Source organism: Coffea arabica, chromosome 2c, assembly GCF_036785885.1.
Source record: "Coffea arabica cultivar ET-39 chromosome 2c, Coffea Arabica ET-39 HiFi, whole genome shotgun sequence".
Classification (NCBI taxonomy): Eukaryota; Viridiplantae; Streptophyta; class Magnoliopsida; order Gentianales; family Rubiaceae; genus Coffea; species Coffea arabica.
Window position 1 is genome coordinate 15,738,099 of NC_092312.1, and position 140,622 is coordinate 15,878,720.

Here is a 140,622-nt window from a genome sequence, read left to right on the forward strand (position 1 = left end):
AACTCCCGCTTGAGGGAGAAAAAATAAAGAGTTTTGTTACGAACATCTATTGGTCACTTGTTAACGTATTTAAATTAACTTATCTTGTCGTATAATATATATTTAGAGTACCAGTTAGATCCAAAAATAAAATACATTATTTTCTAAAACTGTTTTTGCATTTTGAACTTTTAATAAAATATATGGTACCCGTTAGAGAGCCTTGCAGCAATTATTTTCAGGATAGACCAATAGAATATGTTAAGAAAAGAAGATACAGTTAAAGTGAATCCAAATGGAGGAAGTATCCAATAATTTATGATTTTAGATAGAGATTTGTTTTATTCTCTTTTGCAATACTGTGATTCCACTGAAAGCTCCTTTCTAAAGGTTCGACCTTTTTTACTTTAAATAAAAACCGGATTATAGATTCTACCAAACAAACTGACCTCATCAATTATTCGTTGGGTAGATAAGTCTTCTGGACGCCTTCAAAAGTTGAAGGCTTTTGAGGGTTGCTCGGAAATCTAGGTTTATTTGCCGAATTCTTGAGTGTTCTCAAGAAAATGAGAGAAAATTATTCGTTGGCATGGGACCCCGGTTTGTACCCCTGCTGCTTGTGCTCTTGCCACTTGGGTGTTCTTGCCACTTGGGTGTTCTTTGGCTCAGTACAGCATATTTGGGAGTTGGGAATGGGAAATTGTGTATTTGGATAATAGATTATTTGTGAACATTTTTTGAAAAAAGTATTGCAGTAATTTTTTTTTTATATGATACGTGTAAGATAGAAATGTTGATTGAAAAATATATTGATGATACAAGTAAATAAATTTTTAGAAATAATTTACTATCCAAACAAATCGTGCCCATGTATGCAGATCGAAGACTATTTGATTTCAAAAAAATGAGAAGGATGAAAAAACCATGAAAGCAAAAAAGTATGTAAATTCGACTTTGTTTTTTCATTTTATGTCTCCCGTGTGCAACATTAGAAACAAAAAACACTACACTAATGAGAAACGCGGTTTGTGTTTGGATTGCAATTTTCTGGAGTTTTTGTAAAAAATATATATATACTGTAGCAATTTGATTTATGTAAGGTAAAAAGGTGATCAGGAAATATGTTTACAGAAAACGTAGAGATTTTTTTGATAGAAAATTCCTTTCCAAACTAGGGTACTTGTGGTTTTTTCTTTTCTTCCCCTCGAAGTCGAGGATATACATTCCTCCAGGAGGAGCCCACTCACAAGTCACAAGAGAGGGAGAATCTTGTAGGCAAGTCCCCATGTCCGAGTATTGAGCAATTCATTCGTGTTGGGACACAGTATCTGATTCCAAAATTTGCAGGCTTCTCTGTGTCTTTCGAAAAGCCAAGGGATGGTGCAGATAAGTCAGCCCACAATTGCACAGAAATCTTTCGACTGAATCTGGCCTCCCTGTATTCAAGATATTGTAACGATTAACTATTAAAGTTGCCGCAGAATAAGCAAAACTTTTAACGTAGTTTGATGCTTGTGGATCAATCAGCAACAAATTTGTTAAGTTTATTCAGCCGAACATGATTGCTTGGTCCGCAGCACATGAATGTGTCTGCTAAACAAAACAAAACAAGAGTGAATGCTGGATGGTGTTGGATTGTTGGAGTTTAATCTCCGACATCCAAACTCCATGTGAGACCACGTCCAGTGGCCATGGTTTCCTACCAGCTGCATTTTACGAGGAAGCTTAAGTGTGCTTGGTCCCAAACTTACCATCATCTTATCATAGTTGTTTTGGATGAGGACACCAACGGTCCCTCAACTTTGATTCACATTCTATCTAATTCCTGAACTTTTTTAAGTGTTTATCAAGTTTCTAAACTTATATATTTTGGTTCTAAATAGCCTCCAAGCCAAATCCAATTATGGTTGTTTCTTACTTTGCCCCCTAACCTAAGGTTTGATTCAATGCATGGTTCCACCTTCTAAGATCAAGAACAAGGCGTAAGTATTAGCTATTTTTATTGATTAAATATTTAATTGTTTTTATTTTTATTTTTTGTAAATAAATTGGCTGGCTAAAATTAATCACATTATCCTTCCTATGATTTATATGAACTAAAAAATGACAGCACTACTTTTTTACAAAGAATAAGTCTTAACGTTACTTTTGCCTTTAAAATTGTTTGCTGACTTTGTATCTTTTTTTCCCAAGTTTTAAATCTCTTCAAAAGAATATAAAATTTCAACATGAATTATAAATTTTTTTTTAAAAGAAAGGAAAGTATTTTTTGCTCTTTTTCACAAGATTATTTAGAATATGATAAATTTTGACAACAAACAACTAACAAAAGAATAAGAGTGCAATTAGTTTTTTTTCCATATTATTTTACTTTTAATGTTTCTTCATTCTTTTTTGTTTATTTTGCAGGTACATGACATCTACATATATATATATATATATATATATTCCTTTTTCACTAAATTTGTTCTTAGAATTTGACTTGATTAACCGATCCCCACAAGTACATAGTATAAGTTTGACTAAATTTGTTAAAAGAATAAATTTTCATTATTTTTGAATTAGTGAACAATTGTATTTATGCAAAACATTTTAGTGGAAACCCGTTTCTTAAACTTGGAATGGGGCAAATGGAGGACATCCATTAAACTTTGGTGGGGTAAAATGAAACTTATCTTAGCTTGAATTGGGTTTAAAGACCATTAAGACCCAGATTGAGAATTTTAAGGACCGAATGGATAGTTTTAAATTTGAGACACTAAATAGAAACTTTGGCCAAGATTTAGAGATCATTGGAGTCATTTACCTGTTGTCTGTCACTATTTAAACATTAAATTAGGTTAACACATAGGAAGTCAAGAAAAAAAATTTGGGCGAATGCGCTAAATAAAGAAATGTAGGAAATCTAGCCTATGAGGATAGCATTGGTGGAAGATACAAAGTATTTGGATTGCTTCTTTATAATTATGAGAATTTATAAAAGTTAATCTTTGTTTGGTTTAAAGTTTTTCCCCCCTTTTTAGAATCAAGATACAAGTCACACGTGTAAAAACAAATGCTAAAATTTGGAAATCATGTTAAAAGTGTTGTGGTATAGAATGCTTTACATTATTATCAGCGTATGAAATATTCTAGGTTCGTCTGGGAGTGAGTTATTTATACAATTTTATTTATTTACATTATCAAGACATTTTTAATCATTTTATCTCACATACATTATATTAAAGAAGTGCTACAATTATTTTTTTCAAGAACTTATTCGAAAAAAATCACTATTCAAACATAAAGGCTACAACTTTTTTCCGCCATACCATCTCAAAATTTGGGAGGAATTGGGATAAATCTTTAAACTGGCTGAAGTTGCACGAGTGAAACCGTGGCAGCTCTGATTGGACTATTGGGTAACGGTTTCAAAGAGGACACGAGATTGGCTTTACAATATTGTCTGATTGGGCCTTTCTATTGTGGCATGTGTAGGAGTGCAAACGAGTCGTCTTGAGTCGAGTTTTGATTTAATCGAACCGAATTCTAACATAATTTTACGAAACTCAAACTCGAGCTAGGATGCAAACGAGTCAAGTTTTGATTTAATTGAATCTAGTCTCAACATAATTTTACAATATTCGAACTCGAGCTCGAATTTGATAAGTTTAAAATGTCAAGTTAGAACTCGAACTCAACTCAAATTCGAGTTCGAGTTTAAAAAAAGATAAAAAAATAATTATTTTATTTAATAAATAAATAAAATAATAAAATTTCTTAAAATAATAAAACATTGGAAATATATATGTAATTTTACTATTAAAATAAAAAATATATATTTATATATATATATAATCGAGTTCGAACCGACTCGAAAACTAACGAATTTATTATTTTTGAACTCGAATTTGAGTTAGAGTTCACCTTGGTCAGACTGAACTCGCAAGTGACTCGATTCATTTGCAACCCTATACACGTGCAACGATTGATTTTCATGCTGCGTTTATTTTTAGGACAAGCTAAATAGTAAAACGGTGGGAGCTCTGATTGGACTATTGGGTAATGGATTCAATAAAGACACAAAATCGGCTTTACAGCAGTGTTTGATTGGGCCTTCCTATTTCGGCACGCGAAACGATTGTTTTACATACTGCTTTTATTTTTAAGATGATCCGAATACAAGTAAAATTTAAGAGCATAAAGCTCATATAAGAATAACAATAGAAACAAATTAACAATTATAACACTTTTTGTGATGTAATGTATATAAGATAAAAAAATGATTATAAAATAAAATATAATTAAAAAATATGTTTATAATACAATCAAATAATTTTTTACAAATAAAATCGCATCCAAACAAACCCCTTATGTAAAGCAAATTGGTAAATATATATGGCAAAAGCAACTATGAACATTCCAAATACTAGTAATTTGGGCGGCATGATCAGTAGAGTGATTAACTAGGTAGTTAATAGGTATAGAATCAGGGAGAGGAAGGGCTGTTAGAGTTTTAAATTTTGTGCTTATATGTGGAGAGTGGGAAGAGTGTGGGAGGATGGGAAAGTAAAAAAATTTTGAAAAAAGGATTAGGGGTAATTTAAGAAATAGAATACGGTAGGAGTATTTGAGGAAAAATATTAATCCATGTATTTGGAATGTTTGAGTCACTAAAATATACAGCTATATTCCACCCCACAAATTACTTTACATAATGTTTTACTTATTGTGGATGATGTGAAAAAGTAAGGGCGTGCACAAATTTGGTTAATAGAATTTAATTAAAATTGATGAATTGATTTCATCATTTCAATTCGGCTTTGGTTAAAGTTGAATTCTAAAAGCTACTCCCTCCCTTTTTTTATAACTGACGTTTAAGGTTTTGCACACCAATTAAGAAAAGTTTTTCATTGTTTAAATCTATACACTACTTTCCTTTTGTACCCTCATTAATTGTCTCATTCATCCATGTTTTCTCCCACTGGAGTATTAAATAGTGCTGTTTTACTAGACCAAAAGCAATGCAAACTAACTCCCACCAATTATGAAAAGAGAGATAAAAGGGTAAAATTGTGAAAAAATAATTAATGCTGCATGGGAATAATAAAATGACAGATAAAAGTACTTAAGAGCAAATTTCTTAAACGTCAGTTATAAAAAAATGGAGGGAGTATTATGTGATTCAAAAGGAATTATGGGTTTTCGATTTTGGTTTTAAGCAAAACAACTGAATTTAAAATTTCTTTTTCTTACTTATTACACACACACATACATATATAGGTAAATACACACATATATACATACAGAATATATATAGATATATTATGTGTGTGTATATATATATATGTATCTATCTATCTATCTATGTACATATACCTATGGGCCTGTTTGGAAGCCTAGTTTTGGAACAAGTTTGTTTGCTATTAGTTTTTTAATAATTTTTGTTACAAGAATCCAATAAAATTTATCAAATTTTTTAACCTATACATTTCAAAATATCTAATGCACAAAAAACATATTATTTTCTTCTTCTTTCTCCCCCACCCCGATCCACCACACCTTCTTCACCGCCCACTACTTCCGCCGCTGGCCACCTATTCCAGCGGTGGCCATCCTTTTTTTTTTCTTTCCTTTCTCCATCTCCCTTTCCCTTTCCCCTTCCCCCTCCCCTCCCCACCAAAGCTGAACAATCACCGCCAACCCTCGGCCACCAACGCTCGCTGCCTAACCCTCGCCGCGTGCTACCCGTCGCTTCCTCCTTACTCTCTCTCTCCCTCGCAACCCACAGCAGCCACGACTGTCGCCACCTCTTGCGCTGCTGCATAGAACATGCGCACTTCCCTCTCTTCGGCACTAATCACGTACCGCCGATGCAACCTGCGGCAACTAACGTTCGCCGACAATCCCGAACCCAACCTAATAACTTATTGCACAAAAAGGGAGATGGAGAAGAGGGGGAGAGAAAAAGCAAAATAAAAAAAAAAGAATGACGAAGTTTGCTGGTTCTTTGGCTTCGGGAGGGGATAGGGGGAGGGTGAAAGAGAGTAGAGGGGGAGAGGGGAGCAGAGAGGGAGAAGTGGGGAAGAGAAAAAGAAGAAAAAAAATTTGGGACCATGGGCAGAGGTGGCGGGGGAGGGAAGAGGGAGAGGGAAGGAAGAACAAGAAGAAGAGAGGAAAGAAAGAAAAATAAAGAGAAAAATAAAGAAAAGAAAAAAAAATGAAAGTACCATGGCTGCTGGGGAGGCAGAGGTAGCGAGGGAGGGGGGAGGAAAAGAAAGAAGAAGACGAGAGGAAAGAAAAGAAAAAGAAAATAAAGAAAAAGGAAAAACAAGTTTTTCATCATAAAAAATTTTTCCAAAAACTTCCACGTATACTACAATAAAGTTTTAAACAAATTTTTAAAAAACTTAGGTTCCAAATGAGCCTATGTTATTGTGAACACTTTATGGTCTCATCACCTTTTCTAAGTTCTAATTACAATCAAAATACGGTTAACATGAGTACAGGTTACTCCAATTTGAGTTTCGGTTAACCAAAATAAAATGCACGCTTATAACCGAATTTCAAATCGACGAAATCGATCTACCGATTTCAATTGGGTGAATATAAAATTGACTTTGATTTATGTCAGAAAAACAAGAACCTTTTTTAATCACTGATCAACTGTCTGATTCTCACCCTAAGATAAAATAGATGGCAAATATTTATACGTGGCGCGTGTAGTTATTACCTTTGAAGAACGATTTATTTTTTGAAGAAGGATACATTATGGGTTAGTTAGAAGTAGAGGTGAGGGTGCCACGTGGATCAGCGGAATCGAATCCGATGGGACTTTTACCAGAAGAATCGGTCGGGAATCCAGAAAAAGGTCCGACCCTTTTATATCCGGATTTCACGACCAGTTTCTTTTTTCTTCGAAACAAAGCATAAGCATATCCTCTGTCGGATCCGGTGGATCCCACCTAAATCCAGTAACTGCGGAATAACAGCCGGGCACAAACTCAGAAATTAGAATCCATCATTGGAGTGGCTGCCAATCAGAATCCATATCCGTCAATGGCCAACTTACCCGTGATCCCATTTAGATGCCGCCACTCCAAAAATTTGAGCACCCTTGTCCTTTATATCGCCGACATATCATCACTCCCAGAGAGCGTATCGGCAGTCTACACCTGGAAAATATGACTGGATTCCGGTGCTCAATTCACTGGACAGTAAGGCCCAGTTTAGACTACTATCTTTTTTAAGTTTTTATAAAAAATGTGCTGTAATGATTTTGGTGTACATGATATAAAAACGGTGATTGAAAAATACGTAAGAATTTTTTGAAAGAAAATTGTAATTCAAACACCATTTAAATTTAGGTTATTTTGGTGAGAGTTTTCTTCTCTTCTAGACTATTCTGGTGAGAGTTTTGTTTAGTTTTTATTTGTTTGTTATTTATTTTTTCAGATCTAAGAATTTCTTCAGATCTATATGTTAGATTTAAAATTTATTAGATCTTCTCATCATATCTTCATATCAGTTTTGATATTGAACCAGTTGGATAGCAGATCTGAAGGAATATACATGCACCGATATATATATATATATATATATGTGTGTGTGTGTGTGGAGCTGTTCGTTCAATTGGTCAGATTTGATGATTAGTGATTCATAGTATAATTTTATATATTTTGTAACTTCGTTAAATCATATGATTTTTTAAATCAAATATATCTGTGACATATTCAATATATTTTCTGCCATTAGTGCATATTACTTTGTCAAACAAATTGTGCCGAACGATTTCCAGCGAAATGATTAATAATATTGATTTATGTTTTATCAAAAAAATAAGGCTCAACTATAGTAATTCAATTCATTTCTACTTTTTTTTAAGGATCGTTTCATTTTAATATCTATAGTAATAGCACCAACCACAAGATAGATAGATTTGAAAATTAACTGATATAATAAACCTAAAAGTATAATAAATTTGATTATATTTTCGAAACTCCAAGAGTATTTTCCATAACATGAATGTCGTTGCAAGTCTAACGAAATAGATCTAACTTCCAAAATTAATTTATGAGATCCACCAAATTTCTAGTATTACCCACAAAAAATGACAGAAAAAACTTTTACAAAAATATTCTAAGAGAGAAAACTCCTACTAAAAAAAACCTACGAAGAAGAAGAATTCTCAATATGAAACATTATGAGAGAACAATCTCTTATTAAGAAACTATAGGACAGAAATTATTTGAATAATAGAAATAAATCTAGGAAAAGGCGCTGCTCCTAGAGGGAAAATTTTATGTGGTCTCTCTCTCATAGGATAAGTTTTAGATGAAAGTAAGAGAGAATGTCCCTTCAATTTTATTTTGATTTTCAGTTCTATATAGATCATGTGCTATATTTGATGTACTTACTACCATTAGTACATATATATGAATTAAATCATCCTTTTTACCAAAAATAAAAATTCCGGTTCGGATAACCAATATTTGCACATTATTTTAAAAAAACATATTTTCCAATCATCTTTCATCCTATCATAAAAAGAATTACAATCAAAATTCTTTATAAAAGACAGCACAATCAATTGAACAACATATTTTTCCAAGATATATTCTAATACCCCTCTACCCGTTTATTTCTTTTATATATTTTTATGTTTTGTTCTTCATTCTAGTTATTGAGTGATACGAATTAAACTTATTTCACCATAAATTGTGACAAAGGAAGATGAAAAGGAATATTCCGCTCAATATATATTTTTGCCATTTTAATTTTAACAAGTTATATTTGACAGTGGAACTTTTTTTTTTTTATCTCAAACAACCTCAAGGATCAGGAGAAAATAGATCTCACAAATTAGTCATGAGAAAAGGATGAACTATAATTGTGTGAAAGTCCAACACAGACATTTATATTGGAAATTTGACTAGCGTACGGTGAGATTCAATTTAGAAACATTTAAGAAATCGTGGCTATGTAATTTATTCTCACTCTCAATTTTCATCCTATTTATGCAATACTTATGAAATAAACGGTAATGAATACTCTTTTAAACATTTAACATCATTTGACCAAGCACCGTGACAATTTCAACAGACTATGATAAGAATAAACTCACAATTTGATTAAGATAAATTATGCGTTCATTAATAAAAATTCTTTTCAATTTAATAGACAAAATTTTACCTAAACAATGTTTTTTTTTAACTTAAAAAACCTTAACCACTGTGACAATTGCATTGTGTGACGACCAATTTAGGTTTGTTTTGGCAAAAAGGTTTATATGATCAGGGCTGAGGCAAGGCAAAGCCAACTTAATTGAATTTCATGTGACGTGCTCAGACCAAATAGAGAAAAATCCAAGCGAAGCGCGTCGAATTCAATGAGTCAACAAGTCAAACTCCGCATGCGTTTACGGGTAAACGAAGGATGCCTCCTTCAGTCTGGTCTTCTGCAGCATGCACATGTACCACTTTGATTTTGGGACCTGCGATTAGTGTGACCCTTACCTCTGTCTTTTTCTGTCCAATCTTCCTGTCTTACAATTGATTATCCGAAAGTCCAAATTTACCTGCTTTTTGCTGAAATCGTTTCCTTCCGTCCAACCAATGGCAACAATCCTTATAACCCTCAATGCTTGGAAGCATGAATAACGTGGGAGACCCGAATTGAGATAAAATAAGGCCTTGTTTGCCATTTGAGTTTTTTGCCAAGTTTATTTGTTACAAGCTTTTTAAAAACTTTAGTTACAGTAATTTCAAAAAATTTTTAAAAATTTTTAAATTATACACTTCAAAATATTCAAAAATTTTTTAAAAAACTTCTACAATAAACTGCAGTAAAATTTTAGACAAACATCCAAAAAACTCACTTGTCAAACGGGACCTAAGATCGTATTAAAAACTAAAAAGTCATTTACCCACTTAATTCGCATAGTGTGATTTGATCTTCATGCTCATAATTCTCATAATTCTTTGCGCAACTCTAAACACTTTATCAATCAATTTGGTAAGTCACCAAGAGTACTACTTACTTTATATACACATTGTTTCCTCGAATTGATTAGACAATTATGAAAAAAAAGACCTCAAGTAACTATGCAGATTATAGATTGGACTTATTATCAAAATGTAAATTTTAATGCCATGGCGATAGCAAAATTACCCTTGTTAATTGAAATTAAATACCATCACCAATTGACTTAGGATAGGTGATTTCTCATTTTGGTAAAAAATTATATGGCATTATATTGTCACCATTTAAAGTATGGTCCCTAAGTATTTTGCATTGTGGACTGTTTAAGAGACTGGACTATATTAGAGGTGCAAAAAAATCAAATCGATCCCAAACAGTGCTATACTCGAGTCTACTTGCTATAGCACAACTCGTGATTGAATTTGGTTGAATCGAGCTTAAAATTCTACATATTGACTTTGATTCGCTAAAGTTTCTGAGATGTTCAATTTTGACTCGTTTGGACTCGAGCAAACTAGATCTTGATGTATCGAGCTTGATTAGGAAATGAGGTATTTTGGAAATTGACAAGAATTCAGTACTTATATATGTAATTTACTATACACTAATATATATATAATACGTGTTGCTCGGTAAGACTCGACGAGTTATTGAGTTTAACTAAAAATGATCAATACTCGACTCGTTTGGTTAAACAAGTTGCTCGAGTTTGACTCGAACTCGATCAACGTTGAGTCGAGTTGATCGTTTGACCGATTAGCTAGTGAGTCGCTCAATTTGTTTGCACATTATAATGTATTCACACAATGGCGTTGGCCTTTTTTTATGAAGTGTATATCCAAAATAATGCTTCTCGTAACTATTATGTTTTATTTTTACATGTATCTAAAAATTAATACGACGTCTTAGCAACAAAATAAAAAAAGAAAAAGATGAGCACAATGAATTAATTCAATGATTAATTATTAATATGTGTTTTGCTCCCAAAAGAAATAAAAAAAAAAACATTTGTTCTGCTGAAAATTGACACAACAAGTTTTGTGATTAAATTGTTCACATGCTGTTGAAGCGTAATTAATATTCATTAAACCCTACGTGATTTATGCCAAAGTCAGGATACCTCTTGTCATTTGAAAATATTCACATAAACTCTTTATGCTTTCGACTAAACAAGAAAAAAATAAAAATTTTTGATTTGATGATTGGGAAAATGTGAAATATCAATTCTGTCCCTCTTTAATGATGTTGAACAAACTCAAATCTATAGTCAATCTCATCCCCTCCTTTTGATTTGTCTCTTTTTCTACCTTTTTTTTTATTGTCTGGAGGGATCCTTAATAATGTTGAACAAACTCAAATCTATAGTCAATCTCATCCCCTCCTTTTGATTTGTCTCTTTTTCTACCTTTTTTTTTTATTGTCTGGAGGGATATTTCGGAATCATCCGGATAAATTCCCTCAGACTGGGCAGAGCTCGTCCCAAAGATGCCTAGCAACGATAACAAGTGAGTGTCGAACCTGAGAGCTTGCTGTAAAGACAGGCGATCCGAATCAACCAAGCTACCCATGGAGCAATTGTCTCTTTGTCTACTTCATTGTTTTTTTTTCCTCTTTCCTCATATTTTCTTTCTTTTTTTCCCCTGCCCGTCGTTTCTTTTTATCTTTTATGCTTCCTTTAAGTAACTTTCTTTCCTCTCTCTCTCTCTCTCTCTCTTTTCTTCCCTTTCTCGTTCATTTTCTTTCTTTTTGTTTTCCACTTTTGAACAACCCAACCACCATCTTGCTCCATGAACCCAACAGAATCTTGAACAGAAATGAATCAATTACCATCAAATTTTCCACACAGGAATCATCCCAGTTTTTCAGGCATAAGCGAAAATCCCACCAGCTTCAATTACCCGGCCCGCATCCCTAATGGGCTTCAACTTATTCTCTCTCCCAGTGTAGTGATTGATCAAAATATCTGCGAGCTCAATTGTCACCACATCTCCAGTCCTACATTCCTCACAGAATTCCTGAAGAAAATCTCCAATGGATAAATTTCTCGATTCCCCACATATTTCCTGAAAAGAATCCTCGCATAAGATTCGGCCACCACTGCTGCTCCTCCTATCAGCTCCGCCGGGGCATTGCTCACGGGAAGACCCGTATCCGAAATTGTCACCACCGATGACGATGGAGTAGTTCGATTTGAATTGGCCGGGTTCAATGAAACGCGTCTGGGAGAAAAGAGGGAAGTCCGATTAGAGCACAGGACCCAAGCTTTTTGTATTCTTCCCGGTTGGAAAGATACTCGGCGGGATGGAGTGAGGGTAAAGCACAGGACCCCACATAAATTTAGACCTTTGTTCACAGTTTTGACATCATAAATATAAAAAAAGCTAACGTTTTGATAAAAAAAAAAAGAGATAGAAAAATAAAAAATGGAGTGGCAGTAGTTGAGCAATCTTTCATTGTTTATTTGGCTGTACGAAGGATATTTTTTTGGGTAAAAAAAGTAGACAATTTAGGGCACCTTAATATTTGGACGCAGGAAGGGTATTTTTGGGACAAAAGTATACAACATTTTAGGGCACCTCAACCAAGTTTTCATCGCAAATTGCGTTTTCAATGTGCGTGCATGGTATTTGTCGGTCATTTAGGCAAATTTTCAGCATCTTCCAGTTCAGTCGGAATCACGGGAAGGTTATGTGAATATTTGTAAATGACGAGCCTTTATCGCAAATCACATAGAGGTGACGTACACATTTTTAAACGACAAGAGAAGTCCTGACTTTATCGTAAACCACAACAAAGTTGAGTGGATTTTTTTTTACCCAAGGAATAATTTTCCCTTTGGTGGGGCGACTCGTTTTCAATTGCCGATCGCAACAGATAATAAAAGGATAAGATCGGAACTGCGGTAAAAATCAAACGCAAGCTCTATCGTAATTATGGTGAATTTCCGCAAACGCCTGGCTCAGGTGCAACCGCCAAGGGACTGCTAATTTGACCGTTCAGTCCAAAGGTGAACGGATCCTTTTCCGGATCGGTTGGTGTGAAGAATTAGTACTCTTTTAACGTGTGTTCTGCGCGTTAAAATTGGGCCCCTTCCCTCAAAAAAATAAAAATTTTGGGCCCCTTCAATAAAATTTGGAATTTCTTGAGTGTCCCCCCAAAAAAAAGGGACAGAAGAGATTCAGTATTCTCTGGGATAAGGTTTGCCGAGGGAGGTGATCTTGTGACTCATTTTGCAAACTGCATATTCTCGGGAGAAATTCAATATTCTGTTCCTTTTTGGGATTTCGATTTTCTATCCCCAAACGTAGAGGACGACAGGATAATAAGTTAAGATATCCCACTTTATGCTGCTCTTTGGCAAGAAAAGTCCTTAAAATGCTTTGGCCTTGCTTGGATTGCTTATTTCTGTCGGAAAATATTATCGTTTTTGTGATCACATTCCCTATCACTTTTTTCCCTCACATATATCAAATCGCTACAGTAATTTTTTCATGAAAAATGACGAAAAATGCAATTCAAACACAACTTTTGTTCTTTTTTTTTTTTTCAAAAGACCTCATATGGATTTTAATGGATACTCAAAACAAAACATGGTTTTTTCATTGCATTTAAGGTCTACTTCCACAACATATTGCTACCACATCAATCATAGGTGTAAAACAAAATCTAAATACCACACCATCTCCCATAAATATATGTGAATTGTCTATATATGTACGTTTTAGATAACTGTGCACGAAAAATCTCTATTTTTTTTTATACAAACAAATAATTACGTTATAAAAAATTAGACATTTAACATATATTATTGAACCTCATACCTTCATAATATTTTGAAACTTTTTCTTTTGGTTTAATGAAGAGTTCAGAAAATCTTAGAGCTGTGGATAGCGGAAGGTCCAATGGAGTATGCTTCCAATTATATGTTTAAAAAAGAATTTGTTGGAGATTTAAACTCAAGATCTTTTAATTTCTGGAACTTTAATCTCAATCCCTAAATCAAAACCATGAAGACGCACACTTGAATTCTTAAACATAAACAATATGCATTTTTCTTTCTGCATAGTTTGTCATTTTGTATTTCTGAAGTGGCTGCATTGTAAAATCTTATCTTAGACCATGGAGAAATAAAATCTAATTCTTATCCATATATTTATCCTTCAAAAATATGTACTTGCATCCACATTTCTATTTCTAGTATAATTTCTTTTTTATCCGTGAGAACAAGAGGACGGAAGAGTAATTACAACCGCCATAAGGAGTGTGGGTGGTGTGGAGTTCAAGGCGGAAGGCAAACAACCAGAGAGGCTGAGGTGGTAATATCATGGCCGTAGTTTGGAAGACCAAATAGCCATGAACCTTCTTCCTCATTTCCTCATCTTTGTCGTAGTGTCGTGTCATACATGTAAAACCCACAATTCAAATTTCTCACGATATTTCCAGACTCAACTAACCTCTATCATCTTTCATCTCGCCACGCGAATTCAAGCACTAACCCTGTCACTGATGACACCAGTGAGTGAAGACTCCCGAATTGTGATTCCACGACCTTAGGCCACGCGGCGACCCGACGCTGATTAGAACCCGCGACAGAATCTCGGACCCACCAAATACAGAAAAAAAAAAGGAGGAAATTGTAAACTGTGAAAAAGTCCAAAATTTATTTTGTCAAGTCCCCGCACCAAACAATCTGCACTAGTACGCGCATACTTACGAGTTAAAATGGATTGGAAAAATTCTTGTTGAAAAGAAAGTATTTTTGGTCTAATTAACTTGCTTGCATTTCAAATTTGATGTCTAGGTCATTATTTCGTCCTAAGAAATAGTAGTGTTGAAAAAAATAAATAAAATTTGTACAAAATTTATGACAAACGGAATTTACTCTCTACAAACCCCAAAAAGTACCCTTAACCCATCACTCACCAAGTATATAACCCACCCAAGAAATGCAGATCGGACAGAAGAAAAGGAGGAAAAAAAAAAAAAACTAGATATTTCAATTAACAAAAGAGGTAGGGCCCAGTAACAGAGCTCCTAAACTCCCCCTCCACCTATATAAACCGATAGTGGCTCTCATGCAATTCTCGCTCACTCAGTTCTCGTGCAGCGTTGTTTTGACAAGCCTTATACAGAAACCCTAGCCCCCTCTGTTTCCTTAGCCGTTAGGTTTCCGTCACCGCGCGCTCCCTCACCCACCCTCCCTCTTCACCCTCCTCCTCCCTACCCCCACCCCCGGCAAAAACTTTTCTAAATCTCTCCTTCCTCATCGGCCTCCTCTGTTGTTACCCACCCTGAATCTGTAAAACCTTTCCGCAGCTCTTGGCCTTTTTTTTTTGGAAAAATTTTTTTTAGATCTGCATGGTGAAGCCCTCCTTCGGAGCATAGAATTGTGACCTCTTTCCATATTCTCCCCCGTTTATTAATTTGTGAAACCAAAATCCACTTCTTCTGAGGGGTAGGCGTGGGGATATCTGCGTCTTGTAAGGGTGAATCTGGGTTTGGTTGTCTTTTGATTCAGATCTCTTTTTGCTTCTTTTGAGGGGGTAGCCGGGGCCTCGGCCTCGGCGGGTTCTAAAGCCCCCACCTGTTACAACCATACAAAAATTAAAAATAGATTTAACATCCGCCCTCACGGAACCAATTGTAAAAATTCCCAAGTATAAAATTTAACAACAAAACTATTCTTTGATTCTTTTTTCCGATCTCTAGCAAAAAGAAATAATAATTAAAAAAAAACAGATCGGGGAAGAGATGCCGGCCCTTGCATGCTGCGTAGACGCCACTGTAGCTCCTCCTCCTGGGTACGTCTTCGCCAGGGACAGCTCTCTTCCCGCGCCGGCGGCTGATTCTGTATTTCTCCCCTCCTCTGCCGCCGGCGTACCTTCGCCGACAAACGCCTCCGCCACCGCTGATGTCTGTCATTGGTCGCCAGCTCTTTCTGCTGCACTTTACAAGGTTGATGGATGGGGCGCCCCTTACTTCACCGTCAACTGCTCCGGCAACATTTCCATCCGCCCTTACGGTACCGATACCCTTTCCCACCAGGAGATCGACCTCCTCAAGGTGGTGAAGAGAGCATCCGACCCGAAATCCTCTGGCGGTCTTGGATTGCAGCTCCCCCTCATTGTCCGCTTCCCAGACGTGCTCAAAAACCGCCTCGAGTCCCTCCAATCTGCTTTTGATTATGCTGTTCAATCCCAAGGCTACGAAGCTCGTTACCAAGGCGTTTATCCGGTGAAATGCAACCAGGACCGCTTTGTGGTTGAGGACATCGTCAAATTTGGGTCGCCTTTCCGGTTTGGATTGGAGGCCGGGTCCAAACCTGAACTTCTCCTTGCCATGAGCTGCCTTTGCAAGGGAAGCCCAGATGCTCTTTTGGTCTGCAACGGCTTTAAAGACGTCGAGTATATCTCTCTGGCCTTGCTTGCACGAAAGCTGTGCTTGAACACTGTGATTGTGCTTGAACAAGAGGAGGAAGTTGATTTGGTGATTGACATAAGCAAGAAAATTGGTGTCCGGCCCGTCATTGGAGTTCGGGCCAAGTTAAGGACCAAGCATTCTGGGCATTTCGGGTCAACTTCGGGTGAGAAAGGTAAGTTTGGATTAACGACCACTCAAATTCTCCGTGTTGTGAAGAAGCTTGAACTCTCTGGATTTTTAGATTGTCTTCAGTTGCTGCATTTCCATATTGGATCTCAGATCCCTTCGACGGCGCTACTCGCTGACGGTGTTGGCGAGGCCGCGCAGATATATTGTGAATTAGTACGCCTAGGTGCTTGCATGAAGGTTATTGATATTGGAGGTGGGCTTGGGATTGATTACGATGGCTCAAAGTCAGCTAATTCTGATATCTCTGTGGCCTATACTCTCCAAGAATATGCCTCCGCTGTGGTGCAGGCAGTCCGCTTCGTGTGTGACCGCAATGGCGTTAAGCACCCGGTGTTATGCAGTGAGAGTGGTCGGGCAATTGTGTCCCATCACTCAATTTTGATATTTGAAGCTGTCTCTGCCAGCTCCTATGAGACTCCGCAGGTATCATCTGTTGGCCAGCAGTACTTTGTTGAGCGTCTCACTGAGGAAGGCAGAGCTGATTATAGAAATTTATATTCTGCGGCCGTCCGCGGGGAGTATGATTCTTGTGTGCTTTATGCTGATCAGCTCAAGCAGAAATGTATCGAGCAGTTTAAGGAAGGGTCTTTGGGTATTGAACAATTGGCTGCAGTGGATGGCCTGTGTGAGTTTGTTTCCAAGGCTGTTGGGGCATCTGAGCCTGTCCGTACTTACCATGTCAATCTATCCATTTTCACTTCAATTCCTGATTTTTGGGCCATCGGTCAGCTTTTCCCGATTGTCCCAATTCACCGGCTTGATGACAAGCCTGGAATGAGGGGAATATTGTCGGACCTGACGTGTGACAGTGATGGGAAGATCGACAAGTTTATTGGAGGTGAGTCAAGCTTGCCCCTCCATGAATTGGAAGGCATTGGTGGTAGTGGTGGGGGATACTTTTTGGGGATGTTCTTGGGTGGGGCTTATGAGGAGGCGCTCGGAGGATTCCATAACCTGTTCGGCGGCCCTAGCGTCGTACGCGTGTCCCAGAGTGATGGCCCTCACAGCTTTGCTGTGACGTGTGCCGTCCCTGGATTGTCCTGCGGGGATGTCCTCCGGGTGATGCAGCATGAGCCTGAGCTTATGTTTGAGACTCTCAAGCACCGCGCTGAGGAATTTGTGCATGAAGAAGATGGTGATGGCATGGCCCATGTTTCCTTGGCCAGTGGCCTAGCCCGTTACTTCCACAACATGCCTTATCTTGTGGCACCTTCCTCTTGCTGCTTGACTGCTAATAGTGGTTACTATTATTGCGATGATGAATCTTTTGGTGCTGCTATTGAGTCTGCCGCTGGTGAGGATGAGCAGTGGACTGCCTACTGTGTTGCTTGAGTTTGTATTAGTCCCTATTGTAGCATCTCCATTTTAAGCATTTCAGTCCGGTGGATGGACTCTGCTCTCTAGTTTGTCGTTGAGGTCGTCTGTTTTTTGGAATTTTGTTGCCCTGTTTTCAATATGTTCATTTCCTCTCCTTAGTTCCTGATGAACAAGATGTACGGAGGACCTTTGTATTCTCGCTACTGTGGAGAACTGGGAATGTGACCGAATCAGTCTGCTGATGTAAATTCGGTCTCAACTGCTGCCCAATTCTCTGTGTAGTCATTTTCATATGCCATCTAAGTTGACCTCTTTATCTAGGTTTTAATAAATTTAGTTTAATTAATGGGCAATCTTTGTAAAAGATGTTCTGTATTTGGGTATTATTTTATGTTCGACCATTTTGATCTCGGACTTTGGATTCTTGTCGGAGAGGTTGCAGCCAATTGTACATTGGGCAATAAGGAGCGTTTTGATTGGCTATTTTATTTACCCCTCTCAAATCGTTCCTTTTTACTTCATTCATGGTAAGTGGATCCTGCGTAGGGCCTTTTGGCGTTGTTTTCTTCTTGGATTCTCTTCCTTCCTTATATTCTTGAAAAACTAATTTTTCAAATATTATAAAAATTGTTAAAAAGTATTTTAAAAAATACTCTAAAAAATAATTTAAATTTTTTTAATGTTTAAAAAATATTTAAAAATATATTCTAAAAACTCTACTGCAATTTAATTTTTTTTAAAAAAATATCCCCAAAAACAGTTAATCTAAACGGAGCCGAAGGATAAAAAGAAGAATTGGGATGGGTGTGGTGCTTTGCAAAAGCCGGTCCCGTCTTGATTGTCATTTTCTGCCGGAGAATTGTGATCACATTTTTCTATTACTTTTTTTTTCACATACATCAAATCGTTACAATAATTTTTCCATAAAAAATGCAATTCAAACGGCCGAAGGCTTCATTGCACAATCTTCTCGTCGCGGGGCCTCACTGGTTTTTTAGTTCACGTCTTTAGCGGAACTCCATCGATTGCCAAAACGATCCGGGCACCTGAGTCCTGGTCAAAAGCGGTAAACTAATTCTGATTAGATTCTAAGCTGTAAATGCCGAAAATGGCTGTAAGTTCTTTGTTCGCGCTTTATCGCAAGAGTAGAGATCTGGTTGCCTTGGGTAATGTACCGCAAGTATTAAGCTTTATTTATTCGAAAATTTATATCTTTGGGGTTACAAAGTGACGTCCTTGGTCTCTTGAGTCGTGACACCTCATTTTGAGCACTTAAGATCTTCGGTGACATGTTTTCTATGTCAATTCAATGCCACCTATAGTATTACGTCAAGTATCATGTTATTATTTACATTTGTGTTAAACCAAATCAAGTTAAATTATTAAAAAATTAAAGTGTAAATAATAACAAGACACTTGGCGTAATACTATAGGTGACATTGAATTGACATAGAAAACATGTCACCGAGAATTCCAAGTGCATTTTGAGCCAAAAACTAGTGCAAATGACTAATCCACCATTTGAGTAACGGAGCCAGTGGGATTATTGGGCGAACGCACCTGAATGAATCATGGAGACAAGCAAGCAATGGTGACACCAATTGGGTAAAACACTAGCCCTAGTTGATAGAGATGATTTATGGATAAGATGAGCTGTATAAAGTTAGCTGAAAAATGCATGGGTGACCCATCATGACTTTAAAATCAGGTGATCTTCCGCTCATCCTAAACTATTTATTACCAAAATTGAAAAGAAGAAAACAATAATATAACTTACAAGATTTATAGGTTTGCAGAGTTTAGATTCATCATCTACTACTGCATCGCCTTTACGTGGGCGGGGAGTCAGTAGACATTACAATGGGACAGGAAAATGAGTTGTTTTGCATTTCCTGTTAGTACTTTCTTCCATCCATAGGAGTAGTTACATATACTACGATGCTCAGAGGAAACAGAATCTCTCATCAAAATGTCATATTAATTTTTTCTCCCACGTCCGTATTCTTGCGTGAAATGCCATAGGAAGCTTGAACGCTGATAACTGATTGCTGCTACCGGCTATTCCGTTCCCTAGGTTGGAAAGATCAAGGAATTGAATTCCTTCAGTTTGCACAGCATGGGCAGCAAGAAGACGTTTTCTCAGCCACAGTTTACGGTCATGTCTTCCCGCTCAATGAGTCCAGATTGGCATCTCGCGGCCAAGAAGAGTACAAGATTGCTTAAATGTGGATTGTGGAATCAAACCATCTCAAGATTGTGGTTGTAACGACCTCACGGGATTTCAACTGAGAAAATACTGCTCTATTTTTAAGAGCTCCACACGAGCTCTCGCGCTTTTGTTTGTGCATTGAATACATATCGAAGAAAGTGGAGATCTCTACGTCATACCAACTGCGCTGCCACACATATTGAATTTTTTTTTTTTTGAAAGTTAGGGTAAAAAATAAACTCATAAAAAATTGAAAGTTGTCACACACACACACACACATGCTCAAGAATAATGTGTGTGTGTGTGTGTGTGTATAGGTATATGTATATATGTGTGTACCGACACATATATGCTCATGGATAATGCAAGTGGCTATAATTTTGCCATTCAGATAATATATTGTTCTCATCTAGGTACGTTGTTTGTGTACCTACTAATAATACTGATGGCATGTTCAAAGAAAAAAATGTTTCACTAAATTATGAACGTTGAAGTTATATTTGGTTTTTTTAAAAAAAAAGGTTCTATTTGGCAACTCTTATTGGAATTTATTTTCACAAAATATTTTAAGTCCACTATAGCCTTTTATATTTGTTGGATACCTAAATTGGAGTAAGAAATGTTTCTGGTAATGGAAAATTAATATATGATCCAAAGACTATTTCAACTTAGTACGGGGAAAGAAATAGCTTTTGACTGGAATAAACGAATTTTAGAAATTGTCAAAAATCTAGATTAGTTCGTTATTTTTAGGGTTATTATCACTTTACCCCCTTAACGTTATCTTTTAGTCACTTTACCCCCAAGACTAATAGTCAAACTTAATGGAGTTTGTTAATTAAAATAAAAAGACATGTTTAACTCTTAAAATTATTATCAGTTTACCCCCATAAACTATAGTCTCATTATCAATTTACCCTCTAGAATTATTTTTTTAGGCAATTTATCCTACCATTAAACCAACTTAGCAAGTTAAAAAATTTTAGAAGAAAATACCCTCCTCTTTGCATAATAAAAATAATAAAAAATTTTAGAGTGGCTCTTCTCCTTTTTAATATTAAGAAAAAAAGTCAAAGTATTAATTTCTTTATTCTTGACAATCTTATTAATATAAAAAAAGAATAGAAAGATGAAGAGAAGGAAGGGGGAGATGGGGAGAGCTCAATTCTTCTTTTAAAAATTACAAATAAGAAAAAATTAAATACTTTTGTTATTTTAAAATTATTTCATTTTTCTGTTTACTACCAAATTCCAATTCTAATCCCGATAAGCTTAATGTAATACGATAATGTTAGAAATTTCTTTATTTTCTTTCTTTGCAAAATCTAATTTTCTTTCTTCTTCTTTTCTATCCCTTTTTTTTTCCTAGTATTAATAAGTGTGAAAAAAAGAAATTTGAGAAAATTCTTTTATTTTTATATTTTTCAATCTCTTAAAGTGAAAAAAAGAAGAATAACAATTTCAACTTTTTTATTTTTAATTATATATAAAAAGGGTAAATATATTTAAAATTTTTTGACCATACTAGTTAGATTAACGATGAGATAAAATGTCTAGAAAATAGTATTAGGAACTAAAATGATTGTATTACTATAATCTAAACGAATAAATTGATAATAATAATATTATAATGTTATAAAATAAAAGGGTATTTTTGTCCACAATTCTTAACATGTTGAGTTGAATTACTTATGGAGGTAAAGTGATTAAAAAATAACGTTAAGGGGTAAACTGATAGTAGTGATATAGTTTAAGGGGATAAAGTGATATTTTTATTTCTCTAAGTGGTTATACATAAGTGCACACCCTCTCCTCGTTTGGTGTGTGGGAATGATCTAGAATGAAAAGGTCTTTTTACCCAAAATTTTTCTACCAAAATGGGCAGAAAACTATTTATCATTTTAGTGTTACGAAGTCAAAATGGAATATGTATTTCTTTTCCAACGTTTGATATAATCATATTGAGAAAACAAAATGGGATGAAAAAAATTATTGTGTTAACTTAATTATCCTAAATATAACATAAAACATTTCTTCTTTTATTTTATTTGATACGAGCATCCTAAGGTAAATGGTCAGTTTTTTTGAATTTGACTTTTAACTACACTACTAAGTAAGAACACATTCCATAGATATTTGATTTAGAGATATATAACTTATTATTAATAATAATAACAACAACAACAACTTTTTACTAACAAAAACTGTAATAGTTGAATACTAATTTAGCCAAACCGAATATTCAAATTGCATACATGTCAATTCCTATGTCCCCTTGATTTGCTTCTATCCATTCCTTAGAACTATTTACAAACAAAAACAATTATATATATATATATATATATATATATATATATATATATATATATATATATATATATATATATATATATATATATATATTTGTGACTTAGCAAATGGTCTAGTGACATTTTTTCTCTTTTTCTAGAGTGCATATGAATGTATTTTGACACATTATTACTTCTTTTGAATGGACAAATGTCATCACATAATCCAGTTTTGTAAATAAAAGATGCTAAAAATTTTAATTAAATGTCTCTTTTTAGATAGTAAAAAGAGAAAAAAATGTTATTAATTAATAAAACTAGAATTATTTATGACTAAAATGTAAGAGACATTATTAAACTCACAAATAACTTAACATTTGACATGCATATAGAAGATAGAGATATATAAAAAGATAAACTTGACCCCTGCAATTTAGGTGTTTCTTCATAGAATTTACCTGTTTCGTGAACAGAGTGAGAATGAGTTTTCCCTAGATTTTTGTGTGGAATGAGATTTCGAGAAAATGTTTGAATAGGCATTTTAGAAGAAATGGCCTTTCCAAAAAAAAGTTGTATATCAAACATTAGAATGAAATGAATAAGTTAGAAAAACCTTTCCATTTCAGACCTTTCTAGTGTACCAAACGAGGAATGTAAATTTAAGTGCTTATCTAGTTCTTGTTTTTCTTTTTCAAAGTAAAAAAATCAAGGGAGCCCCTAAATTATCATTGTTGTCCCTTTTTTGCCATTAATCTATTTTTTTGTCTCCAATTGGTTCTTGAACAATTAAAAGTGAATAGTTGAAGGACTTATAGCCATTTTAAACATAAATTTTTGTCATAATTCAAGGGCATTTTTGTCCAACTATAATCAAAAGTATTGAGAACTTAATAAAAAATATTGAGAGTAGGAGTAGCAGCCTTGAAAAGAGAAAACCCTTCATTTTCCTTGAACTCTTCGTCATATTTCTCTACTTGAGTAATCTGATGAAACTTTTGACTACTCAAGTATGATATCAATGAATTTGGAAATTTTATGGAGAAATTTGATCAAAAGTTTAAGGAAAATGAAGGATTTTTTTTTTTTTTCAGAACTTCTACTCATGCCCTCAATACTTTTGATTAGGTTTTCGATACTTTTGATTATTGTTGGAAAAAAATACCCTTCGATTTCATCTGGGTTTATGCCTAAAATGGGCAGAAGTCCTTAAACTATGCACTTTTAATTGTTCAAAGGCCAGTTGAAGATAAAAAATAGATCAGGGGCCAAAAGTGAATAAAGATGATAGTTTAGAGGATCCCTAGGTTTTCTACTTTTCTTTTTCATGTTATCTTTTGCAAATGTCAAGTCTGTAAGGACTGTATGGTCATAGAAACCAAAACCAAAAAAGAAGAAAGAGGAAAAAAAAAAAGAATATGGTTGTAGTTCACGGTCCTATTCTTACTTCTCATTTGGTATGTAGGAATGGTTAGGAAAAAAAAGATCTTTCCAACTTGTGGATTTCCTTTGGTATGGTTCATTTAAATGAGAAAAGTCCTTTCTTTTTTGAATACTCATTCTGACTTTTTCTTATAACCTAATTCCTTAAAAATATTGAAGAGAAGCTTTTTTGACCCTTATCCTAGAATGTCTAAATAAAAGGACGTCAAATTTATCCTTGTAATTTTTATATTGCGTCAACATATTTTAGCCTATTTGTAAGCTAAATTAATATTTAAATGTAATTTTTCATTAGAATTAATTTTTTTATATATAAAATATTTTTTATTACTAAAAAATAACTACTTTAAGATACTTTATTCTTTGACTTTTGAGCAATTATGCAAGATTTTTTTATGAATCTCATATCAAAATTGAAAATGGAATTAAAATAAGTATAATTATTCAATTTCATGTAATTTATATTTTACATTGCTAATTATATTGCTAGTGAATGCAAAAATTTAGCTTAAATATATATATATTAGAATGAATCAAATATTAAAATTAAAGAATTTTGATAGCAGTCCTTATTCATTTTTAAAATAAAAATATCAAAATTTCACGTAAATAGTCAAATACTATTGTAGAATAAATAAATAAAAAAAGAGATATTATGTCTTATAAACTAATCTAGGGCAATTAAGTTAAATTCATATTTTGTATATTCTATTCTAAGATTTAAATATTGATTATATAAAATATTGGTGATTGATTGAACATTACATTTTAACTTGTCAATCAAACTCTAGAACAATAAAATTTTTTTCCTACCATTCTAGGTAGGAATGTGTTCTGGGTGGGAAGATCTTTTCATTTTGGGTATTCCTATGTTCTGGGATGGGGGAGGAAGCGGCTACATTTCAGTTTTCTAACTTTCCTGTTTTAATTTTAGCTGTTGATTTTTCAACTACATACAATTACATATATTCAATAAAAAGGTTGCATAATATGTGCTCACTTTTTCGTTTTCTTTAATTTGCTTCCCTCCCTTTTGGCGCATGAAACATCCTTATTGAGATGTTAGGAGACCTTCCCTTAACCTTTCCTGAAACTGAAACAATATGCAACACGAGATTCCTTGGGTGAGAATAATAGTGTGCAAATGCGTGAGAATTATGGCACAAGCCCTTCAGCAAAGTTGCCAAACCATTTTTTTCCCAATATTTGAGTCGATTTGCATTTTTAAATAAATATGGTTATGTAGAAACCCCCATATTGTCAGGCGGTCTGTCTATTATGTCTGTTCACTTTTTTATGTCTAATGCAAAATTACATAGTTCCACCTACTAATACTATTAATATGGCACAAGAATCATGCAATATCGCAGATGGGATCTTCTATCAATTTTGTCTGTTCAATTTTCTGTCCGAAGCAAAACTACGTAGTTCCACTTACTAATATTGTTGATGTCACATATAACAAAACTTTAGATGTTTAGTTGCGTTATGTTTCTTCTTCATTTTTTTTTTGTTTCCTTTGTTTACACAACTTAGTTACAATTCCCAAAACCCTATTGCTACCGTTACAATTCCCAAAACCTGTTGCTACTGTTTTCACGGAAAATGAATAAAGCAAGTTATGAGAATTTCTTAGAGAAATAATATCAAATAGATGGTAAGACAACTTTTACAAGGGTTGGGATAAGGCTTAAAAAAATAATTACCACATACCTGTTTTGCATTGGAGTCCACCAATACTTAAAATTCTTTTGCATGAACATTGAATTTTTTCCATAAAATATTGAAATTGACCCACAGTATGAATCCAATCACACAACCATATAATTGCAAATGAATTGGATATATCCTACAGAAAAAAAATATATAGACCAAAGCATGATTTTTCATGGAGACATGCTAGTCTCTCCTTCAATCGATGCAATTGATAACGGATTGTCAGAGATGAAAGTAGAAAACTGTCGTTGTAGTAATCTGAATTAAATGGTGTTTAAAAAAAAAAATAAAGAAGAAAAAGAAGAAGAAGCATGTGGCAGCCAAATGGCTGAAGTTTTGTTATGTGCCATATTAGTAATATTATTAGGTGGAACTATGTAACTTTGTACTGGACAGAAAAGTGAACAGACATAATGGACAGAGTACAGAGTATCCCGTCTGACTTCTAAACTAGTAAAGATTTAACTGGATCACTACAGCTTTCCTGACCCCAAAATAGAAACGGGAGAGAAAACTTGGGCCTTTCATTTTAGTGTCGTACTAAGAGCAGCCCAACTAACCTAGAACACTTTGTCGTTAGGCCTGATTCTTTTGGACAGATCCCGGAATTTGTAAAAACCTATATGCCAAAACAACAGTGTAACCGAAAAAAGGAAAAAACCGTTTACAAGCAATGATTAACTGAAAAGAATAAACAAAGCATTTAGAACAAGAAAATCTAGGGCAGAATGACAGGCACAATTGTTCCATGGCGATATGGTCTCGGCCTATCTTCCCCAACTCTAGATCAACTCTATTGGGCCTAATGAACTTACCAAAGGAAAAGCCCAAGAATCTCCAAGAAAAATTACACGTGGTGCCAGGCAACCAGGCGTGCACAACACGCAGCAGGCGCATCTTAGCCTTTTTCTTTCCCTCCCCTTCCCATCCCTTCTTTTTCAGGAGACTTTTGCTTGTTCCCCGATTAAACTTCCGACAATCGTCACTGCAAGCCATCCTTATTCTCTCTCTCAGGTTCACTTTTTCTGTCACAATTTTTGATCATTCAAAAGTTCTGCCCTATCTTTTGTCATCGAAGTTCGTACCGTCAAATTTTGGATTTTTTTTAAAATATCTTTTTAGATCTTAAATACCCGTGAATTTTGTATTTTGAATTTTGTCTGTATCTTTTCTTTTGGCTTCGTAAATTAATTGATATTGTATTTTTGCCCCTTAATTAGGTTTGCCTAAGACAGTGAGCAGTTGCTGAGTTAGCTCAAAGATTTGTAACTATGGTAATATGATTGTTTGGCTACTTATAGGCTTTCATGATATGTTTTATGATTGATCGTATCATTGTGATTTCTTGAGCTGCTTCTATTGTGAAGTGATGCTACTTCACTATTTACTTTTGACCCTAATTATGGTTTCTTTTAGTTTTTCAATTTGAAGTTGTAGTTGAGTTTCATGATTCTTCAATTAGAATGTGCTTGCGGAACTGAAAAAAGAAGAGACTTTCTTGGAATTGTCTGACTAAAATTGTGAGGATTGATTGCGCTGACTGCATGCAGTAAATGAAATTACGAATCATAGTGAAAGTGTTTTTGAAGTAGCTTACTTTTTTTTTGGGTTTTTTTTTGGGGGGGGGGGGGGAGAGGGGGAGTTGATGCATAACTAATAGCACGAGTGGTTTGATTAAGTCAGTAGCTGGAGTAAAGTTGAAAAATAACAAGCCTTGAATTGCCTTTGACTATAACCAATCCTTTCATCAGGGAAACATACCTCACCTAGGTCGTCCTTGCTCCTGCCAATGTGGGGCTGTTGTAGCACCTGTTTTCTAGGCCTGCTTTCTCAATTGTGCTTGTTGGAAGACTTTTGTGACAGTAAGCTAGAGTTGTTTAGTCTTGGACGCCAGTTTTCATTTCCAAATAGGATCATAGTTGGATTGCTTTGTATTCTTAAAACACCATTTAATAACGCAAGGAAACAGAAGAGATTTCCTTTGAAAAATAATTATAGCTCTTTCTCATTTTTACATGCATCATGCTGAAAATTGTGTCATTCTTTGGTAGTATCTTGTCATAGACTTTTCTTCTTTTTTGCCCTTTCAATATAGCTGTAATTTTATGAAGTCTAACCTGAATGGAGTTGTTCCAGTCTAAGATAATATGACCTTTCTCGACCACATGGTTGGTAGTGAACTTCTTGTTTCCCATCATGCTTAGCTGTTGTAAGTAGTGGGGAATTTCAGATTGCATATGGGAACTGGCCAATGGTACATAATTAAGAATGTAACTCCATTCCTATTGACCTGGACTTGATTGCCTTTTGTTTTAGTCGAAAAAGAGGTAGAAAAAGAAAATTGTAATCTAACATCACTTGCCTAACATGTCATCCATGCCATTTGCTTTTTCAAACAGGACTTGGTTTTTTCAAAGCCATCAAGAGTTATGTTGTCATTATTGTTGTTATTTCTTTTAGTTATTTTACTGTTGTAACTGTTCTCATTGCATTGGTTTGGATGGTGCAGTTCTTTGACGGGTATGGGTATCATGGAACATCATTCGAGCAAACGTATCGATGCTACCCTGCATCTTTTATCGATAAGGTTGGAGGCATTTGTTAGCAAATAGATTTGTTTGTGTCATCTAGTATAATATTATTGGAATCTAAGCTTGGGTCAACAGAATTTCTTCAGTCATTTTGAAATCGACAAAAGCTATGTTGAATCCTACTGTTATTGTTTTCTTTGTCTTTAGAAATGGATACTTTTTGTTTGAACCTTTGAAATCAGACACATTTAACTTTCTGAATTTTGCCTTTTTTTTTTTGTTTAGAAGATTTTTGAATTTCTTTATTGTATTTCTGGGTTATGCGCTCTTCATGGTAGCACATCAACTTGTACACCAACACCGTTCTTTTAAAGTATCTTCCTTCTGTTAGTTTGCCCTTGACTTATTATTTCTGATGCTATTATTCCCCTCTTAATCATGCAGCCACAGATAGAAAATGGTGATAAAAGTAAGTTATATTTTCTCTTTGAGCTTTGATGGTGTTCATTGTTATGGTTGCTGCATGATCTTATTCTCCCTTGTTTGTAATGCTTTGACAGTTATAATGCCTCCTTCAGCTCTTGACCGTCTCGGTTAGTAGCTTTAATTTTTTTCCAGTCATCTTGTGCCAATATTTCACCTCTTTCCTAGCGATTGGCATTGAAAATATATGGCTTTGCCTATGCAGCATCTCTTCATATTGATTATCCAATGTTGTTTGAGCTTCGAAATGCTGCAACAGAGCGGGTATCTCATTGTGGGGTTCTAGAGTTCATTGCAGAAGAGGGCATGATATATATGCCATATTGGGTATGCATCATGAAGCCTTCTAGCATATATGTCAGTTGAATTGGTACAGCCATCATTTAATGCAAATTATTCATGTAGATGATGGAGAATTTGTTGTTACAAGAAGGAGATATTGTACGTGTGAAAAATGTGACTCTTCCTAAGGGTACATATGTTAAGTTGCAACCACACACTAAGGACTTCTTGGAAATTTCCAACCCAAAAGCCATGTAAGTTTGCTAAAGTATCTTTGTTGTTTCTTCTCTACTACGTAATGTTTCATTATGGTGTAGGTCAGATTATGATATTTTCTTTAATAGACTGATTCTAGTGTGCTTGGTGATGTACAGTCATGCAGTTTCGGAATAAATTTTATGGTTCTTGCCTGTCTTCTCAACTCTTGCAAATGCTTTCTTTGATGCTTATCAGAGGAGGGGGGCCCGCGGGGGGGGGGCATTAATGGATGGTGTTTTGGCACTCAAGCATTCATGAATTCTGTTTAGGCGTATATATGAGTTAACCATTGGCAAATGCAAGGTCTTGCCCAGTTTTAGAAATTCCAACTTGTTTTGCTGTCTCCTGCATCATTTATAAGCATTATTTTCTTTTATTGGAAAAATCTGCATGAAACATAATTCAGGACTTGGTGGTTTTGGTGTTTTTCCTGGATCATGTGGCCCTTAATATTGCAGACTGCCTTCACATCAGTTTAGAAACCAAGGTGCTTCCCCTTAGAGAATTTATGAGTTTGTTATCTTAGAGGATTACATAATGCAATTTAATTTCTGCAGCACGGCTTCGCATTGTCTTCATTGTTTAAATGGCTATAGCTGTTCTAAACTAGTCGCTGCCTTTTCCTCATTTTCATTGGGAAGTTTTTTCTAGAATTTAATAGAACATTCTGCATGATCACTACCTACTTTTGACCATTGATGTACTTTTCTTGGAGTTGGAGAGGTTGTCTTCAGGATGGCAGCTGGTTTGTTGAAATCTTGAGATTTTCCATTTTATTGATCGTCATTTGCAGAATATTTGATAAATAAGTAGTGGATTTGATATGGATTTAGGGTGGTAGAGGTCCATGTTTGACTTTTGTTTTTGCTGGTGCAGCTTGGAGACAACACTAAGAAACTTTTCCTGCTTAACAACGGGTGACAGTATTATGGTGGCCTACAACAACAAGAAGTACTACATTGATATTATAGAGACAAAACCCTCTAATGCCATAAGCATTATTGAAACGGACTGTGAAGTGGACTTTGCTCCTCCACTGGATTACAAGGAACCTGAAAAACCCACCCCTTCTCCTGCATCAAGCAACGCATTAGGAGGTGTGATTTTTTCCGTGCTTTTTTTTTTCTTTTACATTACCATTAAAGTTGGATATATAGCGTTTCTCTCATCAGAGCACGAGACTTAAGTGACCATCTGTGTTAACTTAGTATAAAGTGCTCTGTCTAATGAGCTCCTTCAGAACTTGCACTAGCGGATAACCAGTAGTAATGGTAAGGTCAATTGGTAGGGGGCCTTTAGGAAGACACAAATTTATGCCTTTTAATTAGCATATCGTGTTCCTTGGAAAATTTTTTTTATTAGTGTTAGATTTTCTTCTGTTTGACACTGAGATCTTATGTTTCTATATTCTTAATGTGAATCTTTCATCTAGATCTGTATAAAATCTGCAGCATTTAATACGAAGATAGCTTGTTGAACAATATATTGGGGCAGTAGAGTAAAATAATAACTCAAGAAAAGCTTATAAGTGAGGCTATTCAAGAAAGAGTAAATCTTATATACATTGACAATGTATACACTATCACCATTTGATTCATGATATGTGTGCAAAAATTAAATTTCAAATTCAAATTTTATATAGTTATCATTCATCCAACGCTGACAGTGTAAGAAAGATTGATCCACCTGTCTTTTCATATTACTGTGTTCATAATAAAATTTTTGTTGGACTTTTGATTAGTGTTCCTTGGCGCACCTTCCAAAACTAATTATCTTATGGACTGTTGCTGATTTTTCTTTGGGTATAAGAATCCTGAATTGGGATGAAACGCTGTTGATTAACTTTGTTGTCATTCATGAAGGTCCAGAGGCTCCAGAAGCACAACCAAAATTTAACCCATTTAGTGGTGTTGGAAGACGCTTAGATGGGAAACCCATGAAATACCAACCTTCACCAGTTTCTTCGTCCGGTTCCAATGATAAGCGACCTGAGGTCTCTAGTGGCGCACAGCCTTCTGCAGGTTCAAGTTCACAGGGTGCTAGTCGACAGTCTCAGGGAAAGCTCGTCTTTGGCTCAAACCAAAACCGTACACGCGAAACACGAAAAGTCTGTCTGTCTGTCTGTCTGTCTCTCTCATAATAACCTGAAGCTGAGCATATGTTCATGTGATTCTAACCATTGACGTCTCTTTCTGTAGGAACCTTCGAAAGAGACTAAACCAGAAGAACCTGAAAAGAAAGAAGAGCCAAAGTTCCAGGCTTTCACAGGGAAGAAATATTCACTGAAGGGATAATGTCATACTGCTCAAGGTCTTTAACTTGTGTGGTTCTTGATTGAGGGCCTTCAATTTATTGTTAAATCAACTCTCAGTCTGGGTTAGAACTCAAACTCAACATATTCTGCCGAATTATTGTAGTATCATTGACTTCTAGGTTAATATTTTTAAGTATAATGGGAAGTGGGGCTTAATTTATTAAAGAGATATCTGTAAAGCTTCGATGTTTTAATCTGCAAGACTCTGCATTCAATGTCAAGTACAAGTCAAGATATTCACTTAAGGTGATACATAGTATTGAGGGGTATTTGCCCATTGTGATTGTGGTTTGGGGCAACAACCTATTCCTCTTTTATTGTTTTGCGTTTGAGTAGCAAAGGAAGAACAAATGAAAGGCCAAAGGCGTTAAATGTGTAATTTCTCATGTGAGAGTGATGCTGATAGCTAATTGGCAATGTTCTATATTTCTTATCTTCCCTTGCAACAACGCACAATTGGGCTTTGGAGAATTGTGTGCGTCGCATTAAATGCGTCATTCCTAGAATTTCTTTTTCTCTTTCCTTGGAAAATTGATTCTTGTGAGGATGAGAAAATTGGAGATCAAGAAAGGTGAATTAATTGCTTTCCTATACAAGATTCAACAAATTAAGATGGGTAGAAAACGTACACATGTCCTGGTCTAGAAGAACGCTATGAAAATGAAGATTAGCCGTTGTAGGAATGCGTGGAAATTCTTTAAAGTATATTTATGGAACCATTTTCATGAGAACCATAAACATGTAGAAAAATGAAATAGAGGTGCCAGCGTGTTTGGATGGCAAGGCAAATTATTATCCGCAAACATTATAAATTTATTTTTTATTTTATCGATATCGTATTAAAATATTATTCCACTATTTTAAAAAAATTATCCCAAATAATCTCTTATCAAAATACAATGGGCCTGTAGCCGTGACCATGAATGATACTTTCTCACTCTGACATCGGCGCATTTTTCTGTTGGGTTAGGCCCCATTGTAAGCCACACTTTTGAAGGGGCCAGGAAGGGACGGTTCGACTCTGTTGTGTGCCATGCACATATGCAATGCACGTTGTTTTCGTTGCATTTCACCTTTCCTAAAGTTGAACTAATTTGCCATCGCATCAATTACCTTAGCAAATTCCTTCCTTTGTATTTTTTAACCAGACCTTTAACCCCTCGAGCTTCTTGCACTTTACCACCCTTAAGCTTTCAAATAATATATTTTACCATCTGTAAAGATTAGTGGAGGTTAAAAATATCAACTCGTAAACAAAAAAGTCAGCGAAATAAAATTACCTTCAATTGCTGAGATTATCCAAAAGGGGTGATGGAGGAATCAGTTTCCCTTTTTACTTTTTTTTTTTTGGTAAATTACATTTTACCTCTTGTGACTTTTTTTTTTTTTTCACGTATATGTCTTTTTTTTTTTTTTTTTATAGAATAAAGTGTCAAAATTACGAAACTTTCCTACATAGCGAAAAGGACTAAAATGTCAACAAAAAAACCCTGAATGTCAAGATGCAAATTATTTATTAATTATGAAGGAACTGTGTATAAATTTTAAAAACTATGAGAGAATTATACAAAAAAAAAAAGCTAAATCCCATGCAAAATCTGTATTAAATTTATATGTTTTGGTCATTTTGACTTCTAATTGCAGTATGATTCATGATACTTGGGCACTTAATTCAAACATAAGAGGATGATATATGGATTTTGAATAGGGATGGCAACGGGGGTGGTTTTGAGGTAAGGACCCTCCCCTGTCCACTGCTTCGTCATCAGAAAACTCCCTCGGCTCCCCCCACCATTGATTTTTCCATGCTCGTATCACAGTAATTTGGTCTTTTATAGAAGGAAAATAGATACACGATGTTACATAAAGATATCCGTCTCTTTATATTTCGTGCTTTTTTGTAACCCCAAAAAAAAAAGAGGCAATTAATGGTCTTTGAGATTTTGAAATGAAAGTTTATCAGGTGTGGAAGAAATTTATAAATGAAATTCATACTATACTTAATAAATGGTCATGATATTGGCTACATCTAGTAATGTTTATGTATTTTAAAAAAATTTATCTGTGTCAAATTTTAATATTTTTTAGAGTTAAAAATATAAGTTTAGTGAATAATCATCTCTGTGATTGTTTTAAATTAGTTTATGTATTAATATCCAATTACTCATAGATGTTTATCAAAGTAAGTTATTTTATATATGAATGCCCAATTTCTCCATATATGTTTATCAAACTAAGTCACTTTATATAGTTGAAAAGCAAGCAATTCAAATGAAGAGATAAAAGTTGTTTCGAGTGGTTAGTTGGAAGCAAACTTGAAAGGTAAATGAGTAAGCCTCAATTAAGCGACTGACCCGTACAAATTATCTTCGAACTGGTAGAGCTTTTACATGTGTGTGTGTGTGTGTGTGTGTAATCATGTATGTATAGATTTGTTTGTACCATTCGAAGACTACCCATTTTACTTTTGTATCCAAAAACAAACTGTGGGTAATTTCCGGGTTTTGCAGAGCCATGACAACATTTGAACCTTTTCCTCTTCTGCATCTTCTACATTTTTTTCTTGTACGTGTGATTTGGGATCTAAGGAGTGACTAACACAAGTCCACGTAATTTTTAGCAAAGTAATTCAGCAGAGCTTCATCAAGGAGACAACAGTTCAAAGGAAAAAGTGAAGGAGATACTTCTCTCTGTGATGTATTAAGCTTTTCTCAGTTGAAGTAGCTCGCAACCTTAAGAACTAGACCTGAGAACTCACCTCAGTTCCCAGCCTAACAAATGAAAAAAATTGAGGGTGTTGATTATGCGTTGTCCAGCAGCATATCATGCTTCAGCGTAGTCATGTCATTATGGCTTTCAGTGCGTCTTTCACATAACGATACTTGAACGGAAAACCTAGTTCCTCTGCTCTAGCGGGAAGCACCTTCTGTCCTTCCAAAACCTAGGATAACCACGTTACCTTTCTTAGTGACTAAAGAGGGAAGGGCATAATTTTAAGAGTCAGGAGGCAGGGGATCTTACCACTGAAGCACCTTCTCCAAGAACCGCCTTTAGTGCAATATCTGGCACTGGCAACCATGAAGGCCGGCCTAAAACAGATCCCAGTTGTTCACACATCTCCCCCAGCCTGACAGGATTTGGTGCTGTGCCATTGATGACCCCTGTAACACCAACCAATCCGCTGTCCAATGTTAGAATCATTATACGAACACCAACTTAAGACGATCTAAATATTGGAAGTATGTTGAAAAATGCAGATACTTGACTCTCAAACAGAACTGGAGCACTATAGGCAGGTGATGTGTCCTATACAGGTGGAAATAAGACGGTGTTTATTAACTGATTACATAACGCCGAATTAAGCTTTCCGAATTTCAGAACTGCAAGGAAGGATGATAGGAAAGAATTGTTAATCTATACAACATTCATCCTTAATTACTGTTCACTGTGTCATATGGTAGAAAGAGGTATGTCAATTTTGTCTCCAAAAGGTATCATGAGTCAAAGAAGTTAATGACAGACAACTATCAAACTGGCCATCTACATTTCCTTTTTTACAAATATTGACAATCTAATTTTCATGAGCACATAAACAAAATTTTCACCAGAACTCTACATGGGGTAAGTCAGAAGAGATTTGCCTTTGTAAGATGGGTTGGATAAAGCTTCACATATCAGATTAACTAGATCATCCACATGAATCCACGAAAACCTACAGAAAAAGGCAACACAAAAATGTATTAAGCTAATGCAGACCAAAAAAGAAAAACAATTTAAAAAACCATAATAGTAAACAATCTTAGCATATGATCAAGGAAAATTCCACCTTGACCCTTGAGGTCTTGAAGGTACCATTCATTAAAGCCTGGTGCTTAAAAAAGGAAACTTTGCCCTTCTTATTCTTAGTGTAATTTATGGAATAGTTCCAAGTTGAACTATCATTTAAAACATTTCAATGTAAATTGTCTCAATTCCTTGCTTGCGGAGAGCTAATAACCATTTACTACACAGGAAACAGAGAGAGCTAAGGGAGTTCTTTTGAGTACTAAAGTAAAAGTGCAGTACCATTGTCTTCCAGAGCCCAGAGGTCCACCAGCAAACATCATAAAAAGGGGGATCATTTTAGCTGCAGGGACCGTGCAAAAAAAAATGCTTGTAATGATCAGCATCAACTAACTTCAATTACAAACAGAATAATGACAGTCGATATGTTATCTGGTTGAACTTGCTACACCTATAAACACATTTCCACAAGTAAAATCTGAAGATAAACAAAGATGTGCAAACCAACTTCATCTTGCAATTATGTCACAATCGCCCTAATTGGGCTATTTACAGATCTACAATGCAACCTATGACATGCTTACATTTAATCGGATACCTGGTTTTTTAATGTTCTATAAATGTTTTGCATAGATGTCACCATTTATGAGCTAAATAATCATACGCAAGTACAAAGTAACAAACATAGCAATGAATATCAGATTCAGGTAATATGACACGGACCAATCAATATACTAGAAAACGGGTTGATTGACTTAGAAGCAGTATAGGAGCTTCAGAATGTACAACTTAGACAAATAATTCACAGCATGAAATCCTACCCAAAGCACCACCATCTTTTCCAAGGACAACTCCAATGCGAATCAAGGCTAGCCTGACATCTTTTTGGACTTTGAGGGCATTTCCTTCCCATTCTCTACAAACCTGGGATGCACATTGAATATCAGGAAAGAAGGTGCCAGATTAGACAAAAATTTGTTGATGGGTAACATAATTATTAAGGTCAAACAGTCCTTCACCACAAGAGTAGAAATTATTATCATTCACCAGCCTTTGTTCATAGGCAACATAATCAAAGTTTTACCTCAGCCAAATAATCATTCCCTGATGGACTCTTTTCATCAAAAACTTGAGTCTCACTGGTCCCTGAGTAATAAAATAAGTGAAATGGAACAAGCAGCACATTTTAGGTACATATACGCCCAATTTACTCAGCACAACAGTTTCTACGTTAAAAGTAAGGAATCAGACAAAAATGGTGACATAATATATTCTGCAGTAATATGCAAGCTTTCAAAATGAAGCTGAGCACAATTACACTTCCTTTTCTGATAGACAAGTGCTTTCAGCACAGAGTAGAAATTGGACTAATACCATAAAAACCAACAGCAGTTGCACTAATCAGAACTTCAGGGCGAACATCACTTGTTGAATCATTTATCAAATCTACAACCTGCAGAAAATGTTCATATACTCAAGCTCAACAAAGGCAGGGATCAGAAAACCTTTGAGGTGACTCTAAAGATGTTAATTGACTCAAGGCATAAGAAAACCTTTGAGGTGACTCTAATCCTGCTTTGCTTGATCTCTTTCTTGATCTGCAGTATCATGTTAAGAGAACACGTTACCACATACTGAGAATTTAATGTACACGTTGACAGCCCTGAAAAAGAAAGTTGAAATAAACAGGAAAGAACAGGTCCAGAATATACTACAAGGTCCCAAATTAGAAATTTATTCACATACAAATATGGAGGTGATGTATGTTAAAGGCATATAGGTATATGATCACCCAATTTAAATCACATATTTACTCCACAAATTGTACCTAACAAATCCCTGCATAACGGTAGGATCTTAATATATTTGGTTTACCAATTTGTAGATCAATGCTGAGAAGGTGCTAAGAAACAAAAACCAATAACAAGAAGTACATAGTATTAACAAAAAGATTCCCATTCACAACTAGCCAGCAAAAGTAACCAAATGAAGAACTTTAGCTGATGCTCATCCAATGCAGACATTAAGACAGCTAGAATTCTCCATTGTAGACACCATAACCAAACTTTCACACGCAGATCAATAAATATCACCATTATTTGCCATATAAGACTACTCAGGTTAACAAATTAATGAAGCTAGAATTTGAAGAGCATGGACAGATTTTATTCTATTAATTATACTTGCATGCATGTTACATCTGGAATTCTACACACTATTCTCCAAATATCAAATTGTGTAATTGAATATTTGTGATGTGAGACATTTGAAAAATTCATAAGATTAGTTAGAAAATAAGAACTGCACCTCTGGAGACCATCTCGTACTAATGGGCATTCCAGCCAAATTTACCACAGCTGTTGAGCCCTGAATGCAATCTTTCCACTCAGACTCCTCAGCAAATACAATTCCAGGAAATTGCTTGGCTAAATATTAAGGTTATCAGAAGGTCAGACAAAAAAAGCAGGAAAATAAAAAATATATGCAAAGCAAAGAAATGACCAAGAGAGGAGAGGAAGAAGAAAGAATCAACCAAAGAGTTCCATTCCATTATTCTTGTAACCATTTGTCCTCGTACTTATTAGCTACCTTAACAACCAAGAAAGCAATTACATTGCTTAGACTATAACACATATTTTAGGTAATCATTACCTTCTTACCGGGGAAAATTGCTTGCGCATTGGATTTAGATCTCGTCAAGACACGAACATAATGGCTATCTACATTCAAAAGTAATGAGGCAGGAAGGTGAGTCATCATGTTAAGGTTTATACCGTTAATACCAAGTTGATGATTTCAAAATATATTTTCAGATATTCAGGGGTAGATATCTGTAAAATCGATTACATTGTTCTGCCTAGTTTGAAGCTACCTGCATGTAACCTTTGGACCAGTCTTTTACCAATGAACCCCGTTGCCCCAGTCACAGAAACGATCATTTGATCTGCCTGCCAAAATTAAATGAGTAAATCACCCAATGCAAATAATTTTACTACACCGTACCATGCCCCGAACTGTTTCAATTACACATACCAATTTAGCCACTCCAATTCCTTGCTTGGCTATCACAGAATGTTATCAATTCAGTGTGGGCAGAACTTAAAATGCAGCTCCAACTCGATATGATATATGAATTCACACAATAAAGTAGACGACAACTTCTAAGAATCACAGTCATAAAAACTATTTCTCGTTCCTTTCTTTATTTTGGAGTTTGGGTGGTAAAATAGCAGCAGTACTAGTAATTTAGCTGGTCAAGCATCACCTTCAACTTACATTTTGGAGTTCTGCAAATGTAAGAAAAATAATGTGAAGATCTTTATGGCTTGGCAATAAGTACCCTTTTTTGAGATGGAGCAGAGTCATACAGGCACCGAATTTTTGGAGTCCTACACCCATAAACCTACACAAATTACCCAAGAATACATTCCAAGCAAAGAATGGGCTGCTGTCAGTACCATGCAATAGAGCACAAAAGAGATTATTAATCGATTGAGATGAACGACAACGTGCAGAAGGTAAAAATGGAACTGACAGAGAAGGGTTGCTGGGAAAGATGATGGGCGGAAGAAATGGAGTTTGACCAGGTGAATGCAGCAGCAGCAGCAGCAGCAGCAATAGCTCCACGGGTTTCCATTCCTCCTGAGCTCTCAAATTTGATATGTAGTTACCAAACTGACAAGAGAATGGAAGGATGTCTCCAATCCTCTATATTTTCTTGCTCGTGGTAAGCCGTTTTGTTTTCTTGGGCGTCCGCTGTCGTGTTTTATTTTGAGCCACCGACTTATAAATGATGCGTCCCCACATATCCATCACCTTAAATATTTTAAATATGTTTACGGAAAAAGGCAAGCCCCTTTGGATTTCTATTTTCGGAGATTTTTTTTTTTAAAAAAATATATTGTAATAATTTGATACATATGAAGTAAAATGATAATTAAAAAATGCGTTCACAGAAAATATAAAAATTTTTTTAAAAAAAGATGATAATTCAAACAAAAGATTTAAAGGATAGACGGAACTTGTACAATAGTTCAAAGTTTCATTAAGAAAGTTAGATTGAAAGAATGAAGAACTTCAAGAAGAAGAAGAAGCGGCTGAGCACTAGTTTAACCTCATTTTCTGCTATCATTGTAGTTAAATAAAATTGTATTTATTCATTTGTTATTATTAGCTGATGGAAATGCAAGCCCCTATTTCTTAAATCTATGACCCATTTACAAAGTTACAAGTCTAGGGGTACATGAGACCTTTCATAAGTCAAGACTCTAATGTTTTTGCTAAAAGAATAACATGCTTGATTTCCCAAATCTTGCAAAGTTGCTGTGTTACTTCCATTTCTAAAAGAACCTATTGATGTGGAACTTATGGCATTTTTAAATTATTTTTAAACCAAAATGATTCTATGCATTAAATTCTATTGAATAATTACATCAGGTTATTTAAATAAATTTAGTGAGTTTTTAAATACCTACTTAAACATTTTAGATACATTTTATTGTTGTATGCCGTAACTTTGTTTCAAATTCAAAGTTGCATCATTCTATTTGCAAGTCGATGCTACTATATTGTATCAAATGATAAAATCGAATATTTGACCCAATATCTAATTTTTTTACTTTAAGTTGAAGAGAGTTTCTAGCTAATATTTTCTGACTTGGCCCATGAGAAAAACAGGAAAATAAAATAAAATTTTAAAGTCAAGAGAAAGCTATAATTCTTAATTCTTATTATGTACAAACTTTGTACTAATTATAATTATAAAAAAAAAACTCTGTAATACGTTAAAGTGTACGGGGTTAAAAAAAATACCCAACAATAGTGGGTTTGGTTTTTAATAAATCTAAAATATGGATCCTCCTATGATAATTTTGCAAATAACCAACGCGGTGCTGGTAAAATCTTGCCATTTTGGGTTTTAGGGTTTACGAAATCTGAAAATGGCGATGATACAGTGGTGCGGCTCCGCAGCGAGGAGGATGCTGAAGGCAACCGAGCAACGCCTGTCATTTTCACCATCGTCATCTTCATCGTCGATGTCATCGTTATCGTCTTCATCAATGACATCATCACCGATTCTGTGTGGCCGAGGGGACAAGAGGACGAAGAAAGGGAAGATATTCAAGGGATCATATGGCAACGCCAGACCCAAGAGAGAGAAAAAAATCGAACGCATCAAGGATAGGGTTGAGGTCCCCAGGTCTACCCCTTGGCCTCTTCCTTTCAAGCTCATCTGATTTTGCAATATTAAATAATTAAAGCCGGGGTTAGATATAGCAATTTTCTGCTGTATTTTGTGGGGAAAAAAATTATTACAAATTTGGTATTTCCGTTTGGAGGGAAATGTGTACATTCTATGGGATATAATGCGTACATCAGAATATCGGGTATTTTTTGCTTTATGCAATAATGGTGATTTATGGTTTATTTACTGGATCGAAGTGTTGCTTCTGCGAGCGTTCGTTTTCTCGTAGAAAGCTGTTATCCTCATCTGCTTATGAACTATAACACAAGGTGTTCCCGCTAGTGAGCATTCTTAGTTTTCCCTGTTGACTATATGATTAAGCTACGCAGTATATTTGGCCTGTTGGCTATCCTTAAGCTACGCAGTTTGTAGAAGTCACATTGATAATCTGCCATTAGTCGGAGTATGCTCGTGCTCGTATGGGTAAACACACAGACCAAGAGGGAGATGGAAACTCGATTAACTTTTGTTCAGGATGTATATGAACTAGCCGGTTTTTGAAGTTATCCTTTATTGGTCATATTAAGAGCCATTGCTCTTGCTTTTCCACTGGATGGAGCTGAAGTTGGTAAATCCATGTTTAGGCGTACAATGTACCAGACATCTACTGGTATGTAATGTGTCCTTTTTGGCATTGGGCTGTAATTCTTGTTTCTTATAGTGAATAGAACTTCAATTCCTTTTGGATAAGTTGCAATAAAAGATGCAGGCTGTAAATTATCAAGTGACTAAGGCATGAATCCTTTCCAAAATGTTGACAACTGGCCTGTCCTTGTGACATTCTCTAGTGCTCAAAATCTGTTAATGCATATCTGTTCTCTTTTGAGTATTAGGATGAAATCTCTCTCTTACAATTAGAGTGGAATCCGGGGGATGTGTTGAAAATAACTTAATAAGTGGGAGCTAAAGAGATTTGGTATCACCAGGTAATTCTTCATTTTGATTTTGCAACTTTCTAATGTTTTTTCCTGTGTATGACTTGACCATTCACTTGAACTTACGGTTGAATGAATATTTGATAGGAATTGGTCTAATTTTGGGGATTGCTCCTTGATTCCACCTGACGTAGATAACCTACTCTCTGGAATTGATGTAGATAATCCACAGATACACAGTTACAAACTTTCCTAATTTCTTTATAGGATTTGCAAGAAAAGATCATCGAATTTCATCGTTTCAGTTGATAGAAACTGATTAATAAGCAAGGTATGATGGGTCTGTTATACATTAATGCAGCTGTTTTGAATACCAGTCCTGGTCATGTAATAGCAGTATTGACTATGACAACTGCGGGCTTTCTATCTTAAACTATGATAATAGGTGTACAGATATTCTGAGGCAGGCCAAGTCCAGGAGTTAAAAGCCTGTATGAGAAAATATAGAACGAAGGATTATACGTTTGAACCTACGTCAATCAGGTCAATGGGGAACTCCCTCGGGCGAAAATTCTGAGGTAGGAGGGTTGCCTGGCATGCTGGTTTTCGGTGTGAGGAGAGTGGGGAATTGAGAGATGAGAAGGATGTAGCCTTCTTCTATGTGCTTTTTGTTTGTAGGCCTTTGTTTCTCTCTTCCAACACAAATGTGTCAATAAAAGACTTTCATAGGCTAACTTGGGTTTTAGTTGCGCTATTTGCTCGGTCTTGAAGCTAAAATCTATCTTGCGATTACAAACAGCGCAACTCTTGCAATGATGAAGTACGCTTCATATGTCCTTTGCCCTTACCAAATAAACATCATTTTCCTAGCAAACCTAATATGCCACTGAAGCTCTTCATTAAGAAATTCAGTCAATGTCATTCCATGCTTATTCCTTGATTTTAACTTAAAGCCTAATAACCAGAAATTGGACGGGACAATGGCAAACCTCTATCCTGCTTCATTTCCTTTGCTTTCTTGGGAAGGACGAGGGTTAACGCGACCGAGGTTTCTCAACCGTTTATGATATTGCAGCGCAGATGAAGTTTTTGGGTACGGAAAATAGGTCCTCAAGGAGCTGCGTTATTGTGATCGTGCATTAATTTGTCCGTCATATTTCATAAAAGTAGCCTTTTTTTTCTTGCTTTTGTTTTCCTACCCGACGTTATACATACCTACCCGAGAAACCATAATAAGTCGACTTACTCATCTTGTTGCTCTAGTTTGCTGTTAACTGCTGTAGCGACCAAAATGGTAAATGGATTGGCCGACATAAGCACCTGGGGATTGTTTACCGGCACATTTTAAACGAGATACTGACGGCTTATATTGACTCACTTTGCCAAGTGTGCAAGTACCGAACGGTTATAACACAGTAGATAATACTAGAAATCAGCAGAATGCATGCGCAGAAGTCAAGAATTCAATGCCTGATTTATTTTAAAAAGCGTTCTGGATGATAGAAGGTCCAAGCAAATGGGACAAAATTCAAAAATCCAACTATTCTGAGAGATTGGCACATCATCTGGAAACTGTCTAATCCAAGTCAAAATGCTCAGAGAATACAGATTAACCAACTGCATGTCCTACAGATTTTCAAAACACCCCCATGAACAAACATGCACGGACTGGGAATCTTCTTTCTTCACATCCTTAATGCCCAGTTGATCTGCGTCAACAGCAATTTTTCAGCAAAACAAAACAAATTTGCTAGGAATTCCCAATGAATGTAATATACACATCAGATAATGTGCAGGAGAAATGATTGCCCTTTATGCTTCGGTCAACTTAAGAATTATAAGAATGCACGTGAACATGTCAAAGAACATGAGCAAGAGCGAAATTAACCTTTGCTTAATGCCATAATTGAGGACGAATTCTGCTTAATGCCATAGATTAGGATGAATTTTGCTTAATCCCATAAATAAGGATGATGTCAATGTAACATTTGCCATGAGTAGATTTGTAACTGTAACCACTCCATTGCAGCAATAAATGTAAAAGATTAATAACAAGAATGACCCTAACCTTCAGTTATTTTTGCGGAAGGAAGATCAGGCGTTAGTCATTGTCTTCCCTACCATAGTCATATAATATCTCAATCTGCATAAGCAGCCAAAAGTTCAAATTATTGCAATACAACAAATAAGGTTGTCAAGCGTTGACAAGAAGCATAACCAACAAAAATAGGTACAGCATACTAACATCAGAATATTACACAGTCACGTTTCTCCTCTTATAACTGGTTTTTGCAAGCCGGAGAACCCATTGAAAAATAGAGAGAGAATATTTTCATCCAATAATTAACAGCCTAATAACACACAACTGAATAACTAATTCAGCATCAGAGACAGTAGCTAACAGAACATGCGATGTATAATTTGCTACTTTAAAACAGGTCAAGAATAGAAGGGAAAATGAAAAATCTAATTGTATTCCTGTTTGAACCATAATTGCCAAGGGGCTGTTGTGTTGAAGTAGAGTGGACCATTAAGTTCATAAAAAGGGGGGCAAAGAGAATAAAACAAAACATACACTCAATTAGTCACAAGAAAAGAACCAATAATGACATCAAAGCAACTTACCCCAGAAGGAGGTGTTGGATTTCGGTGGAACTTCGAGCCACCAGGAGCCCATGGAACTGTTCATTAAACAAAAGACGAGAAATACTTTCAGAAACCAAAATTCAAAAAGCTGATTTGTTCAGGAGACTCAGCCCTACAAGAAAGACAAGCGGAGCAAAAGCAAGACTGAAACCAGATAAATCATCCGTGATATGAGTTACAAAATGCTTGCAACTTTTTTTCAATGTCGCTTTGACTTGGGTCATGCAAAGTATACGAATACTTTATAGAGATCCACAATATATAATGCAAACGTAGCTTGGTTGAAGGGATACGATTAATGGGTTCTCAAAACGGAGAAAAGGGACTATCTTTTATACATTATCGCACTGCACATGACTAAATTTTCTTGCATTAAGATAACTCATAGTTAAATGGGGATGGAGTACATTATGTCTTTAATAACCTTAAAGCAAGTAAACTATAGGCAGAAATTTCTATACTTCATGAAATCAGAGAAAAGGTTGAACATAAATATTAATAAATAAACCTTCAAGCAAACACTTACCCACATAAGGATCAGGATGGCGCCACTTATTGTAGGTCACTTCACCAGCAGCTATCATCCTATCAATAGTTTCAAGATCTTGCTGGAAAAGCATGACATTTAAAAAATAAAAGAAAAATCCAATATAAGATCATATGTAATGTGCTGAATCAGAAAACACAGCATGACTTTCTGTACAGAAATCTGATTAAGTAACCCAGTTCATCTATGTAGCAGAAGCAATATAACAAACTCTCATTAGGCTGTAGAGCACATATCATCAATTAGGATGAGCAAACAGCAGACTTCATCCAAGAAACACTAAAATTTTAAGTTCATCTACATTACTCCAAACCTACTGTTGAAGATCAAGCTATCTGACACTGTACTGTATTACACAATACTACAGCCAATAAGAAAGATCATGGTCAATGGAACAAATACACACCAGAGCTTAAAAGACCAGTAAATGAAAAGCTTGACATCACATAGCATATAGAACTCCACTCAACCCTCATAGACGGCAAATAATCCACAAATAGAATATGTTACCAGATATACACGACTCATGGTATAACATGATATGAGGAAACTAATGCCACGAAATGCAACATGCTGCAGCTACCACGACATAGTTCAATGGGTTATGACTTATTTCTTTAAAAAAGCAGAACAGATAACAAAACCACAGCAAACAGTTAAGATTCCAGTGCTCTAAAATTTAAAGAATTTTAAAACGATGGGAACAGCATCAAAATGTGAACACATTAGTCACATTTTGAGTATTCACTAAATCAGCAATCAGTCGATTATCGATTGAGTTTCACCATCATAAAGCATTATACATAAAATGATACCACAAGACCCAATCACTGGGGAAGAACCCAACTCAAACGCATAATGAATTAGAACCCTAAAAATGTACAATTATGTTAAACAAATCCCCCATTCAGAAATGGTTTAAGTAACTTCACTTAGTTAAATTCTCATCTTCTACAAATAAAACCAAATGAGTTACAACCAAGCAAAATCGGACCCCTACTTTTCATCAGACTACTAACACCAGCCTCTTGGTTAATACAATAATAATAATAAATACTAAAAGACTGCGACTCATAAAAAGAGAAAGTCTAAGATAGCATACCACATCTTTGTTGGCCTCGAATTTCTCCCTAAGAGCATCGGCCTGTAAGAATGTAAACGATAGAGTTTTGGTAGGTTAATCAAATCTTCAGCGATTGAACATAGTATGAAATGCAGATTGAGATCGAATTGATGGAAATAAACCCTAGGAAATGAAGAGAAGAATTATTTACATCAGGATAGAAGAGGTGGCGATGTACAGCCCAATTGAGAGTGTCCTTGAGAGCTCGTCTGTAGAGGATCCTTACTCTCTCCTTCTGCGCTGCTCTTCGAGCCAGGTACGATGCTGATCCTAAGCTCATTTCTCTCTCTCTCTCTCTCTCTCTCCCTCCTCTCGTCTTTTTCTCTGCTTTCTTCCAGATATTACACCTTTGTCAATCCGATCCGATGGAGTTTCTCCGACGTCGTTTTGGTGATCTTCATTCAATCTTTTATTCTTTTTTCTTTTTTTTCTTTTAAAATTTCTGTAGTTGAAGAAACCTTTCTCCGTTTTTCTCCCATTCATTTAGGGATAATTTCAGACACCTCCCCCAAGGTTTCTAATAATTTCATTGAGCTCCCTAAAAGTTTTAGAAATTACAACTACCTCTCTTATCCACCTAAAATGACAATTAACCTTCCTATTTTAATAAAACTCTCTTGTTTGATATGCATTTAGAAAGAGTGGGATTTATAATTATTTTTTCTTTTCCCTTTCTCTTCTTACTCCTCTTTTTGATATTTTGCGAGTAAAATTGTATAACTATAAATTATAAATATTGACTTTAGTCACTATTATTACTAAATGTTGAAGTAATGATTTCTTTTTGACAACTTTGCATGTGGTCTAATTTTGTTGTTGATTTTTTTTTTTGGTATCAAAAACAACAATAACTTAAAAGAAAACTATCCAACACTACTACTAAACTATGATAATTCCCACAAATCAAATATTCACAAACTCTAAAAAAATTATGACAATATTTTCTTGTCCAACTTAGAAGGAATATGTATCGCAAGTAAAGCACCATGTGCAATAGCCAATCATAGTGACAAAACTATTGTAATAATTGCTTATTAAATAATAAATATAGGTATTGAAAACTTGATGCTTTTTTAATATTTTTTGCAATGTATTTTACAATTGTTTAGGAAGATCTTTATAAACTAAGGGCATTTTAGGTTATCCATTTAAATTTTTGATCAAATCTACCAAAAGTGTCAAATTAGGAGAGGTCAGTGTAATTTTTGAAATATCTAGAGAGCTCAATGAAATTATCACAAACTTCAGAGGAAATTTATGAAATTATCCCTTTCATTTATTTGTTAAAAAAGGCTTTAATTAGCTTAATTTTATGGAAAATTACCACCAACATCTATGCGATTGTCATAGTATTGTTTTTAAAAAATAAATTACACAACAACATTTTACATAAGGGGAAAAATCTGTCACCAACAATCATCACTTCATTTTGATTACAAATGATATTATAATCTTTTCAATTTAAATTTGTTACAACTATAAAATTATTGTTGTGTCAATACCATCGAGATTAGTCACAAGCTCACAATGGTAAGTGGCTCTCTTTTTTCACTTTGCCTCTTAAACTAGTATGCATTCTCTTTTTGTGCTTCCCATTTGGTTAATATATCATTTTCAAGAGAAAAAATACACACAATTTTCTTTATTCTCTTCAGAGAAAAAATCTTTATTGAAACTTTCTATTATTAATTGTTGGATTTATAGATACAAATGGAATTGAGCGCAATTAACCATTTTTTCCTTTTCCTTTTTCTGTCGCTTACATCATCCTAGGTCAAATGCAAGGATGCCATGTTTAAGAAACCATTTTTATCTGAAGGATGGATTAGCAAAACACGTACTACATTTATTTAATTTATTCATTTTTTGGTCAGGGATTTTACTTTTACTTTTTAGCAAGAACCATATCGTATATATAATAGATATCGAGTATTAGAATTCAAAATTTTTAAAACGACAGAACTTGGCCAAACCATAGTATTTCCCTACTTTTCTTTTTTACCTGAAGGTGTTCAGACTTCCCCTTTTTTCCCTTTTCTTCGAGAATTTGACCAAAACAATCCAATAAAGTAAACCATGTCCTTAGCCATGCTTACGAAAAGGATTGCTCCTAGCAGTTGTTAATTGGCTTTCTTGCTCCCTTCACACATCAAGTACATATGTCTGTGAAAACATAAGCCAATGAAGAAGGGAAAAATGGACAAATTATATTTAAAAAAAAAAAAAAAAAACTCTAATATGGAATCTTCAAGAAATATCATAAAGTCTGGATAATCCTTCAATAACAAATCACAGTTCCAGTGAAGATAATTAACCTAACAACTCGCCTGTGTATTTTCACTATATAGATTCACTGCAGAGCTCATACAAGGGAAGCCGTGCTATTTTTCCAGCCAAATGACCTCCGACTCAAGCGTGGAGGTGTGAAGCTAAGCCCAAACATCTCCTTGATCGCCTGACCTTGTTGGGAGAACTTGATCAGCTTCGCAACGATAGCAGCACTCTCTGAAACATGATCAATATCCTCGGTGTGGCTCCACAAACGTTGGACTAGCTGCAATCTCCTTTTCTTTGAGTTCAAACCTATACCCCATTTCTGATATATTCTATTTCTTTCATCACTAGTCAATCTTTTGTTGACAAACCTGCTTAGCATTCGTCTCTCCCGCAAAAGTGCCTTTAGGCTGTACATAGGTGGAGATGAAGTTTACGATATTCAGGATGCCATCAAATTCATTTGGCTGTAGCGTGAAAGGGAGGAGAGGGGGAAAAAGAGGATATACCTTGAAGCTAAAGTTAATGTCCGACCATCTTGTTCAACTGGGTTTCCTTTGGAAAAGGTTTCCTTCAGGAAGAAGAGCCTTCGTAGCTCCACCTCCATATAAATAGAATCCATTGGTTCACCTCTAAAAAGCAGGAAGAAATATGTTCTATGGACCAAAGAAACATTGCAAGTTTGCCAATGCCCTAATATCAGTCCCCGTAATCTTTCAAACTCCAGTGGCCATTGCAAAGGATCTCCTGAAGACTCCAGCAGCGGATCGAGCCCAATATCTTTGAGAATCTTTCCTGGACTTTCAGCCACACAATCAGTTCCTTGACCCTATCCTCCACAGAAAAGCGACAGGTTAGGATGGCAAAATCGTGAGAAAGGCCTCAGTTTCAAGTTACTAATTCACCCCACAACCAATGCATGTCCAGAAACAACTAGTTACTAAATTGAATGCACCACCACAAAACTGTGAATCTACAAATCACGCCCACTTATCAGAAACTACAGTCAAATGCACGCAAATTATACTCTATTAGATTCACGCCATGGATAGCACAAGACGTTCAGATTTTTGCTTTAGATTTACACACAGTTTCAAACAACACATCCATTGAAATTTCCTATAGTACGATGTTCAATATTAAATTTAAAAAAAAAACTATGCATGAAACCTGCTTTCATAAAGCATTTGACAAGAAGAAAAAAGTCATTGATATCAAACAATTTCTACTGGGAGCATCTAGATTCCACAACAAAAGGAGGAAAGTTATCTAGAAATTACAAAATATCAAACAAAAGTAAAACCATAACAAATTAGTAATGCAAAGTGGCAGCCAGGCAGTTATCCCATAAGATGAATAGAGACTACAATAGAAAATTATGACACCTCATAGACAAGCTCAATACAAACAACAAATATGATCAGTCTTACCTGATCATCCATTTTATTTTCATACTGACGCTTGGCCATTTCTTTCATTCCAGCAACAAAAGTATTGACACTGGGGATATCCTCATCTGCAGCATTGTTTTGAGATTTTAGGTCATCCACGAAGCCGCTACCATTAGAGGACTGTGAGTTGCTTCTTGACAATCTTCCACCATTTGCACCAAAGGTAAATGGAGGTATCTTCCAGTGCTTTCTGCGAAGACCTTCTGGTCTTCCTGGGAAGTTTTTCTCCAGTCCATCAGGTGGGGTTGCTTCACCATCTTGTATTGTCTCAGAGTCAGGTGAAGATGACCCAACCATCAGATTAGCTCTACAACTCCTGCTTCTGGTCAACTTCAGACTTCTAGAACCAGATGCAGTAGTAGACGAGTCCCAACGGGACTGCTCCTCTGGGTAAGGAGTAACAAGAGAATCTATGGTCTTCTGAACTCTTTGAATATTTTGCTCCAATGCTCCATAAGTGAAGCCATTCTGAATGCCACTTGCTCGTCTAGAAATGGTTGATAAGAGTTCCCCCTCTTCCCTGTTTTGATTACCAGGTACCCTTGGCATCGGAGACCTCCCTCCATTCTCAGTGTTGTCAACCATTACAAATCTGTTATCCTCATCAGACTTACCTGTCTCGATACATTGAACTTCCTTGCAGATCTCATCAGAATCCTCTCCAGTTCCAGCCACAAATTCGCCATCCCCCAAACTAGCATCAGAGCAATGAAACTTGCTTCCATTTGACATCAATGTAGAAGCAACATTGGATGGAGAGCGGTCAAGACTATGTTCTGAAATCTGTCTGTGGGAAAGCTCTTCCCCTGCGTTGTCTCTTTCACAAGATCGAGGTGCCCTAAATATTCGTATGGCAGGAACAGTTTCACCAGATGACTCCGATATCAAGCATTCATCTTCACATGCCTTTTTTTCTTCCATATCCTGAAGCATAAGTCCAGAAAATAGCAAGCTGGCGCTCTGAAACCTTGTTTACCATTTAGAAGATAAAAAAACAAATAGGAGAAATTACCAATAGTCTGGAAGCCTGACTTCCAACCATTTGTTGCAAGTCCTCAATCTGTGATTGTGCCAGATCCAGTTGCTTTGTGAGCTCCCTCACCTCTCTTTCCAACTGTAGAGGGTACACAACCATGTTACGAGCAATCCTCTGTAGAAAAGTTTTGCAATGACCAACATTTTGTGCCCTTAACCTCAGTATAAGTCTGACACAAACACACACACACACATATATATAGATATAGAGAGAGAGAGAGAGCACTTTTACTAACAAATACTGAAATACCTATGGATGGGGTTGCAAATATCAACTAGTTGTCGGGGATATTATGAGTCATATATTCCAAGTGAAATAAACAGACATCATAAATGTCTCTGTGATGTTATAGAAACACAAATACATCATTCACCTAAATGTGTTTCTATTCTATTCAAGAATCAAATGTCAACTAGGACTACAACAAAAGATTCACATTTTATCGGGCTCTGTTTTCTTTATTTATTCTTTTTGCATCTTATTTGTGTACCATAATATAAAAACTTTTTAAAAAACAGCAAAACCTTTTCGATTTGCAAATCTTTCTTTCTCAGCAATGCTGTATGATCATTGATGGACCCTGGAGTCCTTAGTTCACTTTCCAATCTAGCAACTTCTCTTTGCAAATGCTTCACCAAGGCCTTGTCAGACATCACCACATTGACTTGTGCATTTGTGGAAACTTCCTTAGCACAACTAGCAAATAGCAGAGTATTTCTAGATTGCTCAACATGGCTTCGTGCAGGGCTCAAGGTGCAAATGATGGCAGTTCTTGCATTCCCACCCAAAGAAGGTTGTAGTATTCGTGTTAGCTTAGAATCTCTGTAGTTGACATGACCATGTCTTCCCTTGCTGCATTAGATTAACACACCAAAGTTAATGAGAAATGAGCACCTTAAAATGACAACTTTTGAGCTCTAATATAGTATGAGAAATAATCAGAAGCATGGAATATACAGAAGAGAATTTAAAGATGGACATCCAATTGTAGTTACTCCCAACCAATTAAAAGGCACTTTCCGGTTTATATGGATTTAGAGAACCAAAAACCCATCAAACATGATAACTGTCACGAAGCCAACTGAATTTGTCATGGAAGATAGAAAGACTACTCAACCTTAGCTTACGAATCACAGTTCCCAGGGTAAGTAAACTGCGATTGATGTGACAACCTTCTTTTAGCCTTTGACCAACAGATAATGCCTGAGATGCACGCTCACTCCCAGCCAGGTCAACAAAATTCTGCAGATAAAAACAAATTAACTTGGAATGACTAAGCTTATTTTATAAAAAAACTCACCAAATTACTCCCATAAATTCTTAGGGAAATAGAAATTTTTTGGGGAGATTATGTAGCAGTACCACACTGGCTGCCAGAGTGGTGGAGTTGTCCTTCCCTATAAACTCACGAGCTGAACTTTCAATCGTCTGAATCAAATGAAAAGTATGTGTGTATAAGATTTTTAGGGTCCTCCATACACAGTTCTCACAAGAAAAATGTTCACAGAGGAGAGGGAGTGCTGGTATGTGCATACCAATCTAAGTATTTGATGAGATCTAGAGCTTGTTTCATTCAAAGAGGTCTCGCCAATTTGTCTTTGAGCTGCCCCAAATTCATAATTGAATAACTCATCATTTCCTCTTTTAAATAGGCAATGGAAATGACAATGCAGTCTATTAAGTTTTCCTAACCTTCACAGATTGATAGGAGCTCCTTCAGATGATTCCAGTCTCTCAGAGTTTCTTCAGTGAGTCTCTCAATAATGGTCCCTCTCTGTAAAAGTTGGATATGATTAGACAATTTCATAAACCTACAGGATGCAAGAAGAGACATGCATTCACCTCTGGATCATCAAGTAGCCTGAGTGGAGTATTATCTGTGCTAAGCAGGTCTCTTACAACTTCATTATAGATCTCCATTGCAGCAAACTTTAAAACAAATGCCCTTTCTTCATGCTGAAAAAAAGGCACGAAAGATAATTCGAAGCAGATAGCCAGACAAAGTAGAAGATGCATTGTGACAATCACAGCTAAAACAACAGCACCAGACTTGATATTTTACCTTTTGTATGTAATCATAAATATCTGCTACTGTATACTCGGTAATCCCATTCATGGTGTATGTCTTTCCACTGCTCGTTTGCCCATACGCGAAAATGGTTGCTAAACCACAATATTTTGGAAATTGAAAAACATGAGCTTGTCAAGTATGCATGAATTACAGCACCAATAAGCAAACAATAAAACCTTTATGATACTTACAGTTGATACCATTAACAACCGAAAGAGCAATTTCCTTTGTTCCATCATCATACACTTTCCTTGTCGGACAATCACCTCTGAATACTCTGTCTACCCTCAGAGAAGTAATCCATGCAGCAAAGAGGGGGGGGGGGGGGGTTAAGGAAAAAATTAATTAAAAAACTTTGTGAAAATTTCTAATGCAATTGTAGACAACTTAAGCAGACGGTTAAAATCAGCAGAACATCAAAACTTCAAACTATCAATGCTGTTAATACATTGCAAAAATGTCAAGAGTATAGCTTAATAGCCTAACTCCATATTCACTTGCAATTAACAACCAGCAGTAAGTTGCATCGGATCCCTTGATGAGCCAATTACAAGCATTTATCTTGAAAAACAGGATTAGAACACCAAAGTTTAAAGAAGATGGAAAACAATGTACAGTAAAGAGCCACAATATCTGGATTTAAGCTAAGAAAGACTGCTCAGACACATTCCCATTTCAATCTCAGATTGACACTTATAAAGTGAACAGCTAAATCCAGTGTCTTACCAAATGAATAAGCAGTTGGGAGCCCAGACCGCTCCTGGAGGCTATTCCGGTACAAAATGGTGGTCTCATTAATACATTCCCAATCCGAAACCTCATTCCTCAAAATCTCCCTGTCGCTCAAAGGTCTCAACCTCACCAACACCAGAATCTTTTCTTCACTTCCATTTGCCATCCCTTGCATTTTCTCCCACTTCATCAACTCTTCTCCTCCAATAGCCCCCATCTCTCAAGAACCCACTTCCTTCTTTATCTCGCTAATTTTTCCAAAATTCGCTCCAAGATCACCAAAAATCAATAACCCATGGTTACAAACTCCCCAAACAATCGAAAAAATTAAATGCACAAAATTTCACTGTTCCATACAACTGCCCAAAAGAAGTAAGGCAGTTAGGCTGTTGAAGCAAAGCTGTCCCATCTTCAACAGCAATACAACAGCCATCTCCAACCAGAATTCATAACTGCATCATTGTCTGCAACAGAAGAAGCTAATTAAAGAAAGTAACATTAGACAATCTAACAAAGTATGTGAAAAGGATTATTTACGAGGGATTAGTTGTGATTAGCACTTTTGCTTAACCGTAGGCCTCAAGTTTTTTCCCCCAAAAATCTAATGGGCCATTCGTGACACAGCTTTGCTTAATGTGGACCCAACAATGCTTCAATACCAAGGAACAAATTGTTTCTTCTCTTTCCTTTTCTGGTTTTTTTCTTTATAGAGCTCTGTAAAGGCTCGGTGTTCTCGCAGTAGGTGGACCCTGGTGCAAATATATAAACTTGTAAAGAACATTTTCTAATTCTTCATTTCTTTAGAGAGAGAGAGAGAGAGAGAGCTGTAAAATTAATGAATTGCGTTGAGGCCCCTTCACCTTGAGTCGTTTTCAGAGAAACGGCAGCGACAGCTGAGGTTTCAGATGAGAAGGGGCTCCTCTCTAACTGACTGGCCAGAAGCTCAGAACTGCAAATTTAAAAATGCCGATTTTTTGCAGAAAAATAAACAAAAATGTAACCGTTGAAATTAAATTAAATCTCCACTAAAAGCATCAGATAATTCATGGGCTTCCAAAAGTAATATCACACTTGACCACGTAACCGCCAGCGCCGATTCCTCCGCATTTGAGAAAAACTAGCATGCAAATTGTATAACGTGATTCACTTCAGCGGTGAAATTGCTAGTACTTGAAAAAAATGCTGGGAAAAAAATAGTTAGTTTTTCTTTTCTTTTCTTTTCGAATATTTAGTAGGGAGGAAAAGCTGTCTGAGAAACTCTGAACATCCGGGAAAATGGAGGAGAAGTGTGAAAGTGAAGTTGTCAAAGGGATAATGAAGAGGTAAGAGAAAGAGAGAGAGAGAGCGGCGGAGAAGGAACCTTTACGCGTCGAATAAAGTGAGTGAGAGGTGTATATGTGTATATATTACTCAAAAAATAGATGAAAATGGAGGAGAATCAAGAATGAGACTGTGAGGGGTTGAATTTCAAAACTGAAAAAGAAATCCACAGACAGCGACCGAATGGAACAGTGACTTTCGGCCAACCGCAGCCCCCCCCCCACCACAACCACCGCCGTGGATCTAAAATACTGCAGCGGTCTAATAATAAAATGGCGACTCCAATCAAAACAAAAAATTAGCAAAGCACGGATAAGTGGGGAGGGAAGGACTCACAGAGGCCGGAGCTGTGAAGATGGAATGGTTCGGTAGCGCATTCCTGTTAGTCCCAACTTAGCAGATAGGGACTTGGAGGGGCTGTTGCCAATTTTTTCAACTTTGCCTTTGGCTGCTGCAATGCTGGCTGTATTCTCGGATGACGAAATTTATAAGATAGTCCTTCAGATCCTAAAGTAGAAAAATTACTCCCTCAAATTTAAAATGCAAAAATTTGATTTCTGTCTGATCTTTGAACAACTCGTCTTCTCGGAACGAATTGTTACCATTTTTAATGCACAAACTAAGGACATATGCTACGTTGTTGCCACTTTAACGCATAGTTTGAAGGACATAAATAAGAGGTGCTTTGCTAAGCAGACTAATTTGTAATTCATATAATTTAACTTTAATCTTTTTGAGTGAGATTATCGACATCTTCCTCTTTTTTTTTTTGGACAAAATGCTCCAATAGCCTTCAAACTACTACAAAAATCAACATTTGCTCCTTCAATTATTAAATTGACATTTTGATAATATTAACTTTCTAACTAATTAAAACGTACATTTATAACACTTCAGTCAGCTTGAGTTGTTATATCCAACAATAGAGATTGTTCTTGATAGTTTTGATATTTTGTTTCTATTGGACATAAGACTCAAGTTCATGGAAGGGGTTGATGTGTATACGTTTGAATTAGTTGCAAAGTTAAAATTACACATTTAATAATTGTAGGGCTAAAAATTAAAAATTATAATAGTTTGAGGACAATTGAACATTTTATCGTCTTTCTTTTTTCTTTTTTTTTTCATTTTCATTGTGGACTGAGGTGTGTGTTTTCTTATTTTTCCCCTGTACTTTTAGGAAATGCAACGCCGTAAGTCTGCAATACTTCATGTTAGAGATTATTTGGAAAAAAAATATTTGGAATAATAGTTTAGTACTTTTAGTTTAAGCAAATTATTTCGAATAATGCGATACTTACATTCGTTCCATTGAAACGTGTCATATTTTATATTTTGGCATGTCAAAAAATGTTTGTTATGTTGAAAAAGTCAAACCACTTTTTAGTCCTTCCTTTTAACATAATAGTCTTTCGCTTTAATCATATACATATTATCATTCAAATTCAAATTTAGAATTTATAAGCGTAAGATTGAAAAGAAAAATGCAGGCATCACAATTAAACCACTATTATTAAAAAGTTAAACTCTTAAAACATGACAAAATAATTGAGAGGAAGAGAGTAATATGTTTTGTAATAGGACATGTATGATATAAAAGGTGATTGAAAATATAAAAAAATTTTAAAAATATATTTATGATATAAATAAATATTATTTAAAAAAATTGTACATAAACACTTTCGTTTTCAAAGAGAAAAAGACTTCCATGTGGCATAGATGATGTGAACATGGAGATTTTAGTCCAACAATTATACTTGATAAGAACATAAAATGCTGCGTATCCTAACCGATGATCAATATGGTGTTTGAAACTGAAGTATGTGAGAGACCACATATTTTTAGGTTTTTTCTTATATAATATAAGGGTGGAAAAAGATTTTAGAGGAACATGGTGGTTCTATTTTAGCAATTTTACCAAATTCGCACCTTTGGGCAGGAAGAGCGGAAATGACGGGTTTGGGCTTTCCTTTTATGGGGGAAAGCCTGGACGACCGCCACGTGCCCACGTGGCGGTCCGCTTTGTCGGTGTAGAATATCGTACCAGACGAAATGGCGCTTTACCGTTGATGGATGAGATGCCCGGTGGCCAGCGGCTCGCAGGAGAGGAGCGGAGCGGAGCGCCCCACTTTCCTGGTGCCCACTGGCCACTGCCCAGGCCAGCCCCGGCCCGGTACGACTGCGACGGAGATTGTAATTTGGGAAACTACACAACCCATCACTAGCCTGGTGCTACGTCACTGGGGCTACAGCATGCAAACTTTCGCAAAAACCACGCAGTTCGATCAATTCAACCCTCCTATTTCCACCCAAAATTTTTTTTTTCAAAATTGATATTCCATCGTCATCCATGATCCATGTGTTAACACAAGGATTATCTTCACCATATATAAGGGGAATTATCTTACAAATTCGTACAATATATACAAAAAAGAATCACCACACGCGTTCTCATTTTTTAAGGTTCCTATTGCTAATTTACCTTTAATTACAAGGGTAAATTTGTCTCGATGCAATCCAAAAAAATTTTCCACAATTAGGAGATAACTCATTAACTGCAACTTTCTCACACGAAATCCGACATATTCTTCATAACCGCCATCATCTTTCTGTATAATTATATATATTATAAAGTGATACGACCAATAAAACTTTTTTAAAAAGATAATTTTGATAAGTATATCTTTTGTTAACTACACATATTAGGGTGTGGCTTGAATACTATTGTAGTAAAAATACACCGTATCGCCTTTTAAAATTCTTGATCTACCCTAATTATAAGGTCAAGTTGGCCTTCGTCTGTTCAGATACAATCAACACATAGTTGTCCGTTGAAATTACCCAATAATTACAACTTATAACAACTCCGACATATTCCTCTCAACTTCTATCACCCTTTTTAAATGATTATGTAGATTAGAAACGAATCTCACCAATCAAGAAAATGTGGTAAAAAAATAAATTTGATAAATATATTTGTAATTGACTTTAACACATTTTTAACACTACTTGAACATGAGCGTGTTTGTTGTTCCACAAATGTACTTCTCAAATTAGTTTTAAAAAATCCATACAAAATATGCTTGATATCCAAGTACTTGTCATTTAAAATTTTTTTTTAATGTGATTTTATGAGCTTATAACAAGTTTTGTCCCATTTTCAAGTTTACTTACTAGTTACCGCAGCAGACAAAATGGAATTTCTCCATTTTTTGAATTCCTTTTTTTGGATACCCTTCATAAAATCTAATGCTTATCTTCGAAATTCTAACAAAATTCTTGACATTGATCTAGAATGTGTATTGACCCTAGAGTTGTAATCACAACCCAACTTCCTATTGTCTTTTCATTGGAAAGCCACAGAAAAAGAAAACTTATGCACGCCCTATGTCGTCCATGCCAAGGACTTCTCCTCCCAACGAGTCATAGGTTAAAGATCAACGCTAGATTGTTCTTTATTAGTATCCAGTCAAAAGTGTTTATAAAACTCTGTAAATCTACAAAATAGACTAACTCAAAAAAGGTGATTGAATAATATTATTGTGTAGGCGGATTAAAGATTAATAATGTAGATAATTCTTTATTAGTATCTTTTATAAAACATGTATATATAAATCTACAAGACAGATGAACTCAAAAAGGCAATCCGTGCAAAATTGAACGGGGTACAGTATGCAACCGAAATCAATGGCCCGCCTAGTGCCTACTGCAAAGGGTACCCCTTACCAAATTAACGTGCATTCCAGAGGGTGGCGTTGATCACGGATCAATCTCTGCTTTATTTTATGGTACCAGTAACTTTTGTCGGTTGAATCAACGCCCCACCTCAAGGGCTTTAGCTACTTCCGTGCGCCAGGACGAGGATACTGAGTGTAGGTTTTACCCCAAAGAAATGTTATTCAACGTCGAGGAGGATAAATAATTTTAGTTGGAGCTCATATATGTGTGATTTTGGGAATTTATGACACTCTCAAGTTTTCGTGACTAGCATTAAAAAGTCAGCTTTCCAGTTACGAATCACCAAGATCATGGCATCCAATTTGATGAGAATATAATTGAATACAAAGGAAAACTCCGGTATCACTTTTTGGATAGTGCGTTATTTGAAATAATCGTTTGCATTGCAGATCACTTATTCTTTTTCCTCCAAAAAGAAAAAAAAAAGCAGTTAATCTTGCACTCGAATGAAATTGAATAATAACATTTAAACATCCGAACTACTCACATTCAGTTTGTTAAATATGGAAAAACATGGTAGTCTACCTCAAAAAATAATAATAATATGTTTTACGCCTTATTTTAAATGTCAGAGTTATTAAAGTATCTTATCTTCTTTTTCTTTTTTTTTTTTAATCTTCTTTTTCTATCTTGTTAAGAATAAGAAAAAACACAAGTAAGCTGGTAGTTTACTCGGACATTTGCTTACTTCTGATTAGGGGTGCAAACGAATCGAACCGCTTGCAAGCCGCTCGAGTCGAGCTCGAGCTAGTCGAGCCAGAGTCGAGCTCGAACTCGAGCTCAAAACATTAAACTCGTTAGCTCGCGAGCCGGCTCTCGAGCTCGAGTATATATTTTTATTTTTTTATTTTTAATAGTAAAATTACATAAATATCCTTAATATTTTATTATTTATTAAGAAAAAATATTATTTTTCTTTATTTTTTTAAATACAAATAATAATTTTTTTTATTTTTTTCGAGTTCGAGCTTGAAAATTACTAGCTTGTCAAGTTCGAGCTCGAGTTCGAGTTCGATGAAATTAAGTCAAGGATCGACTCGATAAGGCCAAAGTTCGACTCGATTCGACTCATTTGCAGCCCTACTACTTCCGATATAAAGCCATAAGAATTAAGGAGTAGGAAGTTTCAAATTAAATTAAAAATTACTGATTTGTACCCTCTTTTAGTTTTAGAACATCACCACCGGCACTAACCTTTCTCGTTAATGTCATACCCGACAACATTTCCAAAGATAGAATCATTTAAGTCATTTGTGGTGTTATAAACAAACCCACGCCCCCAGTCCTTGCGAGTAGAATTTGAATAACTCAATTTTAAATTCAAGCACATTTGAATTTAAACCAAATACTACAAGCAAATCACGAATTCATTGGATTACGGTTATCAGAGTGTAATGGAAATTCTTACTCAGAATGGGTACCTCTTCGCCGTAGGCTGAAGAAAATCGTAAAGAGGTGGCAAAAGGCGAAGAAATTGGAAGGCGAACGTGGGTGAATAATAATTATTGCACCCCACCACTTTGGACCATGATGAGTGAAGAAATGAGGCGGTCAGATGGTAATTACCGCTACTAATTAAGACTGCTAGACATTAGTGGAATCATCTGGTGTCAGCATCAGGACAAAACAAATTATAAAATAGAGGAATGCAAAATTTGTGTCTTAAAAGTCAAAAGATCAATCCCGCCCGGGATCAAAAGACTACTACTGAGTCCGATTGGATTGTTATTTTTAGAATTTTTGTTATATATATATATATATGTATATATATCGTAATAATTTGATGTATGCAAGGCAAAAAATTTTAAAAATTTTTTGAGGAAAAATAGCAATCCAAACAAAGCTTTGAGGATAACCAACTTTCTAGAGAGGAGTTGACCACAACATGAATTGTGGGGTGAAAGGTGAAGGATTTAAATCGTATCTCACGTCAATGTGCTATTATATGTGACTTTTTTCTAAATCAAAAAGGGAGCGCGGCGCATCCATCTGATCTGATGGTAGCTTCAGTCTCCGTCAATTCTTTCAATTTAGTTTGGGCCGCTCCCCTAGTAAGTTCGAATAGAAGCAATAATAGATTAGACTAGATTAGATGTGCCGTTCCGCAAAAAAAAAAGAAAAAACTTTAAAAATGTAACAGGCAACAAAATTTGCACGGTTGCAACGAAGCTTTAGGTTGCTATTGTCGCAAATACTGTGAAGGCTATTGGTGACATGCATCAGTAGTATTATTAATTAATTAGTCAAACCCAAAATGTTCTTCAGCTCAAATATAGTATGCCTGGCGAGAGCACGTTTGAAAATACTATTGATTATCCATTAATGTCAAAATTGTAATTTGATTCCAGCAGGAGACCACAATCTGCATTGTCCAAGACTAGTGTTCTTAATTTGTCTTAACTAAGACCATAACACCAAACTTCACCTCTTGAATATATATATATATATATATATATATATATATATAGCCCATTGAGAAACTTGAGAATACCATATATACATATATATATATATATATATATAAAGATCAAAGAACCAATAGATGCAACCATCGACTAAGTGGGTGAACTGAACCAGTGAACCCCCAACGAAAAAGATACTTCTAATGCACGCTGCCTTACCAACAACACAGACCGCAAAGGTTTGCAATCCTGGTAGACAACAATTGCAAAGATCCAAGGGGTTTCATTCAACATTTATTATTCAAGGACACGTGTCCCTTTCACGTATCTAACTTCTTGATTCGTAAGTTGGCCCTTTGCCTTGCTTCTTCTTGGATCTTACCACCGAAAAACGAATTAGAAAAGGTGGATAACAGCGTGTTAGGAAAAGGGCTTCTTTTTTTTTTTTCGGTGATTCTTTTCCCTGTGTTTTATTTTTTGGGGCAGAGCAGGTTAGGTACTGTACTTCAACAAATTTAACGAACTTAGCATAAGATTGGGATAAGAGTGCAACGTAACGTTGTTAACGGACTTTGGGTGCAGAACTACAACTGCTATTTATTGGCGGCACACTGAAAATAAGATGTTCATATATGGCACGACAAAAAACTGGGACTTGCTGTTCTGAGTTGGCCCAACCTATGAGTTTATGCCAGGGTGATGGATTGATGGGGGAGAATTTTTTAAATTTAGGTATATTTACCTTTTTTTTTGAATAAAAAGAAAAAAAAAATATCTATCTTTGACTCTTTGTTTGATAACTTATTTCAGCACTTAAGTTTAATGGATTCAAATCTTAACATATTTAGACCGTTTGATAATCAAAAATTGAACATTTGAATTAATTAAGTAGCACTGAATTTTCTAGGCAAAACTTGCTCTCAAAATTAAGTAATAAACTATTCGCTTATCAACTGAATCTGATACATACTTAAATGTATTAGATTTAATATTTAATAATTCAATAAATTAATGAATTGAGATTTCAGTTTTATCAAACGCACGCGTGCTAATTGCGCTCTTCCCAGATACGAGATGGATACTAAATTTTGTTCATTTTGGGACGGAACAAAGACATTTCAGACAATATTAAATTGGTTGGGGTGGTCATGGGTGAAGGGCTTTTTTAACTTTATCGCTTTATCGTACGTTTGGAAACCCCAACTACTGGAACAATTAATTTAGTATTAAAAAAGGAAAGCGATATGGTGTACTTTGAATTGTAAGAACGAAGAAGCTTTGTCATATAGTCAATGACTAAAATTTTGAGCAACAAGTGATGGCATTTTATTGGATATATTCATATCCCAAGGCTCACACTTTGAATTGTAAGAACGAAGAAGCTAGCTTTGTTATTGTCAATGACTAAAATTTTGAGCAGCCAATGATGGCATTTTATTGGATATATTTGTGTCAGGTAATCCATGAAAAAGTTTGCACAATAGAAAGTTGAAAAAACGAAAAATTCATGAAAATTGGTTTTGATATATAGGCCATCCGATTCTGACCTACAGAACCCAACTTATTTTGTTGGGCCATGCGATGCAACATACTGCCCAATTCAGCAGTGCATAATGAGGTCGGACGTTAAGCCCAAACTTGAAGGCCCAGACCGCAGTTTCTCACTCCATTAGCTCATTTCGGTCTTAATAAACTTGGTTCCGAATTTTGAGAATGTGCATCGCGATCCCGATTCACAAACCTCTTGGTTCGGGAAATTAAAGTAAGACGATCGGGCCATTTTTTCTCATTCTTTTTAAAATTCGGCAAATGTTAGTTAACAGCTTTATTGTATTTTTTGAGTTTTTTTTTAAAATTTATTATTATAGGTATGAATGATAAAAATAGTTTTTGAAAAGCCTGTTCAAACACACTAGTATTTTCCCTATTTGATCCTTTGAATTTGAATTTCATATTCAAAGTTGCGATGGGATCAATTTATTAAGAAGAATCGATTCATTAAAGCCTCAAGCTTAAAGGCTGGGAAAATCACATTGGACTTGGTTGATTTTTTTCTCTTTTTCCCCATCTTAAACTACCCAAGACTTTGGTACGAAGTGGACCAAAATCTGATGAACACTTGAGAATCCACCATTCGTGCGCGATATTTCCGGTCATCGTGATCACACGTATTTTCAAACAAAGCTATTTTTTTGGCCTTGTCATTTGTAGTTTGCACGTTGGCCGGACCTTGTCGTGTCACTAATTGGTTGGACGTGGGTTCTCTGTGAGTCCAGCTTAGGTTTAATATGCGTTAACTTTCTAGTATTTCTAATTTAATTGCGTTGGTGTGTTTATACGGGAAAAAATTTGTAGTTTGCACAAAGTTTTGACGTGTTTCATAAATAATTTCTTCTACCTAGACACATTCAATGGCCACTAGGCCTTTGACTTGTGATCACCACCAAGACCATAAACAACCCTTGCCTCTAACCAAAATATACGGCAACATATGACCGCTTTAATTAATTTTCTTCTATGGATTTCTTTTCTTTAGATTATGTTAGATTAGGTTATAAGAGTTCTATCGTTGCGACAAACAACCTCTCACCAAAGTATACCACAACATATGACCGCTTTAATTAATTTTCTTCAATGGATCCCTTTCCTTTAGATTATGTTAGATTAGGTTATAAGAGTTCTATCATTGCGACAAACAATGGGTTTGTTTAATTAGGAGTTTATTTGAATGATTTATTTGTAATAATTACTGAATCATTTTTTGTGATGTAATATATGTGAGATAAAAAAATAATTGAAGAAATAAAACAGTGATTGAAAATTATGAAGTAAATTATTTTATCTGAAATAACCTCAATCCAAACAAGCCCACTCCGTTAAAATTTTCTTTTAAGCATATATGCTCTCCAGGACAACATAAAAATAACAAAAGAAATATTTATTAAAAAAAAAGAAGAAAGGAACTTTAGAAAACAGCCGCACCCGCACGGAGTCACGATTTACTTTGCTGCAATTTTCTTTTACTTCTTCTCAAAAGAAAATAAAAGAGACATCCACATGCAGAATGAATCGAAGTCCAGAAGAGTCCGTGAAACTGATGGACGAGGATGGTTTGAAGGTTGCTCTCAGGGCGGAAAAAATTATTAACTCCGAAGCATTGTGGCCGCGAATTAGTCCCAAGGAAGGGTTGAAATTGAACCGACAAAAAAGCCAAGTCAGATGCCATGCCAAAATCCCTTTGACTAACTTTTTTGAAATTCTGGTTTCTGTTTTTGTGCATCATCCGTTTTCTTCTTTTTCTTTTGGCTTTTGTTGTTCCGTCAAGCCTTCTCGAATCTACGCCTTTGATGCATGCACCCGACTAAACTGCTAGTGCTTGCTAACTTGTCCTTTGAAAAAAAAAAGGGGAGCGAATAGATGTGTGTAAACGCGTATAATTTTTAAAAATTTTTAAACTGTAAGCGAAGGCGTGGAATTCGGAAATTCTCATTTATATTAGTTGATTTGTTTGGATAGAGTATTATTTAAAATATTATTTGAAATAATTATTGTAACGCTTTTTATGATGTGATGTATGTGAAATAAAAAGGTAATTGAAAATATAAAAAAGTGAGTTGGAAAATGTGTTTATGATGCAAACGGAGTATTATTTGAAATATTTGTGCTATCCAAACACTCTTGAACCTTCCAATTCATTCCTTTTCCTATGCATGTGTAAAATTGCTTACTCCTTTTTTCTTTTCTTTTTTTTGGTGCTATGGTATAATTGCTTGCTTGATTGTATGTGTGTGTGTGTATAATTAGAGTTCATTAGGCAATGTGTCCGATTTGTTAGCTTATTTATTCAACTACTAACTTAATTGAGTAAAAATACCTTGTATTGGAATTTGAAGTTAATGCTACGAAGTTTTGACTTTTGTTCATTCTTTCGCATCCCCACTATTTTCTCTCTATTCCTCGCCCATAAAGGGAAATAAAGAAAAAATTAAATATTAATCTCAAACTTGTCATAAACAATTATATTTAGAGCCCTGTCAATTATCTCCATTGCTAACATGCATTAATGTTCAGAAGCAATCTGTGTACCTCATTTGTACCAAATCACATTTGTGGACGTAAATAGTCATGCTTCCCAAAAGCTAACAGCCTCTTGGGCTATCTGTGACCACCAAGACTTTGATACATTTCTTGCCTCTTACAATATACTTACCATTTAATTGTGACTGCCGTGTTCAAGTAACTTTTTTTAACAAAATTTTTCATTGGTTAATTTCCCCCTCCCGCTAAACTAGGTTATATAAATGTTGTATTTGCAATGAAAAAAAAAAAGAGGAAGTTATGCTTCCCCCTCCAAAGAAATCACGTTTGGATTCAGTTTTGAACACAAAATATTCAACAAATGATAAAATCTATTGCGTTTTTACACGTTGTTGTCCACTTCTTGCACTTATGATTGAGCGTCTAGATTTGTTGTATCAACGTCTACGTTTGTTACTTGGTGCTAGCAAATACTCTTTAACACTCCGTTCCCTTCGTTGTGATACTTTATTGGAAAGTACTTTTCAATAGAGCTTTTAATATAGATAATTATGAAAATGTTTAAACCCTTTTAAATATATTGTGTGAAGATATAAGTTCAACAAGTATTTATTATATTGAATAATTTGTAATTTAAAAATTTTTAAATGTATTTATCTCTTTATTTAATTTATAACATTAGACAAAATGATTAAATTTAATGTTTTATTTTTAAATCACAAAATCTACTTTAAATGCATAAAATTTAAACTTTTGCTAATAGTACTGGGAATGTCTGGATGGCAAAAATATCTCAAATAATATTTCATTTACATCGTAAGCACATTTTCTAATCCACCTTTTTATATTCCCAATCATCTTTTTATCTCACATATATCACGTCATAAAAAACATTACAATAATTATTCCAAAAAATACTCTACCCAAAGTGCTTTTTGCATAAAAAAAACTTAAGAATACTTTAAGTATTGTTTTTTTTTTTTTTTATCAAAAGTCCGGATACAAGAACAAGTACCACACGTCCTGGCACCGTCACTCCCTTTCTTTTCCACTGGGACTGTCTGGGTGGCTTGTACGGGTACCGGTATCCCTTCCGTCCTCCCAATTTCCCAAAGGTCCCAAACGCAGCCGAAGGGAGTGGGGTACCACCGAAGACGTGTCCAGAAGAGAGATGCGACGTGCGCCGTAAATGGTACTCATTTATGAGTGCTTTTCCTTGTAAGCTTCAAAAGACAAAAAATTACCAAGCGCTCCCGTCTTCTTCCTCTAATCTTCTAAATTCTAAAGCGTGTATATACTACAGTAGCTTGCGTATATCCATAATTAGATACGGCCAAAGCTAACTTGGTAGTGGAGGGGAGGAGTATTAATACTTTGTCTAGCTCTCTATACATGTTATCTCTCCTCCTCGTCTTCTGCTGCTGTTGCACTTGCATGCTTCACCATCTTAATAAACTATAGTACTAGCACTGGTGCGGAGTACTGCTTCTGCATTCTTGATTTCCCTTCCTTTCGGTGGGGGAAAAAGAGGATAGACAAATACAATCGGCAACGGCCAATCAATTATGGGGCGTGGAGAGGTGAAATGAGAAAGAAGCCTGAGATGCACAAGACAAGAAAGTACTCCTTGTAGTCTTAGCTGAGCACTGTAGTAAAACAATCGGGTAGAGAATGAGAACGATTTGTGACGTATGCGAGAGCGCTGCCGCCATCGTTTTCTGTGCCGCGGACGAGGCTGCTCTTTGCCCTTCTTGCGATGAAAAGGTACTAGTCTGCTGCTGCTCCGACTGGGATTTCTATTACTACTACTACTAACCCCTATGATATTCGAATGCACACCCTTATTGATTTTCTGGCCATAATGTAGAGGAAATAAGGACTGGAAAAAAAGGCATTGGATAAAGATGATGAATTATTCTTTGGGCAACATACTTGTTGGATTATTGGATGATGATTTATGCAGTAGATTGAAAACTAAAGAGTGTTTTTATTGGTATTTCTTTAGATATTGAGGATTGAAGCGGAAATTTATTTTTCTGGTCCCTTTATCTTTCCTTGATGGATCATAAAAGCTTGTGTCGTACCTACGATAAAGTTTGGAAAGAGATTAAGGTGGATAAGATTCTGGGGTCCAAAATTCGCTTGAATGGAATCTCTGGCTTTTCATGTTTTAGATATCTCTAATTTTATATACTATTTGCATTTCTGTTCTGCCTTCTGTTACAACATTTATACCTGCACTGGAGCTGTAAATTGGGTTAAGAACCTTGGGTCGGCAGCTTGATGTTATTTGGTTCAAGTTTGTTCATTCTTTTTCCATTTGGCAAGCCCCGCTTGATTGAGCTTTTAGCCTTTAGGCTTGTTTGTTTGCCGAATCAAACTTTGACCGGGAATTTTATGATTGGGTTTTGCTAAGATCCTGCAATTGGAGAAATCTCTGGAATCTGGGTTTCTCTAGTCCATTGTTACTAGTTTCTCTCTACTTACAAGTCGGACAGAGTTGGCATCAATCTCCCGTAAACCTACTTGTGCTTTGGGTTGATGATATTCTATTGGGCACTTGTTTCCAGGGAGTACCCTGGAAACGATAAATATTTGATCCTAAGAGGCGTTTCTCGGATTTTCCTCTAACTTGAGCCTTTTGCACACGTTTCAGCCAAGCTATAGTTGAATTTGGAGCTCATAACAAACTGAAAAGAAGAAGTAGAAGAAGAAATAAGAAGCAGATGTACCCCACACTTGTGCAAGACTGCTAATTATCAAGCCCAACTTGAGTGCATACCAAAATTGTTTGAAATTTATACAAAAACTAGGGTGTCACATGAATCCATCTCTCTTAGATGATCATCATTCTTAAAGTAAATTTTCTACAATCTGAAGGTGCACATATAATTAAATCAACACGAAAGATATTGTAATGTAGAATTAAATGGGAGCTCTGATTTTGAACTTTTGCCTTTCACCTATGATGATTTAAAAGAAGATACCCATGGTTTTGGTTGTTCTGTGAATTTAGAGAAGTGGATTGCTGAGTGCCAAATGGACAAATTAGACGAGGAATTGCTTCATGTACTGTGAGGTGTAACACCATTGTTGGATACACAATCACGGCAATGAGCGTGTTACAAAGTCGAAATTTTTATACCAAAGTTCTTGGAGATTCAACATACAGAAATATTACCTTTCTTAATTGCTTAATTTTTGGTCGAATCTATTCAGCCTCATTATGAATGAAAATGGTGTGGCAGGTCCACATGTGTAACAAGCTCGCTAGCCGACATGTTAGAGTTGGGCTTGCCGAGCCCAGTGAAGTTCCACACTGTGATATATGCGAAAGTGCACCTGGTATGTAGATTTTACTTCTCCCCCTTCTCCTTTTCTGTTTGCAATGTTGCCACATAACTAAGAGTTTTCTACCTTGACATCTTTATGTAGCTTTCTTTTATTGTGAGGTCGATGGAAGTTCCCTCTGTCTGCAATGTGACATGTTAGTCCATGTTGGGGGAAAAAGAACCCATGGGCGATATCTCCTATTGAGGCAGAGAGTTGAGGTTTGTGGTTTTCTGAAACTGTTGGATCCGCGGATCACAGGTGAAATATTACTTTTTCATTGGTATGCTATTGTAGTTTCCAGGGAACAAACCTGGTCGCTCGGACGAGCTGGGATTGCAGCCTATGAGTCCAGGAGAAGCAAGGAGGGAAGCTCTTCAGCCATCTAAGCTTGCAACAAATGAGAACCAACAAAATCACAATACATGTCCCATTCCAATGCTAGAAAATGACAATCATGTTGGAGATAAAATGGAGAGTAAATTGATTGATCTTAATGCTAGACCTCAACGGTTACATGGACAAGCTTCAAGTAATCAGGTATTCATATAAAAGAGGACAATCTGGACTTCTCTGTTTTTTTTTCCAGATTATATTTTAAAGGCATAATTTTGCTAACTTAGACAATCATCCATGAATTTTATTTTGAAGGAACAAGGAATGGAAATGTTAAGTGGCAGCAATCATGAATCTGTTAGTGTTGTTCCAGTTGCATCCTTTAAAAGAGAGAATGACAAGTGATTCAGACACAGGTCGTTGGAAGAGTGTTATCTGATTTGGTTTAAGTTTCCATTGATTCTTTAGCTTTTGGTCACTGTACCCAGAATGCTTTGTGGGGCACAGTTTACATCCAGGAAGTAAGTAGATTGTCCGAGTTGACTGGAGAACCATCGAAGTGCGATTATTTACTGGTATACTGTTAGAGACGGAATTTTTTGATGGGACTGGTTCAACCCTTCTCAACTCGTAAGATCAAGAATGAGTCCCCTTTTGCAGAGGCAGGCACTTTGGATTGGATTCTCCTTCTCTGGTTGGAGCCATGAACGAGGTAGCAGTAGCCCATATCAATTGTATGAGATCCTAAGCCTTCTATCAGAATCCAAGGTGCCCAGAAGCATGCAAAATCTGAGTTCACATTGATTCAAGAAAGATTATGTTTGGAAGAAATGTTTAGACCAAGTTTGGGGGCATCGATCAGATAGGAATTTCATCAGATTTTTCTTTGTCACCCTTGCTTTGTCGTGGGGTACTTTTATTATTACGTTTGTCAGACTACTCCTTTCGCTTGATATTATGTAGCCGCATCTCTTATTGAGTAATTATCATTATTTTTCTTTTGGTTGAGTAGTTTAGTATTTTTGTTTTCTGCTTTCATACCTGGAATGAAGATATGCTGCAGCTTTAACGGGCACGTACCGGACGCCCAGATTTAAAAGCGTAAAACATCTGATGCTTGCATTCGCAGAAGTGATGGCCTGAAAGATGACAGAAATCCTCCATTCTATCGCAGTTTAGCTGTTCAGTAAACTGCTCAGAAAATATTTACGTGCTGTAAACTTGAAACTGTTAATCGATGACTGTAAATTTTAATTAAATGGCATCATTACCCTGTAGGCTCTATCCCGCTGCAGGAATTATCACCATGGACAACTTCGTAGAGCTTGAGCAACAAACAATCAGATCCAGAGAATCGTAGCATTGTTCGGCTCATTTTTGCTTTCCGACAACTAAGTATACTTTTGACCCGAAAAAAAAAAAGAAGAGATGGCTAGGTATATGTTATGGTCTTTCGCAGCAACTGTAAATAGAGGCTGTGAATTCTTGAAAGAATAGAGGAGCATAAGTAAACTAGTTTAAAAAAAAAAGTTAAAATCTTTTTTTCCTTTTGGGATTTTTTTTTTTGGTTGTTGGAGGTGGGAAGGGTGCTGGAAAAAATGGGCTGGCTCTAGTAGAATCTGTCACTCAAACAGGGTAAAAAAGTGGATGCACCTATGCTGGGAATAAATTAGCTGAAATGCCAATAGTCTTGAGCTCCCGGTGTGAAACATTTTGTTCTGTGATGCATCGATACATACTAAGTAATCTCATTAGCAAGAAGATTATTGATTAAGCGGTTCAAAGTACACGTAGTAAACCAAAAATAGGTGCCACCACTATCAGCATTTTTAAGGATTTTTGTTTCAGTTCTTGGCTTTGACATTATCAACATCGGACATCCCCTGCCTCCATTGACTTAGCACATATAGCTTAGTAGACATAGCCCTTGACGAACATTCCCTTTTTCGCTTCCTCTGATTCGCCTTCACCAGTGTACTTTCCGAGCTGAGCAAGAGAGTTGGCTTGGGCCCTGATAAGCAAAGTTTCTTGAGCTGTCTTAACGTTCTCAGGGCGTCCACCCCATGTCTTCAAGCAGGTATTCTGGAGTGCCCTGGCGTATGAGAAGGAGACATGCCATGGGTTGGGAGCTTGATTCATGGCGTTCAAGTTCAAGGTAGCTTCAACTTCAGATTGCCCACCAGACAAGAACTGCAAAATCCAAACAAATTTATGCGAAATCAGAACGCAATGTGGGCTAAATATTCTGAAATGCTTCATTAAATAGTGATGACTTAGATTCTTGCCATGATTCCAGGCACAGCAGGAGGGATTCTCCTCTTGAGGAGACTGAGAGTGTAGGCAGCCACTTGCTCAGGGGTAGCCTTCTCCTTGCATTCAGCTCCTGGAGTAACCATGCTTGGCTTGAGAAGTATACCCTCGAACAGAACATTGTTCTCAGCAAGGTAAAAGAAGACCTCGGCCCAAACTTTTAGAGCCACCTCAAAGGTCCTGTCAATGCCATGTTCGCCATCGAGCAGGATTTCTGGCTCCACAATGGGGACCAATCCATTGTCCTGAGGAGACAAGTGAAAATTTTTTTAAGGTCGAACAATTGAAATCCCAGTTTCACAGTGTCTAACCCAAACTGCAGTCTAATTCAAAGCTTAAAGAACTTACTTGAGAAATGGCAGCATAGCGAGCCAAACCCCAGGCGGCTTCCTTCACAGCCAATGCTGATGGGCCATTGGGAATGCTCACAACAGTACGCCTGATTAATGAAAATTGGCAGCATGTTATCATCACAAATCTCAAGTGTGAGTATTATCTGTGGGCAGCTATATAATGAAGCTAAACTCACCATTTGGCAAATCGAGCTCCCTGTTGGTAATAAGCAGCAGAGCGGGAAGCAAGGCCATCAAGACCTTGGCACCAGGATTCATTATTTGAACCAACAAGCGGAACCAAACCCTGGCCGAACCCATACAGTGTCATCAAATTCATATCTACGAACAAAAATGCATCTAAAGGATGTCTATTTTACAAAGGAGATTTATAAAAAGTGCCAACCTTGTCAACTTTGATACCAGGAACAATGTTCTGCCCAACAAGGACATCAACCATCTTTTTGCCATCGGTTGTGGATTGGTAGAGAGTCTCCTCAAAAAGGATAGCACCAGAGATGTATTGGCCAAGGCCAGGGGCGGTCACGAGAAGGGTTCGGTAAGCTTGGCGGTTAGCCTCAGTGTTCTCAAGCCCAATAGAAGCTAGACGTTTTCCACAGGTGGCGTTTGACTCATCCATGGCCAATATACCACGACCAGGGGATGCAACAGTTTTCTACATACCAATTAGTAGTAAGTCCCATGTTACTAAATTCATGCATGACACACATTATTCTATTGGTTTCTTAGCCCATTCAGAACAGTCAAGCAACTTATGCAAAAGACACTCAGCCATGAACATGTTTACAGTGGGGGCGCAAGATTCAAGTGGTTTTGGCACAATTATGAAATAATGCATCATGTCTCAAGTCACACCATGCCTATGTTAGCAAAATGTCATGCAGGATTCAATACTACAATGATCTTCTAGCTTCACATAAGGTCTCTTAAATGTTTAGTGATAATCTTATGCAATCAGATGAGGCGTACCGCTGTCTTGACTAGTTCATCAGCATATGAGGATGCCCGGATAGTAAGAGAAGATGGAGCAGTAGGGTGGCAGCGGACAACCGAGACAGAGGGCTGGCGAAGGGTCTGGGAGCCCTTGACAAACTCAGACTTGTCAAGAACTGGCGATGACTTGAGAAGAGATGCTGAGGCCATTGCTTTTTTTTTCAACACCAAGAATTTGTGACCTCTGACACAGATAGCAGCAGCTGCAATTCAAGCTCCAAACTCTTTATCTCCTCTCCAGCACCGTCTCTCTTTGCCGCACGCGTTGTCCTTTGGCTACTGCATTTATAATTGCTTAGGATATTATCATGAACTCAGAGATGTCTCATTTGAGGCTGTCATGCCTCAACCAATTATAGGATGACATCTGCACACGATGATTTGTCTACCAGGCAGATTCAGTTGTGGTCCAAATACATGCAATAATTCCCACCTCGTGTAGAAAAACCGCAAATATGTTAAAAAAATGAAGTGAAAAACTCGTGTTATTTTCTCCTATGGTAGGTAGGAGAGCAGGCATCGCCGCACTCATTGCAGAGTGCAATCAGAGATTGAGAAGTGGGGGAGAGGTTCTAAATTTCTACAAGGAACAGGCCAAGATCTTTTCTTTTCTAATGGTCATAATTTTACAGTGGCGGCTGGCAAGGTCAAGTTGCCATTACCTCACCAATTTGAGCCAAGTAGACGAGTTGGTGCCCCTAGAAAAAGCCAAAAGGTTAAAAGTTCTACAGTGGATCGGGCCAACTTAACCTGAAAAAATTTGTTGTTGAAATACATTTATGCTCGTAGAAATGATAGCCCATCGGCACATCCATCACCACCTGGAAACCGACAGCTGTTGCCACGCCGGGAAACCGTCCTATGTTATTGAGAGATCTAATGCGGAGGCCTAAGCTTGCAACGAACCCTGTTAGTTTTGCTTGGGCGTGGACAACCAAAGTCATAGCATACCACTGAATTTACTCCCAAATCACCCATCAGTTCAAAGCATGGCTTTTAGATCATAACCATATAGCAGATCCAAGAGTTGTAAAGGTATGACAAAATTAAAACCAATTATATACATCAAATTCATTGATATTTATTTCCCCAGATTTCTCAAAATAAAAGGACATTATGTCGCATCCCTCAACCTCAGGGCAAGCATGAGAACCGGTTGATAGTATATGTCAGCATACAATACGTGAAGGATACCTGACACATTCTTGACCACTACGGGCATGCCTGCATCAGGCTTAACGCTATTGAACAAAACGGTTAACAATGTCGAACACATCATGCACCGATAGAAGTTGGGGCTTCTACACCTTCATTACCCCGTGACCAAGCCCAAGAGAGCAGCCGGACTCGAAGCCCCCTTCTATGTGGGATGCGGCAAGCTGAAAGCTGAGCAGCTTTTCTTTTCATCACCTTATACAAGAGTACTCATGTTAATACCTCAAATACACAGACAAAAAACATATGCCACACAGTAATTTGCCACATTGACATCGTTTCAAATTCTAAGGAACTTCATATGGAAAAAAAATTCAAAGAGAGGTCCGCAATTCCAGAAATGATATCATCAATATCTCCATCTTCCAAACGTTTCAAACGTTCAGCCTCATCAGAAACAGGAGGTGTAAGCTCCAAGGAACTCTCAGAAATGGCTTTCTTTAACTGTTTGACAAATTCATCCTCCTCAGTTGGCATTTCCAGATTCCAAACCTTGAAGATGTCCCCGGTCAATTGTTCTGGCACAAGGCCTGGAAATTTGAAATCCTCAGATTCTTTAGTCCCCAAATCCCTGAGTTTCTCATTGTATGTTGGAAGAAAAACATTGTTCAAGTTAAATGTGGACATGGAAATATTATTATTCTCATCAATCAGTCGATCTCCACTGAAGTTTTGTGCTTCTAAATCAGACAAAGAAATATCATCAACTCTTGCATCCAGAATCTGTGAAGTTTCCATATCTGTGTCGTAAGGAGAAATATCTTCCCATATGGCAGTAGAAGAGTTGGATTTTGAACCAAGTCTCGTGATCAAAGTATCTTGATGAGAATTACAGCCATTTTCAGAGATTTCATCTTTTATTAGGCAGGAATCTGCCCAAGCTACATCTTCTGGTGAAACCACATCAGAATGCACAGTTGTAATCTGGTTAGATTCCAAAGAATTCAGACGTAGTGAAGAAATGTCAACTTCCATGTATATTCCAGCTAGAATGCTGCAAAAATTTATCAAAGAGGAAAAGTTGGAATCAGAAACATGAGGTGCCTCAAATAAATATGTTAGAGTATTCATTCGCGAACCCATTAACTCTTCTTTCTGGTTTAGAAGCTGTAATGAAGTTTGACCAAGACAGTGGTCTTAAAGATGCATATTTCCAAATTAAACCACATGTTCATGTAATTTTCTCATCAACAACCTAATGCACATAATTCACTTGTCCTCTTAATCTTTCCACTGTCAAGAGAGAAAAGAGACAGGAGTTGCATCCTAAACTTTCCAATCTCAACGAATCAATTTCCAAAGCAGCTAAAACCTTATGATTAATCTTCTATACACTGACAGTGTATACATTTTCACCATTAGATGCATGACACACAATCCAAATTTGAATTTGAAAATCAAAATTTGCATATGTATCATATATCCAACCATGATAGTGTATACACCGTCAGTGTCTATAAGATTTACTCAAAACCTTAACTTGAAAGTAAGCCAAGGACTCAAAGGTCACCACTGGCCAAGAGAAATTGTTTGCAAATCTAATGGACTTTTACAGGAACCAACGATTTTAAAAAAGCTCATTCCCAACACCTCCTCAGTCTAAGCAATCTCCAGAGCTAGGAAAAACACCTCCTGGTTGTAATATTGAAGTTGAAATCATACGCAAAGATCAAACAATAATACTGCACGCTAATTCTTCTTTGCTAGTAATTTCTTGTAATTGACAGTTAAATCATAGGCAATTGTGGGTAGCATCACCATTACTGCCAGGAGACATTTGTTTTCTTCCTGTTTACCTTCAGAAACTATATATTTTTCAAGCCACCAAAACAATTTAGAATCTCACTAACATCCTTTTTACCCTTCATATTTTTATCATAGGAAAAGCACAACTAAAAACCTTCCTCAGGAAAAGCTAACATGTAATTTTCAAGTTGTTTGTCTGCCTCAGCCTATAATATGTGAACTTCATTAAAATCGTGGAGCATCTATACAGTCCCTATATTGCAAAAGTCTATATGAGAATTTCAACTTAACAAATCAACTTAGTAGGAGAGATTGTGATCAAGCTGATCAAACCATCATGGAAAATTTCTATAATCAAAAGAACTCCATAATCCTAACACTAGGATTTCCTAAATCACTTGACAAGACAGCTGGATTTTAAGAAAGTCGCTGAGTCAGTTAAGTGAAAAAGTTTTAACAACTGGTGAATTTTTTAAAAGAAATCAATCACAAAATAATCTCAGTCTAGGTATACAATTAGAAAAGTTTGTCCAAAGAATTCCTCTGCTACTTATTCAGGCAAGTATTGACTATAAAAAGTTTTAACGTCTAGCTATGACACGCTGGAAGCATAAATGGAAAATGTTTTGCCTGACAAGCGTACTTGCATCAATACTAAACTAATTGGGCTCTAACAGACGATAACGGTTTCCCAGTTAAGGAACTAACAAGGAGTGACTGCATGGCAAATACTTGTTTCTTAAGCCAATAAATAATATGCCACATTCAATGAGCTGGTTTTGCCAAAACATCCACATTTTGCAAGTCAAAATTGCATTACTATATAAACTCCTGATTCAATAAACTGATAAACGTAAATTAAACAGAAAACAGATAATTTCATCTACTAAACCCTAAATCCTTCAAACTCCAAAAGGTAGAGAAAGCAGATAATATTGCCCGCCTAATCTTCTTTCATACTACCATTTAGCAATCAATTTCCACTGAACTACGAATTAATATATATATATATATATACATATATATAAGTTGGGGAAAAAAATGGCACAAGACTTTGGTCTTTGCAATGTGAATTGGCATAAGATTCAAAAAATTCTCTTTTGGGGCACATATTATTCGCTGGAACTATGGATTGCATGCAGGTCCGAAGTCCCAACAAGAGCCAGGACAAAAAAAAAATCCAAATTAACAAAAACGAAACTCTAAAAAAGAAAAAAAAAACGAAATTAATAATCACCTCAGATTGCTAACCGGAGCAATTTACTGGTGGAACAGAGCACCAGGCTTTTGCCGGTGAGGAATTTAGGGTTTTCAATTTTAAATGGCTTCCAAAATCGGCTTTAAGCTCAGGTTTTGAAGGTAACTGGAGAAGCTTATTCCTAGGAGTTTGTTTTAGTTTAAGCTTCCAGGTTCAAAAGATTAGCCCGGACTCAACAGTTTCGGTTGAGCCCCTCAAAGGTTGATATTTTAGTCGCACCCCTTAGGGATTGCTTTGAGAGTTTAGGATAGAAAACAAAAGAGACATTAGGCTGGCCACACACGAAGTCGAATGTTGCCCTTCTCTTTTCCACTAGCTGCTTGGCTGCGGATTAGAAGTAAATGAATCTGATTAAGCCGAATATTATAATATTATTTAAGTTTATTTGTTTGTTGTAATAAGTTTGAATTTAGATTTCTTCCTTGATTATCCAAAAAAAAAGTTTAAAATTATATTCAGATTTAACTTGTTTTTATATTGAGCTGAATTGAATCGGGTTTTCATTGAATCAAGGTTCAAGTCGAGTTTAAATAGTTGCAAATTTCAATATTAGGCTAATAAAGCAAATCTTGAGTTGAACTTGAAATTTTATCAAATACAAAATGTTATTAGTGGTCGATTTGATTAGTTAATAAACTAAGTTTGAACGAATTCTAATCAAACGAGTTTGAGTCGAGTAGTTTAATTTATTATTCAATTTAAGTGAGTGATATATAGAGAATACTCAAGCCACCAAAAGAGTAATTTCACGGGTGAGGTGAGTGGAAAATGCAATGAAAGCTACTACCAGCACGAAGTGAGATACTTTAATGTGCGAACTATCCATTATCTAACCTCGAATTACTCCCACGAGAGAGTTCAAGCGTTGACGCTACGAGTGCAAATGAATTGAGTCGAGTAGAATTTTGGTCTAATTGAGTCGAGTCTTAATTTAATTTTACAAAACTCAAACTCAAGTTTGAGTTCGACGAGTTCAAAATATCAAGTTCAAGCTCGAGTTTAAAAAAAATAAAAAAAATAATTATTTTATTTTTAATAAATAAATAAAATAATAAATTTTCTTAATAAATAATAAAATATTAGGGATATATATGTAATTTTATTATTATAATAAAAATAAATATATATATAATCGAACTCACGAGTTTAACTTGATGAACTCGAACTCGATGTTAATTGAAGTCGAGTTGACCTCATGGCTCGTACTCTTCGATTCGTTTGTAATCCTAGTTGACACCACAACAGATAGAGTTCATAGACTTCTGTCCACTCTAACGTAAATGTGGTAATGGTTGCCAAAATAATACATTGCAATCAGATCTTAAGATGATAAGTTATCATAATTAGCCTTCGAATCCTACCATCGGAGTAGACATTTGTGAGACAGGTCCCTCTCCAAATAAATGATACTACCAGCATATTGTGAGTTGGATGTGTCCTCAGGCGCAGCATATTTTTTCCTTTTGTCTTGTAACAAAACAAAAGTGAAAAAGGCAACTACAAAGTCGGGGTTGGTACAATGTGAAATCAATGTCCACCTGCTAAAAAAGACGTATCCGTCGGTCGCCTATATGGAGCCCAAGCTGTGAATCATTATTGGCAGCGGGAATTGCAGGTAAATCTAATTTTGACATGTTACAACCAAACAACAAGAAGAAGATTCAACTTTAAAACATCAAACAGGAGCATAGGAAGGGAATCAGTTAGAATCCCATCATCATCGTCAGTACTTCACCCTTTCAAACAAATGCGAAATTTATTCTCCAACTACTCAACCACAAATCCTACATTTTCATTTTGGGTTAAATTACATTATTGATTCACCATTCCCTGAGGTTTTGTCAAATTACAAATTAGTCCCTTAAATTTAGCTAAATTATATCAGCTTCCTTTTCTGTAACGACATCCAATTATCCAAAACTAGCATACAGCGACAGGAAAATGAATTGGTGCCCTCTGCTTTAAATGCGCGTCCCTCCCTTGAGGTACGTCCAAATATCAAAAGGAAATCTATAGTTCCTCATCACATGTCATTTCAGGGGAACATAATAAATATAATGCTGGCTGATATCAGTTCGGAGCAAATGTGATCATTCACCAAAGGAAAAAAAAGAAAATGCTGTTGAACAAACAAACAGAACAAATGAAATTTCTTGAACTGAGTTTGAACTTTTTCAACTCAGAATTGGATGAAAATGATGCAACATGTTACAATTCGAATCTCAGCAACCGTTGGTCCATGATGACACGGCGGTAAGTAATCATGATTACCAATCTAAAGAAGTGGAAAAACTCACTCGTGGCCTCTTCCCTCTTTTTGCTTGGCACAAGATGAGAGACCTTCTTTTCCCTGATCTAAATGGACTATGCACAAATCATGGTAATTATCGACTTTGTTCTAGTAATGCTAACTGGGGTTTGCAACAAAATATGCAAGTGCACCTACAAATGGGGCATTGATGTAAGTCGTTGGCTCCGATTGCCGAAATGCGACTCGATCGTCTTCGTAGGCATCATCTTCCCCAGGACCACCCACCACCGCCCCGACTAATACGTTGGGGTTGGGGTTGGAGGAGTTAAAATAAATGGAACCCTCTGTACAAGCGATGAACTGGGGATGATCCTTGACGGAAGGAAGTGAGGAGCCACGATGGTGTATGCGTTGCGGAAAAACATAACTGTAACCAACCATGTATGACATTCCTTTAGGGTTATCGCCTAAGATGTAGTCCACCTGCCTCTTGGCGATTGCGCGGAGCATGGCTGGACTTGCACTGACGCTTCCACAATTTACAGTCTGGGATGATTTTTCCAGATAATTGGCGTAAACCAGGAGGAGGAAAGCGATTGTAGTGGCGTGCTGCAGGTTGCTCCCGCCAGGCTTGTATATAAGGCCTCCGGGAGTGTACTCAATGTGGGAGTATGAAGATTCCGGGATGAGTGTGCACATGAAACTATCTGCTGATGCTTTATAAGATTGAAGACTGTACGTGCTCCCCTCCAGTACCTCCTGAATAAGCGTAGTAGCGTAGATTGTTAACTCAGAAAAGAATCATTCACCGAAAAGGTTCATTAATTTGTCTGATATTTACCTTAGATACAAGAACATTTAGGCCAGCATGCTTATTGTCCCATCCAAACTCGTTGATGTTGTCATCAGCACCAAGTGTTTTGCCATTGTTTTGAATGTAACTGAGGTAAGAATCACCTTGAGATGCCCTCCTTAACCAGGCCGCTCCCCATAACAATTCGTCCTGCCAATTTGTAGAGCAATCAATTAAGTGACTGCATACGAATCATCATTGACGAATGGTCAGTTGGATTAATCCAACCAAATTTCGGAGAGTTTCATGATTTGATTAAATATATAGAACTTGCGTCTTAGTCATATTCCTAGGAAAATTTTTGCGACATAACTTGGGGAATAATAATTAGCTTATAAGGTGATTGAAAAGACTGCCGATATTGCTTGCCTGATATCCATCAAAATCACAGTAAAATGGGCAGACTCCATCCCGAATGTTTGCGTTATCGCTGTAAGCCCCTCGGTACGTGTCTGCAAAATCAAATACCCTAGTGGCAGTGCCCAAAAGTTTGTCAGCATAACCGGAATCTGACGACCTAAATGCAATGGATGAGGCAGCCAGAGCAGCCGCTGTCTCAGCGGCTACATCAGAGGCCGGATTTGGAGCATCAACTGTGTAGACAGTCCTAGCAGTGTCCATATCTTCTGGTCTTTCCCAGCAATTGTGGTCCAAAATTGGGTCCCCGACCTGTCATCAATTTTCGAAACAAAAATTAACCATATTCAACATGTTCTAAATATTAATTTTCTTGTAAATCATTCTCCTCCTTCCCGCCCCCCCCCCCCATTTGAACTGAGTGAAGATTCAAATCTAGTAGCTTATGAAAACTTGAAATATTGAGCTTTGATCCAATAATAATGATCTGGAAGAGTCTCTTAGAACTCTCCTGGCACTAATGCATTACAAGGAAATATATATTATGCTTCCATTGTTCATCCTCCAATGCCATACAAACTCATTTAGACTCCCGGATTTAACATTGCGTTCTGCGCAACTGAATTACTAGACCTCATACGCCTAGAAGAATATAATTATTGTATTATCAGTACAGAAAAATAAATTATCAGACACTCACCAAACATGTTTGGTGGATTCTTTACGACTATTGAGACCTAGGGAAGATTTCAATTACCCACTTCGCATAATTTATATATAGTCGACCCCGCACAAGTTTATTTACAAAGTTCTGCAGTCTCCGGGAAAATCAAGAAGATTTTGCCAACAACTTGACTCCGGCATGACCAGACGAACGAACTTATTAGTAAGTATTTGGGTCGAAACTCAAGTAACAACCTAAGCTAAGTACAAGCATAATTGGCTAACAAGTACTTGGTCTCATACTGGAACCTGCATTTGTCTTTTAATTTTTCTTAAACGTCCCCTCAAACGTTAAAAAAGCATCTTCAAGTCGAATAATTCTGGGCTTATCTGTCACCATTAGTGTAAATTGAAAAAAGATAGAAAATTAAGCTCCGAACAATCTCATATCCAGGATGCGGTTTTCCTTGCCATATGTAGATGGGGATCATGGAGAATATATAGATGCAAGACTGTAGTGTACCCATGAAGCAGATATTCTAGTATAATGTAAAAAAAAAAAAAAAAAAGTTGAGCGTGCACCGTGCACGCACTCCGGGGAGCAGGTGTTGGAAATTGTGGGTTTACTTGCTAGATTTGGGCAGAAGACTTGGAGGTCCCAACTCCCAACTCCCAACTCCCAAACGCCAGAGTCAAAAAACTGAAAAAGGAGGCAAGAAGAGTGGGCGCCAGCCACATAGAAGTGAGTGATATCCACGACTCTCTCAGCCACACATCTTCCCCGCGCCTCCCAACTCATATGCGGTCAGGCCAGGCAACACTACTGCTACTGCTACTAACCATGCTTTCACGGCATCAATAGTTCCTCTACCACTCAAAAAACCAATCCAAGACGGACTTGCTAGTTGCTACTACTATTACCACATCAACACTGTCGTCATTATTGCCCACATTATACCGGAAACATTAGAATAGTGCAGCAACATGATCACTTAATTACTAGTAGCACTAAGTATGAATCCAAATACTAGGTAGTCAGTAGCATTAAGATTAATCAGCAGTAAGTGTTACTTGCGAATCCAAATACTTAGTAGAGCCATGTGTGTGGTATATAGCAGAAGTAGTATAGCGGTAAATATAATAATATTAACCTGCACGAAAATACGATTGGGTTGAGAAACAGTCTTGAGAAGATAATCAGTGGACCACTTAATGGCGACCAAAGCGTTCCTTAATTCAGCGGGAGGCATGTAGCCGCCGAATTCAATGACGCTCCAGGCCAGCATTGTGGTGGTGAAAGCCATGGGAAAACCAAACTTGACGTTGTCACCGGCGTCGTAGTAACCCCCGGTCAAGTCGGTTTTTACCATCCACCCATCACCCAGCCCTGAATGTCCCCTCCAACTCATCCTCTGGTCCTGAGGTAAGAACCCGGAACGCTGTCCCTCGAAAAACAGTATGCATTTCGACAATGCCTCTCCGTACTCGTGGTAGCTCGCTTTGTAGACCGGCAACAGCCCAAGAAAAGAAAGAGCTGCCAATATTGGGCAGAGGTATTGGCGGCAATACGGTGAAGATGACAACTTCATTGTTGGGAGTCCTTTTTCTGGGGAATTAAAAAGGTAATCCCCCGATCGAGGGAGGATGTTTTATAGTAGTAGCAGCATACTAGAGTAGCTGTTGCTATGTGCTATCTAGGAAACGAATTTAATTTAAGACTGGCGAGCAAGCGAACCGTCCTTGGAACGTGGGTTTCTTAATTGGATGAGGATGTGGTATCTCAACTCAACTATTAAGTCACGGGGGGAGAAGATGGAAGAGAACAGAGAAAAGGTTAAGGGGAGAAGAGAGGAAATTGGCGCCGACATCACACGAGTGGTTTTGTCAGTTAAAATTCACATGCAGCCACTACTACTCAGCCATCCATACATTGGGCATTACAGACATACATGGCGGTTTAGCTCCTTTTTGTGGGTCCGTTTCGTATTAACTTTGGAAGGAAGGAGAAAATGGAGTTATGGATGGACGGGGGAACGTTTCCTTCTTCTTGTTTTCCCTACTTTCTGCGCAGGGGTGTTCACGACACTCTCTCCCATCCGTACTTACTTACTTACTATGGAGTAATTCACATCTACATACATGTATATATATATATATATATACACATATGTAGCTAGCCACATAATATTAGCACTATGGAAAAAACTTCTAACGTTCACTCTCTATTAGCACTATACATATACACACACACACACAAGATGTCAAGAACTTATCATCTGCACACTCTGCACCTGGTTAGACTGGCTTGTGATGTCGGAGGATTGCTCTTTGAGGATTTTATGTAATCTGGAATCGAACCTTACATTAGTGCTTGGTTCACTCCATTTGGGCAGGGAAATGGAAATGATTGGGCTTTGCTTACTTGAAAAAAGAAACTGACTGCTGTGCGTGCGCGCGTTACGCGGGCGTTCGAGTGGAGTGGTTAAAGTGAAAGAACTGTTTTGCGCGGAAGAAAATGCAATAATATATAAATTGGGATTTGGAGGACTGTGTTTGTTGAGGGGGTAGAACTTCGTATTAGTTAAAGTTTTATGATGAGCTAGTAGTGAATGGAATTACTCAAAAGGCCATTATTATATTCTCGTCTCTTCTTGTAAGACCCACAAAAAGTGAAAGGGGAGAGAGGTGTGAAGTTCTGATGTCAATCACACCTAACCTTAACTTAATTGTTAACTCTTCCTGCCCCCTTTCGTTTTATTAGCAGCTCCTACGTGCATTTGCGCACAAAAATTGATCTAGCACCCGGCCCGTATTACTTTCTCTGCTAAATCTATTAGGAAAAAATTAGCTCAATCGTCTAGGAAGTCTGGATTGATCCATCGCATTTTCATCCTTCCACTCCTCTTTTCAGGAGAGCACATGTGATGAATTGAAACTTCAAGAAAAGAACACCAGGCGACAGAGTAGAGATGTGATGACTCTGCTTTGATGTTCTTGAGATGAGAGTAGTGAAAGGCTTGGATGGACCAAACATGTTTCTTTAACTCCTTGATTGCTTTTTCTGGTATGACCCATATTCCATGAAATAACCTACCATTCACATACCGACAGATGGCTGCATATCTGATATCACTCCAAAAAAAAAAAAAAAACCTATTTTTCCGTCATTAGTATCTCCTTTTTGGATTTGTTCCGCAGGAGGACAGAAAAGCCGGTGTAATGGTATTGTCCACCTTATTTTTTTCTTTCTATTCCTCACTAATCAATAGTTCGTGTGATGCAACAAATAAGACAGGAATCTATACGGTGGTCCTCCCTCCTCCTGCTGCACGACTAGGAGTGTTTCGCGAATCGAACCGCTCGCGAGCCGATCGCAAGCGGCTCGAATACGAGCTCGACTCGAGCTCGTCAATATAGAGTTCGAGTTGAGCTCGAACTAATTAAGTCGATCTCGAGCTCGACCTCGAGTTCAAAAACATTAAGCTCGTTGGCTCGCGAGTTCAATTATATATTTATTTTTTATTTTAATAGTAAAATTACATATATATCTCTAATATTTTATTATTTGTTAAAATATTATTGTTTTATTCATTTTTAAAAATAAATTTTATTTTTTATTTTTTAAGCTCGAGCTCGAGCTTGATATTTTGAGCTCGAGCTCGAGTTTCATAAAATTAACTCGAACTCGACTCGATTAGCCAAAGCTCGACTTGAGCTCGACTCGTTTGCACCCCTATGCACGACAATTGGTTAAGGTATTTGTTTTCTTTGAGAGCGTTAAAACTGCATTTCAGAGCTAGAAAGCTTCTTCCACAGGATTAATTGCTCTGATCTGCCAAGTGATAATAAGCTGTTTAGTTTCGAGCGGGAAGACAAGCTGGCCGAGGGCATTTAACTTCATCACAAAACGTAATTGACTAAACTTTACTGCGTCGGCCAAGTGTAAGTTGGATGTGCCAGCGAGAAGCACTACATCAAGTTCATCACGTTCAGAGTGTTTGTACGAGTAAATGAATTCACGATCCCTACCAAAACCAGTACCGCAAAAAGCAAGTAAACCCCTGTATTTGCTTGCGACCACAACTTGTCGCTATATTTTACATCACCAAGTTTAACTGATAAAAGTTTAGTAATAAAGCCTAATACAGTTATGCATGATCATTACCTCCACCAGACCTTGAATTCTCCACAGTTCAAGATTTTCAAATTTGAAGACTGAAACTTAACTCGAAACCATGCCACCACAGGTGGTGAATTTTTCAAAACAGACACTAGCAAGTCTTTGTCTATGCCATCACAAGTTAAGAACTTGAGATGTCGCCTCATATTTTGTTTCCTTTTTCAGAAGGGTAAAAAGACCGCAGATACTCCATTATCACATCTTTACAATAACAGACGGGTGGTCAAAATGAGACGTATGACATGCTTTGCACTTCAAAATATATTGCCAACCAAATCTTGCAAGGCATTTCATTTCCCTTTCAAAAAAAACATAACAAGTTCACAGCTACTGCTCTCTAATATCTTTCACTTGAAATCATCATAGAGCTCAAAACAAGACAAAAGAAAAGGAAACACAACCACTTCACGTTCCCCTATATAACAGGCAATTAAAGGATAATGATTCTCTAGCTAAGCATCTCTTACTTTTTTTGACCTTATCCATTTAGTAAGCCAACGCTGGACCAACAGTCTCCAAAACGAAGTCCAAAATCTAATTGCAAGGACATTCAGAATTTATAGACAGGAAAGGTGGCAGTCAAAAAAGCTACCTGCCTTTATTAAACTACCAACAACATCAGTAGCCCCCAACAGGCCACTTTATACCTTGTTCAACTTGACATCGTCTGTCATTTGATGATTCATTTCAGGGGATGTTCGAGAGTTCAAAGGGCAGAAGAGTTCATACATGACATTTTTCCATGCACACGTCACCGTGCTTCTATGCTTCAATAACTGAAACCCAACATATCGTTCAAAATGCTTGACATTTCCTTAAAGAGTGCAAAGACCTCCAATATTTAACAGTTCTCTCAGCAAATATCCTACATTTGCTCATCCTTTGGATGGCCCCAAATGATCAAAAAATAGCATTCAGATACTTCAGTGAAACATCAACAGACATCGACAAAACCCTGCTTTTAACATAGAGATTCTGAAAATCACCACAAACAAATCTATGGCACTTAAATAACAGATCATTCAATACTACACAAAGTTTAGAGATAAATTATTCTACAAACAACAAAAACATGTTCAAATTCAAATTAAAGGCAAAACCATCACAACCATCGGTGCAATAATATGAGCCCATCCATCAATACCTTCGGGGAAAACGGTCCATAAACCGCCCAGAAGGACATTCATAAGCTAGGTGTCCTCTTCCTCCACAGTTGTGACAGATCATCAAGGCCATGCAATCCCTACTCATATGGCCTACTTGCTGACAGTTCCGACAAACAATCTCCCGATATCCACCACCCACACCACCACCAATACGAGGTCCTCCACCTCGCTCATCAAAGATATTTCCTTTTGGGCAATCTCTAGCCACATGCCCAGATATATTACATAAATTGCAAACTGGATCATTTTGACAATCACGAGCCAGATGACCTGTCTTCCGACAGTTCTTGCAGGCCTTGTCATTGGTGCAGTCAGCAGCCATATGCCCTTGCTTGAAGCAATTGTTGCAGAGCCTCAGGTCACCAGGTGGCATAGGAGGAGCAGTGCAATCTCTTGCACGGTGGCCTGCCTTACCACAGGTGTGGCAGATACCTTCATTTGGACAGTTTCCAGCCATATGGCCAGGTTCGCGACAGTTCCAACACAGAGATTTTGTGGTGCATTCTGATGCAATATGCCTGGTTCAAGTGCCAAAATCCATACAAACATGATTATGAGATCTATTAGTAAAATAATTCCTATAAACAGTCCAACAAGATCAATGAAGAAGTCCATGACTACATTTCTATAGACTCTCACATGCCATAAAAGACTCAGGAAGGCATTTCAATTGTAGTTTTCATGACGAAATAGTTGGAAGCATTCACCAACTAGTATCATAGGGGGAAAAAAACTCAGAACTTGAAATTTCATATATGAATGCTGTTGCTCCTTGTGTGGTGGGCTTTGATGTCGTTACAAGAGATCAAACAAGGATTATCTCTATAAAAATCCTCACGTCATATTACCATAGTTCTCCGCACTTTGTTTAAATGTTATTGACTTATTTCTTGCCAACGAGTATAACCAACAAAATTTGATGCAAATGCATTTTTGAATAGGAAGCTACTCACCCAGGAAGGCCACAGTTGTGACATATGGCAACATTAGTGCAGTCTCTAGCAAAATGACCGGGCCTCTTGCAGTTCTTGCACAGACTGCTTTGGCTGTGAAGGACAAGATGCTAAAACTGTCATCAATCCCCCTAGAGATAGGATCAAGAAAACCAAAGATAATATTCCACACCAAACCCACAAGAGTCCGCCTAGTATACCGTATGCAGATATTTGCACATCAATAAGTAGTGTAGCAACAAGTACGCTGCTAGCAAGATACCATCCCTTTATACAATCCTTTTTATATTTTAATAAATTACACCATAGAAAGATTTAATAAGTGGAAAAATTGATTGGCATTGAAAGAGCAAAAGCACATCGCATTGTGCATTTGTGCTTCACAATGGGAGAAGTTATTACAAAAAAAAGAACATGGAAGAAAACTTTGGATTGCACTGGAATCTAGAAAAAATTAATCAAAAAATAATCACCAAAAACTAAAATTTCAATACATCCTATAACTACATGAAATTCAAAAGTCCAATCAATAAAGCAGGAAGGCTTAAGAAAGGCACAGGACACAGACATAACAATAATTTGTTTATGATTGATACAGTCTGAAACATGCATCTTAAGCAAGCCATCACCCCTTTTCTGGTCAAGGAATTTCTTCTTAAAGGATAGCATATTTATAAATCTACAGATGACTTAACCACTTTCGCCACCTTAGCTGTTACTGAGAAATACAAAGCAAACACTCAATTTCTAGATGAAAGTAGGATAATGTTCAACTGTTGTAAAGATTTTGGTTGAATCAATATGTTAAAAAAAAGATATACAGCAAAAACAACTGTTTGTCATTTAATGTAAAAACTCTACCATCCAGAAATTCATATAGAAGCATCTACTGAAAAGAGGTCATTATCGGCTTCCATTCCATTTCCTAAAAGTAATCATGTTCTCCACCTTCCAACCGATATTTCCTCACATACATCTGTAAAATAGAAGTTAAGCAGTATATAAACATTTAGAAACCAGAAACCTGAATCCCCGTCTTGACTCCCGTCTATAAGGTGCATCACGATATGAATATCGTTGAGTACGTATCTTGCGATCCATTGGACTCCTGCTCCTGCTCCTGCTTCGGCTTCTGCTATCTGAGCTCATATTCGATATTTACTCCAAAAAACCACCAACCACTAATGACCTGTGACAATTATACCACCACCAGAGCTGCTTCTGCCTCCTCCCTGTCCACCACAACCACAACACCCAAGACCGTATCAATGACTCCAAACAGAACCCTTACCCCTTTTTTAACACCAAATCCAACACTAGTAAGCATACATTTCTCAACAAGTAAAACCACCTCAGATCAGTTACAGATCTAAATAACTAGCACCAACAAATTTAATTCAAGAAAACTGTCTTCAACCACATCCTTAGTATTGCAAACATCTCTCCGTAAACTAGGAGTAAATGCCGGAACATTGTTTACCTACTTCAAAAAATACTGCTTTGACTACTCCAGCTTCACCACATATCATCAAATAAGAAGAAAGAGCTTCTTATCACCAACAGAAAACTCGATATGTTAGCCAACAGCTCTTTTGAATGAGAAGAGCGTTTTACATGTGTGAAACAAGTAATGCAAAACACAAAACGAAATTGAAATCTATGATTCTAGAATAAAGGATAATTTCAGCAACACCTCCAACAGTTACAACTGCAATTATATGTCAATCTTTGCGACAATTGCTCCTATGAAGTTGAGTTCTTTACAACTTTAGCATACTCCATCTTATCAGCCAAAACTCCATGACCAAGGACTTCCTATCTGCATACTTCTTGCTCTTTAATCCAGAATCCCACATAAGCCTTCACCCAAACCGGAGCCGAACAAAGTTGCAACTATCTCAGTTTGAAATAGCAAGTCTACAACCTTTTCTCAAACAACATTAAATTTTTGTAGGTCTTTGAACTGCAGATGGATTAATTTAAAGATACGGCATTCTGTTTCAGGGACTTTGTAGTATATTAGATAAATGTATACTTTAGCCTTTGTCACAACTACTGCTGTCACATCACAGCTCCATCACGAATAGCATCAACAATTGCATGATCAATTATTTCCTAAACTGTACAAGCTATAGACGCACAAAAACAACATATCTACACAAGAAACTGAAAACATAAAGACAATAAAAATTCCAACATATGAACAAAATCATAACCATCCATTACGAGTTCATCACAAATTGCCTGGTATGGTCAATAGTCAAGGACGCCAAGTACCAGACAACAAATAGGATCCAGAAAAGACAAATACGTTTACAAAACCACATTGGATCTGACATTTCACAACTATGGGCAGGAGAAAATATTCAAAGAAAGCCAAACGCTATAGTCTGTGCAAAAAGTTCTTCCCTAAGGTGAAGGGATGGTACGTCTCTGGTCTCTATCAACTACTCACAATACCAACGCACATACCGCAATACTAACACAGCTATTGAAATACATATACGCGCAGAAACCATTACACACACAAATATACGTACGCGTATGTGTGTGTGCGTGCTTGGGTGAAAATCAGTCTAAATCAGGAAAAGCCCCAATTTTCCAACAGCGATTTAGCGTAATTTTGCCTTATCTTGAGAAGAACGGTAAATTCAACTAGGAAAATTTTCAAAACCTTGGTTTGCCAAGTTTGAACATAATTCTTCAATAATTAAGCAAAACAAAAACAAAACAAAACGAATAAAAATCATTTTCAAATTTTTCAAGTGAAAGAACAGGTCTGGTGTAAACCTGAACCTTATTTGATGAATCTAGATCAAAAGAGCTAAAGAACCAAAAGATTTAACGAGGAAGAAAGAGGGAGATACCAGCAACTGAAGGCCGATTGCGAAACCGCAAGTCTGTTTTGACGCTCGGGTGGCTTTGGTACTAGGGCAAACTGGAGATAGGAAGCGGCGCGTCGAGAATTGGCTGGCAGCAGAAATTGTTGCTGCTTCTGCCCCTGTTTTCGTAAGACAGGGAAACCGCTTTACAAATTTAAACTAAAGTCGTGTTCTAGGCAGCACATCCATGTGGCGATGCCGGTAAAGTCGTAGCAAACTTCACTAACAGAAAATTGTAGTTTCAGTCCCTGAAGTTTTATGATGGTCCCGATTTAGTGTATAAAAAACTTTATTATATTTAACGCGCCGTAATTAGTAATTGTAGACTAGTAGTTTCTTCCAAAAACAGGAGATGAATAAAAATAATCCAAGAAAAATCAGTTGTTCTTAAAACAAAGGATTCAGTGTGCTAAGAAAAAGAAATTAATGGGCAAATCAATGTGATCTTCTTATGATATGGTGTCCACTTAAAATGATGTTTATTAAACTATAAATATAACTTTTTATTTTCTATTTATGTTATTGTTTCGATATTACCATTAATTTTACCATATCTAACGATTAGTTGTATGTCTTATGAATCATGCAGACCCCTAGATCTAGCAAAAGTAGATGTGAAACTAGACAAAATGGCCCAAATTTTACATTTTTGATAGTTTAGTGAGTAAAAATATATTATTAATAATTGAGTTGTCAAATTTTCGCTATTCAAAAATTTCAATAGCTACTTGGATAATTTACTCTATAGACATAATGCTATTTATTACATAAGATATTTATGGTGTCAAATCTAAAATTGAGAGTTACAAATTACCGTCATTATCTATTGGGATATTCAACATTTAAAACGTTGCCTTGTTTGAATTGTAATTTTTCACAGAAAGATTTTTACATTTTACGTGAATACATTTCCTAATTACATTTTTATCTTCCATACCTCAAATCATTACAAGTATATTTTTCTATAAAAACTTCTAAAAGTAGAAATTCAAATGGGCTCTAAATCTCTCACATGATTTTCTTTGACAATAACTTTACATTACAAAGAAATATTAGAGAAAATTTAAATAAAATGCAAACATTTGTAAGTCATTTTTCTTTTCCAGTATTTTTTTGTGTACTCTGTGTATTTTAAAAAAGACATTTGAATGTAACTGGACACTAGTTTTGTGTCAAGTAAAATATTTTTCAGACTCAACCTTAGTTGTTACATATATTGAAACTAAAATGAGAATTATGTTTATCACGTAACCAAAATTATGTTGACCTTTTTCTTCTTAGGTCTATGTGTCCATTCTCTCAAATAGGTCATTCATGACTTTAATATACCGTATAACATCATTCCTTAAAGGCCCAAAAAAAAAAAAAGGGAAAAGCGTATATAACATTTTTTTAGGGTTAATTACAATTTGCCCCCTTAAACTTAATCCTTTATATCACTTTGCCTCCTGAACTTTAAATATATGCACTTTGCCTCCTTGATTGACCGAGTCAAACGTTAATGATGTTATCTCCATCCAAAATTTTAAAAAATGATATTAATGCCCTTATATAATAGTTCTAGAATAATACTATACTTTTAATTGGAATATGAAACATTTTATTGGAAAAAAAACAAAGTCATGTGATTTAAAAAATAAAAGATGGTATAATACCAAAGAATTGAAACTTTGTATTGTGGAGGAAAAATAATTTAAAATTTCTAAAGCATTTGTACAAGTTTTTCATCGCTTATCTTTTTCATTTAAATTGTAAATGGACTAGTTTTGATAATTTTCATTTACTTTGCAGCTTTCACAAGATTTCCACGAGTCAATAAAATGTTATTTGGTAAATTTATACCTCATTCATACCTTACTTTTTTTAAATTCTACATTTTAAATAAACTAAAAAATCTCTAAATACAAATTTTAATATATTTTTTGTTTTAATCATTTTTTATCTCATAAAACACATTAAAAAAGTGCTACAATAAAAAATATAAGAAAATAATTTTCATTCAAAACGCACTAATTAATTTTATTTTATTTTAAATAAGTATTGCTATCGACATTAAAATAACACATTGAGCTGTTTAGACTTTTTTTTGAATTATCTAATTCATTTTAGTGGTAAAAGATTAAATTCATAGTATAATTGTGTTTAAATGCATTTAGCAACTATTAATAAATAGATATTTATTATGCTACAATTATTATGTGTGTTTAAGAATTAGTCAGAGATATTTTGGTCATAAAAAATATCCCTTCATCTTGACCCCATCATAAAGTTGACTGCAAGGGATAAAGTGTATATATTTGAAATTTAGGGGGACAAAGTGTTATAAGGGTCCAAGTTTAGGGGAGCAAAGTATAATTAACCCTTTTTTCTTAATCTAAATTGTAATCCAAGTATGCATGCTAACTAGCTAATTTTGCGAGTCTCAAACTCAAACGAGTTTAGACATGGACCAAAGATGTGTTTCTTGTAGGTGTGGACGCCTGTCATATCCAATCATCTAATCCGCTCTAAAAAAAGAAAGATAACCCAATTGGTATTATTTGACCAAGTAATAAGAGGATTGGGTATCCCCTTACGTATGGGGTAGACGAAGATCAAACGATTAAGAATTCATGAATACCCGCCTCACCCTACATGTACATGTACGTATGTATGTGTGTGTATATATATATTTATTTGTTTTAGTTTTATACGCATGTGCAAAATATTACTTGTAGAGCTAACGATTGAGCAAATTATACTCCAAATATGAAAGCCCGTAATTTGTTCACAATATTCATCTATAAGCATCATGATCTTTGTTTTTTTTTAAGAAAATAGTTTAGTCGACGTAGAATATATATTTAGAAAATGGTAATGCTTATAACATTTTTCATTGATTTTGGATTCTTTTATTGTTTTCCATTTTCTTGTAATCTTTTTGTTTGTTTCTACACATGAGAATTCTTTTGGGTAAAATCTATGTTGAATCTTAGATGAATATATAAAATATAAAATTAAAGTCTAAATTTTTTTTTATATGAAAGGACGGAGCGAGCACCCGCTAATTTGACCCTTTTTCTAGTGGATAATTGATCATTAGGTACCATTGATATGCGGAATGAGTACAAATCAAAATATAATTGGCTCGCAAACTGTAGGGCAAATCAGTCAAATATCGCAAGGAGCCGTGCCTATCCCTAATTTCTCATGAAAATAAATTTAACCATGTTTTTCAATTTACTTCGGTCGAATTTGTTGGCACCCTCTAAGCAATTATAACAACTTTGGCTAAACCCAAGGGATTGTCATCTTATTTGAAACAATCCTCAGTAATGTAAAGTGTGAACTGAATCTATACTGACATCTCCAAATGTAATTACAATTCCGATGCTTACCAGGCCACTCGCAAATAGAGAGCCAAGTAAAATTGTTTTTGTTTTGAATGGCAAAAGTGGCTTTTACTATCTAAATTAACGCGAAGACTATATATCTATTATCTAGTTATATATAATATAATATAAAGCAGCATTATGTCGATTTGTCACTTTATGTTTTCTCAATATTAACTTGACATAATTAATCTTAATGAGAGGCTCTAGCGTCTGCAAAAGAGAAGAGGAGGACTTGAGAATTATGACACTCAAAAACCAAATAAATAAATAAATAATTGCTAAGTACCGTTGTTCACTTTCTGTGTGAGTAAATTGTCCATTACCAAAACCCCCCAGCTTCAAATTCTCTATCCCCAAAGTAGTCTGTGTCCCCTCTGTTCCTTATTTGTATAGCTGCCACGTGTTTCTAATATTTTGTTAACCCAAACTCAAATAAATCGATAATAATCGATTTATAAATTTGGCTATTATTCCTTTGACTTTTATACCAGCTTCTTCGTGGTTGGCGGGATCTTTAACCATCTACTATATGCTATAGCATCATTTACACAAAATTGGAAAATATGTAACCGAGAGTGAGGCTACAGTTTTACAAGTGTATAAATTTGGAAAGGGAATATGCATGGAATTCAACAATATGCAATCCGCAATATTCATCATAAATACAACACTTGAAATGTTTCTCGTATTTCTGGGAAAACATTTACATAATGCATTAATCTTCAGCTACGACAAAAGTTAGTGTATACTTTTTGAAAAGGAAAAAAAAAAAAAAAGAAGGGGCTATATTGTTCATTATTTCGTCCTCTAGAGACACGTGGCAGCGGTATAAATAATAGATAGAGGGGACAGAGACTACTTTAGAGATATAAGATTTGAAGCCCCCTCCTCCCCCCAAACCCCAATGCTGGGAAAAAAAAAAAGACGACATCTCGTTGGAATATCTGTCAGCTAGACATAAAATGGTGCGACTAGGGAGGAAAAAACATAGACTATTTGGCTAACGTGTTTTTGTTCTGAAAGCACCCTTTGTGAAAATTAAGCATCTCTTAACCACCATATCTATTGCTTCCTTTCAAATTCTTTCAAAATTCATATTCAAATAATAATTATGTTCTAAATTCATGTACACTAGTATTTTGTGGTATTTTAAATCAAAATAATATTATATATATTTACATGTTGTGATATAGAATAATATATAATATATAATATATAGACTAAAAATTTTAAAGAAGTGTATGCTTAATATTTTGAAAAAAAAAATCTATAATGATTTATATGATAAAAGAACTGATAATGCATTTAAGGAGGGGTTAGGTTGGACGGTAAGGTGAGAAGAGTTTTCTAAAAAAAAAGTCAATTTATCAATATCCGACAAAACATATTATGTTATACCCATATATCAAAACTTATAATATAAAAAAATAAATTACAACCAATTTATTTTCTTTCATTTTTAGAAAAAAAAAAATTTCTCCTATCTTGTGCCCCTAAAATTATTGACTACGTTTAGATTAGCATTTTTCATAAACTTTAACGTATATTTAAAAAAAATCTCCATAATATGTGTTTTTAGAGTTCTCAAAATTAGTAAAAATTACCATCATTTCCCTCTTCTCTTATCCGCCAGTTAATCATCAGATGTATCCTACGACTTTCATATTTTCTATTATGGTATCACTTTTTTTGTTATTATTTTTTGTCATCTCTATCATATACCTGCAAATCTTCTTTCTTTTTTTTCTCCCTTCTCCGCCTATCTTTGTAATTCATATTTATTTTTCAACCTTTTCTGCCACTCCTTAACTCCTTATCATTTTCTTCCCTCCCTCCTCCCGTTATACCTAAAATCTAAATTTATATCCCTGTAACCTAATATATTTAACTTTACTTGTCATAATGAAAATATAAAATAAAAAATTAATTACAATGGTTGCAATTATTAGTATCTAAAAATGGAAATGAAAAACTGATAATATATATAATTTCCTTAAGTGCTAAAATCAATATATATATATTTTAACATAGCACATACATATTTACATATGAAGACAACAATAAGAATACATAAAATAATTAATGATACCAAAAGTTATCCTCAGTTTTTGGGTTTTATACTCTTATTCAAATCTAATATCAAATTTGATCCAGATATATACATATTAAATAGTATTTTAGGGTTGAATGTTTTACATCTTTCTCTTAAACCATAATGTTATTTTTTTAAAAAAATTTTTGGTAGAATTGGTGTTGTTATTATCATTATTTTTTTTATCAAAATGAATATTTAAAAAAAAATTTCACGTTAAAAGGCTAGTAGTACTTTGTTTTTTTATTTAGTGATTTCATAATTTGAATTTCATAAATGGTACCATTCTTGATTTTTTAAATCCAAGACATTATTTCCTTTTTGTTTTCTATTTAATTTTGCCATTTTACTTAGGATTACTATGTTAAAAGATAAGATATTATCATTTACTTTTTTACCTTTACTAAGTTTGGCAATATTTTTTTTTATTTACTTTCCCACTAATAAATTTCAAACCAAATTCCACTACTTAAGAAAATGTTATTTGCACTCCATTTTTTATTATTTGCAATTCAACCATTTATTTTATCATATAGTTTAATTAATGAAAATTATATGATCAAAATGATTATTGAAGTGTGAATAACAAAAAATGGAATGTAAATCATCTTGCTTATTTAAATTAATAAGAAATCATGAAAGAATGTTATACTTGTTATCTCTTCTTATGGTCTTATAGAAGTTTTAATTGTTGTAGAATCATAAACAATGCAAGACAATCGGAAACGTGTGGGTTGAAGTTCAAATAGAAAAACATGCACATTAGCCAATAATTTGAAATGAAATGATTTTAAAAAGTAACCAACAATTTCAAATGTGAAGAGTAGATGTAGAAGTTGAGAGAAATATATTTTATAAATTAAATAAAATGTGAAATGCTAGAAAAATATAATTGGTAGTGGGAAGATACGTGGAGATTTGTTGGTAAGAATCCCTTCTCAAATTTATATAGATATAGATTATAGTTTGTATAGATTAATTTGAGAGAAATGCTATAGTCCTTTTTGAATATGATACCCATGGTTTTAATCCATTTACATCTTGTCACATCATTTAATAATTTAAACTCTTAAAAGAATCAAATAGTTGATAAGTCTTATTCTATATTTAAAGGTGATTTTAATATCATCGATTCAGTACCAAAAAAAAGAGAGTAAAATTCCCCTAATTTTAGTCTATTTTTATTCATGATTTTAATCTAAAAATGCATTAATATTAGTTTAAATAATAGACGTTCCCCTAATTCAGTACCCGACCAATCCAATTCGAGCTGATCCGAAAAATAGGATATTGACAGGTGCCGAACCTGTGCAATAATAATTACTAAAAAGTCCTAATTACCACATCAATTAAATAATTATAGAACAAATCCAAGTACTGGAGCAGGGACCCTAGGTGTGCAATGGGTTACTTGATTCACCCTGTTCCCGAAGAGTTTGCTTGATCCGATATACCGGATTTATCTATAAAAATACTAATTTTGCGTACAATGGCAAGTAGGGTCGATTCCACAGGGAGCAGGTAGGAAATTATTTCTTTTCAAATTAGTAGAACGAAATTGGGGGATTTTCAATAAGAGGCAAATAAAAATAAAATAAAATAAAACAAACAAAATTCAAAACTAACTCACAAAGCACAATTCACTAGAAATAGCAATTAATAAAAGTTCTACCCAAAGGATCAACTGCTCAGCCACGGTCCAAATAAATGTTCATCGATGCAAAGATATTTCACCCATTCATCACTAGGTTGGTTATAGTTATCAATAAGCTCTGACAACCAGTTCTTCCTTACCTTTTCGGCAGTCAAGGTACGACCATTGACTGTTTCCCTAACCAGATAACAACCCTAGGTACGACCGTAGGAATTTAATTACCCAATTGCATTAAATCTAGAAGAACCCAACCCTAACCAATAAACACGCTAAGAGGGTTTATTTAAATTAGATCTTGCGTTTCCCCAACATAAAACCAATTATGGTGGTTGCCACGAGGTGTCAATTAAATGAACAATTACGGATTCTATTTAATTGACATGGCAGTAGGCTATTAAATTAAATCCAATATCCGGCCGTTGATATTCAATTAATCAAATACCCATGACCAATTAATTCAGAAAATGCACGAATAGCAATAAATTGGGGGAAATAATAAAGATTCGATTAGATCTCACAGATATTATGGACCGCGCCCTTGCGTCACCCTTTGGGTAGAGGAGAAAATTAGCCGCTCCTCATCGTGTCAATCCCGCGTAAATTAATTGAATACATTCAATTGATTGCCGAAGAATTGGAAAAGCGCAAGAGTAATCTCGCGGAATTTTGAAGAGTCAAAAGCAAAAAGTACAAAAAGGGTCTCCGTTCTACGGAGCCCAGATGCAATCCGCGAGAATCTCTAATGTCTCGCCGCTAGCCGCTAGCCGCAGGCGGAACAAAAGTCAGAGAAAGAAAACAGAGACAAAGCGGCTGACAAGGAGCCGAAAAGGAAAATTAAAGCTAAGCCTAAAAGTTGATGATGCATCTTGCTTTGTCCTTTTTCTCTTTATAGCCGCCGCAATTCCAAGGAGTCCAAAAGCCCAGAAACGTCTGGTGCAAATCAATCTGCAAAAGCCATTTCCCCCTTTGAGTTTTGATCCCATGTGCCTGGTCCACATGGACCACGGTCCGTCTTTCGGTTTCGTCCACCTTCCAAGGCGTGGCCACGCTCTGAAATGAAAAGTCTTCTGGAAATTTTTCCCCGCGATATCATTTTAATGCTAACCACCTACAATTCGCACAAATGTCAAATATGAGTGAAATCCCCTTTCTTAACACCATGAATGGCCAAAATTAGGACAAGATGACAATGCAAAACGTGCCAAATAACGGCTCTATCAAATCCCCCCACACCTAGACAATGCTTGCCCTCAAGCATTTCGGAGCTCAGAAATACAATCAAGAGAGCAGAGGTTATGCAGTAGTCTATACTAACACAAGCATCTAGGGTCCCTGACAATATCACCAAAGGTAGAACACACCGGACATGTTGTAATTCGAAAAATATATATATGAATACTAGGAACGCTCAATTCAACATCACGGAATGCCATTACCATAGGCTTGCACATTTATCACATCTCCACCACTTAAAAGTGAATCGAACACATAAATCAAAGGGACTTTAATAGGGTTGTAATGGGGCTCAGGTGAAAGGCGGGTTAAGAAAGTATAGATAGGGGGTAAAGTGTCAAGAGAATGTCCGAAACTCCCCAATAACCATAGTGATTTACCAGAGGGGTTTCACTAACAAGGCAGTTTCCATTTGCTGTACACCTTATACAAGTGCCCCAAAATTTTTTTTTTTTTTTTTTTGTTGAAACTGCTCACAAGGCGTGGGCACGCCTTGTAGCCCATAGTCCTCTGGTCACGAGGTCTATTCAGTTTTGTTTTGTTTTTTTTTTTTTTTTTTTTACAAGGGAGAGTCCTGTAAGGCGTGGGCACGCCTTGTAAGCCAAAGTTCTCTGGTCAATGGCCTTTTTCCAATTTCCCCTCCTTTACACAAGGATAGCATCAAATAGCTCCTAATCTATCAGGACTCGCATTCCCAATTTTGGTTGCTTTGCACAAATGATGGAATTCAGGCATCCCTTGACAACACAGGGGTAAACAAGAAAGTTTAAAGAGGTCTTGGGTCAACAAACACGGATATCAACCAGAAACGAAGGACAAAAGCTCAAATTGGTTCATTATTGGGAGATAAGATGAGGGCTTGATTTTTTTTTTTTTTTTAGATAGCTGAAGAGGGTTAAATCCTAAATGCCCTTATCATTTCAAATGCATCCAATTCAACAAAAATGTGGCCTTGACATGTATAAACTAGCAAGTTCTAGAATGCCAATACCATGTGTGATACCCACTCAATCAAACAAAATAGAGCAAATAAGAATAATATGCTCAAGCAAGGCTCAAAAGCTCCCCAAAAGTTACAAGAATGGGTCAATTCCTGCATATTCAACATTCAACGACACTGCCAAGGGAAACAAAATGCATAGCTGGCATACTTGACCACATAACCACTCACTTTGATTGTGTCATTCATCACAGCAACATGCCCCAACACTAACAAGCATAGAAATAACCAAAAAGCCAACTAACTACAATGTTTTTTATTTTTTTCATTTTTTTTTAATCATTCATCCCATGTGTGTTTTTTTTTTTTTAAAGTAACAAAGCAAAAGAACTAATGAAAAAGAAAGAACTAATGGAAGCCATTCCCCCCCACACCTAAAATCTACATTGTCCTCAATGTAGAAAAGACAAATGAAGTATTAGGGGAAAAGAAAAGAAACTTCCCTGACCACCGGAGAGAGAAAGTGAGACACTAAGGCGGAGGAGGTGAGACGGCTGCGTGCACAAGGTGGTGTGGTGGCGGCGGACGCAACACCAACAGGAAGGAGAAGACTGAAGTTTCTTTTTTCGGAAGGGTTGGAAGGCGTGAGCACGCCTTAGAAGTTATAGTCGTCTGACCGTCAATTCCAAAACTCCATTCCTTAGGTGTGATGACCTAGGGTGGGCATGCCTAACTGCCAACTTCCTGTCACAAAATAACAACCCACTAAATGACACTAACACTTAACAAAAACTTAAAAAAATATAAGAAAACTAAAACAAAAGAAGCCTTGGGTTGCCTCCCAAGCAGCGCCTTTCTTTAATGTCTTTGGCTAGACATAGCACCACTCTTTAGTCTGGATGTAATTGAATTTTCCTTGTAATTGGTGGCCCTCCTCCAGGATCCACATGGCCATTGAGTGCAACTTTTTTCCTAAATTTTCTCTCCATTTTTACCTCATGAATTGCTTTCATCCTATAGGACTTGTTCGCAGCAACCTTGGATTTACCCCTATAAGCAAACTTAGAAAATTCTTGCACAGAGGGATTAGTGGTATACATAGCAAACACAGAATGAGAGTTAACAGGATGTTTCATTGTATCAAAAATGTTAAAGTGGACTATTTCTCCATCAAATTCCATCGTGAGAGTACCCTTACTAACATCAATTTTAGTCTGGGCAGTACTCAAAAATGGTCTTCCTAATATAATGGGTGATGGATTTGGGGCACTTCTATCATCCATGTAAAGCACATAAAAATCAGCAGGAAAAATTAATCCATCTACTTGCACTAAAACATCCTCAACTATCCCATCCGGATAAGCACATGTACGATCAGCCAATTGAATTATTATCCCCGTTTCTTTTAAAGGTCCTAAATTTAGGGAATCATAGATTGACTTAGGTATCACATTAATAGAAGCTCCTAAATCTATCATGGCATTTTTGATACTAGAATGACCAATCTTACAGGGGATAGCAAACATACCTGGATCTCCGCATTTGGGTGGAAGTTTCCTTTGAAGTACAGCTGATACATTCTCTCCTACCATCACTCTTTCATCACCCCTTAGCTTTCTTTTGTTAACGCACAAGTCTTTCAAGAACTTTGCGTACTTGGGTACCTGCTTGATCGCGTCCAATAGGGGGATGTTTACTTGAACTTTGCGGAACACATCCAGGATTTCTTTTTCCTTTTTTGCCCTCTTTGTCTTTTCCAACCTGCAAGGAAAAGGAGCTATATTAGATTTAATAGGGATCGAAGGAATAGATGTTATCTTAGGCTCTTCGCGAATGCGCCCTTCCTCTTCAATCTCCTTTTCTATCTCCTCCTCACTTTTGCTTTTCGAATTTACCACTTTAGGTCCATCCACCTCTTTGCCACTCGTTAATGTCATGGCACTTACATTCCTGGGATTTGCCTCGGGTTGTGATGGCAATTTCCCATAGACATGGGACTCCAGGCGGTTAATGGCAGTTGCCATTTGACTCATTCGAATCTCCATGTCCTTCATGCCTGCTTTGGTGTCCTGTTGGAACTGAGTGGTGCTCATGGTTAAAGCTCTAGTTTCTTGCTGGAGTTGAGCCATATTTGTGGTCAATGACCTGGTCTCCTGCTGGAACTGTCTAGTCTCTTGCTGGATCTGGGCGGTAGTCGTAACCAGACTCTTTACAATATCCTCCAAGGAACTCCCTGTGTTAGAGGATGATGGTTGTGATTTCGGTTGCCATGGTTGCTGAAATCCTGGTGGACGATTCGGAAATGAATTTTGTTGCCTGTTCCCATAGCTGAAATTGGGATGATCTCTCCAACCCGGATTGTACGTGTTGGAGTATGGATCATACTGCCTACGAGGCGCGGGCACGCCTCCAGCCATGTTCACCTGCTCCGCTCCGTCCTCTTGCAAAATGGGGCACGTGTCCGTGCAGTGGTCCATGCTAGTACAGATCCCACATACTTTCGCTCTCGGCGTGTCTCTCATGGCTAATTGCCTAACAACCGATGTCAATTCTGACATTTGCTGCTGTAGGGATGAAATCTCTACCTCGTTGACTTTACGGGGAGGGTTGCTCTCACGGAAGCCAAATTGCTGGGAGTTCTCTGCCATGGCCTCGATGAGCTCCCACGCTTCTCTCGGTGTCTTGTTTGCCAGTGCTCCCCCACTTGCAGCGTCAATGATACTTCTATCGGTTGATTGGAGTCCCTCATAGAAGTATTGGATTAACAGTTGTTCACTAATTTGATGCTGCGGGCATCTAGTGCACAACTTGTTAAACCTGTCCCAATATTCATACAAGGACTCACCGGAATATTGTTTAATACCGCAGATTTCCTTCCTCAAACTCGCAGCCCGGGATGCAGGGAAGAATTTTTCCAAGAATTTCTTTTTCAGCTGCGCCCATGTGGTAATACTACCTGCTGGTAGGTAGTACAACCAATCTTTAGCTGCATCTTTGAGAGAAAACGGGAAGGCTCTCAGTCTAATTTGCTCTTCAGTGACTCCAGGAGGTTTCATACTAGAGCAAACTACCTCGAACTCCTTGACGTGCTTATGGGGTTCTTCACCAGAGAGACCATGGAAAGAAGGTAGGAGGTGAATCAACCCTGACTTCAGTTCAAAAGCAGTATTCTCAGCCAAAGTGGGGAATGTGATGCATAAGGGCTGGTGAGTCAGCTCCGGGGCAGCCAGCTCCCTCAATGTTTGGTTGTTGGCCATGCTTACTTCGTCTTCCGCTGACTCGTTTGCAGCAATTAAGTGCCCTTGTTTTCGTCTCTTGGTCTCTTGCCTCCACTTACGCGCTGCCTTCTCAACCTCCGCGTCGTATATCAATTCACCTGTGCGAGAAGAACGGGGCATAAACTAGCAAAAGTACCAAGAAAAATAAAAATAAAATAAAAATAAAAATAAAATAAGAACTGAATTTGAAAAGAAACAAATAATCCAAACACCAACTCCCCGGCAACGGCGCCAAAAATTGACAGGTGCCGAACCTGTGCAATAATAATTACTAAAAAGTCCTAATTACCACATCAATTAAATAATTATAGAACAAATCCAAGTATTGGAGCAGGGACCCTAGGTGTGCAATGGGTTACTTGATTCACCCTATTCCCGAAGAGTTTGCTTGATCCGATATACCGGATTTATCTATAAAAATACTAATTTTGCGTACAATGGCAAGTAGGGTCGATTCCACAGGAAGCAGGTAGCAAATTATTTCTTTTCAAATTAGTAGAACGAAATTGGGGGATTTTCAATAAGAGGCAAATAAAAATAAAATAAAATAAAACAAACAAAATTCAAAACTAACTCACAAAGCACAATTCACTAGAAATAGCAATTAATAAAAGTTCTACCCAAAGGATCAACTGCTCAGGTACGGTCCAAATAAATGTTCATCGATGCAAAGATATTTCACCCATTCATCACTAGGTTGGTTATAGTTATCAATAAGCTCTGACAACCAGTTCTTCCTTACCTTTTCGGCAGTCAAGGTACGACCATTGACTGTTTCCCTAACCAGATAACAACCCTAGGTACGACCGTAGGAATTTAATTACCCAATTGCATTAAATCTAGAAGAACCCAACCCTAACCAATAAACACGCTAAGAGGGTTTATTTAAATTAGATCTTGCGTTTCCCCAACATAAAACCAATTATGGTGGTTGCCACGAGGTGTCAATTAAATGAACAATTACGGATTCTATTTAATTGACATGGCAGTAGGCTATTAAATTAAATCCAATATCCGGCCGTTGATATTCAATTAATCAAATACCCATGACCAATTAATTCAGAAAATGCACGAATAGCAATAAATTGGGGGAAATAATAAAGATTCGATTAGATCTCACAGATATTATGGACCGCGCCCTTGCGTCACCCTTTGGGTAGAGGAGGAAATTAGCCGCTCCTCATCGTGTCAATCCCGCGTAAATTAATTGAATACATTCAATTGATTGCCGAAGAATTGGAAAAGCGCAAGAGTAATCTCGCGGAATTTTGAAGAGTCAAAAGCAAAAAGTACAAAAAGGGTCTCCGTTCTACGGAGCCCAGATGCAATCCGCGAGAATCTCTAATGTCTCGCCGCTAGCCGCTAGCCGCAGGCGGAACAAAAGTCAGAGAAAGAAAACAGAGACAAAGCGGCTGACAAGGAGCCGAAAAGGAAAATTAAAGCTAAGCCTAAAAGTTGATGATGCATCTTGCTTTGTCCTTTTTCTCTTTATAGCCGCCGCAATTCCAAGGAGTCCAAAAGCCCAGAAACGTCTGGTGCAAATCAATCTGCAAAAGCCATTTCCCCCTTTGAGTTTTGATCCCATGTGCCTGGTCCACATGGACCACGGTCCGTCTTTCGGTTTCGTCCACCTTCCAAGGCGTGGCCACGCTCTGAAATGAAAAGTCTTCTGGAAATTTTTCCCCGCGATATCATTTTAATGCTAACCACCTACAATTCGCACAAATGTCAAATATGAGTGAAATCCCCTTTCTTAACACCATGAATGGCCAAAATTAGGACAAGATGACAATGCAAAACGTGCCAAATAACGGCTCTATCAGATATCCAATTCGATTTTTCTTGGCAGGATAGATGCGGGTCGGGTACCCGTAAAAACGGATACGGATACGGATCAGCAAAATAAAAATTTGCGGGTATCTGACCCGCAGAGTATATTATATAAATATTATAAAATAAGGGTTCATTATATAATTTTATAATTTTTAATTCTAAGTGTAAGTAAAGTGGTTCACAATCTCATATTTTAATCTCATATGATCCGCCTCTCCTCATCTTGTCTAAAAAAAATGAATATTCTTGATGAAACTTAAACCAAATGAATAAATCAAAGTAAAATTTGTAAAACTCTATCATAAAAATTGTTTATCTCTTTCATCATTTTTCATTTTTATTCTACTTTCATCGATCTTTTCTACAAAATTTTGATTAATTCAGTCAAAAATTTGTGTTTGGAGATCTAATTTTTTGTTAGCTAGATAATTAAAATATTTGTGTATTTCATTTATTTATTTATTTTATTACAATTCTGTCTCTTAAATTTGTTTCCCTTATTTTAGTGTAAGAAATTTATTTTTATTTTTCATCACCTTTAATGCAACAAGGTCTATTCCAAAGATGTAAGAAAGTTGGAAAAAATTTTTCAAGATTATTTTGGTTATATTTTCTTCAAAAATTATTAACTCTGTTCAATTTTTTTTCGGATTTGATTCTACAATCGACTCATTTTGGATGCAATCTTGTACCATATATCTTTAAGAAAGTTGGAAAAGTTGCCATATACTTATTATTTTTATGTTTGTTATGTTGTAAAAGGATGAAATGCGTGAGAATGATGATGTACTCAAAATTATCATAAAACTTCGTTTTATTCTTGTGTTTGTTATATTTGGAAAAATTGCCATCTACTTATTATTCTTGTGCTTGTTATGTTATAAAAGAATGAAATGCGTGAGAACGGTGATGTACTCAAAATTATTATAAAATTTTGTTTTATCTATTAGATATTATAATTCTAATATGTATTAAATTTATGAAATCGATTTGATTATTTGATGAAATGTGTGAGAATGATGATGCATTGATTTTGATTATAATATATCTACTAATGTTAATTGGAAAACATACATTTTTTTATTGGAATACATGTTGATATTAAGTGAAAAATATTTTTTATAGAAAAATAATTTTTTTTAGGGGCGGGTACCCTATGACCCACCATTTTTTTCGGGTACCAAAATAACTGGTACCTGAAAACATTAGGAGCGGAATAGAGTCGCAAAATTACTGATCCAATATTTTAGGGTCGGGTCAGCCATATCTTGTTAGGGGCGGGTATCCGACCTGTGCCCACTCATAGTCTTCGCACATTATGCACATATAATTTTTTGTCACAAGTAAATATTATATACACTGATAGTGTATATATCATTACTGTTTGATTCATGATATGCGTACAAAAGTTGAATTTCAAATTCAAATTTTACATAGTTATCATTTATCAAATGTTAACAGTGCATACACTGTTAGTATATGATAAATTAATCCAAGAAATAATTATTGAAATGTCAAATCATGTTTATCTTCAAACCTTCTCTACAATTATTAAGGTTGATAATTTAGAAGGCTATGAAATTTTATATGACATCAATAATTATTATTTGGACCTTGAATTCACTAGCATTAGTATTTTTTTTATAACTAGTTTTTTACCCATTCGTTGAATGGAAATTGTTTAAAAATAATAAATTATTTAATGTAGTTCATAAAAATATTTGCATAAAATACAAATTTATTGTATAGTCTATTATAACCTTTCTTAAATACATTACTATATGCACATGTTATTCAAAAATAGTCTTATAATGTAAATTTAAATATCTAATTCAGTGATTAATAATTCAAAAATGCAAAAAAAAAAAATCGACTATACGATAACATTCAAAAACTTGAAAACAGGCAAGATCAAATATTGGCTGATCTTCTGTAAACAAAAGAATGGCCAACCCGTTACCAAAATATCAATTTTGGTACTTAATATAAATGGCTTAAAGGTTAATGTGAAAAGAAAAGAAGGCGAATGAAATATTAATAAAATATCAGAATTCAGAATCAATCAAGTCATAGGAACACAACAACCTTCTAAATCTGTTCACAGCTAATAGAAGCAAAACGAAAACATAAGATGTATTTTGCTCTTAAGTCAAAAACATAAAAAATCTAAATAGTCTTATGTATATTGCATAACGTGAACTGCTATATAACAAATGAACTTGATGCCTTGCCATTTATGTAATCAGTGACGCCTTCTTGTTCTTCGGAAACTTTCTACCAAAGTCTCAAAAAAAACATTGAAAATAGTACAAATTTTTTTAACCCAAAAAACCTAGAAAATAAAAAATTAGTAGATTATTGAAAACAATTAATAAATTGTCAAAGACAATTAAAAAATCGTGTGAAAACACATAATTTAAAAGGCCACTTTTAAATCACTAACCAAAAAGCAATACGTATTCTACTTGAATTGAAGAGTGAATCTATAAATTAAAATAATAAATTAATTACAAAAACCTTGTCAGAAATAAAAACCAAATCGTAACTTTTGAAGACTTACTTAGAAAATTCAAATTCAATGACCTAACTATGAAAGAAGGTGTAGGAAATTACAGACTATATACAGGCGAGCATAAACAAAATCCAAATGCGGTCCTTGTATTGAAGGGAATAAAAACGAAGTTCCAAATCCGGTTCTTGCATTGAAGTAAAAAAAAAAAAAAACTTTCCAAAAAAATTGGTGGAAAAGTGTAAACATTTTCACTGCTTAATATAGTGATGAGTAATAGATCGAGAACCATATATATGAATAAAAATGTAGAGCATCTGCGATAGCGATAATATGATAAAGATAATCTAATATTTGAATTGATATTTCGAATTTTTGAGTTGAAGATGAGAGAGAGTTAAACACATAGTTCAAAATTATTTATACTAATCCCCAATAAATTTAGGCTTGACGATTAGGGTTAAGGAAAAAAAAAAGGTGAAAGAATGGAAGAGATAATTATGGAAGGATTATCTAGAATTTTAAAGGTTAGAGAAAATGAGGGATGAAATAGCTTAGGTTATTAGGGAGTTAACTCATAAAGCGTGTTGTACCTACTTGTCCTGTCGTTAAGCCACGTAAAAAAGAGACAAAATAAAAGGATAAGGATGAGAATACGACTTTATTATATATATATAATAATATATATATATATATATATATATATATATATATATATATGATAGACGATGATGTGTTTAACACAGATACAAAAATTTAAGGGGAGATTAGTGTAATCTCAAAATTAGAGATTTGGTTTGAGAAAACCAAAGGCAGGCTAGTCGAAGGACCTACACAGTTTTTTGGGCTTTTTGGTGGGCTTAAAGAAGCCTGGAACGATGACAAAAATGGAAGACCAGTTCGTTCTTTTTTGGAGACGTGTACAAAATGAAGACAAGAAAAAGTGATACTCCTACTAAAGTTCAACAAATGACATACCCAAGCCGAACTGAACCCAAAGGACACCCAATTCACGAGGCCCAATTACAAAGTTCCGTTCGCAATCTCGCCCTCTTTAGTCTTTATAGGCTCTTCGTCACAAAACCCCCATTTCCCATCTGCTGCTTCGATAAACAAGTTCTGGTACGATTGCACACTCATATGTTACTTCACGTCTCTGCAGATATACATAGATAAAAAGGAAAACAGACCTGTATATACTAAATTTTAGGGTTAGGGTTCTGAACTCGTTTCCTATGGGAGACGATGGAGAAACGTTTTCGTCGAATATAAATAAACCCTCGCCTGAACAAGCTAGTGAAAAGCAGATAATCGAAGAGAAAAAATTGATTGGTGAAGAAGAAATAGACAACGCCGAACAATGTGAATTTGTTCCTAATTCAGATGACTCAAATGTGCCATGTAAAGAGAGCGAAGTGTTGGCGCTAGGTGCCGAATTGGAGAGCCAGGTGGTGGCACAGGAGAAGGAGGCCTCCTTAGAAGGCAGACTCGAAGGGGCAGAGGACATGCATGGAGCGGTCGCGGCGGATATTGTTGCCGAAGCCAAAGTGGAGGCCGAGGTGGTGGTTGGTGGTGGAGAGAGATTGGTAGCGGAGGAAGTTCTAGTGGCGGAGTCAAACGTGGAGTTTTTGGAGGAAAAGATCGGTGGAGAGAACTCTGATATTCATAGTGGCGAGAAATCGGTGATGGATGCAGAAGCCCACTTGCAGGTGCTGGCAGAGGAAACTCCTGTCTGGGACGTTGACGCGGAATTGGAGAAGGTGGTGGGCGGAGGGGAAAATGTTTCTGCTATCATTGATCATACGCTTTCCGGTTCTGCAGTGGTTGCGGCTGAAGAGGTCGAAGGAATGATTGAGCCAGTGGACTTTCCAGAGGCGACTGCAGGTGATGAAGAGAAGAATGTTTCTCTCGCTGGCGACGTCAGGGAGGCCAAAGAAGTGGTTGAGCCAGGGAACTTAGTAGTAGAGGAGGCAGCTGCAGGTGATGATGAGAAGAATGCCTCCGTTGTAGGTGCTCAGTCGGTGGCTGCAGTTGACGAGGCCAAAAAAGTGATTCAGACAGGGGACATTCAAGTGGAGGAGGCAACTGTTAGTGATGAAGGGAAGGATGCCTCTATACTAGGTGTCAAGTCTGTGGCTGCTGTTGGAGAGGTTGAAGAGGTCAAAGAAGTGGTTGAGACGGGGGAATTTGAAGTGGAGAACACAACTGTAGGTGATGCAGGGAAGGATGCATCTAACATAGCCATTTCTTCCCAACTTGATAGTGCCGAATCTGTTGCTGCAAGGAGCAATGATGTGGTGGTTGACGAAGCTGTGGCCATGGTTGGAGGAGAAAAGCCGCCTGCTTGGCCAGACAATTTGCAATCAAGCCCTAATGAATCAGTCACAGTTGAGCAAGATGCAGAAATGGTGGTGATACCCGTGGAATCTTCTGCAGTGGTGACAGGAGAGGAGAAAGAGGAGTTACCTGACGGTAAAGAAGTAATGGTAGATGAGATTGTGAAAACCGAGATTAAGGTGGACATGGAGATATCCACTTCGGCCGCTGAGGTAACTGAAGGTGAAAATATTATGGGTTCACATGGTTTACAATTGGATGATAATGAACCTCCAAATTCAGCTAAAGAAGAGGTGGATAAAGAGATAAGTATTAGTGAGGAGACAGGTATTGTAGGCGACGCAGCAATGGATGACATAAAAAAAATGGAAGATAGTAAGAGTGGGGTGGCGGAGGAGGAAAGTCTTGTAGCCAATGCGGAGATGGATGAAAAGAAGCAAATGGCAGCACCTGAAAATTCTGTGCCAAATGATTTGGAGTTTGTTGGTCAACAGTCAGTGGTTACAGTTACTATTGAGCAAAATAAGGAAAATATTCAAGAGGAGGGGATTCCAACTGCGGACACTGAAATGGAGAAGAAGATTGAGGCTGAAATGGAGAAAGAGATTGAGGCTGAAATGGTGACTACTAGGGTTAGTGATGTTGAGTCCAATGCTAAAATAGATGATTCAGTGTCTGTTCCACAAGATGAGGAAGATGAAGACATGGTTGCTGAGGAGGGATCTGCTCTGGCAGAGACGGAATTGGAAACTGAAACAGATGTTGGGGAGTCAAGCAAGGCTGCTGGAGAGAAGCGCAAGAGGGGGAAGAATTCTAAAAATTTGACTAATTCTAAAATTGGAGGAAGAGCTCAAAAGCTAATGGATGAGGATGTTTGTTTCATTTGCTTTGATGGGGGGGACCTTGTGCTGTGTGACCGGCGGTAATTATGCTGGCTTTTCAAATTGAATTCCATTCCACTTGAAATTTATTTCAGAGGAGAGAATGTGAGGGTTGAAAATTTATTAACTAATGTGTTGAATATGATCCACATGCTTATTGTATCTACTTATGTGCCTTCTTTGTAACTGATATTGATTCATTATTTTTTCAGGGGTTGCCCCAAGGCATATCATCCTTCTTGTGTTAATCGGGATGAGGCATTCTTCCGTGCAAAGGGCAAATGGAATTGTGGTAAGTGCATCCGTCTCTTCTGCGAACATGGTTAGATGCGGGGATGCAACAATATTCACACTTAACCTTAAATTTGTTTTGGAGGGTTCAGATGCATAAGTGCAGTGCTATTCTCTTTAGTTGTTTATATGTGATTTTTGCTACCTACTTTGTGAAATTTATCTGTTCTTAAGTAGTTTTGAAAGCTTTATTCGCTTATTGTACTCACTCTCGAGAGACTAATTTAACATGTGAACAACCTAAGATATTCTCAAAACTGAAGAACGTGACTTATTGACATGTCCAATGAGACTAACCTTTAATTGGTACAGGGTTTGAATACCTCTTCTTACCTCAGTTGCGTCATAATTTCTTTGCACCAACTGAAGCACACTTTTGGAATATCAAGAATAGGAAAGAGAACCTCAGGAAATTGCAGAAATGACTTGACTGGTCATGTTAAAAGGGTTGGGGTTTGTATATCATACGCGACATGACATTTGAACATTATCCTTGATGAAGTTGATATATCAGCATGCTCTTACAATTGACATTATTTTCTATACGTGTAGTTTGATAAAGGATGATTACTTGCTAACGTATACTCTGGGAAAATTGAGCCCTCCACTTCATGCTTTTATTTAATCGTTTTTCTATGCTGAAGTTTTTCATAAAATATGGTTTCATAACATATGGTTGACTGATCTGTGCTTGCTCTTTCGTTGCTGGGATGTAATTAGGAGCTATCATTTTCCATTGATTTTGCCTTCTGTGGGTACAGAGGGCCATTTTCGTTGAACTAGAATGTTGGAATAGGCATTTTGGTTAGACATATTCAATTTGATGTTGTTGTGTTATATTTATGCAGGTTTTGATTGCCTTTGACATGCACTCTTGTCCTTTTGTTGTATTTCAGGTTGGCATATTTGTAGCACTTGTCAAAAGAATGCCTATTACATGTGTCTTACCTGTCCTTTTGCCTTGTGCAAAGGATGTGTGAAAGATGCTGTTTTCTTATGTGTCCGAGGAAATAAAGGCTTTTGTGAGACATGCATGAGGATTGTCAAGCTAATTGAAAGCGATGACAAAGACACTAACAATGTATTCTTTCTCTCTCTCTCTCTCTTCCCTTTCTTCATAGGTAGAATTACCTTTAATTTTGGTGGTGTAAGTACTATGTAGAGTAATTTATATTCAATTAGGCCTTGGTCATACTCATTCTGATTGGTTTTCATTGTATATTGGTTGTAATAGTTATTTTAACTTTTCTCTTGATAGGTTTGCTGGTTTGTTCATATTTTAATAGCTTCTATCTTTTTGTTATCTTTGTGGGCGTGCTTGGCCTAATGCTTTATTTGACTTCTTTATGAGTTTTCACCATATGCATCTAATGATTATTTGGTTCTTTTAAAACCCATAATACCTGCTATTACCATTCAAGGAGAGAATGTGAATTGGGTTGCCAAAGGTTCTGGCTAATAAACCTCTTTTTCCCTTTAGAATGTAATTATTTGAACAACACTAATTTTATTCCTTTAACCCTTCAACATCAATTCTGTTTTGACACTATTGCATCTTTAACAGATTAATGTTTGCTTTTCATGTCTGGTTTTCCAGGCAAAATTGGATTGTTTGGTTTAGGTCTTAAAAATTGTCTTGCTGTAAAATTGTGAATCTTTTGATTAAACTTTGCTCATGATATGGTGGGGCTATTTGGTGTCTCTTTTAGTGAATTTTACAAGAATCGTTGGTTTCAATGTTCATGAATGTTTGCTTGTTTGCATGGTTTAGTTTTTCTACTCTATTGCATCATTGCTGTACTAATCTGTTGATTCCCCTGTTTTGCTTGATGCAGGTTCAGATTGATTTTGATGATAAGAGTAGCTGGGAGTATCTCTTCAAGGATTACTACACAGATTTGAAATCCAAATTGTGTATATCATCAGCTGAAATTGCCAAGGCCAAAAATCCCTGGAAGGGTTCTGATGTATCAGCAGTCAAGGAAGGGTCACCTGAGGCTGCTGTAGTAACTTGCAATGCTGGAGGTTCTGGTACAGAATATTCTGGTGAGAATCCTGAAGCGAGTAAACCAAAGAGGAAAAAGGGTAAGAAACGGTTAAGATCTGTTGCTAATGAAGAGGAATCTGCTGGTGCGGTTGTGAGAGGAGGTGGTGAAGACATTTCTTCACCAGGCAAGACTGAATGGGCATCGGAAGAACTTCTGGAATTTGTTGTGCACATGAAAAATGGTGATAAATCTGTTCTGTCTCAATTTGATGTTCAGGCTCTCCTGCTTGAATATATCAGAAGGAACAAACTTCGTGATCCTCGCAAGAAAAGTCAAATTATTTGCGATACGAGACTTGAAAATCTTTTTGGAAAGCCCCGTGTCGGTCATTTTGAAATGTTAAAACTCCTTGAATCTCACTTTCTTATTAAAGAGGATGCTTATACGGAGGATAATCAAGGGAGTGTTGTTGATACTGAAGTGAACCAGCTGGATGTTGATGAGAATGCTGAAACACCTACAAAGGGGAATAAAGAGAGGAAACGAAAAATAAGAAAAAAGGTTGACAATAGAGGAACTTTAGCTAACCGTTATGACTATGCAGCAATTGATATTCATAATATTAACTTAATTTACTTGCGGCGAAAGTTGATGGAAGACCTTATTGAAGATGTTGACGAGTTCCAGCACAAAGTTATTGGTACTTTTGTGCGAATAAGAATTTCTGGTAACACTCAAAAACAGGACCTTTACAGGCTGGTGCAAGTTGTGGGTAATTATTTTAACCCCCATCTGCTTATTTCAAACTTTGATTTATGCATTTCAGAGATTTGACATATGGCAAAATTCTGAATTCCCTGTCTTCCCCTCTAAAAGAAAATTGATTTTGTACGTAGGTACGAGCAAAGCGGCTGAGCCGTATAAAGTTGGCAAAAGGACAACTGATATGATGTTGGAGATATTAAATTTAAACAAGACAGAGATTGTATCCATTGATACAATTTCTAATCAAGACTTCACTGAGGTAATCCTAAATATGTGTATTTGTAAGCTTTAAAGCACCTGTGGAGTATCCTCTCTCTTGTGACAATTTTGCCATCCCCTGGCCAAAGGAAAATATGACTAGAAAGGGAATCTTTTTTGGAGTATTATTGCTTGAAGTATTGCCTAATATCATTTATTAATGAGGACATGTTTTTGGTTTTTACCAAGAAAGAAGATGTGTCTTCTAAAAACTAAGTGGATGTGATTTAGTCAATTTTTTTGAGGATTTATTGCACCAATCATTGTCTAGTTTCCGTGTATAAAAATAAGTTTATGGGTTCAGTTGATTACTTACAAAGTTCTGCCTTTAGACTGTGGTTGATATGAATGTAGTCAATTCAGCATTCTTTTTTGCATTATTGATACCATGAATGGTGAAGAAGCACCTGAATTGCATTCCTGTATTTTAAAATGTTTTCCCAGTACTGTCAGAGTCAAACACCTTGACTAACTAATTTTATAAGTATCTGATTGTGTTCTGTATTACTCAAAGAATGTGCTTGGTGTCTTTACATACCTACCTACATACATACATACATACATGGACGCGTGCACGCACACACATATTATTATATTATTTTTGTTTTAATAAACCTGTAGTTTATTATCTTGTTTCTCCTTTTTTGTTTAACTTTGATGGTAGAAAGGATTAAACCCTGGTCTGTTGTTTTCCCTCAGGTTTGATAGAGTGAAGTTATTAACACATGCTCATTTTGATTTGTCAGGAAGAATGCAAGCGACTACGCCAAAGTATAAAATGTGGACTACTTAACAGAATGACTGTGGTATCTACACAGTTTCTCTTCCTACTTTGGTATGAAAAACTCTGTTGATTGTTGTACTAATGGTGAACCTGGCTGTTTGTAGGGTGACATTCTTGACAAGGCCATGGAAATACAGGCAGCTAGAGTGAATGATGTAAGTACGTTAATGTTTCTGTTCTTTAATGTACCTGACTTACTGGAGCTGGATAGATATGGCCTTTCTAATTGCTTGCATGCGTGCATAAGGCATGAAGAGAAACTGTCCACCTCCTCCTCTCCTCCTCCCCCTCCCCCCTCCCCCCCCCCCCCCAACCACAAAAAACCCAACCCCAAAAAAAGAAAATATTGACAACTTTGTTTTGGTTCCTCCATTGTTCCGCGTCTATATTATATATGTCATCAGCACTGACTTGTAGCTTATGACTGTATTTAAGGATTTCATATGCTAATTATGCTCTGTTACCATGCATGCTCATTTACTTTGCATTGCAGTGGCTGGAGTCAGAAACACTCCGACTTAGTCATCTTCGTGATCGAGCAAGTGATATGGGGCGTAGAAAGGAATATCCTTTACTTTTTCAAGTTTTTCAACGAATCTTTTTTTTCTATCTTGAACATGATAGCTAAGCATGTTTGATAACTTTGCCTTTGTTCCTTAAGGTTAATAATTTTTTTTTCCCCTGCCATGAGTTTGAAATTTTGCTTTCCAGTTGACTGTATAACAGTATCTGCATCGTACATGTGGGGACTATGGTGTTCCATAGCGTGCAACAAGTTTAGTAAATATAATTGCATTTGATGTTGGGCTGTGCTTTATGTTAGGCTATTTATCTGCTATGGTTGCTTGAATGCTGAAGCCGACTAAATTATACAATTCCACTTGATATGTTTATGATATTGAGTGCTATGCAGTATGGGGGCCCTGCAGATGGAGTAATTCCAACTTTTCTCTCTAATACATAGTAAATAAATCCTATTCAATCTGTCTTTTTTTTTTGTTCTATCCTCAAGGGCGTAGGTTTGTGGTTGTGATTGGTAGGTAAACATATCTGATTAGTGGATTGTTATTGCATAGTTGTTTGTTTAATCTTGAATCTAAGGTTGGGCTCTGATTAGGGTTCATCTTGATATTGAATCCGTTGCCAACTTTTGGAATTTGAATTTTAAATAAAATATGTCTTTTGTTTGCTGAAGTTGTTCTGGGGAACTAACATGCTGACAATAATGCTGGCAATATTTTGATTTGGAAATTTGTCTTGTGGTATTACTCCTGAATGGTAGTTGCATTAGCCATAATTATTTGAGCCATCAGACTTGTGTGTCATTCACTTGGGTTATGAGGTGTGGAGAATTCTCCAAAAGTTTAGTGTACTTAAACTAAGTGATTATTTTAGGAAATATTATTTTGACTCTGGAATTTGTTAGGGTTATTTCTCCAAATTCTTTTGCTGGTAGTGACTAATGGGAAACACCTATGTTAAGGCTTTTGGGAAGCTTTGGATGGATATTTTATGAGTTTTATGGGGAGCTATGGTTTTTCAGATAGGTTATGCTATTTTGACAATCTTGTTAAGTTTATAGGATGTAGAACATGGTTTTCCACTTTTTCGAGTTATTACATCTTGAAAGACTTAAAAAAGTTTCTTCAGATCTTGGAATTTTGTGAGATTGGCTTTGTGGGTAAATGCGTGACAGAAAGAAATATTTGCTTATAATTATGCTTTATCCAAAGAGAGAGGTAAGGGCGTAGATGGTGTCATTTTATTAGGACTCTGTGTGCAGTAAATCAGTATTTGTAAACACTGTTGTATTGGAGGGAGAAGTGGAAATGTATTATGTTAGGAAGAGATTTTCTCACTCAACCCCTGTTAAACTTGCTGTGGGCTTGGTGGTTCACCTTAAATCTATGCATTGAGAAGAATCTGCATTGTTTTGTCATTTGGAGTGTCTACTGAGTCATATCAGTGTTTTAGTTGTGGCAACAACTTATTTATGGATGGATCTGCTTATCTTCTTGTGGCAAGCCATATTGGGCTTTTGAGGTTCTCTGGATGATATTTTACTGTCTTAATGTGATTGCCAGTACCAAGATTAAACCATGATGTCAAGGTGGAAAAAGTACTGTTGTTTTCTTTAAATGGGTTTCACAGTCCCAAATAAGATCCTGGGCATTTGATCTGGAGAAAACCTCATGGGGTTTAGAGCTAGGGTATATGCGGTACAGCAGTATTGGTAAAGATTTTTGCCATTGGTCGGCTTTGGTTAAGTTTAATTGTTTATTATGATAGCATTGAATGGATATTGGAGGCTGTCGAGCTAATTATATCCTCACTTTAGTTTTCAAGAGTTAGAACTAATCTTCTTTCCTCATTGGAGAAATCACTTCTGGCTTTATATCAACCATGATTGATTTAAAATTTTACTGAAGTCGACTTTTAGGTGGATACTAGATTCAAACTTGTGTACTCAAGTAGCCTTGTGCATTTTTTATTTGTCCATAAATTGGATATTGGGTTGCACTACTTCTTAGCCATGTTTATACTCCCACATACATAGATTTAGACTTGCACACTTCACTACCTCTATACATGATTACATGTTTATGTCTGTCAGTAATTTGGACATTTGGTTGCACTACTTTTTAGATACGTTATAGTACACCTTGCTGCTTGAGAAAGTGGGAAGAATGAGAGTGAGAAAGGAGTGGTGGTGAAGGAAAATCTGAACAAATTGCATTTTCGGTACCATAAATTCAATGGATACTTGGTTCTTATAAACAGGATGGTGTTTTTCTTAAACAGGTATCTGGAAATGCACCCAGAGACGTAGGAAAAAAGTGATAGGCCTCCGCCCTTCTCTCTCTGTGCAGATATATAATGCATATGTTAGATTATTTTATGCTTGTAATTACTTAGCCCTTTGGTGTGTGTTTCATTTAATGATTGTTCTGTCTTTCAAGCAAATGGGTTTTGGATACAATTGTTCTCTGAAAAAAAACGAGTTTAGCCCTTGACTTGCTTCCACGCTTAGAGAATGTGTCGAGAAATTACAGATTCTGAAGGCACCTGAGGAGCGCTTGCGTAGATTAGAGGAAATTCCAAAAATACATTCTGATCCTAAAATGGATCCAAATCATGAGTCAGAGGAAGATGACAGTGATACTGATGATAATAGACGAGGTTCTTTTAATTTATTGTCATTTTTTTCTTGATGTTTTAAAGATTTGTGTTTTGAAGGAGAAAGGTCTATAAGTTCCTTCTGGTTCATGCAGAAGTTTTCCAGAAAACCAGTAACTCTGGCTTTACCAGGCGTGGAAGGGCACCAATTTCTCCTCGGAGCGATTATTCTCCTAAAGATTCTCATAATGGAGGTAATTTTTCAGACAAGAATCGGGAACCAAACAGAACCATATTCAGTAAAAATTTGTCAATCGCTAGTGAGGATGCCAGTGACAATCAAAGTGGCAGTATGGTGAATGAGGATATATGGAATCAAGGAAGAGAGAAAAACCGTGAAGAATTGAATAATTTGGTGAATCTCAGTCAACATACTAAGTCTGATATTGCTGGATTTAATTCTATGGCATCAGTAAATTTATCAGTATCTCTCCCAGCTAAGGAAGCAGAAACTGTTGTGAAAATTAATGAGACGCAAAAGGCATGGCATTACCAGGATCCATCTGGGAAAGTTCAAGGACCATTTTCTATGGCACAGTTGCGTAAATGGAGCAACACTGGATACTTCCCTGCTGATTTGAGAATTTGGAGAGCTATTGAAAAACAAGATGAGTCTATACTTTTGACTGATGCATTGGCTGGAAAGCTCCACAAGGAGACCTCAGGAGACAGTAAATTTGTAGCAGCATCTGGGAAAACTTCTGAAACATCCTTGCTTCTATCTCGAGAAAATTCATTTGGAGAAAGATCAAATGGTGAACAGCATCGTGAGGCTCAAACTTTTCATTTGGACATATCGAAGGGCTTAATTGCTCCACCTGCTGAGGTCCCGAAACTTTCTACAGAAAAGTGGACCAGGACTAACTTGTCTAATCTTCCTTCTCCCACTCCAAAACATGGTAATACAGTTGAGACTGGAGAACATGGGGGTACTCTCATTGGTGGAACTTCGTATGCTGGTGGCATCCAATCACCTGCTGCAGCTTTGCCACAGCTCGGGAATCTTCCTTCTGTGCATGGTTCAGTTCTTAATTCCAGGGAGCAGTTAATGAACAGTCTTGAAAATGATTCTGTTGTTTCTGGTATTAGGTTTGGTCAAGCTACTAATTCTGAACAGAATATTGTAGGTTCTGTTAATTCTTCACAAATTCCCTCATTAGCTGCAACAGGGGAACCACGTACACTGGAGGAGCACGGCCATCATCCTGCTCAAACCAATGGTTCTCATCCAATTCAATCTGGAAATAATCAGACTCCTCGCATTGAAAGTCATGGTTGGTTGGGGCCTCCTACTCAAAAGGTTGAACCAAGTAATTTTGTTCCTATGCCTGGACAATCCCATGGTTATGGTCCCTGGGGTGTTATTTCACCTCAAGCTCAGAATCCCACTGGCAATTTTGCAACCACAGGTGCTCCTGCTTTGCCTCAGCCTGAGTTTTGGGGCCCTCCAGCTCAGAGTAATCAACCTAATATGCAGACCCCGGCAATGCCCAATCTAGCTTGGGGCACAGGCCTGATAGAGAACAACTCTTCTGCTTCGGTGTTGAGATCTGAGAATTCAAGTACAGGCTGGGCGCCGGTTCAAACAAACCCAAACATGGGTTGGACTGGGGTAGCACCAGGAACTACAAACATTAGTTGGGGAGCTACTGTTCAAGTGCCGGCTCCTGGTAGTGCAAATCATGGTTGGGCTAGCGCTTCGGGGAATGTAGGATCTTCCGTCCAAGGGCAGATGCCAAGTAATGTAATTTCTGGGTGGGTTGCAGCACCTGGGAACTCTGGAGTTCAGGGAATGGTCCTTGGGGGTGCAAACCCTGGTTGGATTGCTCCAGGTGGGAATGTTGGATCTGCTGTTCAAGTTCCAGTACCAGGGAATGGATGGGCGATGCAAACTGGAAATCAAGGGGCTCCTGTTCAAGTGGCACCATCAGGGAACACAAGCCAAGGTTGGGGTGCTCCGCCTGGGAACCAGGGAACATGGGGGAGTTCGGGTCAAAAGGACAAAGGGTCTCAGGTAGGCGATTCTGGTTTTGGTGACAGCAGGCCCAAGGGTCCTCAGGTTGGAGATTCTGGTTATGGAAATCGCAGGCCATGGAATAGGCAGTCATCTTTTGGCAGTAGAGGACGAGTACCCGATCGTTACAGTGCTCCCAGAGACGTACTGTGTCCATACAATACGAATGGGAAGTGTAGGAAAGGGTCTCATTGTAATTATATTCATGAAGGGTGATTTGCTAGTCTAGCATGGATAGAACGATTTTGTACAGTAATATAATTAGAATTTCGATTTCATCATAGGCTGTTTTGGTGCTTTGTAGCAGTTGTAAAACTTTTTGTGCGGTGGTTTCATGGCACATCTTTTCTTATGCAATTTTGCTTTAGCATATTCGATCCACGCTGTTTATGGACTACAGAACCTAATGCCTACGAAGAGAGCTTGCCATTCGTGGGCAGTACTGTTACATGACCTTGCTATCCCTCTTAAAAGCGGAGAAAAGAGATGGAGAAATAGAGACCAAATGAGACTGCACTGGATTTTATTTTATCGTTCTGGCCCTAATGCAGGTAGACCTGTAAACGAGTGAAGTTGGCAGGAGATGGAAGCACCAGATCTGCAAACCACCAATTTTGAGAGGCCTGAAGAAGTTACTTTCTGAATTTGCATTACAATTTGCAAGTTGAAAGATTAGAATGAAACCCGAATTTTCTTTCTCATTTTGAGCTTTATGTTTTTGAATTCCCTCAACAAAAAAAAGGGGTTCTTGTCCTTTTATTCCCAAAATGGCATTTATGATGTTGCTTGATCTTGCAAGATTAATTACATGAAATTTTGATTTTTTTGTGCCGGAGACTTCACTTGTACTCCCTCCTTTGGTATCATTCAACCCATTCCTTCCTCCACGGAAATTTGATTTCATGCAGGAAAGTGATTGTATATGTTTTGCTAAGCCTTTAACCATAAGGTTCTTTATTGGCTAATTGTTTGGTACCTTGGCCGCACCGTAGAATCTTTCTAAGTATTAATCAATTGATTTGTTGAGTAATAAGATTTTACCTCTGTTTTAAACTTGTGTTGTATTTACTAGCTTTGTTAAAAGAAAAGCTACCAGTTAATGTTTAAAGAGAGACTGCACTAGATAATGTGACATATATTTAAAAAATATATAGGTATGGGGAATTCAAATTGACCGACAGTCTCAAGTTTATGAATTACTCAAGTTTATAAGATTTATGCACGATTGCTATTCAACACTTGTGAATGGATTAAGCATTTATCCATGACTAGTGGGAGATGGATGTGCAAATTAAAATAAAGTTTTTTCCCTCAATTAAAAGCTAGGAGTTTTTTATTTTTTATTTTTTGGAGACAAAGATAAAAGTTATTAGAAGTTTGATTTGAAAAAAAAAAAAGAGAAAAAGAAGTTATTGGAAGTTTGTTTGAAAGGAAGTTAGAATATAAAAAAAAAAGTTATTGGAAGTTATTGATATAGAGTAAGAGTATTATTAGTTTGTTTGTAGTGGTTATATTATATGTATAAATCCTTATTTATTTAGGGGTAAAATTGGAATAAAAAATAATGATAAAAAATTTTAACACCAAATGCAAATGAAGAGATAGAAAGATATTATGCTAGAATTTGAATATTGGACCAACACAGTTCTTTTTCTATTTTGCAGGTGGTCGAATTGTTTATAGTAAAATCAAATCTTGGCAGTGCACAAGTAAATTTTTGTGTGTTTTAAGGATTTATCCAGGCAAAAATCCAGCCTTTTGTAACACTTCCTTCTTTAGATTGGAATTTTTTGATGGACCACCTCTCCAACAATGGTCATGCTAGATGATCTTTATAACCATCATTCGTAACAGATGTCCTACTTTAATTGGTCTCGAAGCTATTAAAAAAAAATGAAGGGCAAATAATGTACTTATTGAGTTATTGAAAGGTTCACTTTTTTTAAAAAAAAAAATTTAGGATACGGCTATATATTTTGTTAAGATTTTTAATTTATAAACCACAGGTCCGCAACTATTTTAATGTTTACAACTAATCCTATTTGAATTGATTCGGACCCTTGTGAGATTACTAGATTTCTTGTCCTTTTCATTTCTGCGAGTTTCGAACTTAACGAGAGGTTGTTTGTTTTACTATTGTTAGGATTTGGAGTGCATTTCGCTCATAAAAAAAAAAAAAAAAGTGGAAAATCCAGACAATTTGCTGTCAGCTGGTTTTTACCGCATTCCACTACTGTGTGTTTGCCCCCTAAGATGCCTTTTGAGCGGTGTTATGGTAAAATTAGTTTGGGACTTATTTGACTCCGTGTGATGTGATCGTGAGTTTACTAGGGCAATAGTAATTAAGATCCCGGGTTTCCTCTTCTGTCCCCGAAGATGCTTATTATATGGTTTAATTCATTTGTAAATGTGTCTAATTTGGTAACTCTATTTTGCTGAATCATTCCCACAACTGGGAAGACTGGCTCATGGCAGTTTGGTCGGCCAATTTTCTACTACTACTTCTGCAGGCCGAGTGGTCACTCCCAAATCTTCTAAGGCTGGGTGGTAGGGGTGGCAATCAGGTCGGATTCGGGTTGACGGGGCGGGTTGATGTCAAAGTATAATAGAAAATTCGCTGATTCGAACTTGACTCGTCAATCCAAAACAGATTAGGATACCTGACACGAACTCGAAAATTTTGGATTGGCGGGTTGGCAGGTCGACCCGAAATGACCCGACAATGAATTTTAATTTATTAATTTATCACTGTAATTTCTAATAAAATCAATTTCTGACAAAATTAATTACATTATCGAGTAATAAAAATTTAAATAAATAATTTCAAATCAAATATAAAATAAATTAAACACTGTAAAAGTGTTTTATTCCAAACTAAATATAAAATAAATTAAAATAGTATAAAAGTAAAAAATAATATAATATATTATTTTTCTAAATATAATAATTTCAACTTCACACAAGTTAAATAAATTCATTTAGGATTAAGTAATGAATGATTTAATGCCTTTGAAAAAAAAAGAATGATTTAGTTTAGTTAGATAAAATAATTTTTATGTCTATTAAATTATTTTTAATTCGTAAACGGGTTATATCGGGTCATATTAGGTCACCACGGGTTGACCCGAAATCGACCTGTTTTTTTTTTTTTTTTTCAAGTTCATCGGGTTCGACCCGATTCTGACTCGAACCCCCAAAACCTCAACCCAAACCCATTAATTTTGTGTTAGATTCGTGTCGTATTTTCGGATCGTAACAAAAATTGCCACCTCTACTTGATGGGCTGGGAGGTCAAGAATCTCACAAAAAGTTACAATATGTAATGGCCTTTATTAGCTATTTTCGACATAGTTTCTACACACATCGCTTCCCTTTCCCTCCCCTAGATTAGGCACCGTATATATTAAAACAACTCTTGTGTCCTGCCCCTCTAATTTTCTGTCTTACATAGCCCCCTTTGAATTATAAATAAAGGAAATCGAAATACTAAATAGGAGGACACAATTGGACGGTCCAATCGTGTTTACAGCAACCCCAACTGGGCAATGACCCAATAAGAGGGAAAAAAAAAAGTGTTAATAGAATTATAGAACCGGATAAAATCCAATTACATACGTGAACATCGCTTTATTCATTTTTGACCCATGTCTATTTTCCGTCCCGACTAAGATTATAAAATGAATCAACTAATTCGTTACTCGAATTGAGAGTTGGATTTAATAAAAATTTGATTCAATTTGATTCGTTAATTAATTAAGTTAAATTTGGACAGTATTTTATATTTGAGGGCGATAAAAAAATCGTTTACCAAATAAATAAGTCATTAAACTTAAATAAAATTTCAAATTTTGTTTAAATAATCGAACAAACCTACTGTTTAATTAGATTCGTATATGCTCCCAGTCCTAACTGGTAGCCGGCGGACGACAGCGCAAAACAAGCAAGCAACGCCGCCTGAGCAAGCAGTCTCATGCTAGTTGCTACTTGCTACTCCTAATAAAAGAGCTTCCGTTCATTTTTATTGGCCTCTGCAGCCACTATAACTGATCAATCAACTCCCCTCCTCTCAAACAATCCCCTCCCCTCCCATTCGCCGCCTCTCATCCTCAATTTCCCTCTCTCATTTGATTGTCATTTTTACAAAGTTGAGCAAATTTCGCCTTCCTCCCCTCCCAGGCAAGTTGAGCAAATTTTCAAAGTCACCTCTCGTTTTTCCCTCACTCTCTCACGCTGTCTCGCGGACAAATATTTTTCCCTTCTCCACATATGCGTTCTTACTCGTTTGACCACGGATTCAGATAGTTTCGAGAAAGGATAGCTTTCTGGGGAGAGAAATCAATGGCGGCGGCTTGCAAGCGCTTAACTCATTGCGGATTATCCAAATTGCGAGGCCGCAATACGTTTACAGCGCCTAATTCTGCTTCTGTAAATAAGCTTCAGTCTAACTGCTCTCCCGTCAATTTCTACGGTTCGTTGTCCTCCTCAGATTCCTCCGCTAACCGTTTTGATATCAGGCATATCTCTCAGCTTGCCAAACCTAATGGAAACCGTGCCTTTCTCGTTGATACGTTAAAGCTGGTAATTTCTTTTTCTGTTCTTCAATTTGTGCGTTTTTTAGCCTTTTTTTGGCATTTTAATATATTGTATCCGTGAAATTTTGAATATCCACACTTATTTTTCTTTGATCGTAGGATTGAATTTTTTTTGCGATCAATTATAATCCTATTCAGAGAAATTAGGGTAGACTCGTGATTTTCTTCTCCAGTTGTTTAAAGTTTGAGCATCAAAAGAGTGTCCTCTCTTTTACTCTTCATTTTGATATGCTGCGTTTTTTTTTCAACAATTAATACACTTTAAGACAACATTGAAATGAATTTCTGTGTTCGTTGTTTCAGAGTTTGTATTGATCCTATTTGTAAAAATTAGGTTAAACTTGTTATTTTGTTAGATGATTCAAAAAGACCTTGAACGTTTAAGAGAAGTTCTTTTAGGGCATATTGTTACTTTTATAGGTTAGGAGTTTGGAAGCACAAGGTGTACCTCCGAAGCAAGCCGAAGCAATCACCTCTGCTATTACTGAGGTTCTGAATGATAGCCTGGAAAATGTAGGTCATTCGTTTCTCTCAAAAGCTGAAATGCAGAAGGTAAGAGTTTTTATGCATTTGGTATTCTGGTCCATGCCTTTTGTTGCTAATATAATCATAATACATTGAGTATGTAGGTTGTATTCACTGTTCTCATGACTTTGTAGGCAGAGATGTTACATGAAGCTAATCTGTCCAACTTTAAAGCTGAAGTACAGAGTTCCCAGGTATGCACATGTTAGTAGTTTGTGTTTAATATCTGCATTTGGATGTTTCTTATGCATACATAAGAACATCATCTCATGCTTTGCTCATTAATTAGCTATCATTTTTCTGTTTTCCCTCTAATTTTCACGTAGATTTTTGGTGTTAATGGGGAGTAACTCTTAACATATGGTATCTAATTGGTATCAAAATGATTATTATATATGGTAGTTTAATGTGCCATTGGTAATTTAAGGTCTTTTAGCAACAAAACTATATTGAAGCTTCTGAATCATGTTTGTAGTAGTGTGTTCCTTTTGAAGGCTATGCATCTGAAAGTTCGCAAGTGCTCAATAAGAATGATGAGAAAGCATATATTCTGTTATAGTTTAACGGCTAATTGTTCTACTAGGGTGATGCAGAACTAAGAGAAATGATATTTTAAGTTGAAAAGTGTTTGCTTGGATCTGGCAATTACTAGAAGTTCATGAAAAGGCCTTTCCAAATCTTGGAATAGTTTGAATACTTAATAGATTTTTCTCATGTTTGTACTAAAACTGTTAGAATCAGAAGATTTTTCATCGGATAAGTTTTAAGCTATAGCCTGTCTACTTCATAAAGTCACAAATGCCGGATAACATGCATTATTATTGGAAAGTTACACCTAAAGAACTTTTGCAGCAATTTGTTATAGAAATCGTTCAACATTCTGCTTTTAGGATCAAGTTACTTGCTTACCAGGTTGTGCTCTATGACCTATCAAATTTGCATATTATACTCTTATGTATCCCCCTTGAGAAATGGGGGTTTCTGGTGCAATGCTTTTTGAAACCTTTCCACAACATGAGTTGCCTAGAAAGAAAATAGTATTGGACAGTGTAGAGTTAGGAGCAATATTCAAGCTTACTTCCTTAATGTAGAATTATTTTGGTCAGGCTTGTCAATGGTCCTTAGACCCAACCATCTCAAGTGGCATTTTGCAGTAGAAAAGAATATTTCAATTTATCTTCTCTATTTGGTGCAACAAATCTCCTGTTGGAAAAGGCCATAATCAGCATAAGCATGAGTATCTCCAATCTCCTAAGTTTCACTCAATATCATGAAATATCTTTTAGTTGCTTACATAAATGTCAAATGATGGCATAAGAGAGTTGGTTTTCTTGTGAAAAGGGAAAGTTCCTTCTCTACTCCAGCAATTGACTATTGTTGTTGGGTTGGACATTGACTGCTTTTCTGAGTCCTTTAGATTTTATTTGGCTTGACATTTTCACCTAATTCTGCGGTTCTGTTGATTGCTAGGAAATTGAATTGCTGCATGAGATGTAAGAGTTTGTTTCATAAAACTTTGGAGGGAAAGAAAGGTGCTCAAGCACCGATCATCATGGTCTTTGTGTTTTGGCTTTTCCGACTTACTTTTTTTTCCCTCTGGTTTCTGGATGGTTTTACTTTTATTGGCGGATAGTCTGGTAACTGAATCAGGTAGATTTTTATATACTGTAAAGCAGTAATGATATTTGTATGCATATTGATTGCTTTTGGGTCTAACCACCCGGTATCCCTTTCGGACTAATCCGGATTCGGCTCGGGGAGCGCCCGCAGAGTTTGACTCTTACTCGAGGGTGAAGGCCTGGCCCTGGAGTTATCGCAGGAGCGCAGCGAGGGTCGAACCTTGGTCGTCCTGCTCGCATTACCAGCCGCTTACCACTGGCCCCAACTCCTCGGGTTTGATTGCTTTGGGAATATAGAACTTTATGACAATGGCCTTTCCATGCTTTTGGAAACAATAAACAACCGCTCCAGTCTCCTACCAAGAAAGAAAACTGAAATTGGGACAATTTTCCCTTTTGTTGGGATGATAGAGCGTTAAGAGGAAGTTGGAGAAGTAAGGATCCTTAATTCAGGTGATGAAGAGAACAGAATGATAAAGCCCAGAAGCTTTTTGGTGGAAAATGTTGGATAATGATTATGTGTGAAGTATGATCACTGCAATATAAGTCCGCTTCCCAATCTCTGATGTGAAAGATTTCTTCTTTTATTTTCTGTCTGGGCGATTTAGAACTTGATGCTAGGAGTGTTTTCAAGCTTTCAGTCCACAGTTGGAAACAAAAATATTAATATTGAAGTCTTGTTTTGATTCAGTTATATAGAGTGCTTCTTTTGATATTCCCTGATCCATCATCTTTGAGTAGCCTTGATTAAGTTTGGCTCTTTGCCGGATAAAAGTTACTTTTCTGCTTTGGTGAAGGAAGAGCACTGGTGTTTGTTGTAAGTTTCTTGTGTTTGATTCTTTCTGATATTTCTTAACCATATATTGTGCAGGACAATCATTTTTCTTTGCTGCAACGTGAGACTGAAAAGCTACATAACGATATTGAAAAGATGCGCAGTGAACTGAGGTGTGTTGACAAAGGAAGTAGAGAGAGAGAGATAGAACCTGAGCTACTCTTGGTTTTAGTGGAATGCTGTTTTAATTTCACGAGTACAAAGTGTCAGTTAAATCTATTCCTTTTTGTGACACAGGTATGAGATTGATAAGGTCACTGCAGGCCAGCGTCTGGATTTAAATCTCGAGAGAGGGTAAGGAATAATAATATGTTTTGCTATGGATATCATTCTCTTTGGATCTTTGGCTGTCCCATCAATCGCTGCAATACTGATTTATATTTTAAATGCTTATCTCACTTGGTTGAGTACAGGCGTTTACGTGATGAGCTTGCCAAGCAGAGTTCGGAAACAACCAATCTTACTAACAAGCTTGACCGGGTGAGTTTTTACAGTTGTGTCGGGGAAATGAAATATGTGCTCTCTAATACACAATTGGTTCTTATATGCAAGTATCTCAACTACAGGAGATTCATGCTTTGAGGGCCCAACTTGAAGCAGCAAAGTACGATGTTATGAGATATTGTATAGGTACCCTGGCATCCATCACTGCTGTTGGGTTAGCTGTAATTCGAATCATTACCGCTGCTGACAAGAAGTAAGAATGGAATTCAAAGGAACCAGGCCAGCTCGTGCAAAGAAATTGAAAATGTAGGCTAATGCTAAAGGTCATTTCTTGGATGTGTAACTTTGTGCTACATTCTTTTAGCGATGGTCTATTTGCACGCCTTCAAATTTTGAAATGCAAGGCGTGAGTGGATCGACTATAGGTCTTGTGAAACAATTATGCATGTAATTCTTTAGGTCGTTGACCTCAGTACATTTAATCTTAGCGATTCCTCAACTTCCACACGTGACACTGCTCCTAGATTCTTCTGCCTGAAAACAATTGTACCGTTGCTTGACTGGTGTCTGTTTTTGGATGTTTGACAAACTTTAGTTAACATACCTGCCCGGAGAAACGTTCAAATTTAGAAGACGGATCAACTACTCTGACCATGAATTTCTCAACTGGAGGTTGGCACTTCTAGTTCTAATATCGTCATTTGAAACTCGAATGTCGTCATTCTATGGTAGCCGAGGATGGAAGTGTTTCATTTTCTGAAAAAATAAAATCGCTCTCTGACTAGCCAGCTATTGTATGATTGTATCAGTAACCTCCCACCTTCAGTAACTGTGGGTACGATGCAAGATGACGAGACGGAGCTGAATTGAGAACATGGGATCTCAGATCTGTAGTTGATAGCCCAGACTTGTCGAATGAGATCGCCTTGACGTGAGTTGTTTATTTATAAATTTTATGGACAACTCAGATTATTTCTCTCGAGTAATCAGGATTGTTGATAGCACGGTACGGTGATTGACTGCGTGTGTACTAGTAATGGCACTAATTTAATCTCAAACTAAGGGTTAAAGAGTGTCACATGTATAAAGTTGCACAGGGATTAGCATATTATACCAAAAAATTTTACTTTGTTAAATCTCTTTGGAACTCTCGTGCTGGACAATTTTCATCATTTTGAGCAACAAAATATTTTTATTAAAAAAAAAAAAAGAAAGAAAGAGTGGGAGTTTAGCTTTATTCGATAAGCTCAAAGTCAAACTTAACACGATTCTGGGTAGATTTTCCGGGATCTGAAAGGCAATTGTGGGGAATGATATGTTTAAATGACAAAAATCTCTCAATTATTGAACTACCATCCTATTGATAAATATGATGGAGCAAAAGCGGAAAATGCATCAGGCATCGTCCTTAAATTTGTGAAGTGGGAGGCATGAATTGAAAGTCCCGCGGTCCAAGCCATTGCTTTGATTGACCCAATACTTCGTCCTAAAACCAAACGCACGATTTGATTATTGGGATAATTTCAGAAATCTCCCCTGAAGTTTTGTGACAGACTCACACGCCTCCCCTACAGTTTTCAAAATAATCAGAAACTTTTCCTAAAACTAAATAGACAGTCTCAAATCCAACTCAATTCAAAAATGCAAACAATTAAAAATGGGGAGCTGGAGAGAGAAAACAACTTGACACCACAAACTAATGGTTGAAGGAAGGTTTGAACTTCAGTTTCACCCCTAGAAAGCAACTCCTCTTTCTGGTCATTATTTGTAACGTCTACATGCAATGAACAGCTCACGAGACCATTTATAAGAGCAAAATGCAGCAGCAAAGGTGAGAATCTTGAGCTTTCTATGCCATGTATCAAGCTGTTGTTACCAATATATCAACAATGGTTTAAAGAGACTAATTGAAGTGATTCGTTGTACTTGAAGCTTTTTAGGCCATATATCAATTACCAACTGGCACCTAAATTTGACATCATTTTGTTCATGGCATTTTAGATATTCATTAAAGAAATCTAAATAATCGTTAATTATATTAATCGTATTTATAACTAACTTAACTAAATTTGTCCAGATAATTACAAAATATCTGCTAACTTTGCAGGTATCTAAGTTTTTTCGCCCACAATGATGTAAGAAATGGGATCCAAAATTCTGCCAGGGGAGGCCTCCAATATTTTGGAAACCTCAAGGGAGGGGAGTGAGACCATTAGAAACCTCGGAGGAGGTATCTGAAATTTTCCCTTGATTATTTGACCAAACGGCTGGCTCTCCGTGATAACGTAATTTCGTTGCTGTTCTGCACGTCCCTAATTATTGCCGACGACTCCCACATGGCATGCACAAGATACTTTTGGGGTCCAGTAGTCCACCAGCAGCCACTAAGAATTACAGTTGCACCGAGCCATTGATGATGAAGTTAAAAAAGTGTCGGGAACTGGAAAAACCTTCGCTCTCATGTCCAATCCCTTCCTAACTCTTTAAATTATTGGGTTGCACAATACACTTGCAGACTGCACTTGAGATAATCCACCGACTCATACTCACTTCTTCTCACTACCAGTATATACTACTATACTAATGCCACTATGTTGGTAGTGGTCACGGCCCAGATGGGCAGATATATGAAACACCCACCAGCAGTTGGCAGTTGGCAGTTGGCACCACCACACAACTTCAATCTTTGCTGGTACTACTACCATTATTTAGTGGGCACCCAACCCACATTATGACGTTGATGCAGGCCTCATGGGACCCTCCCCTTTGCTCCCCAAAGCACCAAGAAGAAATAAATGGCATACCTATTTAAATTGATTGATTGGGTGTAACATTAGGAACGCTCAAAGAAAACGTAGAATGCGTAATCAGGAAAGATTAACACAGTAAATGTAAACCTGACGTGTTTAATAAACTTCAGAGGTCCTGCTAAGTCACAACCAATTTTTAAGCTTATTCATAAAACAATTGTCCCTTTCAGCTCGAATTTATGATCTTCATGTGACAGGACGCTTTGTTATGGGATTGATGAAAATAAACAATAGAAATACAAACAAAGAGAAAGTGAAAAAAAAAAAATTTGTTAGTTCACTAATTATAAACTCAAAAAACAAAAAACAGAAAAAGAAATTAAAGGAATTTCCGGTATAGTCTCTCAGTCCCCAGCCCGCTTGTTGTTTTTCTGGTACAGATGATAATTACTCCCTCCGTCCCACTTTGATAGTCCTATATTCCTTTTTCATCTGTCTCAAATTATAGTTCATTTTTCAATTGAAGAATGTAATTATATTTTAATTTTTCTAAAATATCCTTATTCAATGTAAGTAATTATTACTATAAACTTACCCTATTTAACGAGAGTTGATTTTTTTTTCCATCAATTCAAGTTCCTATAAAGTTGTGCCATATTTAATGTGAGAATATTTTAGAAAAATAACGATTTAAATTTACTTTTTCAACAAAATTAACTATTTTTTTTAAACTGTATAGAAAAAAAAACACGATTATCAAAGTGGGATGAAGGGAGTATATGTTTTGTGAGGAATTGATAAAAGTTCAAAAATCCCATTTCGGAAAACGTGCCGATTGTTGACTAAAATCTTCATCCACAGTTAATATATGGTTAAATATAAATATAAAATTTCATCGAGGACAAAAGGATTGAAAGCAAAGTTAGGCGCTCAACACGATATTCTAACAGGAGAGTAACATCAACAGTTGGGTCTTGGGTAATAAGTCCCCAGCAGCCTCCAAAAGTTACCGACTTTTGGACGGTTGGGAGTTAGGTTTTCTGTAGGAAAATGTAAGAAAGAGTAACATCAACAGTTGGACAATACTCTTTTTACCTTTTCAACGGCCACCAGGAACCGCTCAACTGTTCTGTTTTTGTTTTGAATGGTTCAAATTTCTGCTTTCCTTCGATTTGAAAATATCAATAACATGAATGAGCAGACCAAAAAAAAAAAGTAGAGTAACTTCTAAATTAATTAAGATCCCATTAGTACATCACTATTTGGAGTAAAAATCAAACTGCAAAATAAATATCACCTACTATATTACAAGGAAAACAATATACTCGTATGGAAATAATGGCCTAAAAAAACAACCTTCCTCAGTTACCCTTCAAATCTAACGCCTGCCAATCAGTCTACAATCAGTCCACCGAACAAAATTGTACATTTATAATCGCAGCCAAGCTTATACCTAACCGAACCCCTATGACCCTGGCCGGTTCACTACCAAATATTATCAACCCAAACCAAAACCTCAAAAACTCGAAACCATTGGGGTCAAGCCGGCCTCTACATGGCCGGTCGCCTCCTTCTTCCGCCGCATTTCCAAAACTTTTCGGTGGCTATTCGAGTGAACCTCTTGAGAGAACGTCGGACTACAAGCCGGTCTGTACTCAGGAAAAAGCCGACCGGACTTATACCGCACCCCGCATGCGTTGCATAACGTTTTGGGACCCAAAGGACCGGTTCGCCATTGTGGCGTCTTATTAACCTGGCAATGACTGCACCGACGTGACGTCTGCGAACCAATCGATCCCGAACCGGTGTCGGTAGCCGGTTTCTTCTTATGCTTCTTAGCCGGGGGTTTTTCAACGCTGGAGAGCATTTCACTGTCCTGAACCGGGTTCGATAAAATAAAAGGAGACAACGCGGACGACCCGTATGATGACGACGACGTCGAAGACGACTCGGTTGTAGTCAAAGAAGGCGACCCTGACCAAACTCTGCCATTTGGCCTCGACCGTTTGCTTCTCGGTTTAACCGGAACGTGCAAAGGAAAACATGGCACTCTAATCATATGAACCGCCGGTTCAGACCATTTTTCCGTCAATCTTCCCTTGTTGTCCTTGAAACTTCCGGCGGGACATAACAGAGATACTTCTGAACGGGAATCATCGACAAATTGAGATAACCACTCCAGATTCTCCATTTCTTCTGCCTGTAAAATTGTCTTTCTTCAGATAAAACGTACACGAATTGCAACAAAAAAAATTTTTTTTTTTTTTAAGTTTCAAACAATTACATCAATTCCGTATAACATAGTATATGTCCGATTGGGTACGTGGTCTACAACAAGAGCTTGCAGCTAGCTCTTGTTGCAGAGGAAAACAAACTTTTATTGCGGTAACGTATGTTTTGCTTACCGGAACAGCAAGCTCGGCGGCCAGTAATGAGCCAAAGTCGTCAGTTTCGGAAAAAGATGAAAAATTGGAGTTGCGGTGATGATGATGATGTTGCGAAGAAGAGAGGGAAAGGGTGTCCTTAAAATCTTCATCTTCCTTAAGAGGGCCATCCTTAAAATCTTTATCAGAGAAGTCAAGAAGATCATCAACCGAAAAATCATCACAGGAAACGTTGTTGAGTCCAGTCACACACCATATATCATCAACAAAACCTTGTTGTTGGCTTGATTTCATCCCGCCTATATCCGAAAGCAGACTGGATTTCAAAGCTTTTGCTTCCATGCAATCCATAATTTCAATACCCTTTTTAAGTTGTTCTTCTTTTAAAACGTTTAAAAATATGGCGTTATAAATTTATAGATGATAAGTAAAAGAAACGGAAGACAGGAGGAGGTTGCAGAGAAAAGAAGATAAAAGGGGGTGAAGCAGGAAAAAAGTTGGAAAGAAATTGTGGGAAGGAAAGCACTGAAATGAGCGCTGGTTCGTGGGCGAAACTGATGGGTGGGTTAATGGTATTTCTTTACTTTCTATAATTGTCTGCTCGTATTTTTTTAATTATTTATTTATTTATCTTTTGAAAACTCAATAATGACTTTCTCCAAGACTCCAACAGTTGCCCAACGGGCACTCAATGAAAAAAGACCAAGGAGTTAAGTTTTTTTTTTTTTGAAAAAATTAACAATTACATTGGAAAAGTGTTTTTTTTTTTGGCGTTACATCGGCAAAGTGTTTAATACCGTATGAGAAATTAAATGTGAAGATGTATTTAAACGAGAGATTAAATATACTTATCTGTACTTATTAAGTATCCGTTTAAAAAAAATCCGAATCAATTGAATGCATCATTCAGCAACAGCCCAAATATTTAGCCGAAAAAGAAAATCTAGAAACCTTATAAACTAATGAACGTGACAACCTTTTAAATTATTGTTTCAAATATTTGTTACCATTTCTTTTTCTTGTGGTTGTGGAGGGAGTAAAATCCAAAATCAACTGCAGGATAGAAGGGGAGGATTTTACGCGTGCTATTTAACTCATTATGACCATTCTCTTAACCGGTCCTGGGATGGCTGTTACGTTTTGACCATTCTAATCTTCAGACCGGGATACAGCAGCCATATGCATGGTATTGGTTGGACGCCGCTGGCTGGCCCGTCAATAATTACGACATACTACTAATCAGCATGCTTTCTTCTACGAGGATCTCTTTTTCCTTTTTCTTTTTTTTTTTTTTTTGTCGTCCTTCTTATCAGGCGCTGTTTGGAAAGTCAATTTTCACAAAAAAAAAAAAAACATTTTTTAAATACATCTTTTAATTATTTTTTATCTCATATATATTAAATTATTACAGTACATTTTTCATAAAAAACTTCAAAAAATTGCAATAAGTTACCTGTAAAAAACTTCCAACAATTGAAAAATTTCTTGTTCTGTTAATTTTTGGGTTAAAGACAAGGAAGCTCTAGTTCTTTTCAAAAAGAGCATTTGGATTGGCAGTATTAAAATTTTTACAACAAATTGCTGTCTAAAGATCAGATTGAAAATTAAAAAAAAAAAAAATCTTAAGACGTTGTGTGTTTTAATGTTAACAAAATACTGTTTATTAATTTAGGCCCGTAACATGCGCTATTACGATTTTTGGAAACTGTTCAATCTGATATTACTTGTACGAAGAAGGAAGCGTTTGTGGAAATAAGAGTGCAAGGATCCTGTAGTCTTGGTTCCTTGGAAATTCCAGGAAGGTCAGAATGAGAAGCCAGCCGCTCTAGAATAATGACGGTCGTATTCGTATCGTATAGATGCCGTGTCCATCCCTGGTGTCCTTTTCAAGATTGCGGAGAATGACACGTTTGCATAAGCCCATAGGCTATCATAGGCTTCCACCGTTTGGCTAAGAATTGGCAAATATTACTCCGAATGTTACATTAAAAAAAATTAATTTTATATACATAGTAAGTATATACGCTGTCACCATTAAATATATGACACATACACAAATTTTGAATTTGAAATTCAAAAGTTGTTTATGTGACATCTATCCAATCGTAATAGTGTATACATTGATAGTATATATAAATTTTACTCTTAAAATAATGCGAAATTAAGATTTTTATTAACAAGATGTGTTTGGACATACATTTTCGTAAATAGCTACTTATTTACATCACAAATATGATTTTTTTATTTTTTAATAATTTTGTAATCTCACATACATCATATTGAAAAAAGTACTATAATAATTATTATAAATAATATCTCAAACAATCTCTTATTCAAGCTTTTTTTTTTTTTTTTTTTTGCCCAAAGGATCTACAACTGCTCAATTCCAATATTTCCTTTTTGAACCTGGTGAGTGAACTAGCCATCAATGAATCAAAAATTTTAATCTAAGAAAAACTGTAGGGAATTTGGAGATTGAGGCTCATCCATTGGCTACTTTTTTGCCCCAAATCCAAATTCGATCTTACTATTGTTAATTGGAAATATCCCTACCACTACGTGGTTTATAAGGAATTATCCATGGACTTTTTCCCTCAGCAAGTTCAAGCAAGTTAAGAAGATTCAATGGATTGGGAGGAAAAGCTAATCAAAGTAGTGTATTGCTTTGGGCGGCATGCCAAAAAAGTAGTATATCATCTGCTTAAAAACTTCTCGATTTGATGATATGAGCTCTTCTTTTTTGTGATAAAGAACAAAAAAAAAAAAAAAAAAGGAGAGTTTGATATCCGCGGAAGACTTCTACAAGCGGTGATAGTGCATAATGAATTTCCTTGAGACGTTAATAAATCTGTTATAATATCAGATATATCTGAGTGAACTGAAGTCTTAATCGTCTCTTTTTTTTTTTAAAAATGCAAGGAAAAAGGAAATTAAAAAAAGCGTCAATTCAGCTATGCAGGAACGAGAAATTTTATCACGGCCTGGACCAATTTCTTGCAAGTCACTGATTTTTCAATCGATGAAAATGCTTCAAACAACATATTGTGAAACCCACTAATTCTAAATTAAATATAATCCAAATAAAATTGATTTTTTTTTTTTTTTTTGCGTTTTCTGCTTTGGTTGTAGTGTCACTGCTATTTCTTCAATTGGCTCTATTTTTTTTTTAAAATAAAAAAACTAACTACTATATTTGTCGAGTAGTGAGTTCAGGCTGTGATAGAATTTTTCTCATATTATCAAATCTTATTCAATAGTTGCGGTTTTGGAGCCCATCATTGCCGTTAGATATGGCGCTGCTGGATATTCAAACTCAAAGCCACGGGGCACAGTCCAAATCTGTCTCTGTCCTTTGATTTCTGGTGGGCATAAATCCAGGCGCTATGTAATTTGACTTGATTTACAAGTAGAATTCTTAACCGCGTTAATTAAGCCAGCCCTAAGGACCCAAAAAAAAGGAAAAGAAAAAAAAAAGAAGCCAGCCCCGCAATGCCACGGTCGTATTAGATTGGAGCTCATTCCGCTAAATGTGTCCTACAGAAACTGAAAGCGAGGAAAAAATGTTAGTACAAAATTCAAAGTTTTGACATTTGGCAAAGCTTATCCCACACGGACGAAATCCTGCGATGTCTATTCATTCATTGTAATTGGTTTCGCGATAGAAATTCAAATTATTTAACACATTATCAAGGTTAGTCATGGATAATCGCCCATCCACGTGTCAGTCTTTGACTTGGACTCTCCAGTAGGGCCAGCACGGGTGGTTTTTTTTTTTTTTTTGGGTTGAAATGATAGGATTAGTAGGGGTGTTCATAGAATTCAATAAAAAAATTTTTGGTAATTTAGGATTGATTTTTTAAGATAAATTTTCTATTATCGTTCGGGCTTTAGTTTGTAAATTGAGTAGGAGAATTGGTAATTGGTAATATCCGAAATTCAAAATGTCAATAGTGAGTTAAAATATTTTAATTTTCTCTAAAAAATTATTGTAACAAAATAATATCCCATATGTTTTTCAATAAAATTTAATCAACTTAATTCAAACAAAAATGATATGCCGAAAAAAAAGGTTCATAATCCTAAGTTTTAATTCATAATCTCAATTGTTAAGCAACATTAAAATAAATAAGAACTCCAAATTTAATTGTGAAGCTAAACTCCAATATGCCTAGTTCCATCAAAATTTGACTTCCGAGTATACTTATAATTAAAATAGCTAATTAGTATTTAGTAATAGGATTATGATTTCCTCTTATATTTAGATATACATATATATAACATTATATTATAAAAATTTTTTGATAATTTAGCTGGTAATCGATAACATATTTTTAATATCCGCTCCCGAACTGCTTTATTGAACGCTGTATTTCAATTTTTTTCAATTTCGTTTTATTGAATCTGAAATCCGATCTATATTTTTTTCGATTTTTTTTCCCGAAATATGAACACTCCTACTCTCCAATCTTGTATCGTCATCTTACCTCTCAATTTTTTTAAAAAACTATACACTAGCATCTCCCTCCCCCCTTCCCCAAAAAAAAAAAAAAAACCCGAATTTGTTAACTTTTATGTCATTTTTTTTACATTTTCAGTTCTGACCTTAACAAATATTTGTTAGAACAAATTTATCAAGGACAAATCATTAACTCCTAATAAATCTCAGTAACTTGGACAATCTTTTTCTTATCAATATTTTGTTTTTTATTGCACGCATAAAACCGTGTGCCATTCCTAGTACTAGAGTATTGTAACATAGATAGAGGTTTTCTCATTCTCACTCTTCTTGACATCTTTTCGGTTAAGAATCCCAGGCAATTAATGTACCAGGTTACTGCATTGGGACACGCTGGTCCAAAGCTTTCCGTTTAAAGGAAGAAAAACCACAGCGCCGCCATAGAGTGGTAAACTCCGTAGGCCTTTTACCTGAATACTCCAGTAAACATCTTAAATTACCACGACACAATATCATTGCATTAGCTTCGGCAAGTTTCTGTTTACGGTGTGTTTGGCAGAATTGATGGTGAGGCGAGCGGGGGTGTTCATTAATATTTTACTCATTGGAGCTGGCCGGCGGGTGGCGGCCGGCCATGAAACGGACGAGCAACTTGAAGACCGTGGAAGCTGAAGTAGTTGGAAGCCACGAAGGGAGTTTTACGTTTCATGCGTGCATTTGTCCCCTTTTGCGACTAGATATCTAAACAAAATACTACTAACATCAGGCAGCAAGAGGCAAGAGCCAGATGGTCTGCTTTCTTTCTTTCCCTTTCTTTTTCAGTGACACCACTCCCCGTAACCCGGTATAGTAAGACAGTGCCCCATGAAATGTAAGACAGTTTGGTTTTAGGATTCAAATAACGTTGTGAAACTCATGAAAATAATAATGACAAATGTGTGGTGAACACCTTATCATTCTTTTCTCCGCAGGAATGTGTTGAAACGGCAAATTCTTGGTTTCATATAAAGTCATGTCATATTTAGTGTTTGAGGCGCAATCTGTTGTTTCGTTGTTTCTTTCTTTCCTTCACTTTTTTTTCCTTTGTTTTTGTGTAGAAAGATTATTATATTTAGCTTCAATAATTCCAGTAGTCAGTACTGATAGTAGTATTTGTTTTATCTTTAAATACCAATATTGAATTGGATTACCACAAAAATCATAAGAACTGTGTGTCACTGTACACCACCTTCAAATGTTTTCTCCTCCGAGTAAAAACGCCCCCTAGGTTGGAAAGGCCGTTGATGTAGAAATTTCTTGACGAACAACAACAGGTTGCTGAAATTTGACTCGTGCAATATGGGGTGAACGGCAATATCAAGTAGAGTTAGCGACGTCAGTATCATCAACTAAGCGGGTTTCTAAGAATTAGTAGCATTTTTTGACTTCCTAGTTCCTTCCCGTACGTAGATAGATTTTTTTATAATAATAAAGAGAGGAGTTGAACAACCAGGCGGCAAATTTCCTCTCCTCCTCGTCTTATCTTAATCCGGCCAACTAATAATAATAGATTGGAACGGACGAAGAATCACCAGTGACCACTGCCCCTACAGCTTCACAAAGCGCTAAAAATAATTTGGCCTTTCCTGTTTTCTTCCTCATCTTTTTTATAGACGTCTTTGTCAACCAGCCTGATTGATTTGCAAAGCAATGGCAATTACTAATACCCTAAATTGTGGAAGTCGTCTCGTCTAAAATGCCCAGTCAATAGAGTGATTGGCAGACCCTATAATTAATCTTCTACCCGACTTCTTTGTCAGTTCCCAAGTTGGGCCACTTCTTCCCCATGATTCCGTTCCCTATAGGTTAAACAGGATTCGACAATCAGCAGTTTGTCGATCAACTTGTTCTTCCTATGAGAACTTTTGTTTGGACAAGGAATTTTATATCTATCTATGTATATATGATTGTGTGTTGTAAGTACTTTTTTTTTTAATTAATTTTTTATCTTCTCTTATAGCTCGCGTATATTATATTTTTAAAAATTTTGCTACAGTTGTTCTAATTTTTTTTTTTTCCTGAAAAATCCTGTATCAAAAGAAGCTAATGTTCGGTCCACTTGTTTAGTTTATGGTTTTATTATTATGGCTCATGACCAAACGGTCCAAACCTCGCATGGCAGACGCAAAAGAAAGTTAATAATTCGTGTATGACAAGCACCAATTAGGAGCTCTCATACATTCTCGATAAGACTCTACTAAGCCTGTCATCATCACTAACACCAAATCAATTGAAGGAAATGACGGGGTCGTTTACCAAATTATCAATCAAATGTCCAGCGGGGCAGGTATTTCTGCTTTTTTTTTTTTTTTTTTATCTCAAAGTCTTTGGATTCGCAACGGATCTTCTGTCCTACATTCTGTGTCATTCTCTATCTCACTTTTTATTATATTGCTATTTCTCTTTCATAAACATCATGTTTTAGTTCTTTTTTGTTTCCTTAAAATTCAATAACTATTAATTCAGTAATACACAAAATTTAACAAACTCAAAAAATCAAAATGCATAAAAAAATGAGATTTTTATGCATTTTCTGCTGTATTTTTTAATTTTCTATTATATATTATTTTTTTGAAACTGTTGTATTTATTTTTTTACTAAATTAATAGTTATTGAATCATAAGGAAATAAAAAAAACTAAAACATGATGTTTATGAAGGAGAAATAACAATATAATAAAAAGTATGACAGAGAATGACACGGACAGAAGATCCGTTGCGGAATGGACTTTGTAGTGTCTATGCAATCCTATGGGTTTGGCAAATGAGAGAAGAAGACTTAGGGCAGGTACGGTTGTAATCTGTCTGGTTTTTGGACTTTGGAACTTGGGAGTGTCTAAAATTCACAATCAATGAAAGGTGACCATCTCCTACTTAGCTCAATTAGGACTTAGGACAGGTACAGTTCTAATTTTTACGAGTAAAATATACCATGTACATTCATTCAGTCATAAACTGAACTTGGGGCTGGGGAAATTTTTAAGAATAAATTTTATATATATTGACAGTGTATACACTATTGTTGTTGGATATACGATATATATGTAAAATTTGAATTTTAAATTTAAATTTGTTGTTGGTTATACGATATATATGTAAAATTTGAGTTTTAAATTTAAATTTAAATTATGTCCGTGTATAGAAAATAAATATAATTTTTAATGACTGCCGCACTCTGTTTATTTTGGGCTAGGGAGTCAAAATGTGAAATAGACGATCTGCAGTTTTCTAATTGCAGATTTACATGAGAATTGAGAATATTCTTAGGATTTGCATCTCATGTTACATTATTTCGTCTTTTTGTGATGCGACTGTAAACATTTGTGCTTAAATAAAATGAAACATATAGAAGCAGTTCTACTATTCTATGACCAATTTTCAGTGCACAACTCGTCAACGACTGGTCGAACCATCAATGGTATCTTCACAACGTGAAATCCGTCTTTTCCCAATATAAATTTCCAAAGGAGTAACTCCCTTGTACTCTTAAGTCTGGGGCATACCTTTACCTTGAATTTCAGCTTCTTTGTACTACTAGAAGTGAAAGCCAAAACCGGGGGATCCACTGCCACATTTTCTCCAGGGGGTGATTCAATCCTGACAGTATAAATGGATACGGTTGGACCGACATTTGTCACCGTTCTTGAAACTGTTTTGCAATTCTTTAGCTCAGGAATGGATATCGAAGGCGGATTGAGTTTTCAAGGAAGTTATTGGTTTTACTGCAAGGAGTATGAGGGCCGCCTGGCAAGCTGATAGCAGCGTCGTTATAGCCCATTGCACATAGGAAGCGAATGTTGTCTTTGGTGGTCATGTCTTAAACCAGACCAGGATCTATGGCTTTGTTTGCGTCAACATGGCCGCCGCGCGCCATAGTCGAAGGAATCGGCCTGTTTGTGAGGAGCACCTTCTGCGACTGCAATCTGATCGTATTCATCTGTTAAGGAAAGGAGGCTGCATCAAAGAGAAGCTAGGTGTGAGAAAGAGGAGTACAAGCTAATCAGGATAGTGCTTGTAGTTTTATTTAAAGCCAAAACGTAGTGAAATTTTCCTATACC

At 36.3% G+C, this 140,622-nt stretch overlaps 14 protein-coding genes, 1 long non-coding RNA gene, 1 other non-coding gene and 1 pseudogene across 29 annotated transcripts; 7 read left to right on the forward strand and 10 right to left on the reverse strand.

Moving 5' to 3' along the window:
• The first annotated feature begins 15,024 nt into the window (after positions 1-15,024).
• Positions 15,025-18,218, forward strand: LOC113731204 (arginine decarboxylase). Its single transcript, XM_027256331.2, has one exon. It carries the CDS (start codon positions 15,691-15,693, stop codon positions 17,878-17,880), a length of 2,190 nt encoding a protein of 729 aa, XP_027112132.1. The 5' UTR covers positions 15,025-15,690; the 3' UTR covers positions 17,881-18,218.
• Positions 18,219-26,381: 8,163 nt separating this feature from the next.
• Positions 26,382-31,631, forward strand: LOC113731205 (uncharacterized). Of its 4 annotated transcripts, none has more exons than XM_027256332.2 (10): positions 26,382-26,532; positions 26,739-26,792; positions 28,028-28,105; positions 28,494-28,518; positions 28,610-28,642; positions 28,738-28,859; positions 28,938-29,068; positions 29,949-30,169; positions 30,935-31,179; positions 31,271-31,631. In XM_027256332.2, the coding sequence occupies exons 2-10, from the start codon at positions 26,790-26,792 to the stop codon at positions 31,364-31,366; spliced, it is 954 nt and encodes a 317-aa protein (XP_027112133.1). In that variant the 5' UTR covers positions 26,382-26,532; positions 26,739-26,789; the 3' UTR covers positions 31,367-31,631. The 4 variants fall into 4 exon arrangements, with proteins under 4 accessions (XP_027112133.1, XP_071930676.1, XP_071930677.1 ...); XM_027256333.2 differs by having other exon boundaries at positions 26,523-26,595; XM_072074575.1 differs by lacking the exon at positions 28,494-28,518.
• A 2,346-nt stretch (positions 31,632-33,977) lies between these two features.
• On the reverse strand, positions 33,978-38,905 carry LOC113731207 (epimerase family protein SDR39U1 homolog, chloroplastic). 3 transcript variants are annotated; one of them, XR_011839041.1, is made up of 13 exons: positions 38,705-38,905; positions 38,510-38,572; positions 38,042-38,117; positions 37,830-37,889; positions 37,477-37,595; positions 36,723-36,767; positions 36,544-36,622; positions 36,254-36,315; positions 35,991-36,093; positions 35,452-35,512; positions 35,003-35,098; positions 34,408-34,547; positions 33,978-34,327 (listed from the first exon to the last, which is right to left on the reverse strand). XR_011839041.1 is itself a non-coding variant. In XM_072074574.1 (13 exons), the coding sequence occupies exons 1-13, from the start codon at positions 38,804-38,806 to the stop codon at positions 34,226-34,228; spliced, it is 1,032 nt and encodes a 343-aa protein (XP_071930675.1). In that variant the 5' UTR covers positions 38,807-38,903; the 3' UTR covers positions 33,978-34,225. The 3 variants fall into 3 exon arrangements, 2 of the variants coding, with proteins under 2 accessions (XP_071930675.1, XP_071930674.1); XM_072074574.1 differs by having other exon boundaries at positions 35,028-35,098; positions 37,477-37,536; positions 37,822-37,889; positions 38,705-38,903; XM_072074573.1 differs by having other exon boundaries at positions 35,028-35,098; positions 38,705-38,902.
• Positions 38,906-40,402: 1,497 nt separating this feature from the next.
• LOC140035075 (uncharacterized) lies at positions 40,403-42,034 on the forward strand. Its single transcript, XR_011839043.1, has 2 exons — positions 40,403-41,340; positions 41,437-42,034. It is a non-coding gene; the product is annotated as an uncharacterized lncRNA (long non-coding RNA).
• Positions 42,035-42,740: 706 nt separating this feature from the next.
• On the reverse strand, positions 42,741-45,956 carry LOC113731208 (NADH dehydrogenase [ubiquinone] 1 beta subcomplex subunit 9). The gene is made up of 6 exons (XM_027256335.2): positions 45,757-45,956; positions 45,585-45,626; positions 44,462-44,543; positions 43,915-43,970; positions 43,358-43,432; positions 42,741-42,998 (listed from the first exon to the last, which is right to left on the reverse strand). Exons 1-5 carry the CDS (start codon positions 45,883-45,885, stop codon positions 43,391-43,393), a joined length of 351 nt encoding a protein of 116 aa, XP_027112136.2. The 5' UTR covers positions 45,886-45,956; the 3' UTR covers positions 42,741-42,998; positions 43,358-43,390.
• Positions 45,957-47,839: 1,883 nt separating this feature from the next.
• LOC113731209 (kinesin-like protein KIN-7E) lies at positions 47,840-54,968 on the reverse strand. 9 transcript variants are annotated; one of them, XM_027256342.2, is made up of 16 exons: positions 54,826-54,968; positions 54,030-54,118; positions 53,707-53,918; positions 53,164-53,633; positions 52,629-52,718; positions 52,429-52,529; positions 52,209-52,322; positions 52,059-52,140; positions 51,902-51,969; positions 51,729-51,794; positions 51,484-51,608; positions 50,891-51,218; positions 50,343-50,444; positions 49,310-50,254; positions 48,389-48,708; positions 47,840-48,289 (listed from the first exon to the last, which is right to left on the reverse strand). In XM_027256342.2, the coding sequence occupies exons 4-16, from the start codon at positions 53,384-53,386 to the stop codon at positions 47,968-47,970; spliced, it is 2,886 nt and encodes a 961-aa protein (XP_027112143.2). In that variant the 5' UTR covers positions 53,387-53,633; positions 53,707-53,918; positions 54,030-54,118; positions 54,826-54,968; the 3' UTR covers positions 47,840-47,967. The 9 variants fall into 9 exon arrangements, with proteins under 9 accessions (XP_027112143.2, XP_071930679.1, XP_071930678.1 ...); XM_072074578.1 differs by having other exon boundaries at positions 54,241-54,908; XM_072074577.1 differs by having other exon boundaries at positions 54,030-54,286; positions 54,826-54,841.
• Positions 54,969-65,708: 10,740 nt separating this feature from the next.
• LOC113731213 (B-box zinc finger protein 19) lies at positions 65,709-69,341 on the forward strand. Its single transcript, XM_027256349.2, has 6 exons — positions 65,709-66,431; positions 67,916-68,012; positions 68,103-68,218; positions 68,295-68,537; positions 68,649-68,749; positions 68,822-69,341. Exons 1-5 carry the CDS (start codon positions 66,339-66,341, stop codon positions 68,736-68,738), a joined length of 639 nt encoding a protein of 212 aa, XP_027112150.1. The 5' UTR covers positions 65,709-66,338; the 3' UTR covers positions 68,739-68,749; positions 68,822-69,341.
• A 743-nt stretch (positions 69,342-70,084) lies between these two features.
• LOC140035076 (fructose-bisphosphate aldolase 1, chloroplastic-like) lies at positions 70,085-72,262 on the reverse strand. Its single transcript, XM_072074581.1, has 6 exons — positions 71,966-72,262; positions 71,382-71,651; positions 71,173-71,282; positions 70,992-71,082; positions 70,619-70,888; positions 70,085-70,523 (listed from the first exon to the last, which is right to left on the reverse strand). The coding sequence occupies exons 1-6, from the start codon at positions 72,137-72,139 to the stop codon at positions 70,245-70,247; spliced, it is 1,194 nt and encodes a 397-aa protein (XP_071930682.1). The 5' UTR covers positions 72,140-72,262; the 3' UTR covers positions 70,085-70,244.
• A 765-nt stretch (positions 72,263-73,027) lies between these two features.
• Positions 73,028-76,525, reverse strand: LOC113731212 (uncharacterized). The gene is made up of 2 exons (XM_027256347.2): positions 76,188-76,525; positions 73,028-74,198 (listed from the first exon to the last, which is right to left on the reverse strand). The coding sequence occupies exon 2, from the start codon at positions 74,177-74,179 to the stop codon at positions 73,502-73,504; it is 678 nt and encodes a 225-aa protein (XP_027112148.1). The 5' UTR covers positions 74,180-74,198; positions 76,188-76,525; the 3' UTR covers positions 73,028-73,501.
• Positions 76,526-78,357: 1,832 nt separating this feature from the next.
• On the reverse strand, positions 78,358-82,432 carry LOC113731214 (endoglucanase 24). Its single transcript, XM_027256350.2, has 4 exons — positions 81,484-82,432; positions 79,682-79,981; positions 79,301-79,462; positions 78,358-79,218 (listed from the first exon to the last, which is right to left on the reverse strand). The coding sequence occupies exons 1-4, from the start codon at positions 81,919-81,921 to the stop codon at positions 78,616-78,618; spliced, it is 1,503 nt and encodes a 500-aa protein (XP_027112151.1). The 5' UTR covers positions 81,922-82,432; the 3' UTR covers positions 78,358-78,615.
• Positions 82,433-85,456: 3,024 nt separating this feature from the next.
• Positions 85,457-89,675, reverse strand: LOC113731215 (uncharacterized). The gene is made up of 4 exons (XM_027256352.2): positions 89,499-89,675; positions 87,656-87,863; positions 86,632-86,724; positions 85,457-86,196 (listed from the first exon to the last, which is right to left on the reverse strand). Exons 2-4 carry the CDS (start codon positions 87,778-87,780, stop codon positions 85,650-85,652), a joined length of 765 nt encoding a protein of 254 aa, XP_027112153.1. The 5' UTR covers positions 87,781-87,863; positions 89,499-89,675; the 3' UTR covers positions 85,457-85,649.
• A 9,299-nt stretch (positions 89,676-98,974) lies between these two features.
• LOC113728642 (uncharacterized) lies at positions 98,975-102,204 on the reverse strand. Its single transcript, XM_027253027.1, has 3 exons — positions 100,702-102,204; positions 100,335-100,470; positions 98,975-99,075 (listed from the first exon to the last, which is right to left on the reverse strand). Exons 1-3 carry the CDS (start codon positions 102,202-102,204, stop codon positions 98,975-98,977), a joined length of 1,740 nt encoding a protein of 579 aa, XP_027108828.1.
• LOC140036068 (small nucleolar RNA R71) lies at positions 101,585-101,691 on the forward strand. Its single transcript, XR_011839953.1, has one exon. It is a non-coding gene; the product is annotated as a small nucleolar RNA R71 (small nucleolar RNA).
• Positions 102,205-107,522: 5,318 nt separating the features above from the next.
• Positions 107,523-119,291, forward strand: LOC113731216 (zinc finger CCCH domain-containing protein 19). The gene is made up of 10 exons (XM_027256353.2): positions 107,523-109,685; positions 109,857-109,936; positions 110,832-111,016; positions 111,771-112,695; positions 112,820-112,947; positions 113,693-113,752; positions 113,835-113,885; positions 114,224-114,294; positions 116,756-116,910; positions 117,003-119,291. The coding sequence occupies exons 1-10, from the start codon at positions 107,662-107,664 to the stop codon at positions 119,135-119,137; spliced, it is 5,814 nt and encodes a 1,937-aa protein (XP_027112154.1). The 5' UTR covers positions 107,523-107,661; the 3' UTR covers positions 119,138-119,291.
• A 3,518-nt stretch (positions 119,292-122,809) lies between these two features.
• On the forward strand, positions 122,810-127,443 carry LOC140035077 (protein FMP32, mitochondrial-like). The gene is made up of 7 exons (XM_072074583.1): positions 122,810-123,499; positions 123,934-124,065; positions 124,173-124,232; positions 126,529-126,605; positions 126,730-126,786; positions 126,906-126,972; positions 127,059-127,443. The coding sequence occupies exons 1-7, from the start codon at positions 123,260-123,262 to the stop codon at positions 127,191-127,193; spliced, it is 768 nt and encodes a 255-aa protein (XP_071930684.1). The 5' UTR covers positions 122,810-123,259; the 3' UTR covers positions 127,194-127,443.
• Positions 127,444-131,030: 3,587 nt separating this feature from the next.
• On the reverse strand, positions 131,031-132,616 carry LOC140035078 (GATA transcription factor 5-like). Its single transcript, XM_072074584.1, has 2 exons — positions 132,092-132,616; positions 131,031-131,886 (listed from the first exon to the last, which is right to left on the reverse strand). The coding sequence occupies exons 1-2, from the start codon at positions 132,419-132,421 to the stop codon at positions 131,203-131,205; spliced, it is 1,014 nt and encodes a 337-aa protein (XP_071930685.1). The 5' UTR covers positions 132,422-132,616; the 3' UTR covers positions 131,031-131,202.
• Positions 132,617-139,833: 7,217 nt separating this feature from the next.
• LOC113728643 (subtilisin-like protease SBT3.9) overlaps positions 139,834-140,622 on the reverse strand; it is a 5,810-nt pseudogene continuing 5,021 nt past the window's right edge.

Bases quoted from the DNA above. Each gene is read 5' to 3' on its own strand.
- LOC113731207 (XM_072074573.1), bottom strand. From the start codon at position 38,806: ATGGAAACCCGTGGAGCTATTGCTGCTGCTGCTGCTGCTGCTGCATTC. The intron at 37,890-38,041 runs GTAGCTTCAAAC...TTTTGAATGTAG, and splicing joins GGTCCAAAGGTTACATGCAG to ATAGCCATTATGTTCGTGTC. The intron at 35,513-35,990 runs GTAGGATTTCAT...CGGTCCCTGCAG, and splicing joins AAAAGATGGTGGTGCTTTGG to CTAAAATGATCCCCCTTTTT.
- LOC113731214 (XM_027256350.2), bottom strand. From the start codon at position 81,921: ATGAAGTTGTCATCTTCACCGTATTGCCGCCAATACCTCTGCCCAATA. The intron at 79,982-81,483 runs GTTAATATTATT...AATTGATGACAG, and splicing joins CCAATCGTATTTTCGTGCAG to GTCGGGGACCCAATTTTGGA. The intron at 79,219-79,300 runs GTAAATATCAGA...ACGCTTATTCAG, and splicing joins TAAATGTTCTTGTATCTAAG to GAGGTACTGGAGGGGAGCAC.
- LOC113731216 (XM_027256353.2), top strand. From the start codon at position 107,662: ATGGGAGACGATGGAGAAACGTTTTCGTCGAATATAAATAAACCCTCG. The intron at 113,886-114,223 runs GTAAGTACGTTA...TTTGCATTGCAG, and splicing joins AGGCAGCTAGAGTGAATGAT to TGGCTGGAGTCAGAAACACT. The intron at 116,911-117,002 runs GTTCTTTTAATT...TGGTTCATGCAG, and splicing joins TACTGATGATAATAGACGAG to AAGTTTTCCAGAAAACCAGT.
- LOC113731208 (XM_027256335.2), bottom strand. From the start codon at position 45,885: ATGAGCTTAGGATCAGCATCGTACCTGGCTCGAAGAGCAGCGCAGAAG. The intron at 45,627-45,756 runs GTAAATAATTCT...ACATTCTTACAG, and splicing joins GCCACCTCTTCTATCCTGAT to GCCGATGCTCTTAGGGAGAA. The intron at 43,971-44,461 runs GTAAGTGTTTGC...TTTAATGAACAG, and splicing joins CCATCCTGATCCTTATGTGG to TTCCATGGGCTCCTGGTGGC.
- LOC113731209 (XM_072074580.1), bottom strand. From the start codon at position 53,386: ATGGGGGCTATTGGAGGAGAAGAGTTGATGAAGTGGGAGAAAATGCAA. The intron at 52,323-52,428 runs GTAAAATATCAA...CCTTTTTTTCAG, and splicing joins TTTATGATTACATACAAAAG to CATGAAGAAAGGGCATTTGT. The intron at 51,795-51,901 runs GTATGCACATAC...CATTTGATTCAG, and splicing joins CTCATCAAATACTTAGATTG to ACGATTGAAAGTTCAGCTCG.
- LOC140035076 (XM_072074581.1), bottom strand. From the start codon at position 72,139: ATGGCCTCAGCATCTCTTCTCAAGTCATCGCCAGTTCTTGACAAGTCT. The intron at 71,283-71,381 runs GTTGGCACTTTT...GGGTTCGGCCAG, and splicing joins CTGGTATCAAAGTTGACAAG to GGTTTGGTTCCGCTTGTTGG. The intron at 70,889-70,991 runs GTAAGTTCTTTA...TTGTCTCCTCAG, and splicing joins GCTATGCTGCCATTTCTCAA to GACAATGGATTGGTCCCCAT.
- LOC113731205 (XM_027256332.2), top strand. The intron at 28,860-28,937 runs GTATGCATCATG...TTATTCATGTAG, and splicing joins TGATATATATGCCATATTGG to ATGATGGAGAATTTGTTGTT. The intron at 31,180-31,270 runs GTCTGTCTGTCT...CTCTTTCTGTAG, and splicing joins GTACACGCGAAACACGAAAA to GAACCTTCGAAAGAGACTAA.
- LOC113728642 (XM_027253027.1), bottom strand. From the start codon at position 102,204: ATGCCCCGTTCTTCTCGCACAGGTGAATTGATATACGACGCGGAGGTT. The intron at 100,471-100,701 runs GTAAATTCGAAA...GCGATCAAGCAG, and splicing joins AGGTGGATGGACCTAAAGTG to GTACCCAAGTACGCAAAGTT. The intron at 99,076-100,334 runs GTATGTTTGCTA...TATGCTTGTTAG, and splicing joins ACCCAAATGCGGAGATCCAG to TGTTGGGGCATGTTGCTGTG.
- LOC140035077 (XM_072074583.1), top strand. From the start codon at position 123,260: ATGGCGGCGGCTTGCAAGCGCTTAACTCATTGCGGATTATCCAAATTG. The intron at 124,233-126,528 runs GTATGCACATGT...TATATTGTGCAG, and splicing joins CTGAAGTACAGAGTTCCCAG to GACAATCATTTTTCTTTGCT. The intron at 126,973-127,058 runs GTGAGTTTTTAC...TCTCAACTACAG, and splicing joins TTACTAACAAGCTTGACCGG to GAGATTCATGCTTTGAGGGC.
- LOC113731204 (XM_027256331.2), top strand. From the start codon at position 15,691: ATGCCGGCCCTTGCATGCTGCGTAGACGCCACTGTAGCTCCTCCTCCT.
- LOC113731213 (XM_027256349.2), top strand. From the start codon at position 66,339: ATGAGAACGATTTGTGACGTATGCGAGAGCGCTGCCGCCATCGTTTTC. The intron at 68,013-68,102 runs GTATGTAGATTT...ATCTTTATGTAG, and splicing joins TATATGCGAAAGTGCACCTG to CTTTCTTTTATTGTGAGGTC. The intron at 68,219-68,294 runs GTTTGTGGTTTT...ATGCTATTGTAG, and splicing joins TATTGAGGCAGAGAGTTGAG to TTTCCAGGGAACAAACCTGG.
- LOC113731215 (XM_027256352.2), bottom strand. From the start codon at position 87,780: ATGAGCTCAGATAGCAGAAGCCGAAGCAGGAGCAGGAGCAGGAGTCCA. The intron at 86,725-87,655 runs GTTTCTGGTTTC...TGTCCTTCACAG, and splicing joins GAGTCAAGACGGGGATTCAG to CCAAAGCAGTCTGTGCAAGA. The intron at 86,197-86,631 runs GTGAGTAGCTTC...CACTTGAACCAG, and splicing joins CACAACTGTGGCCTTCCTGG to GCATATTGCATCAGAATGCA.
- LOC113731212 (XM_027256347.2), bottom strand. From the start codon at position 74,179: ATGGAAGTTGACATTTCTTCACTACGTCTGAATTCTTTGGAATCTAAC.
- LOC140035078 (XM_072074584.1), bottom strand. From the start codon at position 132,421: ATGGATTGCATGGAAGCAAAAGCTTTGAAATCCAGTCTGCTTTCGGAT. The intron at 131,887-132,091 runs GTAAGCAAAACA...ACAATTTTACAG, and splicing joins CCGCCGAGCTTGCTGTTCCG to GCAGAAGAAATGGAGAATCT.